Source organism: Drosophila nasuta, chromosome 2L (assembly GCF_023558535.2).
Source record: "Drosophila nasuta strain 15112-1781.00 chromosome 2L, ASM2355853v1, whole genome shotgun sequence".
NCBI lineage: Eukaryota > Metazoa > Arthropoda > Insecta > Diptera > Drosophilidae > Drosophila > Drosophila nasuta.
In genome coordinates this window covers 5440175-5582415 of record NC_083455.1, presented here as the reverse complement: position 1 = coordinate 5582415, position 142241 = coordinate 5440175, and the positions used below count along the sequence as shown (strand labels likewise).

General features: G+C 36.9%; 17 protein-coding genes across 23 annotated transcripts in view; 12 read left to right on the top strand and 5 right to left on the bottom strand.

Annotated features, from left to right (window-relative positions):
* LOC132789559 (coatomer subunit beta) overlaps positions 1-3381 on the top strand; it is a 3525-nt gene extending 144 nt beyond the window's left edge. Inside the window, exons 1-7 of the mRNA XM_060797646.1 lie at positions 1-331; positions 392-1686; positions 1755-2410; positions 2475-2636; positions 2699-2972; positions 3033-3138; positions 3208-3381. The exon at positions 1-331 is cut by the window's left edge and continues 144 nt beyond it. Of these exons, the coding sequence (XP_060653629.1) occupies positions 20-331; positions 392-1686; positions 1755-2410; positions 2475-2636; positions 2699-2972; positions 3033-3138; positions 3208-3273 (2871 nt within the window). The 5' untranslated portion in view covers positions 1-19 and the 3' untranslated portion in view covers positions 3274-3381. The remainder of the gene's footprint in view (positions 332-391; positions 1687-1754; positions 2411-2474; positions 2637-2698; positions 2973-3032; positions 3139-3207) is intronic.
* A 14105-nt stretch (positions 3382-17486) lies between these two features.
* On the bottom strand, positions 17487-18703 carry LOC132784883 (uncharacterized). Its single transcript, XM_060790776.1, has one exon. It carries the CDS (start codon positions 18429-18431, stop codon positions 17487-17489), a length of 945 nt encoding a protein of 314 aa, XP_060646759.1. The 5' UTR covers positions 18432-18703.
* Positions 18704-22053: 3350 nt separating this feature from the next.
* On the bottom strand, positions 22054-52647 carry LOC132799046 (protein WBSCR14 homolog). 4 transcript variants are annotated; one of them, XM_060811178.1, is made up of 12 exons: positions 52417-52647; positions 50533-51236; positions 46761-46867; positions 44212-44285; positions 42332-42448; positions 26250-26379; positions 26099-26185; positions 24499-26031; positions 22971-23577; positions 22785-22908; positions 22593-22722; positions 22054-22525 (listed from the first exon to the last, which is right to left on the bottom strand). In XM_060811178.1, exons 2-12 carry the CDS (start codon positions 51084-51086, stop codon positions 22392-22394), a joined length of 3597 nt encoding a protein of 1198 aa, XP_060667161.1. In that variant the 5' UTR covers positions 51087-51236; positions 52417-52647; the 3' UTR covers positions 22054-22391. The 4 variants fall into 4 exon arrangements, with proteins under 4 accessions (XP_060667161.1, XP_060667162.1, XP_060667160.1 ...); XM_060811179.1 differs by having other exon boundaries at positions 52522-52646; XM_060811177.1 differs by lacking the exon at positions 52417-52647 and having other exon boundaries at positions 50533-51956.
* Positions 40751-42338, top strand: LOC132799048 (gustatory and pheromone receptor 39a). Its single transcript, XM_060811184.1, has 4 exons — positions 40751-41728; positions 41925-41987; positions 42055-42144; positions 42207-42338. The coding sequence occupies exons 1-4, from the start codon at positions 40763-40765 to the stop codon at positions 42312-42314; spliced, it is 1227 nt and encodes a 408-aa protein (XP_060667167.1). The 5' UTR covers positions 40751-40762; the 3' UTR covers positions 42315-42338.
* A 340-nt stretch (positions 52648-52987) lies between the features above and the next one.
* Positions 52988-63353, top strand: LOC132799047 (activating transcription factor of chaperone). 3 transcript variants are annotated; one of them, XM_060811182.1, is made up of 5 exons: positions 52988-53159; positions 54093-54374; positions 54435-54545; positions 61914-62155; positions 62228-63353. In XM_060811182.1, the coding sequence occupies exons 2-5, from the start codon at positions 54230-54232 to the stop codon at positions 62837-62839; spliced, it is 1110 nt and encodes a 369-aa protein (XP_060667165.1). In that variant the 5' UTR covers positions 52988-53159; positions 54093-54229; the 3' UTR covers positions 62840-63353. The 3 variants fall into 3 exon arrangements, with proteins under 3 accessions (XP_060667165.1, XP_060667164.1, XP_060667166.1); XM_060811181.1 differs by having other exon boundaries at positions 52989-53159; positions 62225-63353; XM_060811183.1 differs by lacking the exons at positions 52988-53159; positions 54093-54374; positions 54435-54545 and adding an exon at positions 58297-58526 and having other exon boundaries at positions 62225-63353.
* An 8596-nt stretch (positions 63354-71949) lies between these two features.
* Positions 71950-72826, bottom strand: LOC132796261 (uncharacterized). Its single transcript, XM_060807363.1, has 2 exons — positions 72720-72826; positions 71950-72660 (listed from the first exon to the last, which is right to left on the bottom strand). The coding sequence occupies exon 2, from the start codon at positions 72629-72631 to the stop codon at positions 72218-72220; it is 414 nt and encodes a 137-aa protein (XP_060663346.1). The 5' UTR covers positions 72632-72660; positions 72720-72826; the 3' UTR covers positions 71950-72217.
* A 1370-nt stretch (positions 72827-74196) lies between these two features.
* LOC132798853 (uncharacterized) lies at positions 74197-76513 on the top strand. Its single transcript, XM_060810844.1, has 2 exons — positions 74197-75982; positions 76058-76513. The coding sequence occupies exon 1, from the start codon at positions 74295-74297 to the stop codon at positions 74922-74924; it is 630 nt and encodes a 209-aa protein (XP_060666827.1). The 5' UTR covers positions 74197-74294; the 3' UTR covers positions 74925-75982; positions 76058-76513.
* A 2169-nt stretch (positions 76514-78682) lies between these two features.
* On the top strand, positions 78683-84030 carry LOC132797740 (protein dimmed). The gene is made up of 3 exons (XM_060809497.1): positions 78683-78977; positions 82497-82685; positions 82757-84030. The coding sequence occupies exons 2-3, from the start codon at positions 82512-82514 to the stop codon at positions 83873-83875; spliced, it is 1293 nt and encodes a 430-aa protein (XP_060665480.1). The 5' UTR covers positions 78683-78977; positions 82497-82511; the 3' UTR covers positions 83876-84030.
* A 2593-nt stretch (positions 84031-86623) lies between these two features.
* Positions 86624-91598, top strand: LOC132793651 (CD63 antigen). Its single transcript, XM_060803667.1, has 4 exons — positions 86624-86766; positions 89487-89600; positions 89662-90240; positions 90306-91598. The coding sequence occupies exons 2-4, from the start codon at positions 89538-89540 to the stop codon at positions 90369-90371; spliced, it is 708 nt and encodes a 235-aa protein (XP_060659650.1). The 5' UTR covers positions 86624-86766; positions 89487-89537; the 3' UTR covers positions 90372-91598.
* Positions 91599-91968: 370 nt separating this feature from the next.
* Positions 91969-98156, top strand: LOC132792468 (dynein axonemal assembly factor 1 homolog). The gene is made up of 5 exons (XM_060801869.1): positions 91969-92315; positions 92379-92848; positions 92916-92980; positions 93042-93127; positions 93186-98156. Exons 1-5 carry the CDS (start codon positions 92168-92170, stop codon positions 97868-97870), a joined length of 5454 nt encoding a protein of 1817 aa, XP_060657852.1. The 5' UTR covers positions 91969-92167; the 3' UTR covers positions 97871-98156.
* A 711-nt stretch (positions 98157-98867) lies between these two features.
* On the bottom strand, positions 98868-100852 carry LOC132792476 (putative gustatory receptor 39b). The gene is made up of 4 exons (XM_060801881.1): positions 100064-100852; positions 99343-99998; positions 99049-99225; positions 98868-98988 (listed from the first exon to the last, which is right to left on the bottom strand). Exons 1-4 carry the CDS (start codon positions 100293-100295, stop codon positions 98932-98934), a joined length of 1122 nt encoding a protein of 373 aa, XP_060657864.1. The 5' UTR covers positions 100296-100852; the 3' UTR covers positions 98868-98931.
* A 632-nt stretch (positions 100853-101484) lies between these two features.
* Positions 101485-105915, top strand: LOC132796386 (cytosolic 10-formyltetrahydrofolate dehydrogenase-like). The gene is made up of 4 exons (XM_060807548.1): positions 101485-101629; positions 102465-102848; positions 102908-104629; positions 104694-105915. Exons 1-4 carry the CDS (start codon positions 101624-101626, stop codon positions 105321-105323), a joined length of 2742 nt encoding a protein of 913 aa, XP_060663531.1. The 5' UTR covers positions 101485-101623; the 3' UTR covers positions 105324-105915.
* A 2385-nt stretch (positions 105916-108300) lies between these two features.
* Positions 108301-110223, bottom strand: LOC132784872 (axin-like). Its single transcript, XM_060790766.1, has one exon. It carries the CDS (start codon positions 110221-110223, stop codon positions 108301-108303), a length of 1923 nt encoding a protein of 640 aa, XP_060646749.1.
* Positions 110224-111120: 897 nt separating this feature from the next.
* LOC132798218 (cytosolic 10-formyltetrahydrofolate dehydrogenase-like) lies at positions 111121-114372 on the top strand. Its single transcript, XM_060809997.1, has 4 exons — positions 111121-111283; positions 111349-111732; positions 111788-113509; positions 113567-114372. The coding sequence occupies exons 1-4, from the start codon at positions 111251-111253 to the stop codon at positions 114194-114196; spliced, it is 2769 nt and encodes a 922-aa protein (XP_060665980.1). The 5' UTR covers positions 111121-111250; the 3' UTR covers positions 114197-114372.
* Positions 114373-117213: 2841 nt separating this feature from the next.
* Positions 117214-134121, top strand: LOC132787643 (sodium/potassium-transporting ATPase subunit beta-2). 2 transcript variants are annotated; one of them, XM_060794834.1, is made up of 8 exons: positions 117214-117357; positions 119887-120370; positions 127581-127721; positions 127984-128103; positions 128403-128569; positions 128634-128744; positions 128810-128975; positions 130049-134121. In XM_060794834.1, exons 2-8 carry the CDS (start codon positions 120244-120246, stop codon positions 130150-130152), a joined length of 936 nt encoding a protein of 311 aa, XP_060650817.1. In that variant the 5' UTR covers positions 117214-117357; positions 119887-120243; the 3' UTR covers positions 130153-134121. The 2 variants fall into 2 exon arrangements, with proteins under 2 accessions (XP_060650817.1, XP_060650806.1); XM_060794823.1 differs by having other exon boundaries at positions 117214-117456.
* A 3381-nt stretch (positions 134122-137502) lies between these two features.
* Positions 137503-138868, top strand: LOC132789196 (cyclin-dependent kinases regulatory subunit). The gene is made up of 2 exons (XM_060797047.1): positions 137503-137857; positions 137926-138868. Exons 1-2 carry the CDS (start codon positions 137802-137804, stop codon positions 138095-138097), a joined length of 228 nt encoding a protein of 75 aa, XP_060653030.1. The 5' UTR covers positions 137503-137801; the 3' UTR covers positions 138098-138868.
* A 1573-nt stretch (positions 138869-140441) lies between these two features.
* LOC132789185 (excitatory amino acid transporter 4) overlaps positions 140442-142241 on the top strand; it is an 8019-nt gene continuing 6219 nt past the window's right edge. The window contains exon 1 of the mRNA XM_060797026.1: positions 140442-141397. The gene's annotated coding sequence lies outside the window, so the exon portion shown is untranslated. The remainder of the gene's footprint in view (positions 141398-142241) is intronic.

Sequence of the window (142241 nt, the reverse complement as noted above, 5' to 3'; positions counted from 1 at the left end):
GTTAACACCAATTGTCAAAATGAGCCAAGTGCCGTGTTACACCATCATTAACTCGCCGGATCTCGAGGTGCCGAACGAGATGCAGCTGAAGCAAGACCTCGAAAAAGGCGATACGAATGTAAAAATTGAGACACTCAAAAAGGTGATCAAGCTGCTGCTAAATGGCGAACGGTATCCAGGTCTCATTATGACCATCATACGCTTCGTACTGCCCGTGCAAAATCATACGATCAAGAAGCTACTGCTCATCTTCTGGGAGATTGTACCCAAAACATCTTCCGATGGCAAATTGCTGCAAGAGATGATACTGGTGTGCGACGCCTATCGCAAGGTGAGTTATCGAATCAACAACGCAGATATCGATATCATTACTCATCGACTTATTGTTTAGGATCTACAACATCCCAATGAGTTTCTACGGGGCTCCACACTCCGTTTCCTCTGCAAGCTGAAGGAGCCCGAGCTACTCGAGCCTCTGATGCCGGCCATACGCGCCTGCCTCGATCATCGTCACTCGTATGTACGTCGCAATGCGGTACTTGCGATTTTTACCATCTACAAGAACTTTGATTGGCTGGTCCCCGATGGACCCGAATTGATTGCCACATTCCTGGACACACAGCAGGACATGTCGTGCAAGCGCAATGCATTCCTCATGCTCCTGCATGCCGATCAGGAGCGTGCTCTTAACTATTTGGCGTCGTGTATCGATCAGGTGCAGAGCTTTGGTGACATATTGCAGCTGGTGATCGTGGAGCTCATCTATAAGGTGTGCCATGCAAATCCAGCTGAGCGTTCCCGCTTTATTCGCTGCATCTACAATCTGCTGAACTCCTCATCGAATGCCGTGCGCTACGAAGCCGCCGGCACACTTATCACACTCTCGCTAGCACCCACAGCGATCAAAGCAGCCGCTGGATGTTACATTGAGTTAATTGTGAAGGAGAGCGACAATAATGTGAAACTGATTGTGCTGGATCGTTTGATTGCAATGAAGGAGAACGAGCACATGGAGAAGGTGATGCAGGATCTCGTTATGGATGTGCTACGTGTGCTGGCCGCACCCGACATTGAGGTGCGTCGCAAGACCTTGGCTCTAGCTATGGATTTGGTGTATTCGCGCAACATCAATGAGATGGTGCAGGTCCTCCAGAAGGAGGTGGCCAAGACCCACAATGTGGAGCACGAGGATACGGGCAAATATCGCCAGCTGTTGGTGCGCACCCTGCACACGTGCTCAATCAAGTTCCCCGACGTGGCCGGCAGTGTGATCCCCGTACTGGTTGAGTTCTTGTCGGATACCAATGAATTGGCTGCCGTTGATGTGCTGATCTTTATACGCGAAGCCATCCAGAAATTCCCGGCATTGCGTGCGCTGATCATTAAGCATTTGATTGAGGCCTTCCCACAAATCAAGTCGTCGAAGATACATCGTGCTGCTGTCTGGATATTGGGCGAGTATGTGGAAGGTGCACAGATCTTGGAAGTGATTGCGGCCATACAGCAAACGCTGGGCGATATTCCCATGGTGGATGCGGAGCAGCGTCATTTGGCCGGTGATCAGAGCGAGGAACAACTGCATCAGCAGCAACAGACTGGCGGCGATGCCAACAACACCACAAACAGCAGCAACAAGGTCACATCCGATGGCACTTATGCTACACAGAGCGCCTACAGCTTGGCTCCGTAAGTAACGACAAACCAAGAAAATACTTGCCAGCAATTTACTATCATATCTCCCTTTATTCTTACAGTGTTGCTAAGAAGGAGAAACGTCCGCCATTGCGACAGTATTTAATGGATGGCGACTTCTTCATTGGTGCCGCCCTCTCAGCCACCTTGACCAAGTTGGCGCTACGCTATGCTGAACTGCAACCGGATGCACGCACACAGAATCGTGTCACCACACAGGTGATGCTTATCATGAGCTCCATTTTGCATCTTGGCAAATCTGGTTTCCCCACCAAGCCCATAACATACGATGATTCCGATCGTATCATGATTTGCTTGCGTACTTTGAGCGAGCGCACACCCGAAGCTGTTGCTGTATTTATGCACGATTGTCGTGATGCCCTGGGCAAGATGTTGGACGCACAGCATGAGGAGGATCAGCGCATGCTAAAGGAGAAGCAACGTGCCACAGCCAAGGTACAACCAGATTCGCCAGTCTGTTTTGCTCAGCTCTCGAATGGACGCGACAATCAGCTAGGCGAGAATGTGTTCGAGTCGAGTCTGAATCAGGCTTTAGCTGGCACCAAAAATGCCCAGATCAGTGACGTATCGTCGCCCAATAATAAGCTCAACAAGGTCACACAGCTGACGGGCTTCTCAGATCCTGTCTATGCCGAGGCCTACGTCAATGTAAATCAATATGACATTGTCTTGGATGTGCTAATTGTGAACCAGACAAGTGAGTGACATCAATCAATTAAAATGCCTGTGAATTAATTGATTGTCCATACTTATATTCATAGATGACACACTGCAAAACTGCACACTGGAATTGGCCACATTAGGTGATCTGAAGCTAGTGGAACGTCCGCAACCCGTTGTGTTGGCGCCGCATGATTTCTGCAATATTAAAGCCAATGTGAAGGTCTCATCCACCGAGAACGGCATCATTTTTGGCAACATTGGTAAATTTTGATTACTTCAATATTAACTAATCAGTTATTGTAAAAATTATGTACTTTTACAGTTTATGATACAGCGCTGAATACAAATGTTGTGGTACTCAATACCATACACATTGATATCATGGATTATATTATCCCGGCCAGCTGCACCGACACCGAGTTCCGTCAGATGTGGCAAGACTTTGAGTGGGAGAACAAGGTCACCGTAAACACCACCTTCACAGATCTGCACGAGTATCTCAAGCATCTGCTGAAGAGCACAAACATGAAATGCCTGACGCCCGAGAAAGCTTTATCGGGTCAATGCGGCTTTATGGCCGCCAACATGTACGCCAAGTGAGTACCTAAACTTACTGCTCTAGGATCTTTAATAATAACACATTTCGATCTTAACAGATCCATCTTCGGAGAGAACGCTTTAGCTAATCTCAGCATTGAGAAGCCCGTCGATGATCCAGACTCAAAAGTCACCGGTCACATACGAATTCGTGCCAAGAGTCAGGTTAGTTTGTTTTGTGAATTTCTGTTATTATGTTTACTAATAATAATTTTAATATGACTATTCTTTCAGGGCATGGCCCTTAGCCTGGGCGATAAGATCAGCTCCTCACAAAAGCAATCGGTGCAGGCCGCCTAATATGTAAATCAACTAACGTTTTATTAAATAAAAATCACTTTAAATTATCAATACAAAGCTACTGTAGTTTTTAACACATTTCATACACAAATCAAACTCGAAGAAATGAGACCACCCTTTTTGGATTGAAATTGTTTTTAAACTATCAAATAAGATTTGATTCTTAATTTAGAAAATTGTTAATCGATTTAACAGAATTTAAAGACGATAAAGCCGTCTTGTTCAAAACATGCAAAAGGAAATTTAAAATGAAAGCAAATTTAATATGTTTATTTTCGTATCTATGGTTATTCTGGCATTTGCTTCTATTGACAAATGAATTATGATCAATGCCAAAAAGCAACAAACAAGTATCATATAAAACTAATAAAACTTAACAATGCACGTCTAATGCTCAGGCTCCATCTCATTGATGTTGACAGCTGAGTTGAACTATTGAGGTTATCTTAAGGAAGTCGCAAAGTACGTCATTGTGATAGAGGAGGAGAGAGAGGCAAAACTTATGTGTACATATGTATATGTATATTCTACATTTGTGTTGTGGTAGAACTTAACTTGGAGTCCAAGCTGCGTATGAGTAATATTTTTTTGTGTGATTTATGTGTTTGGCGTAAGATGTGCTGATACTGATATTGAAAGAGGAGAGACCGTCGCCCGGTAGTTCTGTGTAGGTTTTTGAATTTCATATTCCATTTTGAAAAATAGGATTGAAGCAGTTCTTTATCAATGATTTTCCTTGGTCTTTTCTTACTTTTGCAACATTATTTTGTTTGTACCAAAGGCGAAACATATATTCATAAATACATTTTCTGTCAACATACAGCTCTAAAGACAGAATTTGTCCTTTATTTTGATAAAGAGTCGATTTTTGTCATTCAACAATTAAAGAAAAGGTTCATCAGTTATTTTATCATTTTTATGTATTTATATAGTTTCAGAGTTACAAGGTTAAGCTTAATAATTTTAACAGAAATAATTTTAAGTATCGGAAAAAATGCATTATACATATGTACGTAAAACTAAAGGTATGAAGGAATACAATAATTGGTTTGACGTTTTCAATGACATATGTATGATATGTACTTCCTATATTAAAAATGGGTATACAAATATCATAAGTTAAAAATTTGGTTTATTAATTAAAATAGTCTCATCTTGTAATTTTTTTATGTTAATACATTTAGATTTGAAAAAAAAGCTCAAAATTCTAAAAATTTGCAACTCTTTCAATATCTGCAACTAATACGTACATTAAACACTAGATAAAAGTGTCTATTAGCTATTGTATCATTGTGGTTGCTTTCAATAATACTACATAAAAGTGCTTGTCCTGATAATAAACATTTGTTATAATTATTGAACTCTAACTTAACCACTTCGCTTAAGAGCTTTGCATTTTTAAACTGTTTTTTTATCAACCTCATCAATTTTTAACGCAAACATTTTTGATCGAAGACCAAAAAACTCAAGCATTGGCTGTCCGTTAAGTTTATCTTTAAAGCCCTTAATTTCAAATTTCTTAGCAGCTTCATCAGAATAATACGATGCATCAAATTTGACATCAACATCATCTCGAATATCATTATAAAAATCATTTGTTTTTATAGTATATATAATCGAATCATTATCGATGTGATTTAATTTTACATTTTCACCGAATTTAGGTTTCACATAATTATAATGAAAATCGTAAACTTTCCACCTTGATAATTCCATTAGAACAAACCCCAAATATGAAGGTTTATTATACAAAATATTGAATCTCTTCATTTGGATAGCACAAGAATTCTCACTCAATATTTGGCAACTATGAAAATTATTTTTAGCAATTAAATATCTAGCACATATTTTTTCTTGACCACCGCCATCGTCCTTTGAATGAGATTGCCACTCAGAAATCAATTTAACATCAACCCTTTCTTCAACATTTTCAATTGTTTTCTCAAACACGGAATTATTTAACAATCGGAAAAAATCTTTTTCAAAAGTATTTTTTGCACTTGCTCTGTGCGATTTGTTCAGATCTATGTATGTTTTCAGCCATGGCTTCTGAAGGAAGCGAACGCCCCTATGAATTTTCTTTAATTGTAAGCCATAACTCGGACATTGCTGTAAATTTTTATAGTGTAGAATATAATTTTTTTTATCACCCAAGTCGGCAATTAATTGTTTAACTTTTGCCGATTGTGTGGGTAATATGTTGCTCGGGCAAAATGGAAGATCGTTATGACAATCGTGAATATTATATGGATATACCAAGTCCACTTCAAAAATATAGCCATACTCTAAATCAATTGGGATCTTTAAAACATCAACATTTTGAAGTTCACTTTCTAATAACCATTTAAACCCAGCATATGGAAGAGGTTGAGACATTGCCCAATCATTCAAATTATTCGCCTCCAAATACATTAAAAACGAAGATTCTTTAGATGGATCATATGTGGAGATGTACTTATTATTAGCCAGTGAATAACGATGACAGCACTGTACTAAACCATTACGAATACCTGACTGAACAAATGTGTGTAGATCTATATTTGTGAAGGTGTCTAGTTCAATTTTCGTGGTCTTTAACATTGCCTCCCACGATAAACTAGGTATTGTGTAAAAATGAGCTGGATCAAGAGAAAATATTCCTAGACATAGCTTTCGAAAATATTCAAAAACATCTACCAATAAAAACACATTACTTTTCAAATACAACTCTAAATAGTCTTCAAGAGTTGTGCATGAAAAATCATTCCAAATGTTAAGTGCATGAGTATAATTTTCTTCTGAATTTTCTGATAAATCGGTTTCATTTGACAAGCTCTTGAATGCTTCTCTTGGTGGTAAAGAAGTTTCTTCAAGATTAATTAGTGTATTTTGATAAGGCAATGTCACTTTTCTACGCATCAATTTGAATTGAGATTCACATTTGAAATGAGTTTTAACTGTAATCAATTGCCCTTCATCTAGATTACTTGCAAGAGTATTCAAGCTGAATGGCATAAATTGATGAGAGTCTAGAAATCGAATTTCTAGATTTCTTTTATTACAAACTTTGATTATTTTTGAAATTGAAATGTACTCTTCCTTATTGATAGGGAGCAATTTAACTTCACCGGAGGAGGATGCAAGAACTTTAATTAGAAATTTATAATCATATTTAGAGAAATTGTGCAAATATACTGGTATAAAGGGTTCAATTTTATATTTCAATTTGCATTCCTTATGTGCAGCACCTCTGAATTTTCCTGTTATATCACAATGATCCCTAACCCTATCTAAATCCAAAGCTCCTTTACAAATATGGCAAGTAATTGATTGCTGAAACTTCTCCTCTTCTTCTGTACTCATAATTGGGGATTTTTTCTTACTTATATACCTAATATAAATATTTGTTAAATCATCAATCAGACTCCTAAGAAAATGTACACCATGATTTCTCGTTTGTAAAACAAACTTATCCAAACGATTATCATATTCACACTTTATATAGTATGCATATGCTTCTGGTACATTCCTATTACACATTGTGGATTTCGAACTTACTTCTGAATTACTTAGTTCAAGAAAATCTGCATAAGCTACAAACGGCAGAGGTAATGATTTTTGATAATTCTGGAACTTTAACACCGCATTCAGAGGTCTGGGCAATATGCTAACTTTCCTACTGCACATCTTCTTGTGCTTCAAGAAGTCTTGTTGACTCATTTCCGAGTTGAGACATATATTACAATACCACTTCTTTTGCCTTGACGTCCCAGATTGCGATGAGAATAAACTAGAAATATAAAATTCACTTAATATGAAAATAATCCATAGGTAATAAACATTTTCAGAACTTACTCTGACAAATTGTTGATCCACGTGTAATGATATTTGTTTCTCTCCTCAACCAACAACATATTTATGTGATGCTTCTTTATTTCTTTTGTATAAAAATCGAGCCCAAACACGTTTTCATTCTCTGAATCGTACCCGAAAAGCGTAATGGTTCAAATCTAAAAACCTTTCAATATGTCGAGGACTTAATGGAGACGTTAAGCCACTAAAATTTAGTGTTACTTCATCGTTTATTTCGATAAAATCATCAGATAATCGTACATTGTATGAGGATGTTCGAGGCCTTCGCTTCCTTGATAAAGCATCAAAAACCGTCCAACTGAAAGCATCTTTCATCTGTGCATTCACAACTGCATCTTTGTACCTTACTTTATGTGGTAATTCAATTGGCATGTACTTGTTAAAATTCATTTCCAAACGAAGAATCCAATTTATCCGCCATTCACTATCGCTCTCCAGAAAATCATCCATTTTTGAAATTATTGTTTCTGCATGTTCTATAATTGATTGTTGCAAGTCACAGTACATGGTTTCGATTGTCATATTGGATTGAAAAGATTTAATATCCGTATATTCTTCATCGTCCTTTAAAAGTTCGTACTCTACGAACACTTCAAAATTGACTTTGGCCGAACCATAACTATTCAACACATTGGATAAATGAAGGACGTAAGCTTCGAAGGCTTCATTTAAGAACTCCACTGGCATCATTATATTATCATACTGATTTAAATACTTATAATGAAGTAAGCCGCCAGTGAATGCCGCCGAAATCTTGCTTATCCGACTATCAATCGGTTCTATTACTCTCATCTTATGCTGCTCTGAACGCAGATGATGATAGAATTCCACTTCGTTTGAGGACAACACAACATTACATAGGTTGCAATATCTTTGGCTTTGCATGATAATAAATTGTTAATGTTTTTTCTTTTTTTGTTTAACTTTTGAGAGCTTTGAAAACTGAAACGATCTGCACTAAACGGAATTCAAAATCAGACTGATCTCAGAGCCTCAGCTCACTTATTTTTAAGTAATATTATCTTAAAATGATCTAGGTACATGTACCTGCCATGACGCCGTTTTGCCGTTGTGCTATTATACGGTTTAATATCCTTGACAGACGCACGCAATTTTTACATTTTTTAGATAACATCCTTGACACACATCCACAGGTAATTTTTTTACAGTTTTTAGAGTACGATCAGAAGTGTCCCTTTCTGTGCTTAGGTCAGTACTTCTAAGAACTTCTTTTGTGTTCTTAAGGGTGATGGTTGAGAATTTTAAATAGGATTCAGAAACTATCTGATATATAATATAAACCAGCTACCCATAGGGTAGAAGGGTATAATAACTTTGGCCGGCAGAAAATGTATGTAACAGGTAGAAGAAGGCATCTCCGACCGAATAAAGTATATATACTCTTGATCAGCACCAACAGCCGAGACGATCTAGCCATGTCCGTCTGTCCGCCAGACAGCATTTGTTATGTTTGCACGCCGATCAAGTTTGTTTCAAATTTTTGCCACGCCCACTTCCGCCCCCGCAAATCAAAAAATCAAGTAACAAGCGTAATTTTAAAGCTAGAGCTGCGAATTTTGGTGTATAATATATAATAAAACCTATAGTATTTGATTTCTGAAAATTGATTGCGATCAGATAAAAATTTTGAATGGCAAAAACGCCTACTTACTAGGGGTCTGAGTTGCTTTGGCCGACAATCTGGTATATTGTGCCTTCTATGGTATATGTGGTACTATATCAATATAAAACAAGTAAGAAAGCTACAGTCGAGTGTACTCGACTGTGAGATACCCGCTACCCATTTTGAATAAAAGAAATATATTTTGCGGTATTTTTCTCAAAATATACCGAATATACCGCAAAAATACTAAAGATATACCAAATGACATATTTGGTATATCGGTGTAGTACCGCATTCAAAATATACCTTAGATGGCACAATATACCAGATTGTCAGCCAAAGCAACCAAGACCCCTAGTAAGTAGGCGTTTTTGCCCATACAAAAGTATTTCTTTAATAACTTCGACAATTTTTATCTGATCGTAACCAAATTTTCAGGAATCATAACTACTATAGTTGTTATTGTATGTACCAAATTCGTAACTCTAGCTTTAAAATTACGCTTGTTATTCGATTTTTTTTTGATTTGCGGGGGTGGAAGTGGGCGTGGCAAAAGTTTGAAACAAACTTGATCTGCGTGCAAACATAACAAATGCTGTCGAAAAAAAATTATAGCTCTATCTCTTATAGTCTCTGAGATCTAGGTGTTCATACGGACGGACGGACAGACGGACATGGCTAGATCGGTTTATAGGGTCGGAGATGCCTCCTTCTACCTGTTACATACATTTCCTGCCGGCACAAAGTTATAATACCCTTCTACCCTATGGGTAGCGGGTATAAATATAACGTTTGGTATATTTGTAGTATTTTAAGTAGAGGTGGGTACGGGCCGGGCTTTTTTTAGTGGCCCGCGGGCTTACACAGGCCCGGAGCGGGTTCGGGCGGGCCCGGGCCTTATAATTAAGATTCGTACGGGCCTTTTTTCTAAGGCCCGGTCCGTAAAAACCCGAAATAGGCCCGTAAAAGCCCGAAGTAGGCCTGAAAACAATTTTGATTTGATCGAATTAGAACCGCCATTTATCGCATTTTAATTGCTTATCGATGCTACTATCGATTTGATTATACAATATTTTACTTGTTTGCACACCACTAATTAAAAAATTGGCGGCCTATTGTGAAATTACCAAATCTGTGGGCCATGGTTTAAATGAAAAACGCGGGCCGGACCGGGCCTTAGTGAAAAAGTTTTGTGTTCGGCCGGGCCGGGCCTCTCAAAAAAGAGATTGTTTTCGTGCGGGCCCGGGCCTTAAAATACAGGCCCGCGCCCACCTCTAATTTTAAGCATTTTAGGTATATTTTGAAAATAATACCAGAATATTTTACTTTTATTCAAAAAGGGTAACGGGTATCTCACAGTCGAGCACATTCGGCTGTAGCTTTCTTACTTGTTTTGTTAATATTTGTAGATTTAAGTTAAGTTTTTCAAGATTTGTTTCATTTATCCTCAGGATGCTGACAGCACAAAACCACTAATTTGGAAGTATGAACTGCGATCCCAAAAATGGGCATTGCGTTTATCAATTTTAATCAATTTCAGTTTATTATCATGTACACTTTAACATATGAAAGTAATATTCAGTAAATTTTTAGTGCTGGTTGGTTATATTACATACAAATTAAATCCTAAGAGACTTAGGTATGTAATTGACTTATAAACGTTGAAAATCGCTAGCAGAAGTTAGGAATTCATTAAATTAGTATAAAAGGACTCATGTAATGATGAAAGAGTCTTTTAAGATGATTGAGGCTTAAAAATCATATATTAGTAAATCATAAAAAAATAGATTTTTGCAACTTAATTAAAAATAAAATCTTAAAGAACTCACATTTATTAATAAACTTAGGTGATAAGTTGTGTTGTGAAATAAAAGTATACACTTTTTCTCAGTCCTAAAGTTGGAACGGAAAATTTTTGGTCCAATCTGCGTGGACGATGTTTATCGCATCAGATACAACCACGAGCTGTATGAGCTATACGGTGATGTTGACGTGGCCAGTCGAGTGAAATCTCAAAGACTTCGCTGGCTGGGCCACGTTGCCCGTATGGATGAAGATGCTCCGGCTCGTAAGGTGTTTGATGCGATGATTGTTGGGACACGAAGGAGAGGACGACCCCGAACGCGTTGGCAGGACCAGGTGATGGAAACCCTGTCCACACTTGGTGTTACCAACTGGCGAAGGCGCGCTCAGGACAGAGCCGCGTGGAGGCACATCGCGCTTCAGGCTGAGACCCGATAAAAGGGTTGTAATGGCCACATAATAATAAAAAAAGTTGGAACGGAGTATTCAACCACAGCTTTTTCATTTCATGGCATAGACAATACTTTATTCTTGTGTATTGTCAGTGCCAGTTTAAAAGCCTTAGAATGGAAGAAACGCTGCAAATTTACTTGGAATTCCTGTACGGAATGCTGTATACAAGAATTATCTACGATTCAAACCGAAAGTGTTATCGATTTAAACAAAGTATGAAGTTCTACATCAAGTACAGTGTGCTGCAAACTTTGTTATTCTGGTGTGCTTACTACTCGATAAAGGAATGGGAAATTATGTTCGACTTAACTACCTTCATTGTGCTCGATTTCTTCGTACATATGGCCTACGCCAGTGAATCAATATCCTTGATGATTCAACTTCTATGGTCTCATATGCAGCAGCATCATCAACTGAATCTTATGCGACGCCTTCAGAGTTTGTCGAAGGATTGTGATGAACTTAAAGTGCCCCGTTGGATGTTGTGGTGCTGGCTAAGCTTCTGTTTAATGTACCCACTGAACACACTATTTCAATATGGGTCTCTCATTTTTAAGGATCCTTCCTATATCCGACTATTTTCGAGTTCCATATTGCATACCTACTACTGCAACTATTTGATGACGTTCTATGCTGCATTGATCACTGTCATGGCACAGATTTTGCAAAAATATAGGCTAAAGCTTGAATCAGCAATGAAGGAAAAACAACCATTAAAACAATTAAAGAAGATTGTATTGAGTATAATTAAAGTACATGACGAGATTTTATCTCTTGCCGAGCAGCATGTAAACATCATCTATGGACCTCTAATCATATAACACCTGATATTTTCCACACTTGCCCTTCCGTCGAGTTTGTACTACCTATCGCAGCATTTATCTTTAAGACCATTTCCCTGGGTATTAACAAATGGTTTTTATGCGGCCTTACCATTTTCATGTAGTCAACTTGGCGACGAGGTAGGTAATCCTTATATCTTTATTATATTTATGTAAGAGCATTTTGCTTTAAGTTCGCTCAGTTTCATTAAATTGAATTTTATTTATATTTAATAATTTAAGCAGCATTATTATTATGTTTTTGGCCTTACATTACATTTAACTTATTAAAATTTCTATGACCAACTCATTAGCTTAAAGTTATTTATTAAGAGACTATTAGGTCTGGCCCACAGTGGGGATTAATTATAAATTCCTGACTATTTCAATGGCAACAAGTATTTCGATTTCCCACATTGGTAGTTTAGTTAATCCATTCAATATAAAAAATTAAATATTAATGCAATGGAAGTGAAAATTAGTACGAGAAGTGATCGGCTGTGAAATATGCTCTAAGCTGAATTAAAAAAAAAATATAAAAATATTTTGTACTCTACTGTTAAAGAAATTAAAACCTTCTGCTTCCCAATCATTACAACCAAAAAAGTTTATAAAAATTTCAGTACAAATTGTGCCAATTGCAAATGTCCTACCCCACAAAGTTATTCTACTCGTGTTCCCAAAATATAGTATACCATATTGTTATTTATTGTTCTTTCCCTCAGTATGAAGTTCAGTTGTGAGTAAGTGTTTCATCAGCTCACGCGCGTGGCACTCTAGAAAAATGCGACTCTTTAGTTTTGTGCTATATCAACGTTACTTGGGAATTTCAGATTTGGGTTATTCAGATTATAAGGAATGTTACGTACTTAAGGAGTCTTGGTCGTGCTACTTCGTACGTTCTCTACTAATTGGAAGTATTGTTTCCGCTATAATATGCGTACCGAATCTGTGGTTTCATGATCATCAACATGCTACTTCAATAACCGGAAATGCCATGGACTACTTAGAGATCTTAGTAGGCTGCTTTAGCCATTTGATTGCCATCCTATGGCTATATATTTATCAGAACTCCCAAGTTATCCTGCTACGCCAAATATCCAATGCCGCACGAGAAATGCGTATTTACAGCCTGAATACACGGTTTTCGCGTTGTCTTTTTCGACTTTGGGTCATCTTCTCCATTTACAAAATATTTGATACTGCAGCTTTGGCAATTTACGATATTCAGTTCAAATTGAAGTATTCAATTTTGTTATTCAACTATTTAATACGTGAGAATTATGAATTTTATATAATTACCTGCTATAGTGCCTTAGCTTATGCTATAAATCATTTAATGCAAGCACAAACAGCTCGAGTCAAAAACCATCTTCAATGTGGCTCTTTGTCCCTCCATGAGCTGACGAAGAGACTCTACATTAGTGATAAACTACACTCGATTTGCCAGGATGGGATGGTGCAAATTTATGGTATCCCTTTACTGTTTATATATTTCAACTTTATTGTTGATGCTGTGCAAATTGGTTACATGGCTCTACCTAAAGATACATTGTGCTATAAGGACTTGCTGCTTCTTATTAGATGGATGCTGCCGCTCACTATTTATTTGAGCTTGCCTTTGCTAATAAACATGCAGGAAGAGGTGAGTCATATTTTTACTTTACTTCTTACTTACTTTAAATAAAATATCAAATTGTTTGCTTATTAATTGGAAAAACTAAAAAAACTACTTCAAGTTTACAAAATTCTACAAATGATACTTCTGTTATCAAGGCGACTCAGTTCAGTTATGAATCTCGTCAATATCTAAAAATATGAATGACGCTTAAAATAATTCCCAGTTGCCTGTAATCTTAAAGAAATTCATGTGTTTCACTTAAAGAAAACCCACTCCATTCAATAGTTCAAACTATTAGTTAGCGTTGATTAATAAAATAGACAAAGTGTATGAAAAAATTGTAAAATCGCTTGTTTATTTTACACTTAAGTCAAAGATTGTAGGCACTATTTGCTGCATTGCGCTACTTCAACTGCAGCGGGAGCTGCTGAGGGCTCACAGCTTTCAGCTTTTAGAGCGTTTAGCGTTAGACAATAATCAATTGCATTCGTTGCAAAATATATAATAAATTTTAGCCTAAAAGGCGATTCTTTTTACTGCTGAGCTATGGTCAGACAGCAAGGCGAACGGTTTGACATAGACCAAATTGTTGACAAATTGTAGCAATGGTGTTTGAAAATTGTTGAAATAAATTAATTTTGGTTTTGATTTTGGATTTCGTATTGTACCATTTTGAAAAATTGGATTGGTCCAGACCTTTTTTAATGATTTTCCTTTGACTTTTCTTGCATTTGCCAAAACATTATTTTTTTTACAAAAGGCGAAACATATTGTTTGTTATTAGCACCAAAATTGGAGTTAAGTTAACTTCTAGGCAATTCCTCAATTCCGCATTAAAATATATGCGCACATCAATAACTAATGTCTAAGATCCTTGAGCATCCTTGAAAAAAGGGTTTACCAGATATTTTGGCAATTTTATTTATTAATACAGTCTCATGGTTACAGGGTTAACCTTACTAATTCAGACAAAAATCATTAAAAGTAACACAAAAAAATGTACGGATTATATCTTACTTAAATTAACAATTACTTTCAATATATTATAATATTTAGATCACTAATACATATATCTACACATACATTTTATATTTTTTGTTTTCAAATGTTGTTATGTTATTATTTAAATTTAGAATTAAAGCGACTTTTAATGTTGGTATAAAATGGCACTATTGTTCGATGCTAGATGGGTATAAAGGAGTACAATGATTGTTTTGATGTTTTCAATAACGTAATAAGAAATGCTAGTTGCACATACATATGTACTTTCTATATGAGCAATGTCATAAATTAATGTTATCAGTATATATTCTATTTTATTAATTAAAATAGTCTCTTTTCAAAATTTTCTTAAAGTTAATACATTTGTAGTTAAAGATAAAAAGCTTCTAATTGTTCAATTTTTTTTCCTCTCAATATCTGCAACTACTCCCTCATTCCTCTATGGACATTAAGCACTAGATAAATATGTCCATGTGCTATTGTATCAATGTGGTTACTTTCAATGATACGTTTATCGTCATTACTATATAAAGGTGTTTGTTCTGATATTAAACATTTTTTACAATTATCAAAATCTAACTTGTCCACAGCACTTCGTTTAAGAGCTTTCGATTTTTCAATTTTTTTTTTATCATCTCCATCAATTTTATAAGCAAACATTTTTGATCGAAGACCAACAAACTCAAGTATTGGTTTTCCGTTAAGTTTATCTTTAAAGCCTTTAATTTTAAATTTCTCTGCAGCTTCATCAGAATAATCCGGTGTATCAATATCACCACGAATATTATTATAAAAATCATTTGTTTTTATAGTATATATAAAAGAATCGTTATCGATGTAATTTAATTTTACATTTTCACCGAATTTAGGTTTCATATAATTATAGTGAAAATCGTACATTTTCCACTTTGATAATTCCAATAGAACAAACCCTAAATATATTGGCTTATTATACAAAACATTCACTCTTTTCATTTGTATAGCACAAAAATTCTCACTCAATGGTTGACAACTGTGAAAATTACTTTTTGCAATTAAATATCTAGCACATATTCTTTTCCGACCACTGCCATCATCCTTTGAAGCAGATTCCCACTCAGAAATCAATTTAACATCAACCCTTTCATCAACATTTTCTATTGATTTCTCAAACACGGAATTATTTAACAATTGGAAAAATTTTTTTTCAAAAGTATTTTTAGCATTTGCTTTGTGCGATTTGTTCAGATCTATGTATGTTTTCAGCCATGGCTTCTGAAGGAAGCGAACGCCCCTATGAATTTTCTTTAATTGTAAGCCATAACTCAGACATTGCTGTAAATTTTTATAGTGTATAATATAATTTTTTTTATCACACAAATCGGCAATTAATTTTTTAACTTTTGCCGATTGCATTGAAAATCTGTTATTCGGGCAAAATGGAAGATCGTTATGATAATCGTGAATATTATAAGGATATTCCAAGTCCACTTCAAAAATATAGCCATATTCAAAATCAATTGGGATCTTTAAAACATCAACATTTTGAAGTTCACTTTCTAATAACCATTGAAATCCTGCACATGGAAGAGGTTCAGACATTGCCCAATCATTCAAATTATTCGCCTTTAAATACATTAAAAATGAAGATTCTTTGGATGGATCATATGTGGAAATATACTTGTTATTAGCCTGTGAATAGCGATGACAGCACTGTACTAAACTTCCACGAATACCTGATTGAACAAATGTATGCAGATCTATATCTGTGAAGATATCTAATTCTATTTTTGTGATCTTTAACATAGCCTCCCGTGATAAACTAGGTATTGTGTAAAAAATGAGCTGGATCAAGAGAAAATATTCGTAGACAAAGCTTTCGAAAATATTCAAACACATCTACCAATAAGAACACATTACTTTTCAAATACAACTCCAAATAGGCTTCAAGAGTTGTGCATGAAAAATCATTCCAAATGTTAAGTGCATGAGTATAATTTTCCTCTAAATTTTCTGATAAATCGGTTCCATTTGACAAGCTGTTGAATGCTTCTCTTGGTGGTAAAGAAGTTTCTTCAAGTTTAATATGTGTATCTTGATAAGGCAATGTCACTTGTCTACGCATCAATTTAAATTGAGATTCACATTTGAAATGAGTTTTAACAGTAACCAATTGCTCTTCATTTAGATTATTTGAAAGAGTATCCAAGTTGGATGGCATAAATCGATGAGAGTCTAGAAATCGAATTTCCAGATCTCTTTTATAACAAACTTTCATTATTTTTGAAACTGAAATGTACTCTTCCTTATTGGTAGGGAGTAATTTAACTTCACCGGAACAGGATACAAGATCATTAATAAGTAATTTAAAATCATATTTAGAGAAATTATGCAAATATACTGGTATAAAGGGTTCAATTCTATATTTTAATTTACATGCCATATGTGCAGCACCCCCTGTATTTACCTGTCATATTGCAATGATCCCTAATCTTATGTAAATCCAAAGCTCCTTCACAAATATGGCAATTAATTGATTGCTGAAACTTCTCCTCTTCTTCTGAACTCATAATTGGGGATTCTTTCTTACTTATATACTTAATATAAATATTTGTTAAATCATGAATCAGACTCATAAGAAAGTTTATACCATTACTTCTTGTTTGAACAACAAACTTATCCAAACTATTATCATATTCACACTTTATATAGTATGCATATGCTTGTGGTATATTTCCATTGCACATTGGGAATTTCGAATTTATTTCTGAATTTCTTGGTTCAAGAAAATCTGCATAAGCAACAAACGGCACTGGTAATGTTTTTTGAAAATTGTTAAACTTTAACAATGCATTCAGAGGACTGGGCAATGTACAAACTTTTCCATTGCACATCTCCTTGTGCTTCAAGAAGTCCTGTTCACTCATTTTAAAGTTGAGACATATGTCACAATACCATTTCTTCTGCCTAGATCTCCTAGTTTGTGATGCAAATAAACTAGAAATAAAAAATGCACTTAATTTTAAAATCATGCACAGAAAATAAAAATGCACAGAACTTACGCTGACAATTTATGGATCCATGTATAATGATATTTGTTCTCGTCCTCCACCAACAACATATTTATGTGATGATCCTTTATTTCGTTTGTATAAAAAATGGGTCCAAACACGTTTTCATTCTCTGAGTCGTACCCGAAAAGCGTAATGCTTATTATCGGATTCAAATCCAAAAACATTTGAATGTCTCGAGGACTTAATGGAAACGTTAAGCCACTAAAATTTAGTGTTATTTCATCGTTTATTTTGATAAAATCATCAAATATTCGTACATTGTATGATGAACATCTATAAGGCATTGGCTTCCTCGATAAAGCAGCAATAACAGTCCACTTAAAACAGAATACATCTTTGTTCTGCACATTGATAACTGCTTTTTTGTGCCTAAGCTTATATGGTAATTCAATAAATGCTGCACCTCTTATTGGCATGTACTTATTAAAATTCATTTCCAAACGAAGAATCCAATTTAGCCGCCAACCACTATCACTCTCCTGAAACTCATCAATTTTGGAAATTATTGTTTCTGCATGTTCTTTAAATGATTGTTGTAAGTTGCAGCACATGGTTTCAATTGTCATATTTGATTGAAATGATTTAATATCCGTGTATTCCACTTCATCCTTCAAAAGTGTATACTGAGCAAACAATTCAAAATTGACTTTGGCCGACACATAACTATTCAATACATTTGATAAATGAGGAACGTAAGCTTCGCCTGCTTCATTTAAGAACTCTGGTGGCATTTTTACTCCAGTCCACTCATTTAAATACTTATATCGAAGTAAGCGGCCAGTGAATGCTGCCGAAATCTTCTTTAACCGGCTATTAATCGGTTCTATTACTCTCATCTTATGCTGCTCTGAACGCAGATGATGATGGTATCCCATTCCTTTTGAGGACAACACAACATTACAGAGATTGCAATAACTTTGGTTTTGCATGATAATAAATGGTTTATGATTTTTCTTATTTTGTTTAACTTTTAAGGGCTTTGAAAAGACAAACGATCTGCACTAAACGGAATTCAAAATCAGACTGATCCCAGAGCCTCAGCTCATTTATTCAGAAGTGTCCCTTTCTGTGCGTAGGTCAGTACTTCTAAGAACTTCTTTTGTCTTATTAAGGGTGATTGTTGAGAATTTTAAAAAAGATTCATAAACTGCCTGAATCTGATATTTAGACCCGCTACTTTGTGCCGACAGGAAATGTATGTATCAGGTAGAGGGAGGCATCTCCGATCGTATAAAGTATATACTATATATAGTATATTCTTGATCAGCGCCAACAGCCGAGGCGATCTATCCATGTTCCACTAATTTGGAAAAATGAACTGCGTTTCCCAAAAATAGGCATTGCGCATATCAATTTTAATCACTTGCAGTCTCTTATCATGTACACTTTAACAAATTAAAGTAATATTCAGAAAATTTTCAGTGCTGGTTGGTTTAATTGCATACAAATTAATTCCTAAGAGACTTAGATATGTAATTGACTTATAAACGTTGAAAATCGCTAGCAGAAGTTAGGAATTCATTAAATTAGTATAAAAAGATTCATGTAATGATGAATCACCAATACCCTAAAAGAGTCTTTTAAGATGATAAAGGTATAAAAATCGTCTATTATGTTAGCAAATCATAAATAAAATGTATTTTTGTAACTTAATTAAAAATAAAATCTTTAAGAACTTACATTTATTAATAAACTTAGATGTTACGTTGTGTTGTGTAATAAAAGTATACACTTTTTCTGAGCCCACAGTTGGAACGGAGTATTCAACCACATCTTTTTCATTTCATGACATAGACAATACTTTATTATTGTGTATTGTCAGTGCCAGTTTAAAAGCTTTAGAATGGAAGAAACGCTGCAAATTTACTTGGAATTCCTGTACGGAATGCTGTATACAAGAATTATCTACGATTCAAACCGAAAGTGTTATCGATTTAAGCAAAGTATGAAGTTCTACATCAAGTACAGTGTGCTGCAAACTGTGTTATTCTGGTGTGCTTACTACTCGATAAAGGAATGGGAAATTATGTTCGACTTAACTACCTTCATTGTGGTCGATTTCTTCATACATATGGCCTACGCCAGTGAATCAATATCCTTGATGATTCAACTTCTTTGGTCGCTGATGCAGCAGCGTCGTCAACTGAACCTTTTGCGACGCCTTCAGAGATTGTCGAAGGATTGTAATGAACTTAAAGTACCCCATTGGATGTTGTGGTGCTGGCTGAGCTTCTGTTTAATGTACCCTCTGAATACACTATTTCAATATGGATATCTTATTCTTACGGATCCTTCCTATATCCGACTATTTTCGAGTTCCATATTGCATACCTACTACTGTAACTATTTGATGACGTTCTATGCTGCATTGATCACTGTCATGGCACAGATTTTGCAAAAATATAGGCTAAAGCTTGAATCAGCAATGAAGGAAAAACAACCATTAAAACAATTAAAGAAGATTGTATTGAGTACAATTAAAGTACATGACGAGATTTTATCTCTTGCCGAGCAGCATGTAAACATCATTTATGGACCTCTAATCATATTACACCTGATATTTTCAACACTTTCCCTTTCGGCGATTTTTTACTACCTATCGCAACTATTTTCCTTAAGACCATTTCCCTGGCTATTAACAAATGGTTTTTATGCGGCCTTACCATTTTCATGTAGTCAACTTGGCGACGAGGTAGGTAATCCTTATATCTTTATTATATTTATGTAAGAGCATTTTGCTTTAAGTTCGCTCAGTTTCATTAAATTGAATTTTAAAATATTGAATGTAAAACATATTAGATAATTTAAGCAGCATTATTATTATGTTTTTGGCCATTTAACTTACTAAAATTTCTATGACCAACTCATCAGCTTAAAATATTTATTAAGAGACTGTTAGGTCTGGCACACAGTGGGGATTAATTATAAATTCCTGACTATTTCAATGGCAATGAAATGACAAGTATTTCGATTTCCCACATTGGTAGTTTAGTTAATCCATTCAATATGAAAAATTAAATATTAATGCAATGGAAGTGAAAACTAGTACGAGAAGTGATCGGCTGTGAAATATGCACTAACCTTTTCTTAGGGTTAAAGAAAACAATAATTAAGCTACACTGAATGCGTCGTAACATTAATTTTGAATACTACTTTTAAAGAAATTAAAACCTTCTGTTTCCCAATCATTACAAGGTTCTAATTAATCAAAAAGGTTATACAAATTTCAGTACAAACTGTGCCAATTGCAAATGTCCTACCCCACAAAGTTATTCTACTCGTGTTCCCACAATATAGTATACCATATTGTTATTTATTGTTCTTTCCCCCAGTATGAAGTTCAGTTGTGAGTAAGTGTTTCATCAGTTCACGCACGTGCCACTCTAGAAAAATGCGACTCTTTAGTTTTGTGCTATATCAACGTTACTTGGGAATTTCAGATCTGGGTTATTCAGATTATAAGGAATGTTACGTACTTAAGCAGTCTTGGACGTGCTACTTCGTACGTTTTCTACTAATTGGAAGTCTTGTTTCCGGTATAATATGCGTACCGCATCTATGGTATCATGATCATCAACATGCTATTTTAATAACCGTTAATGCCATGAATTACTTAGAGATCTTGGTCAGCTGCTTTAGCCAATTGATTGCTATCCTATGGCTATATATTTATCAAAACTCCCAAGTTATCCTGCTACGCCAAATATCCAATGCCGCACGAGAAATGCGTATTTACAGCCTGAATACACGGTTTTCGCGTTGTCTTTTTCGACTTTGGGTCATCTTCTCCATTTACAAAATATTTGATACTGCAGCTTTGGCAATTTACGATATTCAGTTCAAATTGAAGTATTCAATTTTGTTATTCAACTATTTAATACGTGAGAATTATGAATTTTATATAATTACCTGCTATAGTGCCTTAGCTTATGCTATAAATCATTTAATGCAAGCACAAACAGCTCGAATCAAATACCATCTTCAATGTGGCTCTTTGTCCCTCCATGAGCTGGGGAAGAGACTCTACATTAGTGATAAACTACACTCGATTTGCCAGGATTTGATGGTGCAAATTTATGGTATCCCTTTACTGTTTATATATTTCAACTTAATTGTTGATGCTGTGCAAATTGGTTACATGGCTCTACCTAAAGATACACTATGCTATAAGGACTTGCTGCTTCTTATTAGATGGATGCTTCCGCTCACTATTTATGTGAGCTTGCCTTTGCTAATTAACTTAGAGGAAGAGGTGAGTCACATTTTTACTTTATTTTTATAAATAAAATATCAAATAGTTTGCTTATTAATTGGAAAAACTAAAAATGACTTTAAGTACCTCAAGATTATAATATTCTACGATACTTCTGTTATCAAGGCGACTCAGTTCAGTTATGAATCTCGTCAATATCTAAAAATATGAATGACGCTTAAAATAATTCCCAGTTGCCTGTAATCTTAAAGAAATTCAAGTGTTTCACTTAAAGAAAACCCACTCCATTCAATAGTTCAAACTATTAGTTAGCGTTGATTAATAAAATAGACAAAGTGTATGAAAAAATTGTAAAATCGCTTGTTTATTTTACACTTAAGTCAAAGATTGTAGGCACTATTTGCTGCATTGCGCTACTTCAACTGCAGCGGGAGCTGCTGAGGGCTCACAGCTTTCAGCTTTTAGAGCGTTTAGCGTTAGACAATAATCAATTGCATTCGTTGCAAAATATATAATAAATTTTAGCCTAAAAGGCGATTTGTACAATTCTTTTTACTGCTGAGCTATGGTCAGACAGCAAGGCGAACGGTTTGACATTGACCAAATTGTTAACAAATTGTAGCAATGGTGTTTGAAAATTGTTGAAATAAATTCATATCACGAGCAGCAAGATAGGTTAGGAGCCATGCAGATTAGGATGCTGACCGTTGGTATTCTGTACAGCCTTGTTCACCTCCTCCTGCAATGTGCTCGGTGGCTCCGATACGATATCCGTGTGCATGGATAGGTACTTTAATTTGTTCGTAACAGCTGCAAAATAAACATAAATCAAATTAGTTCTTCTTGAAGAATACAAGATAAGAAATATTTAACTAACCGGGTCGCAAATCAATAAGCGAACAATGCTGATCGACCCATAGGAAAGCGGTGCGACGCAGCTCATCTAAGCTGGCGCTGGACACTGTCGAGGTGTATGAGGCCAGCAAGGGCTCCAAAATTAAACCGAGCTATAAATTGAAAATGAATTAGTGAGCTCATTGAGATGAATTCATTTCACTTGATCACTTACAATCCAAAACTTCCAATCGTTCATCGTATTGTAACGTACGTAGACCTCATACAATTGACGCACGTGCTCTGTTCCCTGGCGTGTCACCGGAGCGCCATTTGCGGGTAGGATCGAATGCAGATGCCTGTGTAGATGTTGTTAAAGTTAAGTGGCATTACAAGTACACAATCATCTGAATATACTTACGTGAGGGAGTTGTTGAGTGCATCTCGCTCCATGCGCAATGCCTCGATCTTGTCCTTGAGCACATTGCGCTCCTGACGCAATTGTTTGATGTGATCGGCACCCTTTTGCAGCATTGCCGCCTTGCTTAGCTTGGCATTTGGATTCTGCTGCAGCTGCGGTATAAGCGAGTGCAGCGTATCGAATCCATTTTTGATATTATATCGTCGCTTCTGTTCCGCATGAATGTGCCCGGCACGCCGTTGAGTGTCCCGTGGCTGATACTTGAGGCTGGTCGTTGGCGACAAAGGTGAATCCTGAGAGTCGTGGAACGGTGAGTCTGGCGACAGACTGAGGCTGCTGCCCATGTTCGCTGTCGTGCCCTGACTAAAGCTAAGCATCTTACTACCGGGCGGACTGTGCAGCGAGGGTGTGGCAATGGTCACGGGCAATGAGGCGGTCTTCTTTGGTGAATGTTGCTGTGCCGGCACCGGCACAGACAGCGGCGATGTGGCAGCATTGCTGACGTAAACCGACTGCGATACATTGCTGCTGCTATGGCTGCTGGCTATGGCATTGGTGGAGGTACTTGGCTGCGTTTTATTTGCCACAGCTGCCTGCAGGCGTGTACCTATAAAGAAAGTACAAATCAATTAGAATACTTTATATGTGTACTTAAATGTTTCTATAATATCATATTGGTGTGAATGTACTCAATTTTATGTGAATTGCTTGCTACAAAATTCAAATCACCAGCGAGACAAAGCAATTAACATTAATGAATAATGATTTGAAACAACTATAAAATGATAAGTTGTGGTCTGACACACTTCCGATGCGTGTAGCCCCAAACTCTTGTCATTGCTAAATTTGCAATCTTTTAAATGCTGTTAAAGTTTCAGAATAATCCGACCACTACTTTAGAAATCAGACTAATTGCTATGACTAATCATTAGCTAAGGTCAATACAATGGAAAACATTAATTTCTAGACTTCGTTATAAAAAAAATATAGCTAGTAATTAAATGATTGAAACAACAACCTTACTGAAATGTATTTGATTTAGTTTTTTTATATAAGTCAAATTCGCTTTTTTTTTGTTATACTTATTGTTTTTTATATTTTTATACTCGCTAGTGGTAGCCCCTGCAAATCGGATAATTTATAATACCAAGCGTAATAAGAGCTACAGTATTTATGATTCCTGAATATTTGGTTAGAATCAAATAAAAGTGTTATAGAAGTTATTTAAGAAATATTTGTTTAGTTGCAAAATACGCCTACTTACTAAGTAATTTAGTTGGCTGACAATCGAGTGTCTATTTGTACTGTATATTTTGAGTTTAGTACAATATCGATATACCAAATATTGCCCTCGGTATATTTTAGTATTTTTGTGGCATATTTGGGTGGAATACGTTTTTATAGAAAATGGGTAGCGTGTATCTCAGAGTCGAGCACTCTCGACAGTAGCTTTCTTACTTATTTACATTGAATTCATGCCCCTCAAAACAATTCACTAAAACACGAATCTTTGGATATTTCTACTCACTCTTAGTCAGCAATTGAGCTAGTGTGCTGTTGAGCATGGGATCGCTAGTAGCCTGATGCATTTGCTGTGCAACCAGCAGGTTGCCGGTGCTGTTGCTGACGCTGCCATGACTATTGTTGATTGGCGAACCGCCGCCAGCTGCAACCACAGTGTGCTGTTGGTGCATCGAGTTGCTGCGCACTCTGGACTTGCCCTTTGCATGGTATTTTGGCACGGCAAACTGTTGCTGCTCGTGATGAATGAGCTTGGGTAGCGACACGTTAAGCGGTAGACTGTTTGATCGATGCATTTCCTTGGGCAATATGGTTGTATTGGGCGTTGCCCATGGAGCAACACTGACAGCTGGTTGCTGTTGTTGCTGCTGCTGTGGTAGCAGTAGACTTGCCACAGTCTGCTGCTGCAGCTGCACATGTTGCTGTTGTTGTTGTTGTTGTTGCTGCTGCTGCTGCTGCTGTTGTTGTTGCTGTGAGTTGGTTGACTGTTGGCGCGTCAGTTGTAAGATTTGCTGTGTGCTCAAGGATATTCCAAGGGGCAGAGATTGCTGCATCTGGAGCTGCTGCTGCTGTTGATCTTGCTGTAGATAACTCTGTTGTTGTTGTTGTTGCGCTTGCTGCTGCTGCTGCTGCGGTGATACGCGTGGCATATTGATAAATGCACCCGTTGATGCAGATTTCTTAAACTGAGGATACGGCTTGTAGCTGATTGAGTTGTAGCTGGTGTCATTTAATAACGATAACATATCTGTATTGTGTGGCTCAACTTTGACATTATGCTGTTGCTGCTGCTGTTGTTGTTGTTGCTGCTGCGTGGACAACTGCTGCTGCTGCTGCTGATAGCTGTCGGCATAGCTGCTGAGAAAACTCTGCGTATTATAAGAACTTTGCTGCTGCTGTGTGGGAAAATGCAGACGTGTTTGCTGCTGCTGTTGTTGTTGTTGTTGTTGTTGATGCTGTTGCTGCTGCTGTTGCAATTGTTGCTGCTGAGCCGGTTGAAATGATTGCAACACCGCACCACCGATCATATGCTGTTGCTGATTCTTTTGCTGATCGGCCAGCATCTGCTGATATATGTTCGTCTGATGCGGCGTCGGTTGAGCCTTATCATAGTTATGAGGTTCACGCCGGAAAGGCCTTTGCGTATTCTTGGCAATGCGCCCATTGATGACGCTCTTAATCGAGAAACTATCGCTGGCACTGCTGTTGATGGCACCAAAGTGCTTCGTCACATGGCCACGCCCTGTGGTACTCTCGCCCAGTAATTGCTGCTGTTGTTGCTGTTGAGCTTCATTGGCCGATTGCTGAACTTGTCGGGCAGCCGCAAACTGCTGCTCGATATCGGTAAAGGGCATGTTACTGATGGGTGTATTGAGCTCCAGCATATTCGTATCCACAGTCATCATACTGTCGTGACTGTACAATGTGTGTGGAGCGCCAACAATTGCTGGCAGGCAATAATCATCGTTCTTAAGCATATCTGCATCGGTGCCCTCCTCGGGCACGGGTGGCAAGCGTGAAGAGTTCGTGGTGAGCAAATCTGTGCAACAGAACCAACATTATATTCAGTTTTCTAATTAAACAGTGGATTATAGTGACTAAAATACCTGAGAACGTAATGTCGATGTCATCTAAATTCGGTTGCAGCGGTCCTAGACTTGGCTGTATAAAATCCGCAATGCCAGCTCCTCGCGCTACACAAATATAGAAAAAAATTGTATTAGTTCTTTACTGATGTAACTGTTTTTTTTTACTTACCAATTTCTCGAGAATCGGGAAAGGGAAAAGGTCCATTTATTGCCGAGAACAGTGTATCTGTTGTCCAGTCGTCTGGCATCAAGTTTCTATCGTTCAGTGGTGACCATTCCAAAAAGTCCAATTCACTTTTCTGCAATTCAAAAATAAAAGTAATTCAATGAATTAAAACTTTCATAATTTACTTTAATTATGTAAACTAACATTTTAAACACTTTTATACGTAATAAGATAGCTAAATGTACCTATTACATTATAGCACACGCCTTTTGTCGGTGATATAGAACTTATTAAGTAATTGCCTTTCAATTGATTACAGCTGATAAGCTATCAGTCAACTGTATAAAGTAGTTAATATTGAATCATTTTAAAGTTCCTCAAGTCGTAATCTTTTACACTCACACAAATAGTTTTACTTTATTCCTAAAATTTAACTAACATACGTTATATTGGACATCAAATTAACTAAATTGACAATCGATTTTACTAGCTGTCACTAATAATTAATTTATTCGCCAAGCTCTTTTCGAATGGTTAGTATATTTAGTTGCTCGGGCTAATTCGATGAAAACACATTAGTGAGCGTTCGGTTCAAAATAATGGCAGGAGAACAAAGAAAACTTTTAAAATTTTTACACTATCAGCGCTATATTGGACTCAACGATATAGACTACTCAAAGATTACGAAAGGATATGTGATCCATCCCAGTTTGTGTTCTTATGGCATTCAGTTCATTATGCAGATCATATTTTTCGGAGCACTTAGATTAGTGTTCTCCGACAGAAGAGTTTCCTATGTTGACATGCTGTCACAATCAGGAAACTTGTTTCATGAATTGGTTGTTCTATCTATGCCGTGCAGCCAGATATTAGTCAATTTTTGGCTTCGCTATCAACAACAAACACAGCAGATTCTTTTGCAAATTTTATCCGATATCGCCAGACGTCTTGAAGTGGATACATTGAAGCTGCCACGCCCACAGAGACTATATCATCTCTGGATGGGAATATGTATATACTACGCCATTACGATTGCAATATTCGCCCAATTCTACTGGAATCCGAAACGAAATGATTTTTTCGTCATTTCATTTCTATGTTTCTTTATCCTTCTGATACGTTCCAATTTCATTGTAACTTGTTACACCAGCTTAGTACACGTGATTATCGTGCTGATGAAAGCACATGCGAAACATTTGAAGGATATAGTAATGGAAAGCAGATCAGAAGAGAAATTGGCTCAGAGTTTGCGGCTCTTCGATGAGCTGTTGTTGGTATGCCAACAGGAGATGGTGGAGGTCTTTGGCACCTCATTTGTATTTCTTATGATTTTTAATATTCCTGATGCTGTTTGTATCCTTTATGTTTCTACTTTGGAAGAGCGCTTCTCAATTTGGGAAGTTATACACGTGTTACTGTGGGCCATACCTTTGTGTTCGTACCTTTCTATGCCAATAATAATCAATAACTTGAGTGAACAGGTAAGTTTCACCGAGGATCTTTCACAATATATTATATTTCAGCATATGTTTACTAGTTTCAATTCACAAATCCGTTATACATTTATAAGATAAACAAGTAATAAAGCTACAGTCGAGAGTGCTCGATTGTGCGATATCCGCTACCCATTTTGAATAACAGCAAATTATTGGGGTATTAATTTTAAATTATTCCAAAATAATATACTGCAAAAATACTAAAGATATTCCAAATGGTATATTTGGTTTATTGATATGGTACCACATTCAAGATTTTCTTTAATAACTTCCACAATTTTTATCTGATCGCAGCCAAAGTTTGAGGAATCACAAAAACTATAGTTCTTACTGTACATACCGAAATTCGTCTCTCGCTTTAAAATTACGCTTGGTTTTCGAGTTTTGTCGAATCTAATAACAAGCGTAATTTTAAAGCTAATGTTGTGAATTTTAATATATATAATAATAACTATAGTAGTTACGAAAATTTGGTTGCGATCAGATAAAAATTGTCGAAGTTATTAAAGAAATACTTTTGTATGGGCAAAAACGCCTACTTACTAGGGGTCTGAGTTGCTTTGGCTGACAATCTGGTATATTGAGCCGTCCATGGTATATTTTGAATGCGGTACTATATCGATATACCACATATACCGTTTGGTATATTTTTAGCATACTTGCAGTATATTTGGTATATTTTGAAAATAATACCGCAAAATATATTGCTTTTAATCAAATTGGGTAACGGGTATCTCACAGTCGAGTACACTCGACTGTAGCCCTCTTACTTGTTGAAAATAATTTTTACTGTGTATTATTTTGCTATATTTTAAGAATAATACCTCACTGTTTTGCTTTTATTCAAAATGGGTGGCGCGTGCTTACAGCACACTCGACTATAGTTTTCTTACTTGTTTTACTTATTTTATACATACATATGTACTTAATTCATACATATTTGCAAGATTTTGTTTAATAAAAATAAGTTAGAAGAGACTACTACCATTTGTCAAGCAAGAATTGCTTTAGTCTATGAAAATAACTATACACAACTCTTATTGATATATCTTTATTGAATTCAGATATTATATATTTATATATTTACAGTGTGTATAACTAGCATGAATGCAATAATAATTAATTGAACACGAACTTGAATTGATAAGTGTAACCTTCAACACAATTTCAATTAGTCTAAAGTGTTTTTGTTGCATTCATTTTATCGGATTCAAGCTCATTATGTGAATTATAGAATTTTTCGACTTTCAGTTAAGAGTCTAAAGTTAAGCAAAACGCAACAATTTGTCGGGACAATATGGTGATGGAACAGAAACATCAAAAATTGTGTTCATTTGTCCATTATCAGCGTTATTTTGGACTGAACGATATCGACTATTCCCGCGACCGTCAAGAATATGTTTTAAACCCAAGTGTGGGAACTTTTTTCATGAAGTTAATAATTCTGTATGTCATGATTCAATCTCTATACTTCATACTAATTGATAAATGCATCTACAATGTGGATATGGAGTCTAAGGAAGGAGAAGCATTCTATTATTTAATTCTCGTAGAAGCTCCAATCACTCAGTTGTTGGTTAACACTTGGTTACTTATTTTCCAAAAATCCCAAAGCAATCTACTCCAAAAACTCTCGCTTCTGGCAATGAACTTTAAATTGGATACTTTAACGCTACCAATTCCGATTCGTCTTTATCGCCTTTGGCTAATATGTTGCATTGTCTATACACTCAACATTGGCATGTCGATTATCCAATTTTGGGGTTACTGTCCACACCTGGAACAGACTGTCTACCTTGTGTGCCTCTTGGTTAATCTTTTGCGCACCAATTTTGTAATCACTTGCTACTCATCCTTGGTGAGCATTGTGTTGAGTCTTTTGCAAAAAACAACAAGATCAACTTCAATTTGCATTATCAACTGCACCCATATCCATGGAGAATTTGGCAAACAATTTACAAATTCATGACAAGCTGTTGTTGCTTTGTGTCGAGGAACTCTTAGATTCCTTTGGCGGTGCGATTCTGGTGATGTTTTTATATCTTGGACAGAATTCCTTATATATCACTTATCTAGCGACCTCAGAAAATCGTTTCTCTTATATAGAAATTTCCAATATAGTCATATGGTTGTCCACGATAGTTGTGTACGTGAAAATGCCATTAATGGGCAACGATTTGAGTACAAAGGTGAGTCTACATCTGAGTATCTTAAATACTTTAAATATCTAGTCTTAATGGTTTTTTACTAAATATAGTCTAAGAGAGTGGTGTATTGTTTTAATATAATAGAGTATTTCCAAGGCAAGAGTCCTTGTTGAATTCCAAGTAGAACAACTTAATTGCTGGAAACCACTTTCGGGCTAAAATGATTGGCTTATCATTATCAGACAAACTCATTTCGTATGCATATTGATAATCGGATATCTGCCAGTATAGCAATACAACAAGGGAGTTCAGTACTCGGGGCAACTTGCGGCATAGCAGACGTAAATAATGCTAACGTTTTTGCAATACCAACGTTATTTGGGTCTGACAGATTTGCAGTACTCAAAAAACTTGCAACGTTATGTGGTGCATAGAACATGGTCGACACTCGCCACACAATTGCTGATTCTATGTTTGATAATCGCCGAACTTTTTCAATTGCTCGTCCAGTTGAGCGTGGATTATTTAGGCGTTGAGTCACCGACGGGTAAATTGTTTTTTCATTTAGTGGACGTGATATCTCCGATAAGTGGATTGCTTTTCAATGTATGGCTTCTGATGACGCAAGAAATCCATCAGCATCTTTTGAACCGCTTAAGTCTATTGTCAGTTCGCCTAAAAGTTGACCAAAAGGCATTGAGTTGGCCACGATGGCTAAATCGGATATGGATTATCATATGCTTAATGTATTTATATCTTGTCGTTAACTATGTGATTGGCACCTGGCATTTGAGTCAGCAAGCAGCACATTTGTTCTCCTACATCGGACTTGTGTTGCAATTTGTCCGCAAAAACTATATTATAACATGCTACACATCATTGGTGCATGTTATGCGCAAATTGCTTGAAGCTCAGGCCAATAGCTTGGAAAAACTGAAAAGTGATGCAGTAATAACTCCCGTCATATTGAATGATTGCCTGAGCATCCATGATGAGCTGATATCGTTGTGCCAGGAAGAAATGGTTCAGGTCTATGGCGCAGCTTTGATATTCCCGTTCCTTTACTATGTGCTGAAGGCAACATGCATTGCCTACTTATCAGCGTTAGAAGACCGTTTCTCATATTCCGAGGTGGCGAGGGTCATCACTTGGATGTTTCCCACCTGCTTCTATATGATACTGCCACTGAATGGTAACGAGGTGACCAAGCAGGTAAGTTAACTATATTAGTCGTATATCCTCCGCTTATTTATTTAATTGCTCAAGTGTGAAACGTTTTTTTAAGGTCCTACTTAATAATAAGTAGTAATGGAACTCGACTAATGTATCTGGGTTCCATAAATACTAATGTCTTCGTTAAAGCAGCTATCAGTATCAATTGGTGATTATCGAAGCTGTACAATGATCAAGTATCAGCAAAGTGAGCTCTATCCATTCTATTGCATCTGCCGTTATCTGGGCATATTCTGCATCCATTACAATCCGAACAGTGATCGGTTTCGGTTGCATCGCAGCCTCATCTGCTATGTGGTGCACTTAGGACTGCAATTGTATCTCATCGGTTGCATGATAATTCTCATTTACTTTTGGACAATGTGCTTCAAGCGAGAAATGACCGCCACTGGAAATCATTTTGAACGCCTCGTCCTCTTCTCTGCCCTCGTTATACAGTTTGTGCAGAATGCCTGGCTCATTTGGCTTCAAGGCTCCAATGTGCGCATCGTTCGCCAACTGGAGTTGTACAGGCGCAAATACTTGACGGGAGTTCGCCTAACGTTGCCCAAATACCTCCTATGGATTCTCATTTTCATGAACACCATGTACATGGTCAACTTTCTAAGGGCCGTCATGCTGCATTGGCTGACAAGGACTACGATGTTATTCAAGTTCAGTACACTCGGCTTTCCTTTGCGCGCCATCATCAGCAGCTTCATACTCGGCACCTATGTGTGCCTCATTCATCTGGTGCGGCATGTGCTTCGCTGGAATCAGGGGCAACTAAAGAATCTCGTTCGACAGTTGCAACTGCCCAAGCGTAGTTGCAGCGATATTCTTCGACTGCGCGCTTGCCTCGATCTTCATGATCGACTGCTGGTTCTGTGCAGCGATCAGATCAGTGTCGTCTATGGCTTTAATATTCACCTGTGCCTGCTTTTCTCCTCGCTTGATGCAACTAGCATCATTAACATGCTAACAGTCAGTAAAACAAAGACCACGCCAATGCAGGATGTATTTTTAACTCTAATATGGCTTTCACCTACGTTATTAACCTCAGCGACAGCTATAGTGAGCAACTCAGTTCGCTTACAGGTATGTTGAAATTATTACATTTACTCACATCTAATAGAGTACAATTTTAAATTGATTGCTGATCGTATGAATAAAACAAATTAAAAAGCTGAAGTCATCTTGACTGTAATATACCCTTTACTGAATTAAACTACTAAGCATAGCCAAACTGTTCATAGTGTGTTTGCTGATGCTGATTCAGAGTATACGTCTTTTATGTGATTCGACAAACTTTAAATTCATTTTTCTTTTACTTTTATTTAAGTAATGAGTCAAATAAGTAAACTAAATTGTATCCTCCATTAACTCAATTCTCTTCACTAACTTTCTAGTTCTAGTTTCTAGCTGTTTATTTCACATATTACACATAGAAGTATTTTGATCCCATAAAATCACGAATTTGCAATTATTATCCCATATATTTTTTCCTAACTGACCAGGCTTCTTATTACTTATTTTCAAGAGTATTTTAACTATTCGTAGCTCTACTTCATATAGGTTTCCTTGAGGTTTGGGAATTTAGGTAGTCGTGTGGCTTTCATTCAAGTGTATTGTCAAAGCCAATTGATTTAATTGCTTTTACGAGTAGTTTCATTCTCCGTCCCATATGTAATTTGTAATTGATTAAAGTAGGCATTACACAAGAATGCATTACTGTTCTGCTAGTCAGTCGGTGCTTCTCAGTCATGTTTTACGGAGCTGAGCTACGAGTTTACCTAATTAGTTTAAAGTGCTTGGGTTTACTGTGTGTTACACTCAAAACTGAGAGCATTCCCATGATATCTATGAGCCAACATAACGAGCTACAGGGACTGATTGCGTTTATTGTGGCTCAAGTTGGATCATGGTTCGCAATCGCATATTTAGTGATGGTGCCTGAGGGATTTATGATACCAGTATACAACCTAGTAGGCAATTCATACATAGTTATCAGTTATTGCTGTGCTTGCCTAGTCATATCCTTAATATATCTTGCATTCTTTCTTAAACGTCGCCGTTTTCTGGCTCTACTTGCTCTGTTAATTCACCACAATCACAAGGATCTGCACAATTGTTATGCCAAGCACTTCTTTCGGCGCTTCTGCATCCAGGCGTGCTTGTCGATGCTCTGCCTTGGATTATACATACAGGCTTATATTCACAATATTGAGCTATTGCCCAGGCTGCTCTTATGCGCCATTTTCACCTATAGCTACGTGCTGATAGGGCTTATCATAGTTCTCTACAGCTGCCTGGCACAGGTCTTGGCTGCCCTTTTGCACCTTTATAATCGCGACTTGCGGGAAGCAGCAGCAGCAACAACAACAACAACAGCAATAGCAAAAACCACAATGACAACAATGTGGCGATTGAATCTGTGGCATCGCAATCAAATGCTCATCGTTTGCCATGAACAACTGAACTCTGCCTTCGGTCTAGTCATGGTTTTAATTACGGCATTTGTCCTATTATCGGCTCCATCGGCTACATTTTTTATGGTTACGATTGTCTTCGAGATGGATAGCAATCGTAAGGATCAATATTTTCTTATTCGCTTGCTATTCGCAAATATGCTTTGGAACCTACCTTGGTTGTTTTCAATGGGCACTATATTTCAAAGGGATATGGTTCGGATCGAGGTGCGTATCTTTTCACAAACAATGCATCATGTAGCATCATTCAGATCTCATGAATTTGCGTGTTTAAATAATAAAAAGGTAGGGGACTATCCATATTCAATAAAAATATCAAAGTACGACGGCGAATATACCGAAAAAATATTATATGTAGTATAGCGGCATACTGATGCATTAAAAATATATTAAAGAAATTAAAGTCTGACAGCTGCAGCCAATTTTTGTTCTACATATACTATTTTGTATATATAATATATATTACATTTTTTAACTGATTGCATTTACATTTTTGGTAGTCTCTAGTCGTAATTTCTTGTCGACACAAAGTAATAATAATTACCCTTCTACCCTATGGATACCGGGTATAACAACAATCCCAAGATGAAACAGTTACTATGATATGTTTTCTGCGCTATTATATTTCACATGACTCTTTCAGAAAAAGTTCCATTTTATATCATACATTTATTTATGGTTTAGTGCACAATACAATAATACTGCAATTTTAATGCCCCGACTGAATTCTGCTTAGTATTATATCAACGTCAACGCAGATATGCAAGTCCTGCGTAATAACCAATTAATTACTTTAATGAATTTATGAAATGTATCTCCGATCAACCACAAATACACTTAGCTGATGGGTTCGTCCGTCTCAGTTGGACAGTCACTGTCAACATGTCACCGTGTCGGGACATGCGTTTGTATCTCCGCTTTCTATATGCGCTGGGAATGATATGTGCTCGCCTCGATGAGGAAAAGTGTCTGCTTGAGATATCAGCAAACAGTGAGACTTATGCGGTGATCTATACGCTCAGCATACTAGCCGGAATACTCGGGTGTTTCTCATATGCATATTTCAATCCGGACGAGTTGTTCATGAATGTTTACACGAAGACTGGCAATTTCTATGAGCGCATGAATCTGTTACGATTTTGTGTGGTGCTTTGTTTGCTTCACATCTGCCTCTATTGGCGACGACGTCGTCACATATTATTGGTGGAAACGCTGCTGAAGCTTAACAGACTCTGCTCAAGTGAACGAACTGATCGATACTTTATGCGTATCTTCATCACGTATAGTGTCCTATTTGTAGTCAGTTTCTTCAACTATGCCAATGGATATGCGCAGACGGGCTTGGAGCAAGTTGCCATATTAGTTTATGTCGCAATCTATACTTATGGATTTCTGTCCATGAGTCTCCTGGTTGTGTTCTTCGTCTGCTTGCAAAGAATCATTGCCGCTGGCCTGGCCTATTACAATCAGAAGCTAGATGCAAATGATTCGAGCACTAATTGTAGGCGTGTTCTGGTTGAGCGACAGCGATTATTAAGTCTTATAACGGGGGAGCTTAACAATTGCAATAATTGCTTTAGTCTATGTGAAAATAACTATACACAACTCTTATTGCTGTATTCTTATAGAATTTAGATAATATATATTTACAGTGTGTATGTTATAACTAGCAAGAATGCAATTATAATTAATTGAACACGAACTTGAATTGATGAGTGTAACCTTCAACACAATTTCAATTAGTCTAAAGTGCTTTTCTTGCATTCATTTGATCGGATTCAAGCTCATTACGTTCATCACAGAATTTTTCGACTTTCAGTTAAGAGTGTAAAGTTTAGCAAAACGCAACAATTTATCGGGACAATATGGTGATGGAACAGGAACATCAGAAATTGTGTTCATTTGTCCATTATCAGCGTTATTTTGGACTGAACGATATCGACTATTCACGCGGTCGTCAAGAATATGTTTTAAACCCAAGTGTGGGAACTTTTGTCATGAAGTTAATAATTCTGTATGTCATGATTCAATCTCTATACTCCACACTAACTGGTAAATGCATCTACAATGTGGATATGGAGTCTAAGGAGGGATATGCATTCTATTATATAATTATCTTAGAAGCCCCAATCACTCAGTTGTTGGTTAATACTTGGTTATGCATTTTCCAAAAATCCCAAAGCAATCTACTCCAAAAACTCTCACTTTTGGCAATGAACCTTAAACTGGATACTTTAACGCTACCACGTCCGATTTGCCTTTATCGCATTTGGTTGATAAGTTGCATTGTCTATACACTCAACGTTGTCATGGGGATTATCCAATATTGGAATTACTGCCCACAGGTTGAACAGTCTATCTATCTTGTGTGCCTCTTGGTTAATCTTTTGCGCACCAATTTTGTAATCACCTGCTACTCGTCCTTGGTGAGCATAGTGTTGAGTCTCATGCAAAAGCAACAGGATGAACTTCAATTCGCACTATCAACTGCATCTATATCCTTGGAGAGCTTGGCAAACAATTTGGAAATTCATGACAAGCTGTTATTGCTTTGTGTCGAGGAACTCTTAGATTCCTTTGGCGGTGCAATGCTGCTGATGTTTTTGTATCTTGGACAAAATTCCGTATATGTCACTTATCTGGCGACCTCAGAAAATCGTTTCACCTATACAGAAGGGTGCAGCCTAGTCACATGGATGTTCATGATCCTTGTGTATGTGACAATGCCATTAATGGACAATGATTTAATCACAAAGGTGAGTCTACATATGTATGTATATTAAATATGTTAATGGTGTTGCTATATATGGTCTAAGTGATTGAGTATTTTCAAGGCGAGAGTCCTTGTTGAGATCCAGCTAGGACAACTTAATTGCTGAAGACCACTTGTGGGTTAAATTGATTGGCATATCATCATCAGACGAACTCATTTCCTATGCATATATGATAGATAATCTGATATCGGGCAGTATAGTCAAACAACAACATGGTATTTCAGTACTCGGGACAACTTGCGACATAGCAGACGTAAATAATGCTAACGTTTTTGCAATACCAACGTTATTTGGGTCTGACAGATTTGCAGTACTCAAAAAACTTGCAACGTTATGTGGTGCATAGAACATGGTCGACACTCGCCACACAATTGCTGATTCTATGTTTGATAATCGCCGAACTTTTTCAATTGCTCGTCCAGTTGAGCGTGGATTATTTAGGCGTTGAGTCACCGACGGGTAAATTGTTTTTTCATTTAGTGGACGTGATATCTCCGATAAGTGGATTGCTTTTCAATGTGTGGCTTCTGATGACGCAAGAAATCCATCAGCATCTTTTGAACCGCTTATGTCTGTTGTCTGTTCGCCTAAAATTTGACCTAAAGGCATTGAGTTGGCCACGATGGCTAAATCGGATATGGATTATCATATGCTTAACGTATTTATATCTTGTCGTTAACTATGTGATTGGCACCTGGCATTTGAGTCAGCAAGCAGCACATATGTTCTCCTACATCGGACTTGTGTTGCAATTTGTACGCAAAAACTATATTATAACATGCTACACATCATTGGTGCATGTTATGCGCAAATTGCTTGAAGCTCAGGCCAATAACTTGGAAAAACTGAAAAGTGATGCAGTAATAACTCCCGGCATATTGAATGATTGCCTCAGAATCCATGATGAGCTGATATCGTTGTGCCAGGAAGAAATGGTTCAAGTCTATGGCGCAGCTTTGATATTCCCGTTTCTTTACTATGTGCTGAAGGCAACATGCATTGCCTACTTATCAGCGTTAGAAGACCGTTTCTCATATTCCGAGGTGGCGAGGGTCATCACTTGGATGTTTCCCACCTGCTTCTATATGATACTGCCACTGAATGGTAACGAGGTGACCAAGCAGGTAAGTTAACTATATTAGTCGTATATCCTCCGCTTATTTATTTAATTGCTCAAGTGTGAAACGTTTTTTTAAGGTCCTACTTAATAATAAGTAGTAATGGAACTCGACTAATGTATCTGGGTTCCATAAATACTAATGTCTTCGTTAAAGCAGCTATCAGTATCCAATTGGTGATTATCGAAGCTGTACAATGATCAAGTATCAGCAAAGTGAGCTCTATCCATTCTATTGCATCTGCCGTTATCTGGGCATATTCTGCATCCATTACAATCCGAACAGTGATCGGTTTCGGTTGCATCGCAGCCTCATCTGCTATGTGGTGCACTTAGGACTGCAATTGTATCTCATCGGTTGCATGATAATTCTCATTTACTTTTGGACAATGTGCTTCAAGCGAGAAATGACCGCCACTGGAAATCATTTTGAACGCCTCGTCCTCTTCTCTGCCCTCGTTATACAGTTTGTGCAGAATGCCTGGCTCATTTGGCTTCAAGGCTCCAATGTGCGCATCGTTCGCCAACTGGAGTTGTACAGGCGCAAATACTTGACGGGAGTTCGCCTAACGTTGCCCAAATACCTCCTATGGATTCTCATTTTCATGAACACCATGTACATGGTCAACTTTCTAAGGGCCGTCATGCTGCATTGGCTGACAAGGACTACGATGTTATTCAAGTTCAGTACACTCGGCTTTCCTTTGCGCGCCATCATCAGCAGCTTCATACTCGGCACCTATGTGTGCCTCATTCATCTGGTGCGGCATGTGCTTCGCTGGAATCAGGGGCAACTAAAGAATCTCGTTCGACAGTTGCAACTGCCCAAGCGTAGTTGCAGCGATATTCTTCGACTGCGCGCTTGCCTCGATCTTCATGATCGACTGCTGGTTCTGTGCAGCGATCAGATCAGTGTCGTCTATGGCTTTAATATTCACCTGTGCCTGCTTTTCTCCTCGCTTGATGCAACTAGCATCATTAACATGCTAACAGTCAGTAAAACAAAGACCACGCCAATGCAGGATGTATTTTTAACTCTAATATGGCTTTCACCTACGTTATTAACCTCAGCGACAGCTATAGTGAGCAACTCAGTTCGCTTACAGGTATGTTGAAATTATTACATTTACTCACATCTAATAGAGTACAATTTTAAATTGATTGCTGATCGTATGAATAAAAACAAATTAAAAAGCTGAAGTCATCTTGACTGTAATATACCCTTTACTGAATTAAACTACTAAGCATAGCCAAACTGTTCATAGTGTGTTTGCTGATGCTGATTCAGAGTATACGTCTTTTATGTGATTTTTCTTTTACTTTTATTTAAGTAATGAGTCAAATAAGTAAACTAACTTGTATCCTCCATTAACTCAATTCTCTTCACTAACTTTCTAGTTCTAGTTTCTAGCTGTTTATTTCACATATTACACATAGAAGTATTTTGATCCCATAAAATCACGAATTTGCAATTATTATCCCATATATTTTTTCCTAACTGACCAGGCTTCTTATTACTTATTTTCAAGAGTATTTTAACTATTCGTAGCTCTACTTCATATAGGTTTCCTTGAGGTTTGGGAATTTAGGTAGTCGTGTGGCTTTCATTCAAGTGTATTGTCAAAGCCAATTGATTTAATTGCTTTTACGAGTAGTTTCACTCTCCGTCCCATATGTAATTTGTAATTGATTAAAGTAGGCATTACACAAGAATGCATTACTGTTCTGCTAGTCAGTCGGTGCTTCTCAGTCATGTTTTACGGAGCTGAGCTACGAGTTTACCTAATTAGTTTAAAGTGCTTGGGTTTACTGTGTGTTACACTCAAAACTGAGAGCATTCCCATGATATCTATGAGCCAACATAACGAGCTACAGGGACTGATTGCGTTTATTGTGGCTCAAGTTGGATCATGGTTCGCAATCGCATATTTAGTGATGGTGCCTGAGGGATTTATGATACCAGTATACAACCTAGTAGGCAATTCATACATAGTTATCAGTTATTGCTGTGCTTGCCTAGTCATATCCTTAATATATCTTGCATTCTTTCTTAAACGTCGCCGTTTTCTGGCTCTACTTGCTCTGTTAATTCACCACAATCACAAGGATCTGCACAATTGTTATGCCAAGCACTTCTTTCGGCGCTTCTGCATCCAGGCGTGCTTGTCGATGCTCTGCCTTGGATTATACATACAGGCTTATATTCACAATATTGAGCTATTGCCCAGGCTGCTCTTATGCGCCATTTTCACCTATAGCTACGTGCTGATAGGGCTTATCATAGTTCTCTACAGCTGCCTGGCACAGGTCTTGGCTGCCCTTTTGCACCTTTATAATCGCGACTTGCGGGAAGCAGCAGCAGCAACAACAACAACAACAGCAATAGCAAAAACCACAATGACAACAATGTGGCGATTGAATCTGTGGCATCGCAATCAAATGCTCATCGTTTGCCATGAACAACTGAACTCTGCCTTCGGTCTAGTCATGGTTTTAATTACGGCATTTGTCCTATTATCGGCTCCATCGGCTACATTTTTTATGGTTACGATTGTCTTCGAGATGGATAGCAATCGTAAGGATCAATATTTTCTTATTCGCTTGCTATTCGCAAATATGCTTTGGAACCTACCTTGGTTGTTTTCAATGGGCACTATATTTCAAAGGGATATGGTTCGGATCGAGGTGCGTATCTTTTCACAAACAATGCATCATGTAGCATCATTCAGATCTCATGAATTTGCGTGTTTAAATAATAAAAGGTGGGGGACTATCCATATTCAATAAAAATATCAAAGTACGACGGCGAATATACCGAAAAAATATTATATGTAGTATAGCGGCATACTGATGCATTAAAAATATATTAAAGAAATTAAAGTCTGACAGCTGCAGCCAATTTTTGTTCTACATATACTATTTTGTATATATAATATATATTACATTTTTTAACTGATTGCATTTACATTTTTGGTAGTCTCTAGTCGTAATTTCTTGTCGACACAAAGTAATAATAATTACCCTTCTACCCTATGGATACCGGGTATAACAACAATCCCAAGATGAAACAGTTACTATGATATGTTTTCTGCGCTATTATATTTCACATGACTCTTTCAGAAAAAGTTCCATTTTATATCATACATTTATTTATGGTTTAGTGCACAATACAATAATACTGCAATTTTAATGCCCCGACTGAATTCTGCTTAGTATTATATCAACGTCAACGCAGATATGCAAGTCCTGCGTAATAACCAATTAATTACTTTAATGAATTTATGAAATGTATCTCCGATCAACCACAAATACACTTAGCTGATGGGTTCGTCCGTCTCAGTTGGACAGTCACTGTCAACATGTCACCGTGTCGGGACATGCGTTTGTATCTCCGCTTTCTATATGCGCTGGGAATGATATGTGCTCGCCTCGATGAGGAAAAGTGTCTGCTTGAGATATCAGCAAACAGTGAGACTTATGCGGTGATCTATACGCTCAGCATACTAGCCGGAATACTCGGGTGTTTCTCATATGCATATTTCAATCCGGACGAGTTGTTCATGAATGTTTACACGAAGACTGGCAATTTCTATGAGCGCATGAATCTGTTACGATTTTGTGTGGTGCTTTGTTTGCTTCACATCTGCCTCTATTGGCGACGACGTCGTCACATATTATTGGTGGAAACGCTGCTGAAGCTTAACAGACTCTGCTCAAGTGAACGAACTGATCGATACTTTATGCGTATCTTCATCACGTATAGTGTCCTATTTGTAGTCAGTTTCTTCAACTATGCCAATGGATATGCGCAGACGGGCTTGGAGCAAGTTGCCATATTAGTTTATGTCGCAATCTATACTTATGGATTTCTGTCCATGAGTCTCCTGGTTGTGTTCTTCGTCTGCTTGCAAAGAATCATTGCCGCTGGCCTGGCCTATTACAATCAGAAGCTAGATGCAAATGATTCGAGCACTAATTGTAGGCGTGTTCTGGTTGAGCGACAGCGATTATTAAGTCTTATAACGGGGGAGCTTAACAATTGCTTTGGACTCCTCATGCTTCCCATTGTGCCACTTATTCTGTTAATGGCCCCAACTGGACCTCTCTATCTGCTAAGCACCGCAATGGAGGGCAAATTTCATAACTTCTTTCAAATTTCCATTGTTAGCATCACGGCCAGCCTGTGGAGTGTGCCTTGGCTGGCAGTGATGACGTTGTTGATGCGCTCGAACTTCATCACAGTCGAGGTGAGCAATCAATGAATTAGTTAGCCAAACAAAAAAGTTTAACATCTTCAAGTAATTAAACACATATTTAGTTTGCGCTTGGATCATTACAAATTATCTAGCTAGTATCATAAAAATGAAATATTTCGAATTTCCCGGTTTTCAATTTAATTCCCCTTCATCAGATACAAACTAAAATTCTTTCAATTTATTGCAGGCCAATAAAACTGCCAAGATTCTTGCAAAAATACCTCGAACTGGTTCGGGCTTAGATAAAATGGTAAGTGGTCGAAGTGACAGTCGCTCGTTGGACTCCCTTAATTTATCATGTGTATTACAAATGATAGGTCGAAAAGTTTCTGCTGAAGAACCTACGTCAGCAACCCATATTGACAGCCTATGGATTTTTTGCTTTGGATAAGAGCACCCTATTCAAGGTATCTAATTGTATGCGGTATCTTGTTCAAATATTTTTCTAGTCTAATCTGCTGTTTGACAGCTCTTTACAGCGATCTTCACTTATATGGTCATATTGGTGCAATTCAAGGAAATGGAAAATTCTACAAAATCGTTGCAGAAAGCACAGCTCAATTTTGCTGACACCTAAAATGTTGATTGACTTACCGAATCATAAGTCAAGCAGCCAGTTGCTTTTGATTTATAATTTTTGCGCCATTTTCTGTATTCCGCTTTGATGACAGCTGCATGACGTTTCCAGTATTTTCCCTCAAGCACAACGGTCTGTGGAAAAATAAAAGGGAAATATAAGTGTGTATCGAAATTAAAAAAGATGTTTAATTATTTAAAAAAAAGAATACCTTGCACATTTTTGATCTGTTTTGTCGAGTCTAAGGTTTAGACTCTAGAGCTGGTTGTGGCCTTTTGTGAACTGATTTAATATCCCAGAACAAAGCAAAGTCAATAACTAAGCATTGCGGTAATCAAAATTTATAGAATTTTAGAACACTGAATAATTATTTTGCACACAGAGCAAATGAAAACAAATTTTACACTCTCTCGATAAGATTAATCTTTCCACCAATTCTTTTTTACTGGGTACATAGTTCTTTTTTCAGACCCAGACCCAGACCTGAAAAGGTAAGATAAGCACCTACTTGAGAACTGCGGAATATGTGTGTCTGACTTTGGGATCTCTCTGACTGACTTGCGGTTGCTAAACAAATAAACTACAATATGGGTGTGGCATAGAAGTTGTGCCTCCTCACAACTCAAGTGCTCGTTGCTCGACAGAGGCTGGGTGTCGATCTATGCAGTAGACCTGGTCGGTTGTTTTGATTAGCCAATTAGCAGATATTGTAAGAGGTGTGGGTGGGTTGTTTGCCAGTTTGCTTAGTGCATATTGTACTCATTGTGAAACGTTTAACAGAGTGCGAAATATGCTAATTAATCAGGAAGCATCAAATCTAATAGAGACGGTTCAGCTATTGACTAACTGTCGGAAAAGGAACTCGTAGTAAACATCAGAATTTCCCAATATAAAAGTCTTTCAGAAACCTTCTTTCACTCATAAATAAGTCACGTGAATATCCCGTCATATATCATGCTTTTTAAATATACGTTAAGTTATCATAAAATGTATATTTAATTCTATTCCAAGGTTCGTCAAATCTGAAGACAAGTACTACACAATGAGAAAGTCAAATTGATTTCGGACATGCGATTAATCTCGTTCTATAAATACATGCATACTATAGATGATCGATAGCCAAATATAAACGCCCGTTCTTATCACGTGCTGCAAGTTGGAGCGGAGCGGAGCAAAGGAGAGCCCTCTATATAGAAATGGGGACTACATCTCCTATCTCTCCATGAGTCGATGGCGCGCGTCGATTGATCACGCGTTCGCTGAATGATTTTGGACGCCAACATTTCGGCTCATAATCGGCAAGTGGATGTTGTTGCTGCACCATGTGGGGTAGTCATTCGATTATTTTACAATAGCACAAATTACCATCGAAAACTTAAGTGCCAATGGTGATTAGCAGCAATAGAATGTGTTTGACTTTCAAACTTCAGAACGGAAATCACAGAGAGTCAAGGACGTATGCTTGATTCGTCTTCCTAGTCTGTGATTAAATGTCATTATTTTAAATAAAAGTTTAGGTTATAGAAATGCGAAATTAAAGGAGAGTCAAGCACCCAAGATTCAATTCTTTTCGAAGGGTTAAGAGGGAATATACGTTAAGCATCCTTGCTAAAGTTATATAAAATGTAAGATAAAGTATTTCATTACTTTATAAGAAACACTAAATTAGGATGACAATTTAATAGTAAGTAACGATCATCTCGAGTTCGTTTAAATTCAATCATTAGTGAATGGAACTTCACAATAAACATTTCTGTTGAGTACTCAAGTAAAAGGACACTCTGTTCAACCACAAAACTGTTTGATATTTTTCCGATCGTTTTTTGCAGATATTATCTATTGTATGTTTTATGTTATCTAACTAGTCGTGAAACAGTTACCTGTTGTTACTACTTACTTGAGGATTACTATGTATGTCAACGTCCAGTGGCGATGCGAATTGACACACCGGCGTTCTGCGCTTTTGTATAACTGCAAAAGGGAGAAAAACATACACACAGGTTAGCCAGATGATACTATGCATAGAGAACGCGCCAAAAACAAAAACAAGACACAAATTAAATACAATACAAAACGGAGATAAGATTTTGCCTGGCGATAGCGCTATTCTATCACCATGATAGATAACTCTGGAGAGGGAGAGATGCCAATGGCTTCCTCCTCTCCCATGGGGTGATGACAATGACAACGACCCACACGTGTTTGAATCGGACTCGTACTTTTTTTTTTTGGTTGAGTGACGTTTCACAAACCATTTCACAATACGTCGGGAAGATATATGAACTATGAGTTAATGATCATATATACTTAAGAGTACGTCTAAACAATAAGATAAAAAATGGTACTGCTATTGAGGCAGGATGATACTGAAATACTCTTCCTAACATATTTGATGTCATATAAAAAGATTCTGACCGAGCATTGTACAAATGTTATTACTATTCATGTTCTATGTTATACTCTAGGCATATTATCTTAAGTTTTTTCTTGAGAATGGGATGCAATATCGTAGCATCTTTTCGGAGGCATTACTCCTCACATTCTGGGGGTTATCTAGTGCGATAAACATTTAGCATATATGCGTACTTAGTTAAGTATTAAGTGCTAAATGTGAGACAAGAAGTTGTAGATTTATAAGTACGATACTTTATAAATAGACCTAAAATTTTCCGTTTGCCTTTGTCGCAGTTGACGATGTCGTCGTCATTTTATAGAGATAATCTAGACTGCGAGTTTGTAACGTCTCTGCAACTATCTCGCTCACACAAATGATGTAACAAGCAGATGGAAAATTTTTCAAAAAAAACAAAACGTGAAACAAAACTGAACTAAAATAGACATAAATGACACATAAACTCAAAAAGTATTCGTTCGGTGATTCGTATGGCTTTTTAATTGATTAAACATTTAATTTTTTCCGGTTCGTTTAATGGTGTTAATCGAGAAATAAACAAACCAAAAAAAAAAGTGTTTAAGAACTTTGCTTTCAGCTACAATTTTGAGATCTTTGGGCTATACACGATCTGTTACTCAGGTTACGTTGAATATATTAATACATAGTACAGATGCGAGTTGTGGTAACAGCAATAATTTAAATCGCATTCGACAAAGTGACAGAAAGCGAACGGCGAGCGATCAAGACGCCAGACCAGACAGGCATCTTTTTTGTTGATAAGACCAGCGACGCTGGCTCGCTGATAAGCAGCAGCAACAGCAGCAGCAGCAGCGTAGGAAAAGTGCGTCGCAAGTGTATGGGAAGTGACCAGACGCATGACAACGACCGACTGCGAATACTAGAGAACTTCTCTGCCCAGCGACTAAGCAAAAGGCCATGGGCAGAGAGGGAAACCACGAACCGAAAACCAGTTGACAAATTACCAACAAATGCGACTCATCTCTCCACCACCAACAAAAACAACAACAAGAGCAACATTTAAGCGATTGTGATCGCGAGATTGTGCTTTGAAAGCTTTCATTTAGCTTTTAGCTTTTTTTCCGTGTTGTTCGTTTTGACAGACGTCGCACCCAATTTGTGTTTGTTATTAAATTTGCACGTGTAGCGCTGAACGCTCAAGGAAACATTCATTAAGCATTTGAAGCATTGATTTTGGTTTTTTAATTTTTTTGGGTGGCATACTTTATCAACGACCCTCGTTGCCCAATTGCCACGTGCGATACGGGGACTAACATATGGAAAATTTTTTGTTTGTAAATCTGTTGGGACATTGATTACAAATTATAACAACAAAATTATGGAATACTACTATTATGTGTGTTACAAAGCGCTTAAATTATTGATATTCGCTGAAATGCTGCAAGCTTCATTTTTAATGTCATAATCAATGTGTCACGGAAACTTCTTCTAACCGGATCTCAGTTTTATTCGATCACGTCAAGTTTCGAAAAGCAAACAAAATTAACATGAACATTTTCTACTTTATAGAACACATTACTCTTCTGCGTAATCGGCACTATTTTTATGATACAGTACAACCTCGAACATGTTTCGGAAATCGTTGATAAATCATTCTGATGTTTTGGCATTTTATATTTTTACATTCTACAAATTTGACCTTTTTAGACTATATTTTTATTTCGTCTATTGCCTCATTGATAAAAAAATTTTAATTACACAACAATAAAAGTATTTTTCACGCTCAATTAAATGCAATTTTTTATTTAGTAATATTTTTGTGCGAATAAAAATATGAAATGTTTAACATTTGTAAATTCTGTGCTTTGCAAAAGTATTTAAAATACATTCAAATCTCTCGTTTTTTAAAAAATCATCTTGCTTTGGCTTAGAGTACCAAAAATCTAGAAAGCTGAAGATAATACAAATATTGTATCTTGATACAATATGCTCTTGTGTTCATTTTGATGACGGAATCTAAATTTGTATTGCATAATTCTGTGGAGCAATCTAGTTTGAGAATTGTTACTCACATTGCATGTGCCAACATCGCCAAATGACATTATTTAGACGTATTTTGTCCTTCCAACGCAATCGCACACCTTTGAAATGGTTCCACTTGGGGGAAGTGAGTTTTTGACTGAAAGGAATGAAAAGTTTCAGAATATGTATATGTTTATTGCATTATTTATAGTATGTTAGGTATGTAAATATACTATACACTATTTAAAATACCGAAAAACGTCGCGCGCTAATAGTTTGTCCAATATTTGTAGTTTACAATAATAGAGAATGCATCTTGTCTTGTTTATAAATAATATAAAGTATACAAATGGACAGATTTTTTGTGCTATATTTAGCTTGCCCCATAACCCGCCTGGGCGACAATCTCAAAATAAAATCTGAATAATTTTTTTTTGCGCGCATTTGTTATGTTTTTGTTTATATTGTTTGAGTTGCGCAGCTGGTAAAACTGCCAACTGTCGATGTGTCGATTGATTAGAGAGAAATGAGAGAGATACTCGTTAATCGGACGTGCTATCAAAACTGATATCCAACAACGATTGACATGGGGTAAATGCAGTTGAGGTTTACGACAAACGTTCTGAGGGGGGCCCAAATCAATTACTCTTAATAACAAAATACACACCTACTCGTTATACGTCGTATCAATATCAATTCGCATACGTTATAAACAATAACTTGACTAATCAATACGTAGGCGATACACGATCTGTTGTTGTTATCGCCACTGGATGGTCGGTGATTCATTAGCAAATTCTCAGCAAATATTTAACACACAGGTGCATTTAGTCGTGTTGTTGCTCCGCTCGTTTTACAGAGTGCACGCCCTCTAAACAGAAATTGCATAACAAAACTACTCGAGAGTCGGCCACACTTTTATACTTGCTAGTAAATGAAACTGTTTGTTTAGACACTTCGATGAACTTCTCTCACCTATCGCATTTTGCGAGAATTCTATTTCTGTTTTTTGCTGATGGGGGAAATACCTTACACCTCTAACGATGCTGCGTCATCATTTGTCTGCATCTCTTTTTGGCCAAACAAGTTTATTTTGACTGGCCAATGACCATGACAACTAAATATTCATATTTAATTGAATGGAAGTCTGCATATTCCAAGTCTATGTCATATTATAGACACATTTCCCTCGCCAGAATGTCCAATCAGCTGTTGGAATTTGAAACAGGTTTACACTCTCGTCATCATCGGCCCTAGCTTTGTTGGCACTAATAACACCACGTTCCACGTTCTGGCTGAGTTAATTACTCCGATTCTGCTAATTACTTTAGCATTCGAATTCAACGAGAGAGGCAAAAAATATTGTATTTCTAAAAATATTTATAAATGCGTTTGAACCCAACTAGAATGTTATTGGTTAAACGTAAACGTTTCGAATTCTATTTTCTATAACTGTACATTCGACCCACGGGGAAGTTTATATTACATTATCTATAGCAGCGACCCCACTGCGAAGTATTTTTCGCGCGAAATGCGCAACACAAAACTGAATGGGAGTCCTGCAAAAGTGAACAAGCTGATAAGACAACAATAACATAAATAAAGCCCTATCTAACTGATAAGGCATACCACTAATATACGAGTATGCTAAACCGCCAAAAACAAACCAAAAAAGAGCTTGACCATAAAAAGAGCGCGCCACATAATGCTAAATATAGATCGATTCGGCAAACCGACAAACAAACAAAACAACAAAATACGCGTAACATACGATCTTCGATGACTAAAAGCCTGAATGAACCCAAAACTCTGAACTCTATCACCATGATAGGGAGCCAAATAAACAAAGTCGTGTACGTGCTCAATGCGAATTAGAGACGCGGCATAAAGTCCAATTTGTACTTACGTATGAATATATTTATAGCAAATACATATCAACATATATGAGTTATAAGAAAAGTCGTATTTAAGCACATGTCCGAAAAGTGTAATGGCCTCCCTCACTGTCATTATAAACCTTTATATATATATACATATATATATATAAACTATGGAAGCGTAAACAAAAAACAAAACAAAAGAAATTACTGTCACTATCTACGTAGTTCATATGTCGGCCATCTTTTATATAGAACTATTTGCACACACACTGAAAATGTATATATTCATACGTTTCGCGCTCAAAAGAAATTAATTGCAAAATAATTTCATCAAGATTTGTGTATTCGCTTTGTGGATTTGTAATAAAGCCGTTAAATGCATTCCAAGAATATTTCTAATGTTACACAAACAGTATTACCAGATTATATGTATATAGCGATTCTCTATTGGGATTGCAATCATTGAATCTATTTCTAGGCTGTATAGAGATTGTTTAAAAAAAAAACTTCATATCCCGTATTTTGGGCGTCTTTCTTATACTAAACTTTAAGAAAACATTGATAGCTTGAATACAAGTGCCTTTTTCTTAAACTCTAAAATCATTTTTCTCAGGTGTTCTAAAATGGGTAAAAGCAATCGTAATATTATATTCGTGATAAAATAAATTTCAAAATAGTTTAATCTTATATAGATGTTATAGAAACGTTTCATATATTTCCCTATAAAAAAGTGAAGTTTAATGAATTGCCAAAAGACAGAATAGAGGCGATAAGTACGACTTCAAGTGTGATATATAATTCAGATTCGAATATTATTTTGAGTAAATGCATTTGCGAACGTCCGCAGAAATGAGACACGGCAAAAATAGAAGAATATGAAGACAGGGGTAATTGGACAGCGAACCGCGCGAATCGTAAGCAGAAGCAAGCGAGCGAGCGCTTAAAACGAAGTTGCCCACAGGTAATCCGAGCAGCGACGTTGGTATCAGCGTCGCTGTTACCGTCGCTGGCTGCGTCGTTAACATGTGCCCCGATTATGCGGACAAGTCTTTTCGGCCAGTCTGCGCTCCCAGAAAAAACGTCTGACAGCCCCAGATTAGTATCACGCGCGGGGCGCGTGCACAAAATTTTGTGGGGTGACAGTGACCGTAACAGTAGTAGTAAGAGCAGCGCTTACAGAAAGAGTAACAGCAGCGCTAACACTAACAATTACAGTATTTGTAACAGTAGCAGAGTTATAAACACTAACATTAATATGAGGCGGATCAGTAACAGAAACCATAGCAATAACAGAAACAGTGGCAGCTGCAGAAAGAGTAGCGCTTTCAGAAAGTGTAATGGTAACAGCAGTAATAGCCAGATTAATAACATAAGCCATAACTGAACGGCAAAAGTAGGAGTAACTGCAATAACATAAAAATTAAACGAAGCAGTAACAATAGCATTAACATTCAGAGTGACAGAAACAGTAAAAGCTGCAGTGAAAAAGATGCAGATCGGATTCTCCAATTACTCTCTGGTTACACTTTGCGAACAGATTCATAAATCAAGCTAATAAATAAATTGTTTTTTCCTTGGTTAACTCTTAACAATCGCTCTGTATCTAGTAAACTAATCAGTTAGAAAAAAGATAAAAAAAAGAAGAGATATCTGTCAGCTGATATCTGATAAAAAAAGAAAACAAAACATTCATTTGTACAGATTGGATGCAATGCTGAGCTTATGTAACATCATTCCAGATAACCAGGAATTTCGCGTTGGCAGAAGAAAATGCAATTTATATTCTATTTTATAGTAAACAATGCAAAAATAGCTGTTGTTGGAAAAGAAAAAACTGCAAACACTAACAGAAACACTAATGCTAACAATAACAGTAAAAGTAACAGAAAATGTAATAGTGAAGTTAAGGCTAACACTTAGAGCAACAGTGACAGAAACTCACCTGTAGGCCAAATTCATGCATTTAAAGAGCTTGGTCAGCGACGTCTCGATCTCCAGATGGGAAGTGATGCCCATGCTGTTCTCATCGCAGTCACGATCCAAGTCCATGCGCGGAAAGTGTACGACAGTCTGAGGCACGTAGAGCTGAACGTCACGACAGGTGTTTGTCTCTTCTCCAGCTTTATCTAGGCTGGGATCCTCGGGATCGAGCATCTTTACCTCGCCATCGTCCTCGAGATCATCTTGGGCTTCCTCAGCCTCAAAGTGCGACACCATGAATTGACCCGAATGGATCGATTCGCGTTCCGCCTTCGATGCCAGCATCTCAGCTGTTGCCAGCTCAGCCGCGCTGTTGCTGCCAGCGCCAATAGCGTCTGTGCTGCCGCCGGCATATTGCAGCTGAGAGAGTGAAAGAGGCAGCGACTGTAACTGCAGTTGATGCTGTGAGAGCGACTGCGAGAGCTGCTGTTGGTGTTGTGGGGGTTGTTGTTGTTGATGGTGATGTGGGAACATGTTGTTTGTGCGTTGGTAGCTTTCGTATTTGTTCAACATCATTTTTTACTGTTATTATTCTTGTTGTTGTTGCTGTTGTCGTTGCTTTGGTTTTGTAGTGTGACCAGGTGCTGTTATTGCTTTTGAGCTTATTGTTTTCTAACCGTTTTCTGTTTCTCTAGTTGGCTTTTCACCATTATTCACAATTCAACTCTGCAAGATGTTAATTAAGTTAACACAAGGATTCCTTTTATTTACACATTTTGCATAAAAGCTCTATGGTTATATCTTATTTTTAAAGATTATCAATCTAATTATTTCACTGTTGAAAACTTCAATTAACACTTCTATTTTTTTGTATTTATAAATTTGATTTCTTTTTCAATTTGCACTTTTATTGATACGCATTTGTGTATGCTAGAAATTTCTACTATTTGTTGATATTTATTAATTATCGGAATTGAAATCGCAGCATATTTGCGAATTGTATTACGTTGAATTTTTCAACTTTTTTTCCGCTTTACTTTTTGCACTTGTTGTTTGCCATTGGTCTTGCTTTTCTGCTGCTTATTCTTCACTTTTTCTAACGGCAAACACGCCCGCTTTTTACGCTAAAGCGCAGTAATCACAATTCACTACACTATACATATACACTCACAATTCATATACACACACATACACTAATATAAAGCGCAACTATTCGGTTTGACAACAAGTTGCGACGTCAGTCAGTGAGAAGTGCTGATAATAAAAAGTCAGAAAGAAGCTTTGTGCGCCTTTTTGAATAGAACGCGACGACACCCGTTGATAGCTTTTCAATTTCACAAACGGTACTGATCGAGCTCGAGCGTTCGTCGTGCGACGTCAACGTCAAGAACAAAGCTGAAAACCTGTGCGATTGCGATTATTATTTCCCAAGCACACAATCAAAACATAAAACAGCTGACGATAGCACACGTCGTCGTGTCGCTCTCTCTTGCTTACGCTCACTCTCGCGATACCAGCAGTTAACGCTCTCTCAGTGACTTCTCGTTCTCTATTCCACTTATACACGGGCGTCTTATCAGCATAGGAATTTTCTGGCGCTAGCGCCGCGTTGATTGGACAACAGTCAATGTGAATGGCAGGGTGTTGAAGAAGAAGCAACAACATTAGGCAGAGACGTCAGCGTTGGCTGCGCCTGCACATAATATTTACATACACATACACACACGTACCCACGATTGAATGTATATGTATATGTACAAGCGTTGAGATATACATACATATATACTCAATGCATAACAAAAACAATTGCCAGTCGTGATTACTTTTACGCGGAATTGAATACAATTAGAAAGACATTGTTTTTGATTTCTTTTTTTCTTATTGTAGAGCCGAGAGCTCAATTTACGTCATATGCTGCATTTGTTGACCATTAGGTTTGGCCTTCTTTGGCCTGCGTGCACTTTTGACCTCTGCTTTTTTAGACACATCGCATACACACACATGCACCCACATAGTCAAATTAAAGGGGCGCGTCTGTTTTCAGCACACGACGACACATACACGATATTATCGCGCAAGCGTACGTTTTGTACGAAGATTAAATGTAGTTTAAGCACTCATATTAATTAATTTGTCTTTGCGACCACAAACACTGAAATGTACTAAAAATGACCCAAGTGCGTGACAGCCAGATGTGGGTACATTTGCCAAACAAAAGCTACTTGTTACGAACTTAACGAAACATACGTAAACACGGATCAGCTGTTTGCAATTCAGCCCTGGGCTTGCATATGACCATTATGTTTTTAATCAAGTTATTGCCAATACATGCAAACTACAATAAACATGTCACGTTTAGAACAAAACATATAAATAATAAATTGCCTTTAAAGCGACAAAAAAAAATCAATCAATTATAGTATTTGTTGGTATATTTTTGGTATTAAATGAAACTTGGCGAGTGGTCACTCTGCTCATACTTCATTATCGTTCCAAATGAAACGCAAAAAGGTCCAATTATTTTTTTCAATAAAGTTTTTTGCATTTATATGGACATAAAAATGGCTCTATAGTTTGCGCGCAAGCAAAACAACAAGCACTTACAGTGCCCCAACACACAAAAGTTATGAAAATGTTTAAAACAAAATTGTAAGTACTATTTAACAATTTCAACGGTTCACCAGTTCGTATATGCGTAAGTGTGTGTATTTCGCAATGGCGCATTCACACACACTGCAAACGCGCGTTGCATATTGGGATTTATTGTTATTGTGTGTGTGAGTGAGACACTCAGTTGGCAATTCATGGTAACGTGGCAGAAAGACAGTGGCAACCATTTGGGGCATGCAACAACCACCAAAACAGTTAACTGGAGAAACCAAATTGGCTGATGCAATCGCCTTGCGAATTGAGTAACCTCTTGTTGGCTTCTGCTTGCCACAGGCTGCAACACGTGCAACGTCAAGTGAATCATTCTTCTCTTTTCTGCTGTCTCTCTCTTAAATCAAGATCGAAATTGACGTAAACTGAGAGCAGAGCAAAAGTCTAGAATTGTTTATTTGAACATCAGTGTTGCTTACTTTAACTTCCAAGAAAACAAGCTAAAAAAATGTCAGCTTTTTTTTATCAATTATCAAAAAATATAAACCTTTTAAGTGAAAAATACTTCTTTTGGCATCTTTAAATGTTTAATTCTATTCTTGAATTGGGAATCTTTAAAAGTTTTTTTAAATTACGTTATAAATACAGAAAAAATAGCTAGATGTGGCGTGAAACAAGCTAATTTTGTCAACACTACTGCGCACATGTCCAAAATATTAATATTATCGCATTGCCTCTTTTTATTCAACATTTTTATGTGGAAAGTGTTTAATAAAATGTTAAGAGGGGAAAGAATCTATTATCAGCAGCCTGCGTCACTCAAAAGTGCAGTTATTTGAATGAATTGTAAAATTATTAATCATTTGCCGCCAGTTACAGGTACAGTGCAGGTCAATCAAATAGTGCCTTGTAATCGTCGCTAATAGAATACATTTATAATGTATACTTATGTATTTTTCTTTTTTTTATTTGTTTATTTAGTGCCACCATGGCGTCCTCACAACAACATACACAGCAAGAACAACCAGCGTTCATCACATATTTCGCACCGGATTCAATATATTGCACATCAAGTTTAGATTCCGATTTTGAACAATACAACAACAAGAACATTGACAATGGAAAGTTTAGATTTACCCAAGGAATTGTATTGGGATCTCAAGCTGGAGCCGGCTTCGCCACCAACAACTGTGGCCAGCGAGCTCTTCTCGCTTGATGAGCCAACAGTCGCCACTTTTCTGTATGACGATAACTTTGCACATGGTAAGTTAATAAAATTATCAATTTATATTTATATACTAAATGAATGTCTATTTATTGCAGGCATTTCTATAATGAGCGATGATGAGGCGGAGAGTTTGCAAGAAGCTGTCTCCATGGAGTTGCTTAGTGGTGAAGACTTGGTTGTGGAGTTTCTTGACCTGAAGGATGAAGGCAAGTTAATGGTGACATAGCACATTAATAGATAAGATTAAATGTATCATAAATGTTGGCATAATTGAAGCGTGTAGGCAAGATAGAAGGGCAAACAAAAGTAGCAAGCAATGAAATATCACATGTAAATTACTAGTACTGAATTGATTCAATGATTATTTATGCGTATATTACAAAATAACTTATTTTATTAAAAGATTTAAAATAGCTTACAACACAACTTTCGGTAGTCACTATAAAAATTCAATTATTAAATTTGAATACATCGATTGATTTGAAAGAAATAACGTATTAAAAGATATAATACCCGCTTAAAGACGAATCTTTGATTATATTGTCTACCAAGTTCAATTTGTAAACACTGAACTTTGAACGTCTGAAAAACGCAGACAAACAACGCGAACTGATGCTTAGCCTGATCTTGTTTATTGATTCACGCTGAAAAACATTTGAATGTTTAAATCTTTATGCATGTACTGTATACTACTTCCAACTTAGCTATAACCTGTTTAGGTCTTGTGCGCGTAACTTTGTAGGAAAAATTTGAATTCTTTAATATCGAATGAAAAAAACTTAAAAGTTATAGAAATTCAATGATATATTTTGAAAAACTGGATTATTATATAATTATCATTTCTCAAGGGGGGTATGAAATTGAATTTAAATTAATTTTGAATTTCACAAAAATGCAAACTTTTTTAGCCAGACTTTTTTTGTTGTTTATCTGCTCTCTTAACTGATTAGTTATCAAAATCATGAACAGTCTGCAGGTTTTTGGTTTTTTTGTTCGACAGCTGAGTGTCAGAGTGCAGTTGACAAACCGGTTTGTTTGTTTTTGTTTTTTTTTATATATATTTATTTTGTTGTGGAATTTGGTGTGCTTGTTTCGCTTGTTGTGTCTGGCATTGTCAAAAGCGTAATTATGGCTTATAAACGTGGTCAGCAGTCACTACACAATGTTCACAATGTTGTAGAGCGGCTCTTAAAAATTATACTCTCTGGTTTTTCTGCTTTTTCACTGTGGAACTGATCACGTATCGATCTGCAGCTCTCCAAGCCGACAAATCTACGATCACTATTAGAGAGTCAAAACTATTGAGCCTCTCTCTAAGAATTCGGAACAAACAAATTAAGTTGAAGGTCGTTGTAAACCAGAAACTATCATTTAACCCGAGGAGAAACCTTTAGAGTTCCGCTTCAGAGAGAAAGACAGAGCAAAGGTTCAAGGATTTATCAGTTGGTCAGATCAATAAACCAGTTGATCTTTGTTTGACGATCACAATCTGATCTGCATATGGAAATTTTATGTGATTTTTGGGCAATAATTAAATAATTTTTGGGCTCGGATTTAAATTGACAGGAAATTGCAATTTGTAATTTCTTTGTTTTAAATTTAACTCTTTCTTTTGGGACGTGCCCCCCATTTTCGCATCAACATCAACAACAAAAAACAGCGCTTGTCTGACTTCTTTTTGGGCTTGGTCTGTTGTCATCATTGCAGGCTCCTCATAACAAGTATATGGGGAGCAGCTGGTGCATACAGCTTTCATCTCTGAAAAGATTGAGAGACCGAAGCTTTATATAGGGCGCTGTCATTGAACTCCGCAGCTTGTCGCTTGTTATGAAGTGCAGCTGATCGTGAGCGAAGGAAAAATCAACTCTACTAATAATGGAATACTACAATACAATATATGCTTGATTTAACCTTTTACTATGGACGACAGGTCAATTGTATATATTTAAATTGCTTGCGAGGTGAGGTGAGGCGAGTTCAATGAACGTCATCGTCGTATCGTTTCATTGGGGTCTCTCCCCGCGGCGATCAACGATGTTTATTTGTTATAAATAATCATTTAAAGGCCTATCAACATTTTGGGAGTGATGGAAAGAATATTCAGAGACCTGTTGGGTTACTTTTCATATGTATTTATTAAAATTATTGATAATGCTCAGTTGCTCAATAGTAGAGATTAAAGCTCATGCTCTCTTGAACAGTGGAACTGCAGTTGACTTAAAACAATTTCTTAAATCTTTCAAGAATCTCTGTACATTTGAATTTAAATGTTCACGTTATGAAGAATACCGTAAAACAAATTGCTTTGTTAATAGTATCACATAACATAATACTTATATTTTATTACGCAAGATTCCAAGTTATCTTCGATGTCATTGGGACAGTATACATTTAACTTTAGCTATATATCTACAGTATATCATTGGAAGATCGCTTTCACTCTTGTTTATTTTTCCAATTGTATCGCACCAATACAATGGCGCCTGTCAAATTGTGAATGGTGTCGACTGTCTGTCATCCACTGTGCCAAGTCCGTTGGCTTTGGAGCTTCGGTGTCGGATTCGGCTCCGGCTTCAGCTTCGGGTTTGGGTTCGGGTTTGCAAGCGATTGCTGCCGCTGATATCGTCACATGCTGTAGAGATTGATCTTATTGCAGGGCTTGTTGTCTCTTCTCCCACACACAAACTCACACAGTCACAATTGCTCTCTCTCCTCACGCGTGCTCTTTTTCACGGTGTTGTTCGTTGACTTGTTCAGAGCAAAAACCGTGCGCGCTCTGTGAACAATGCTCAGTACAAATTGTTACTCTGACGCGTGTGCTCGACTAAAAACTCGGCTTTGGTTTCAGCTTGTCCAACAACAACAACAACTACTATAATAACAGCTAAAACTGGAAGACAAAGAAACTGCCTTCAAGCGAAAAATAAATAACAAATAAAACGAAAAAGACAAAAAGCAAAAAGAAAAAAACCAAAACAACTACAACAAGCAAGACCCACGTCTTTGCGTTTTGAAACGCGCAAAAACGTTAAACGGAAAATAACGCTGAAAAATAATTGAATCGGAATTGATTTGGTGTTTAATACCAGCGAGAAAGAGAAAGAGCGAGCAAGCAAATCAAGGCAAGGTGCAAGCGTGCACTAGTGCTTGCCGAACTGTAACTTGAACAGTGACCGCCAAACTGTACTCGAGCCTGCATTTTGCCATTCGCAATTCGCAACGGCGCCAAACAAAACGAAACGCGTGCGTTTGAGGCGATCATTTCGATCTAACTATATGTAGCTGATCAACGGAACCACATCGTATCTCTCGCTCCCTTTTCTCTCGACTATTTTCTCCCCCGGGCCTCTCGTCCACGTCCTGTTACTAAACTGTATCTAAGCTGGAGCATCGGTTTCAAAATTTCGGCCCGAATTCGATAGTGAGCGCACAGGACTTTGTGAGCATGATACCACACTGTGGATACCGTTACATGTGGAACCGTGAAATTGTGATCAATTCGCAAAAGTTGGTGAAGCGACGTTAAACGGCTTAATCGTCTCATCGCAGCTGCCTCTGCTAACCACGACTCCCAAAGTATTTGCGGCAGCAGTTGACCAGAAACATACCCATATACAAAACTACATCCAATTGCAATTTCAATTCCCCCCCCGCCCACATAAAAAACAGCACCTACATATAATAATAAGCACATTCAATTGAACAACTTTTACTTTGTGTCTTTTTGCGCTTATTATTATTATTGTTGTTATTAACTTGGCAAAAAACGCGTGTTTTGCCACAGACGTTACCAATTTATTTTTTGTTTTTGATACCCGTTCAAAATTCGCTGTGATTTTTAATTTTAACAGGTTATCGCGCCTGTCATAATCTCTCTTTTTCTTTGTATAATTTTTTAAATACATATCTTTAAAGTCGCATCTCGTTAATCTAGCAGTTTTAGATATTTAGACACTTAAAGTTTTAGTTTTAACGTTTTCCACGTTATATGTATAGTTTGCCTTTTACGCTTTCAGCGTTTATTTACACTTAATTTCTAGGGTTAATATTTTCACTCCCCCTTTTTCCGTTATTGCCACTTGTTTTTTACGCATTTTTTCATTGAAATTTAATATCATTTTTCTGAATCTGAGTCGCTGCTGCCGCAACTATGAGCAGTTATAATATATTTATGCAACAAGCCTATGGTTAGTATATTTAAATATGCATTAGTTGGATAACTAGTTTATTGTTTTGTCAATAAGAACCCAAAGCAGGAAAGGGAACTATAAATATGATATATCGATCTTTAAACATCCGTTTCATCTTAACTTGAATAAGAATTCAAAAGATGAATAATATATGTATCAGAAGTAGTTACAAGTCCCTTTCAATTATCAAATATAGACCTGGCACGATATTCTTCATCATATGGATCGGATATATCTTACACACTTGGAGTCTTCAATATTTTCTTGAAGTTTCATCGTAACTGAGCAAAGTCTGGCTGGGTATTAAAGATGACTTTCCGGTCGGGCGGGTTTAGCATGCTGCGTACTTCTCTTTATTTTATTTTGTTGTTTTTGTTTTTTTTATTGATTTCCATTTGCAGCGATTGGCTCGCTTTCTGTTTAGTATTTATAAAATTCATTTGCATTTTATGAGTGACTCTGTCTCTCCGATTGGACGCGCCCTTTCCAAATATTTGCAAATTTCTGCGCACAATACGAAGCCAAATAAATACTATATTTGTCTGCCTACTGATAAGTCTTGGCTATTTCGGATTTATTCGGCGTCTCAATTTTTCCAAGCTGCGATAAGAGTTTACAATCGTTTTTTTTAAATACTTTCTATGACCTTGACCTACTAAAAATATGCAGACAGTTTCAACTGAGAAACGCAGTTTGTTTATTTACTCATAAATTAACGATGTGGTGGAAAACCCCTTCTCTTTTCTTACGTGGGGATTTATGGGAAATTTGTAAATGTAAAAATCACAACAATTTCTTATTTAAGCTACTGTTGTTTTTCTAGGCAAACTGCTGATCTGTTGTGTTGTTAGCAATTTCTAAGCATACTTATTAGAACCACCAAGGTTGTTTTTAATCATGCCCCCATTAAATATTAATATATTACTTTACAAAAAAAAAAAAGTATTCCGAACGATAGTGTCAAATGGCATTGCTTAGCTTCCCTCTCTCAGCAGCCGTTCTATTTGTTATTCACAATGGCAACTTTGTTTGCATTAATCTCTGAATTGTTTGTCTAGCTTTCCGCGCTGCAGCTGACTTTCAACTGCGACTGTAAATTGCGTTGTATGCAGAAAAAAAAATGTAGGACAAACTGCCTAGAGACAGCACGTAACTTAGTATATTAATGATTGCTGCTCGCTTCATCAATATCAAATAACTATCAGAGTACTTTACAAATGTATTTATTGATTCTAAGTAGGAGTTCATAAGAGTTGACTTCACTTAATTGCACTTTGTCCGATTTATGTCAAATCAATGAAAGTTTGTGATCATTGAGTTGAAATGACAATTAGTATAAAATAATTGTAATTGACCAAACTGTTTAAACTTTAACAAATTAACGATTATTTTTTCTGTTGGAAACAATCCCTTAAGCCATCTAAGCAATAGCAATCATATGATAAAAACCTGGAGTGTTCTCTTGAGTTTTGGGAGGCCAAATATTGAGAATACGTTGATTGCGAAACGATATTCGACGAATTTCTGCCAAAATGGACACGACTTTTTTGCAAGAAATGGAACGCTTTCGGTAGCAAACTAGATTTGGCTTTAAGTAGGCTCAAATTGTTTTCACAAATTCTGCCGATATTCAAATCATATCATTAAGGTCTCTTACAGTCTACTGGCGATTTTTTAGCACTAAATCCATCACTTTTTTGATGTGTTAGTCATCTGTTGACGTCGATGGAGCGTTCCAAGTCTTTGTACCACTTCTAAACATTTTTCTGCCATGGTACAAATAGTAAAAGCCTTCCGTAATAACCTAAATTTAATTTCGAAAGCAAAATTTCATGGCACTTCTGTGCTTAATTAAATCAGAAATGTTGAGCCCACAAATTCTAAATTCAACTCCTTACTTTTTGCCCACATTAGTCCTAATGAATATTTTACATGTAAATATAATTATTGTAAAACATTTTTAATGACATGTTATCCAAGTTGCTGAATAGCTATAATAATTTATTTTCATTTGTTTTAAATACTTTGATTACGTCTGTTGTAAAGTAAAACTATTGACGGCATATCTAATCAACACCCTGAACAGGTCGTTAAACCAGAGTGCGCCCTTAGCAACAAATCAATTAATAATCAACTATACATATAATATAACTGTCATTCTTTAGCTATGCTGACAAGACATTTGCCCACATTCAATTGGCAACAAGACCGATCCAAAGTGTGCCCTTAACTGTTCTGCATCTATGTAAATTTATTGACAACAAAGTAAAGTATCTTACAGCTTTCCAAATGTCTCGCGAGAAACACACTTCGACACCCATTTGCATTATACTTGCAATATGTTTATATATTGTGGGCGCGCCCAATTGAAACGCTTGCGAGTGTCTATTGAATTGTATTATAAATTGAAACTAGATTTTTATGTAAATCAATTGAGAGTGTCGTTGCAATTGCTCTGTTTATACACCTAATATATATTGTATATCGGAAGGGAACGTGTTATGTTAATGGAGACCAAAGTGCTTAGGAGAATGCGACCCAGCCCAAGGTGTTTAATGTGCCAACTGTTGAGTCCAGCAGGTGCGCAGACGAAGGTCATCATTGCTCTCTCACTCTGCGGACTGGAACTGGAACTGCACTTGGTAACTGGCTCTGGGGATATTGCTGATAACCTTTGACGACCGTTAGCGTTGTGTGTGCGCTTTTTTTTTTTTGCTTGACGTTGCTGCTGCTGCTATTCAATTGAGAAGAGGCAACCAAATAATCAAATCGGCGACATGGCAGCGACTGATTTCAATATTTGTCGTCTCTCTTAAAATTTAGAATCAATAAATTGAATTGAAGCAAAACAATCACAGCTGAAAATGTGCCACAATCAATATGCAAATGTTTACTATATGCTGCCGCTGTTTTGCTGGTCCAGGCGTCCTTCACTTCAATGGAAATCAGTTTGAATTGATAATATATAGAACAACAACAGTTCTAATCATATGTACGACGTAGTTGTTGTCGTTGTTAGTGCTGTAGCCGTTGCTGTTGCTTTTGCTGGTACAGCCATGCAACAGATGTAGCAGAAGAATTGAAAACAAGTGGAAGTCTCTAGTAAATTAACATCGATATGCCAATCATAGAAACAATAAATCGTTTATGATAACTTTAGCATTGTAACGCATTTACTTACGTAAATGATAAGCTTTTGCAATAGAAATTGTTATTATATAACTTTCAATGTTACCATAAATAGTAGTGAAATCGTTTTAGATAGCTTCAAGTTTGTTATGAATTTACTTATATATGCGATAGATTAGTAATTCAAGTTCACTAAGAGAAATTTCGTTTTACCCATTTATATAATAATTAATTGAAAACCTTTGCCTTTTTCAGAGTGCCTACTAGACCAAAAGGCGCCGCACTACATCGAGTATGAGACAGCAAGCTTCCCACAGCACCTTGATGTGGTGTCGCAGGCTCTACTTCCCATAACCAAAGGACAGGTCGCGGAATTCCAACACTGCGATGCTTCGTTCACTTTGCAGCAGCTGACCCCGCCTCAGTCGCCGCCTCAATTTCATGCGTACCAACAACAACAGCAACAGCAAGAACTCGTCAAAGAGGAGCAGAAGGTGGTAAGTCAACAGTACACATTAATTTGCCAAAAGTTGTCCTCTATATATATTTCTTCTTCTCAACATTAGCAGCCCTATGTCGCAGATGTCGCTGCAGCCCCAACGGCAGCGGTCGCTCCGGCCTATAGTTTCACCAACAACTGGACGCCAGTGAACGACAACGTTCGCGAAGCTCAGCTTGTCGATGACATTGTCAACATGCGGGCCAAGGAGCTGGAGCTGCCCACCAACTGGCAGCTGTACAACGATGACTGCGAATCACAAGCGTCGTCATCGATGGGCAGCAGCAGCAGCAACAGTGACACCAGCGTCACTGGCAGCAGCGTTGCGGATGCGGATGAGGAGTGGCTGCCAGAGATGAGCAGCAACTCGCCGGCGCATACCATCGAGGAGGAGCAATCACCATCTGCATCACCCAGCAGCAGCTCGGGCAGTGCCAAGAAACGCACTCGCACCTACGGACGCGGAGTGGAGGATCGTAAGATTAGAAAAAAGGAGCAGAACAAGAACGCCGCTACACGTTATCGCCAGAAGAAGAAGATCGAAATGGAGCACGTGCTGGGCGAAGAGCAGGAACTGGTGCAGGCCAATGAGGAGTTGCGTCGCACACTCTCCGAGCGTCGCAATGAATCGCGATATTTGCGTCAGTTGATTCGCGAATTCTACGAGGGCCGCAAGAAATAGAAACAAAAAAGAGCTGCTGCCGTCTGCTTTAAACCTTTAAGTTCAAAATTTCACCTTAGTTTAATGCCTTTTGCAAAGTTATCGTTATCGTTATCGTCACGTTGTAAATCCCTTCCACCCTTCCCAACTATACACACTCTTTATTTTTTGCCCAACAATCTGTACAAATGCAAAACCAAACAACATCCAGCCAACAGCAGTCTGTCCTGGCCAGCATTTTGGCACTTATGACAAGTTGCCCCACAAGCAACTTCGACTCCTTTTTTGCCAGTGCTGGCCGAGGACAACCCAACATCATTCCATGCCGCACAGGCCAATGGTCACCCATTGTGGGTACCAGATTTTATCAATAAAAAAATATATACGAAAACCTTTTTAAATCATATCATCAGCATAAAACAAAACCCTGTGCGGTGACTGCTGTTTTAAAGAATTTTTATTAGCATTTGCTGCAGATCTTTTGACAATTGTAAATTAATGAATTTTATATTAACAATAAACGTTATACAGCATACTTATTATCAATGTATCCGTAATAAACTTAAAGGGTTTTCAAAAATGCAATTGCTTTTATTTATTTTTAAAAAGGGGGAACATTATTAACAAAAATAGAGGAATTCTGAATGTTTTGAGTTTTAGTAATTCCAAAAAGCTGAGTTGACTAGTTTTGAATAGAAGCATAATATAAAATGTTTGCCAATAGCAAGATCTGTCGTTTGAATTGGAGTATACTACAATTACCAGATTATAATATGTGTTAAAATATTTTTATACTCGCTACCCATCGGGTAGAAAGGTACTATTATAAATTTGCATCTCCGACCCGTTGTATGGGGAAAAACGCTTACTACAGGTTTAAGTTGCTTTTGACTGACAATCTGGTATATTTTGTACTTTATGGTATATTTTAAATCTAGTTGTATAGTATTTTCGATATACTTTAAAAATAATATTGCACTTTTATTTAGAATGGTTTGCGGGTATCTCGCAGTCCAGCACACTCGACTGTAGCTTTCTTACTTGTTTACTGTATTTTTGTATCTAAACTTTTTAACAATGAAAGTAATAATTACTAATAGAGCAGTTAAGTAGTTGTAAAACAAAGATGCGTTGTTGTCTTCGAGTGTGTCATTATTTAAAATACCCTTCGCAAAATGTCTGTTTGTATCGTTAAAATTATGTTAAAGAAGAGAAAATTACAAATAGTTTTAAAATTTGAATACTCACTGACAATGGGAGTTTTCATTAATAGTTTGATAGTGGAAATTACAATTTGAGTGAGTAAAAGGAAGTTTATCTTTAGAAAGTTAATATTAAAGTATTGTAGAGCATTCATACATTTATTGAGAATATGTTTAAACACTTTCCCATATGAGTGTAAAAAAGTTTGCTTAATCAATTTGCAGTCAACAACGTTTTCAAGCAGCTCACTTCCGCCCAACGACAAGCACACGCGTCGCTGTGACGTTGGGGATTTATAATCGGATTATGATTATGTCTATGAGGAAGTTATTAGCCATGGATGCCTTGTTAGTATACAGAGACACTGAAAACTTGTGTTCATCACTAGAAGTATGTGCGTCACAAGGTGCATCGAGAGAGCGTCAATTAATTGAAAAAATTGAGGGTCGACATCATGCCAAGGGTCGGAGGCGATGGAGATTGATGCAGTCAGTCAGTGCCAAAAGCGAATTCGAATCCGAAACTGAATTACGGTGGCCAAAACAACAGCAAGACAATTTCTCAATGTTGGATTCTGGTATTCTTGGTGTGCCTGACTTTGGGATTTGCGCGCCAAGGCGCATTTGACTGATGAGATGGCGACGTGAGCCACAAGTTGACTTCTTGTTGTTTCCCAGATGCTTTTGGCCTTTGGCAGTGACTGCGGCTGCGACTGCGACATCGACGTCGCTTCGGTCGCCATTTTCACTACTAAACTAAATTTTCCACATCGTTAATTTATATTAATATGATTTCTGTGTCAACGGTCGACGCGCTGCCGCCCATGTCTAGCAGCGTTCGCGTTCTCGTCCTCGTCCTTCCTCTATTCATTCTCTCTCTCGCTTCCTCTCGTTTCACGCTCTCCCGCCGTGTGTGCGTGTGTGTGTGTGTGTGTGTGTCACCGAGGGCTGCTGCAGCTTCAGAAAGAGCTGCACACACCGAGCGACACGACACCCATGGAGGTCGCCGCGTCGCCGTCGCAATGTTTATCTAAATTGTTATTTTTCACACTCACGCAGTTCAATGAATTTGTGAAAATTACGTTTGGGACTTTGTGTTTGCTCATCGACCTCGCCGCGGCTCTTCGCTTGGCGCTTGCTTGGCTTTCTCTCTGGCCGCCCGGAACAGGAGGGCTCTCTAGACTGTGACTGTGTGAATGTGTGTGAGACTGCGACTTTAAGCATGTATTGGCATCAAATTCAATTTGCCTCCATTGTGTTAATCCTGTTATTAGCCCGCCTCGTCGTCAACGCACGCCAATCCTTTTTTCGTCCATTCTTAAACGCCGCATCGATAGACTAGCGAAATTTCATTTCAAGTACTTCAATCGAGCTTAAGCACTCGCAAAGCAAACTGAAAGGCTTTTCGCCTAGGCGCTGAATAAATAAGAATCTATTGAGAGATTGTTACGATATCTGCACCTGAAGCAGCAGCAGATCGTGATTTTTCATTTGAGTAACTGCGGAGTATCCTTGACTTTTCGATACCCTATAGATAATAAAACAAGTAAGAAAGTTACAGTCGAGTGTGCTCGACTGTGAGATACCCGCTACCCATTTTTAATAAAGGCAAAATATTGCGGTATCATTTTCAAAATATACCGAAAATACTAAAAATACTAAAAATATACCAAATGATATATTTGGTATATCGATATAGTACACCATTCAAAATATACCATAAACGGCACAATGTGCCAGATTGTCGGCCAAAGCAACTAAGACCCCTAGTAAGTAGACGTTTTTCCCATACAAAAGTATTTCCTTAATAACTTCGACAATTTTTATCTGATCGAAACCAAATTTTTAGGAATCATAACTATTACAGTAATTATTGTATATACCAAAATTCGTAGCTCTAGCTTTAAAATTACACTTGTTATTCGTTTTTTTTGATTGGCGGGGGCGGAAGTGGGCGTGGCAAAAATTTGAAACAAACTTGATCTGCGTGCAAACATAAGAAATGCTGTCGAAAAAAAATTATAGCTCTATCTCTTATAGTCTCTGAGATCCAGTGTTTCATACGGACGGACGGACGGACATGGCTATATCGTCTCGGCTGTTGACGCTGATCAAGAATATATATACTTTATAGGTAGCGGGTATAATGAATCGGTTTTTATAACGCAAAAGATACTATTTTTTTTATTAGCTTTGTAAATAATAACTGTTGGTCTTTCATTAGAAAATATTAATTAGTGTATTTAATCAAATATTCTAATTAAAAACAACGTTTTTGGCTATCTCTTAAATATGATTATTAATCGCAAAAGGCTTTAATTAGGAAAATTAACACACATCATAATAAGCATCTAATTTCATTAAGTTTACAAATACATTGAAGTAGATAGAAACTCAAATTAATAAATGTCAAAATTTTAAATGTTTCAAGTTTGAAATTTATTACTCATTTAATCATTGTTATTTTTCATACTCATTAAATTTAGGATAGATTAGAAAAGCAAATTAATGAAATTAATCTAAAAATGTTTATTTTAAATAAATACGTTTAAAACTATTATAAAATATGTTTAAAATAAAAAGTAATGTGTTACAATATTATAGGATAGTTTTGAACGGAGTTTTCTTATTATTTTTAAAGAATTTAATACAAAAATAGCTATGGCTAAACTTTTTTAAAAATGTTCCAAGACATTTTTTGATTTTGTCATTTTTAAAAAATATATAATATTGTGTTTCAACAGATATCTTTTGTATACTTGAACACGTTTAATATTAAATTCAACTTCTATTTTTAATTTTTGTTTTTCTGCTGTCTATTGTTGAGATCCCCGCTGTGCTTTGCCAGGAGTATTTGCAATCTCTATAAATAGCAAACGAAAATAATGTCTAATCCCACTTAGATGCCCCGTCTGCATATATTCGCAAATATTATACGTATATATCGATAGTCGAATGTATGTGGCATGTTGTGGAATCAACCCTTAGGTTTAACAGGTCGAGTTTGGGTTTCATTTGCGAGGTGTAAAGTTTTTCAATTGAATTGAAATCGGCCCGCATTGACTCAGGAGGAGGAGAAGGCAAGTGTACCCCGTTTATTCATGTTGTTTACATATTATTTAAGTTTATTTTTATTAGTCGGTCGGTCGAAAGGTGCAAATGGAAATGTATGTGAAAACTGTTTGGCCTGCGGGCCAAGATAAAGAATGGCTCATGACGGCTGTATGTGTGTGTGATAAGATAAGCAAAAAATCAAACAGTTGGCTTTTATTTTTGTCGAGGGAAAAAAGCAGCGAGCATAAAAATCGTGTGTAATGGAAATTTGTTTTGTGCAATTCCATTTTTGGTTAAATGAATTGAATTCGCCAATTTAGCTTTGTGCCCCACTCTATTCTTCTACTCCTCTTTCTTCTTCTCCTCCTTCTCGTTTGGCCGTTTATGGACTCTCTTTGCTTTTGTGGTCTGCGGTAATTAGAAGATCTGACGCTGAAATGTTGCCTCATGTGGTGCTAAACCAATTTGTGTGGTCTGTAATTATATAAGTATGTTTCGCATCTTTGAGATACATGCGTGTATCTATAGTTCTTTTCCGCACTTCCGTCATATTTTGCGGTAATAAAATTTACACTAATGGACGCATAATACATTTAGCTAAGAGATCTCCAGCTATGACTCATACTGAACTCAAGTGTACTTGTTACGACTCTTCATCACTCCACTCCACCCGAGCCATTAACAATTGGAAAAGCCGCAGAGCGACTGTGGCTCATGTGTTTATCTTTGTCGTATCTGGCATCAGAAAATGCAAATCCGATTGTTCCTCATTAACATGCCAAGGGTTAACTTCATGTCGTTCTCATTATGACATTGTTAAATGTTATGAAAAGAGTGTCATGTTTTTTTTCCAACCCCTCCCACAATTCAGCTCATATTTCCCCAACACATTGATGATTCCTTGGATGCATTGCCGCCTCCTTGGCGTCGCTGCTGACTTTGGTGACTTGCAAATTAAGTCCACCGAGGGTTGCCCACTGGCGTCCATTTACAGGCACCGCCAACAGCTTCATCGCTGACTTATAATTGTGTTTTAAAGTGTTCCAAATGCTGCTCGTGCTACTGCCCAAGCATTATCTGGGGAATGGCTTAGTGATGCGGGGTGGGCGGGGGTCATCCTTTGACTACCACGCTTGGTTCACTTACAGGCCATTTGGCATTTGATTTAGCTCGGCCGCTTGGTCATTTGATGCCTAATTAAATTTAACGATGACGTTGATTTCTTCTACGCTTTTAATCTCAACACCCGCTCCACTGTACTATGGACTGAATGCCTTATTTTTTTAGTTATTATTAATTACTATATTTCTTAATGTGGTTTATTTGGTCTGACAACATTTAAATAAATTCTGTATGCTTTATATCAACATTACGTAATATCTTATTAAGACTGTATTGTTTTACATGATTTAAAAAAAAAAACATTAGCACCTTCAGCAAGTATAATATTCAACGTAAGAACTTGGGAATGATCTTTCGATCACATAGAGACTATGTGATGAATATGAATATTAAATTTAAACACAAAAAAAACGTATTTTAAATAGTAATCCAAAATAAGAAAAAAAAACTTGTCCTCACTTAGTCACTTTAAAATGAAGAATTTTCATTCGCCCATATAATGATAGATAAATAACTTCTATGAAAGAATCATTTGTTACTCTACAAATAAATGGAACACGGCTAAATTTCTTGCCTATCTTAAAGACAGACCAGCTAAAAATTGAGAATGTGCCCATGGTGCAAGAGGCTTCATTTTACATGTCGGTATCAGAGCAATCGAATGAACTCCCAGTGGATAGTTGATGAAAATTGTGATCAATTCGAGAACGAATAATATGTGACTGTTCAAATTCGTTTCCTAATATAATATTCAGTTTCTCCAAATCAAATAAAAAGTTTTAGAAACGTAGCGTGATCAGTTAAAGTTTGATGATAAGAATGAGTATATTAAGAGTTTTAAAATAAAATGTAAATGACTATTTAAATGTATTTTATTTGATTATATTATTAAAGTGATGTATTTACAATTAAAAAAAATATTGATCGACTTGTAGTTACAAATTGTTCACAGAAATTAATTAAAATTCAGAGTTTTCGATGAAACTAAAGCTGCTTCAATTGCGAAGCAATGAGATTCTTTAACTGCCTGCAATTTTCACTCGCACGCTCTCAATTTATATTTATATCTATCTCTATTGCTCTTATTTGTAGTGGTAGACTTTATCAGACACAAAATCGAATGCAATTTCACGGCTATTTGAATGGGAGCTTGACAAAAAAAAGTTGCGATTGCGAATAATGCAATAAATGAGCACAATTTTCAATTTGAAAACCAGCTGAGGCACAAAACCGGGAAAGGCATTTCTCATTTTCCCATAGAATTCCAGTTTTCACCAGCGTTGCATGCGCCGCATGAAATGTGCAATGTGCAATGTCCTTTTTAAGCCTTAAGTGCATACACAAAAGTCCTGGGCCGTGCATTCAACGCCGTGAAGTATGCAGCATGCAACATGCGCTAGATGCAACAATTAGCGGTTGTTGCTGTTGCCTCAGCTCGACTAGCATTCTCTTCTCGCTTAGCATGCACATCCCTTTGACATTTACATGTTGTACGTGACATTTGGGCAATTGCCTGTACAATTGTTTTCAAGTGGTTGGCAGTAAAGTGAGAGAGAGAGAGAGAGAGATAGAGAGGGAAAGGACGCTGACAAGTTAGGAGCTGCCGTAGGCGAAGCTTGACAAATGTGCATTTAATTAGCAAGTGCGTGGATTCATTTTTCATTTCGCTGATTTGTTGATTTGTTGTCGCTTGACATTCAAAGGCTTCAACACACACACACACACCCCATCATCGTCGTCATCCGGCTCATCATCTATAACATCCTCTTCATCCAGATCATGTATCATCAAGCGAACGAGCGTCACTTGAATCCTTAGAAAAATCAAAAACAATTAAAGTTTGTTCAAGAAAAACAAAACTCATTCAGCGCACACTCTCTCTCACACACACACACACAAACTCACTGAATCAGACATTCCAACATGTGTGTAAACATGTCCCTTGTCCCCTTTCTTCTCTTCATACGCGATAGAACCGCAGGGAAAGATAACGTTGCCTACTTTTGTGCGCTCGCCAACGCAAACAACTTTTTGCGTGACGTCTGACGTTCCTCCCCTAACCCCTCTTTCCTCACCCAGCTCATCATCCGCTCTCTATCTCTGCTTCCCCCTTGAACACGCCCTACTTTCCACTCACCTTCTCCTGTCATCGAGCAACCTAACGATAACTAAATTTGTACATTTGGTGCAAATGTAAATAGATTGTTGCTGGATTTGTCTATACACGCGTGTGTGTGTGTGTGTATGCCTTTGTATGAGTGTGTGCATAAGTGTGCCGGGTGATTAACGGGTGGCTTGGCCGGGGCTGTAAGTCTGCGTCTTCTTCTGTATTCCAGCAGCGGCGTCGCTCGTTTGGGGCGTCGGTTTTTGCGGGCTGGTCGAAGCGGCGCCAGTCAGCCGCCAAGCAACCCAATGCTCAAGCCTCAGCTGCCTGTGTGTCTCATCCCAAAAAGCACAAATTAAAATATGCATTGGTGTTTGCTATACCCAGCAATAAGAATGCGCATTGGGTAATCGCAGCGTGCATCAGAAAGCGTAGAAAGAAGAAAAATAAAATATTGTTTGTCGTGAATTAAAAATCCTATTTTTCATAAGTAACGTTCATCTTTTATTTTAAGTTCTTGTAAAGTCCCAACAATGGATATCTTTTATATCTATCATCTAATGTTCCTTTTACTAGCTCTTCTTCTGAAGGGCGTGATTACGATGAGGAATGGCCTTGAAGCTTCAATGAAAGTAACATTGTACATATATCAGAGCAAAGTTAGTTAAAATGTAAAGTTCCCTATTGATTCCGTTCCATAAAAAGAAAAAGAACTATTGAAAGATAAATGTACTATTTAATCTTAAAAGTAGTAAGCAATCTGGCGGAATATTTTATCAATTATATAATTTAATCATAAATGTCAATATGCAGGCGCCACTAATTCTTCTTTTAAAGCAGATTATTTGCACATTTCGAAAACTGTTTACTACTTATGACCCTCTGCAAGTTGTTTAAAGATTAGAACAAGCCGTAATCTATGCCATCGTCAGACCTCCTACGGGAATAGGTTTCAGAAACAGGCCTAAGTATTGTCAGCACGAAGAACTGCGACTCATTTACATAACAGCAACAATCAGGTGCAGGCCAGGTGGCAACTGGATAATGCGCCATCAATAACAATTATAGGCGAGCCATCAAAGGCAGCCTTTTCGACGTCAGAGTGTCCAAGCCAGGATACTCCAATTAATGCTGCTTCATTGAACGCAGTAGCAAAACTAAATCCGCGAGTGGGAGACGAAGAGAGCCACGAGTCGGGCGGCGTAATTTAAATGCTAATTTCTGAAGACCTTTTCAAGGTGCGAGTTGCAATGAATTTTTCTACTAACATTTTCATAATCACAAATCAAGCGGAAGGTGTCAAATAAAAACTTTGATTACATTTACATTGTAAAGCAGTCGAGTCGCGAGACATGTTCATTTGCAAGGGGTATAACATGGCGTATGCGTATTATTTGCTCGTGGCATACATACGAGTATATGTATAACATATTTTTAAAGAACTCGCAACAACTTTTTAATGACACCAATTAGCAGCTCTTGCCATATACATCGAGCTCGAATTGCTGTCCATAAGCTGCTCGTTCTCTTTGCCTTGGTTGCCTTTTTGGCTTCGCTCGTTAAGTCAAATGTGGGCTATAAATTCGCCCGTTGCCACTGTGTAAATAATAATTATTTCTGTAAGCTTTTCAGTCGCAACGATATGCTTGAAGGGGTTTGAGTAAATATCAAGACTTTATATTTATATCTACGCAAACGCAATGACATTAAAGTGAATATGATTTAGTTACGAGAAAATTAATTTCTTTGTAATGAACTGTGATAAATATCTGACAATTTTGTATACAAGTCAAGCTTATATCTGCCGGTCATATAACGCCCAAATTTCGTATGCACAATATTGCGACCTTATATAAACGTCAAATAAAGCCGCCCTCGCTCTTGTGTCAAGGTATTGTCTCGAGTGTATATTAATTATTAACGTTTGTATCGTATGCAACTCTGTTTTCCATAACGACCCCTGATCATAGTGTTTATGTCAACACCCAAATTCATGTGCGTCTTATAGTTAACAGGCTCTGTTAATGGTTTCTTCCTTTGGACCCAACTTATCGGCTGTCGTAGCTCCTCCACACTTTGGTCCATTTTAATCCCGCATTTTCCCATGTGTTTGGTAAACATTAGTGGCTTGTGAACTCTATCGTATGGATCGCGATAGTAATCACGAAAGTTCTGACATTCCAGATAAAATGCATCAATCCTATCTACTTCTGCATAGTCCACAATCGGCAGTCCAATGCGTGGAACAAATCCCAATACTCCACGCCGCTCGACATTGGATCTCTGGGCTACGGTGACCATATCAACTTCGGGTATTTTATCTAACAACATCTTGATGCCTAATAGAACGTTACTTTCAACTACAAAATGGTGCAAAATATGTAAATCTAATTTTATAATATAAGAAAATTATACTCACAAATATGTGATTCGATTTTGACAACAATTGTTGATTGTAAATAGTCGAGAAGAAAATATTTGTGCCAGGAGTACCAATGCAATAAAATATTATTTTACTTTAAGCTATTATATACACAGCTAGTGAAAATTATTTACACAAGGTGAATTTTAGTGCGAGTGGGGAGAAATGACTGAAATCTTTTAATGTTGCAAAGTCAAACCTATGCAAGGCCAGATTAAAGAAAAATTTTAAAAATAACTGTTCGAGCTAATAAGCAGATGCTTATTAGTTTTCAAAAGTATTTACACGCGTTTTATTTCCAACAGAAGTATTTACACAACATTTTCCCCCACCCACTTATGTCACTTTCCCGTAAATCGATAAAAATTGAATAAGATTATGATTCCTGAAAATTGGGTTGCGATCAGATAAAAATTGTTAGTTATTTATGAAATACTTTTGTACTACAACGATTACTTACTTAACGTGAAAAAAAGAATTAGGGCTTCATTTTAATATTTAAATGTAAAAAATTTTAAAACATCAAAAATCTAGGCGTAATAAGTTAAAGTAATAACAAATTAATGAAATAATAAGAAATATGTATATAAATCGGATTTTTAAAAAATACAAATACATACATACATATGTACATTTCTCGATCGGGAAACTAACTCTGTACGTTGCAAATTTCACATGCATACACATATTAATAGAGGCAAGCATCTAGAGATACATACAAATGAAAGCATAGTGCCACAAAGTACACTCATTCTCATCGTTCCAAATGCGATCTGCGACCAGTGTTGCCAGTTTAGCTTATTATAAGCTAGTTCTCGCATATTTGAAAATGGAAAAGCTTGTAAAATTTGCATCTAGCTTATAGCTTGAAATATAGCTTATTTACCACCCACAAGGTTTCATGTTTTCTCTCATTTGGGTGTAGCTTATTTTTCTGCATTATTTTTTTAAAATTTAGCTAATTCTAGTTTATTTTTTTTCAAATATCTAGCTTATACGGGTGTTCAACACTGTCTGCGACTGAAGTGGGAAGTTCCCACTGGGAACGTAACGTACGCTGCGAAGCGCGTTTGAACTTCGAATTTCGAAATGAGCCGAAAGGCTCTAGTCGCAGCTCTTGTGGGGCCATAGTAATGCTGTTGCAAATGATGCGTTTTTGCCTTAAGACAATGGAATACTTGTATATTTTATGATTAGTGATAGTAATATAAATTATTACACAATATGTAATAAAAAACTAAATTCAAATTAGAAACAGTGAATACGTCTGAATTCTTCAATTTGCCAATAATTAAAAAAAAAAAAAACTAAGTCGCACGCACGTTAAATATAATATAATTATAAAATGTAAGCGTTACGCTTAAGTTAAAGTCCATGTAAACACTTTTAGTGATATGCAAATTTGTAATCATATGCAACTCTGTAATCGAGTACAACTCTGTAATTAAAATTATCGACGCCAGTAGCGAACGAGTCTGTTTAAAAAACAGTTAATATTGAACATAATTCAGTACGTGTGATATTTAGTCCCGTTTTGCAACCAAAAAGGAAAGAAATTAAATACAACACAATATGTCGGACACGAATGATAATGCCTGCGGCTCTGTTCTGAAAATCGAAGCAGCTGGTTATATTGATCTGAGCGAGGAAATAAAAAATCTGATGAAACAATTTGGCGAGCAAACATTAAAAATGGTGGAAACGCAAAATCGTCGCATAAGCAGCGAAGTGGCTGAAGACAAAAAAGAATTCAAGAAGATGCTTGAGGAGAAGATGCGTCTGTTGTGCGGCTTAAATAAACCGCATTTTGACCCAAAAATGACTACACTACAGCAAATTGAGAAGGTCCATGGCGATATTCAGCAGCAATTTAAAAAATTGTTTGACTCGGTGGACAATTCTGTGCGTGGTTATGACCAACACTGCGCCGAGGCTTTGAAAAACAAGATCACTGAGTCGAAAGCTAAATTTGATGAATTCACCATGATGCCTCACGCAGTTTTGGAAGATCACATTGCTCAACTACAGCGCAAACATCTTGAACTAAAAAAAAATACCGAAGCGTTGCGGCAAAAACGCATCGCAAAGCAAAAGGAATACGTGGCAAAGTATAAAGCGACTATCAAGGAAATTGAAATTCTCGAAAAATATAATTTGGAGGCCCAAGAGACACTCGAGCTGTTGAAATACAAACCGAAGTAGAGTTAAGTGTGTTGCCTTGGACACGATCTGCTTTTTATATGTTTCGATGATATATTAACATTTAAATTAGTTTTAAGCATATAACAATCACTTGGCCTACTTGAATTTGGCTTACATACTTGAAGAAAACTCCTTGGATTCATTTAACGACTGTTTTAAATTTGAAAAAATTAAAAGCGTTCAAAGAGCGCGCTTACTGTATTTTTAGTTCATAATTGTGGCTTAACTCATTTTGCTAAAACTACTTTACAAACTTAATACACATCCACTACTTCAACTACTGTAATTTGGCCTAAAGCTGTTAACTAAAGATAATCAAAAAATGAATTAATTTGTTATCGATAAGCGATATTTTGAACTAAAGAAATGTATAACACATTGAATTTATTTGTTCACATATTGTTAAGTTTTTCTTCTTGTTAGAAAAGTCAGAATCCTGGTTAATATTGAATATTTCGCCAAAAGAGGAAGTAAAACTTAACTTTTGAAAACCTTTATAAACAAATAAAAATATTCTAACCAAGTTAATCTAAATACTGAATTGATCAAACTCCTTAAGTTTACTTTGATTGTTATCGAAATATGCTGTTTTTTGGCGATTGATTCGTCATAAAAGAAAACAATCAAAACAGTTTAAAGTATGTAATCTCCAAATCAAATGTAAATCCTAAAAATGCAAAATCCATTTGACCTCAATATTCAAGTATTCAGATAGAGACACAGACACTTCGGGGACAACCCTCAGTGTAAAGTCAATATTACAACGACCGATTATGTGTGGGATAAAATCGGAATCAGTTCGTGGGTCGAAGTGTAAGTAATAAATGTAAATATGCCGATTGCCTGACCCCAAATGGGCCAAGGGAGCGTGAAGTAAATGTGGGCGTGTCAACTGGCTTGTTGCGGTGATCAGCAGCAGCATACGAAATGTAGTAGAAGGAGCACAACAAAAAATCATCGCTTGCGTTTGCTATTGACATTTGACAGGGACGCGTGGGTTACATGCCTCGAGGCAATGGTTGGATGAGTTGGAACATAGCATGCGGAGAGGTCTAGCCGTAAGTCTTCTTATTGTGCTGCCTGCTTGCCTTTTTTTCTATTATTGCTTCATAATATTTTCTCTTGTTTTTTAGCATTTTAAATAACCGCGGGTGTGATTTTTACCAGAGCTAAGCGACGGAAATCCCGCCGGGCTGCAGTAGGTGGAGAAGGATGGAGGATTCAGGGGAAGTCTGCGAAGTCCTGTCATGATTAAATTTGTGTGTTAAGCGTTTTTAAGCTGTCTGCTGGATAATGATGATGTTTGATGCCTGCTTAAATATGCTGCTCGGGTAGAGAGCGTTCTGCTTTTTGATTGCATTAAAGGCAGCTACTGACTGACGACTTGGCACTGCCCCGAGATGATTGACTGGCGGTCGTTGCGGTTACTAGGATGTTGGGTCAAAAGAGCGGAGAATCTGTGCCTGATTCTGACTCGAAACTCAATATTTAATATCCTTATATAACCCACAAAACTGGCAAACACTGTCTAGCCTCGCAACAACTCGTATGCATCCAAAAAGGGGGTCGAAAAATATAGTTGTTAGTTAATATTATTGTATTTGTTTGTTTGTTTGGCTTTTGTTTGAGAGCGGCGACGGACGTCAAGTACAATGATCGGTTTAATATGTTAAGGACTAGACCAGTTGATGACGACCAACAAAGCAGCGAGACAGCAACTGCATTCAACCTCAACAACAAACTGCTGGGGCATAATCAAACGGCTACCCGGATGGGAAAGCAACGCCCACGCTGTTCCAAGTCCCGAGTCTCGACTCTCTCAAAGCTCATAGCTTGGCCTTCGTTTGCTCAGCATCTTTTTCCTGTTTATTATTTCCACATCGCAGAGGCTGCTCAGATAACGATAGAGAGGGAGACGGTGGGGATGGTAGACGCCAACGCATTGCCGCTGTGTGTGATTTACATAATGTCCTTGTCGACAGCAACATCACCCCTCGACTGCCATCCTCTACCCCTCTCTTCGCTAGTTTAAAAATATTAACTGTCAATTTGTATTTGGCAACACTTGGCTGAAGAGGCATTTGCGAGCAGACCAAACTACCAAGTAGAAGTCGAACCAGGGAGCAAGGGCGCAAAAAGGGCCTGAGAGAACACTTCATATTAAAGCTGGGTCTCAATACCCTGTAACCAAAGAGTGCTTAATGAATTGTGCTAAAGTAAATCTTAAAACAGACAATATAATGGAGTGTAATGTAAATGCTAGTAGATAGATAGTTTGTTCATTAACATCCACAATTAGACATCATTTGGAAGCCTATCTTATAAAGAGTATTAATAATCTATTGTAAAACGAAATTTTTTACTTTAGCTTTCTTTCAATCAAAAACAAGTAAGAAAGCGACAGTCGAGAGTGCTCGACTGTGAGATACCCGCTACCCATTGAGAATAAAAGCTTACGGACAAGGTGTTTATACGAACAAACGGACAGACAGACAGGCGGACATGGTTATATCGTCTCGACTTTTGACGCTGTTCATGAATATATATACTTTACGTGGTCAGAGATGTCTCTTCTGCCTATTGCATACATGATGATTGTAGAATGATTGTAGCATTTCAAACAAGAATTGCATATTATCAAATTAAATGATTAGTTAGAACTTCTTGCATTTCTTCAAATTTAGTATCAGTAATTATGAAAAATAATTTGATGAAAAGACAAGCTCTCAATTTTCAAAAACTCTAGCACCATTTTCTTATTATCTTCACAATAGTTTATCAGGGCAGGCGCAACGATAAAACCCCTGCGATAAGGAGTTAAGCACAGTGATAAGCGCCGGCAAAACTCGTAGCAACAGGCAATAACAACAGCAACAATAACAGACAACAAAAAGACAGCAGAGACAAACAAACGATAATAATACATAATAACAGTGTAGTAGTAAAAGCGAGTCACTCACTCGCTCAGTCAGTCAGCCAGTTTGGGGCACAAAGGCAAAGAGTTGACTAAAAGGAGGAAGTCAGTCGAATGCAGGCCGAACAACTCATGAGCAAACTCGTACGTCAATGATGCTAATCAGAGCGTCAATGCCCCACTTTCTACTTTCCGCGTTCCACAGTTAAACCCAAAATGAAACCCCAGAAACAGACCCCTAATTCAAACCAAAATGGAGTTGGGGCAGCACGTGGTGTGCACGGCAACAACTCCAAAACATAAGCCACCCCGTTGGGTGTGCTCAACTACTCCGTAACTGTGGGTTCCCTTAATAAACATCTGTGTGTGTGTGGGTGAGTAACGTGATAAGGGCAACGCTTCCACACATGCAGAGGGGGGTGCAGCAGCACCCACAACCCACAGCAACAGGGGGTGCACTGCATGCCAGCGCTTTGAGTTTACCCTCAGCTTACCATCGACCATCACTCAATTGCACAGACCAAAAGAGACTCAAAGTGCGAAATTTGCGCTCAAAACTTGAGCGTATTTGTAAGCTCTCGATTCGCCAGCCATCGGCAATCGTGTGTGGGAGTCTCCCTTACCCACGCTCACGAGTTCGCAGCGCACACGACTGCATGAAGTTCGCTCGGCTTTCGCCGCTCGGGTCCGGCAGGCTCGTGATTCGCCTTTTGGCCTGTCAATCGCTGCTCGGCTTGTGCGATGTCGTCGTTGTTGCGGCCATTCCACAAGTGGCAGTCGCAGTCGCAGTCACCGCGTTTCCGGTGCTCAGTTTGGTTACTTGGTCCAACGCAAATTGGTCGTCGTCGTTCGTTGTTTTTGATCTGAAAACGTTATCTGAAATATCGGTTTGGTGGTATTACAAAATAAATACATATATAGTACATATATTACGGCAACAATTTGTTGGCCAACAAAAATTCTAAAAAAAATGCCTGCGTGCCAAGTGAAACAAGTTCGTGAATATGCCAAAAATGCTAATGCAAATTTTTGATAAAAAATATATCTTATAATTAATAAAAAAGTGAATGCTCCACAAATATCTGTGCTGCGATAAATTATAACCATATACCAACAGCAATATTGAAATTCTATCGAATGTAAGTTTACACAATATAACATTGATTCAAAATTTGCAGAGCCAGTCTTAAAAATTCGAAAATAATTTAAAATTGATCAAACTTTTGTTTTGAATATAACGAAGGTGATATAAAATTTTTTGGATACATACCATAATTAAAATATTCTAAATATTTTTCCCATTTGGTTAATCTACAACATTGTTTTTCATATGTATCAAAACAGAGCTTTAGTTCTACTAAAAACTTTGAAATTCAGAAATGGCGATTGCGTTTTTCAAAAGATTTCTATTAAATACATTTCGTCATTTTAAGAATTTGTTTAAAATTCAATTTTTAAATGGCGAATGATATATGATTATTTAGTGCTTCAAAAGTGGTTTCTTTGCAAAAAATTAAAGTTTTGAAGGACACAAAACATGTTGAATTTTTGATTTAAGTGATCACGGAAACCGAATTTAGACTATTTATATAAAAAAAGGAAATGCCTTTTTTTTCGAAGCCGAAGCGAGAATTCCAGCAAAAAAAGTAACAAAAAATTGACTTATGCATAGGAAAGACATGTATTCAAAAGAGAGAGATATCTTATTATTATCATTAGCTTTATTCTTCAGCTGAGTTAAAGTTGATGTCAACAAAACGCACAAAAGTATGCAGTAGTTATTTAATAGAGAGCGCAATAAATATTGCACAAGCGCAGGTGGCTGGCTGGCTGGATGGTTCTTAAAGGCGTTTGTCAGACAAAGCCACAGAAATTGAACAGGATTTTCAGTGTCAACAGCAGTGGCAGGCAGCAGCAGCAGAAGCAGAAGCAACTGGTAGATGCAACATGTTGCTACATTCAAAGAGTCGCCGACAAATCTGCCACTCATTGTCGGATAATGGAACAAAGTACATACAAGTTGCGTTAAACTGAGCTCGACTTGCACTCGTAACGGATCTTGAGGCGTTGAATGGCATTTGAGTTTGAGTTAGGTTGTTTCTCTTTTTTTCATATTCTTAAATAAATAAAGCGGAAATCCATTATATAACATCATCGCTATCGCCATCAGTGTAACCGTATAACCTTATTCCCATTACGGGCGCCGCTGTGTTATGTTTTGTGCTATGCGTTGTAATTCCTCGTAGCATTCCTTTTAAAGAGCCTGAGTCCAAGGAGCTTTGCCGCAACATGCAGTTAAATAATAGCGACACTTTGGTTTCGCTCAGCGGCAAGCAGGCGCTGCCACAAAAGAAACGCGCCGCAAAGTGCGCGTTTTGTATTACTTACAACAAGTCCGTGTCCCTGTCCGTATCCGTCTCTGTGTCCGTCTTCGTATCCATGTCCATGTCCACAAGTCAACGCTTTAAATGCTCCACGCTGTTCCGGTCAAATGTTCCACTGCCGTGGGGCATAACCATAACAACGCCATCATGACTCAACGCTGTTCAAAAGGTCAAATTGTATGCTCTCAACGCACACACATTTAGAAATCAAGAACAATGCAATCTAGAATCGAATGCAAAACTATTGCAAAAGAAAAGATATTTCTGAAATACAGAGTGATTAAATATTTAGTATCAATTAAATAAATATTCCTTTTCAATTAAATATGAATGAAGCATCTCCGATCCTATTAGGTATATATATTACCGATCAGGGTCAACAGACGAGACGATATGGCCATGTCCGTCTGCCAATCTGAAAATTTGTAAAATTAATTTAAGAAATATTTTAATATGACAAAAAACAGTTGATTCAGTTGGATCTTAATTGCTTTATCAGTCAGAAACATATAATTTCTTCTGATTTTGGTGGTATATAAATATATCATTAAAGCATTCGCTATATTTTTGTATTTTCTGATGTAAGAATATTTTAAGAAATATCCGCGCTGTCTTGAGAGTTCCTTAAATGCTGAAGATTTATATAATATGCATAATGCACTATTCGATATTCCATTGACAATTGATGGATTTCATATCACAGCTTGTAAAATATGCGAATTATCTTAAATTTTTGTTAGCGTAATGACAATGAAAAACTTTTGAATTAATTTTTTACTCGAATATATTGGATAAATTATAACTTAACATAACTACTTTAAAAGACACAAAAGTTTTCTGAAAAATATGTATTTAGTTGTTAATTTTTAGTTTGCCTTATGAAATTTTTAGTATTATTTCATAATATTCAGTTCTGTTCTAGATATGAAAACAAAAAAAAAATATTCCGCAGAACTTGATATGAATTAGAGAGACTGAAATAATTTGACTAATCCGTTGATGGAGTTATTAACCATATATAGTCACGTGTAATACAGTTAATATTGATTGGAGATAACGAAATGCCAATATGACGCAAGATTATCTACAAAAGAAAAAAACCAATACCAATATAAAAGTCACAGATAAAACACCGGAAACGGACTGTCTGCCACAAGTATTATTGTTGCCGTTGTGTTTATTAAGCAATTACTGACAGACAATCAATTTAAAAATAGAATCCAAAAATTTTAAAATTATGATGATGCTGCTAATTTTATATTATTTTACAAAATATGAATTTTTGTGGATTATTTTGATCGCAATTAAAATCCATATCAGAATTATTCGTTTTCAAAATCGTTTAGAATCAGATAGTCTCAATGTCTGATAAGGAATACCATTGTGAATGAGAATTGTACACGATTAATTAAGGGGAGCAATTATAAAGTGAGATTGTAATATAAACATATCATGTGGAGTACAAAATCAGAAAGTATTTGAGTTGAACCATTTGATTTATGACATGTGATATAATAGTTTGAGATTCGTAATTGCTAAACTCGCAGCATTCTCAACGAAATACTTATTTGTTGATTGCGTTCCCAGATATCTTATCATCCAACTGATAAAAATATACAGTATATTCATATATACGCTATTACTGATTGTTGTTATATATATTATAAATGTATTGTCAACAACTAAGTTCTTCTCATCACTCATTTAGATATTGATTGTGTGGGTCTTTATTGGCAAAAGGATATACATAATATCTTTTTAAAAATAGCATTCTGAATCATTCGAAATGCTTTTTAAGAGATTGACTGAATATTTATTTCGAATTTGTGAATATTGAAATTTATAAATCGAAAAGGAGAGTTCTAGGACCACCAATGAAAACTTGCTGAACTCGTTCAATTCTTTCAGTATTATTTGTGAATAATGAATTTTATATATTAAAAACTGAGTTCTCGTGTTGAACATTTGCTTGCGAAATCTTTAGTTAAATTCTTAAGAGTTATTTTCTGTCACAGACTTAAATATATTTAATATACTTTCAGTTGGCAGTTTATTCAAAAGGAGAATTCTAATACCACCAATGAAAACTTACTGAACTCGATCAATTCTTTCAGTATTATTTGTGAATACTGAAATTTATAAATTGAAAATTGAGTTCTCGGGTTGAACATTTGTTTGCGAAATATTTTTAATATACTTTCAACAATTTTTGCATTTCACACTTTCGTTGCTTAGCACCAATAAAAACTTGATGAACTCGTTCAATTCTTTCAGTACTCCTTTGGCAATATGGATGCAACGCAACTCACAGAGCTCATGGGGAGTCATGATTTCATGCAGCTACAGCAACAGCTCCAGCACAACAACAACAACTACAACACGGATGGTCACAATGGACTATCACCGGAATCGGCTGAAAGAAGCTCTCGGCCAGTGCGACGTGCCACACGCCGCACCTCACAGGTGAGTGGGCATCTATCCAGCACTCACCATACGATATCTATTCCTTTCGATTCGATTCCCTTTGTTTACAGCTAAGCAATAACACCTACGACCTGGAAATGACGGATTCTAGTTCGCAGAGTGATGACACAAGCGGCGGCGGAGGCAGCAGCAACGGCGGCGGCAGCAGCACAAACAACAATAGCAACCAACAGGGCAACGTCCACGGCAGTCAGCGACCGTCGAGTCGTGGTCGTCAGCAGAATGGCGGTGGTGTTGGCGGTGGCGGTGGCGGTGGGTCGAGTTTAACGCCCAACAGCGCCAACAACTCCAATGCGAATCGACGACGCAAGGGAGCTCTGAATGCGAAGGAGCGTAACTTGCGGCGGTTGGAGTCGAATGAGCGGGAACGCATGCGGATGCACAGTCTGAATGATGCGTTTCAATCGCTGCGTGAGGTCATTCCGCACGTGGAGATGGAGCGACGTCTGTCGAAGATTGAGACATTGACGCTGGCCAAGAATTACATCATCAATCTGACGCACATCATACTCTCGAAGCGCAACGAGGAGGCAGCCGCCATGGAGCTCAATGGTGGCGCCGTCGGTGGCGTTTTACTCTCCGGCCTGACCAGCGACAGCAATGGTGGCACAACCAACGGTGGCGCCACCACCACTGGCCTCTGCTTCGAGGATGCTCTGGCCAGTGGTGGTGCCTACGACTGTGCTTTGTTGGCTGCCACCGATGGCAGCCTGTTGAGTGCGGCAACCGTGTCGGCAACACAGCCTTCAATGCAGAATTTGCAAGCGCCAGCAATGCACATGTTGCCCCAGTCTCAGGTGGAGCAGCAACCACAGTCGCAGCAGCAACATCTCACACATCATCATCACCAGCAGCAACAGCAGCAGCAGCAAACGCAGTCTCAATCGCAGGCGCAACCGCTTTCACAGCAGCAACTTTTGCATTCACACGGACACCTTGGTGCCACAATGTTGCTGCCCCAACAACAACAACAACAGCAGCAGCAGCAGCAATCGCAACAGCAACCAACGCTGATACTCAATGGCGGTTCCACAGTCACAGTGGGCGGAGTGTCTGTAGGAGTGGGCGTGGGCGTAGGTGTTGGCGTGGGCGTGGGCGTAGGTGTGGGGGGCGGTGTCTTTCCAGATGTCAATGATAATTTCGATGAACCCTTTCGAGAGTTCCTCTAAGCGTTGGGCAACCCTGATGGTCTGTGGTAAATCGATATGTAGAATTTATAGCATTTGTCGTGCGATCTATACTTCAAATTGGGAATATACATAATATTAATTACTTTTATTGAAATACTTGTCGAAAGCAAAACTAATCCATTATCATGCATACAACTTCCATACGAAATCGAAAGATTGAATTATTATATTAACGTGTAATACGTAAAATCTAAGCGAATTTCCAAAATATGTATATATCACACTCATTACAAAAAAAAAAAAAAAACAGCTTAGCTTCCAAATACCAAATTAATTTAATGAATTACTTGTAAATTAAATGAAAAAAAAAACAAAAGCCGACCATTGTGGTGCAAATTTAAAGTATGCAATTAACCAAAAGTTGTTAATATACATCAATATTTATACGTAATTTTAAGAAAATCTTAGAAATGTTCTCAAGCTAACGAATTAAGATATACCAAAGTTGAAAGCAGTAGATTGTCATTTGGGGAGATTACCACATCTATTTTGTATTGTATTATTTTCAACTGCTTACTTTTGATAATTTTTGATATTTTTTTTATTTATTCATTTAAGGTAAACCATATGTGTATAGTCACTACATCACATTAACTACAAAGTTGTAGATGAAATTATTTATTTTATAATTTCTATACTTACTTCCTTATACTTGTTTCCTTATTTTAATTTTAGAATGGATTTGAATTCGTTTTTCTTTTTTTAATTTCAAAAAAGAAGAGATTTGTATCCTATCAGAAACTTTTGTTTTCTACTGTAATCAGAAAGTGGCAACAAGTGGTTAATGAAATGAAGTCAGGAAAAGGAAGCTAATAATCAGGAAATTCAAATCTTGGTGTAAACGAATAATATAGAACGAGAACGAGTACGATTAAGTATATGAGAATTTGTTTAGACCTATGAACGTAGTTTGTACACAATTGTCAGCAATAGCAAGCAACAAAGACGCAGCATCAATTAACGTAAAATAATAGTACAGGACTTAAGTATAGATGCTGATGGCTAAAATGGCGACCCAACGCGTCACCAGGAACAACAGAAAGTGACGCGTCGCTAAGTTAATTTACCACCCATGATCTTTTTAATGCACTTGAAATTTACTCTCGTTGTAATGGCTAGCACTTGGTCAGGGGTTTTGGGGTCCAAGAGGCGAAAGGGGGCAGGGTGGTCAGGGGAGAGGGCAACAAAACAATTAACACACAAAACCGTTGAAAGGCACATTGAAACTGGCACACTTCCGTTATGTATGTATATCGACCTTTGTCACTCTCCTTCTCTTGAGCAAAAAGAGACAGCAGCAGAAGCTGAACGTGTGGAATGTGGAATGTGTGCTGTATGTTTGTGTGTGTGTGTGTGTGTGTGTATGGTAAATACTAATAAAATAACGATGCTCAGTGGGTGGTTGGTATGAGAAAGAGTGTGCGTGTATGTGTGCATTTGGGTGGCGTCGTCGCTTGATAGTGTGAGTATGTGTGTGTGTGTGGATTGGTCTTAGCAATAATTAAGTGAAAAATAGTAGTTAGGGTGACGGTTTTGTCCAGCAGTGGGTGTCAACTTAAGCTTGTTGATTATGTTTGATTAGTCAAGATTTAGCAACTTAAGGCGGGGTTAACAATTCTAGAGCTTCTAGCCATTGCTAAGCAAGAGTCGTACTTTAAATGAGAATGCAATGAAATCACATCCAATAAATTTCTCAATGATCGGAACGGATAAGTTCTCAAAACGAGTTATTCTAGTCAATATATTCAGTTATGCGACATACTTCAAAACTCTTAAAATTGCAATATAGGCGTGTAATTTAGTTGTATAGTTAATTCTTATTCTTGTATGTATCCATACAATCCATGTCTATTAAAATATATTATTATATATTGTATAATACAAACTGCTAGTCTCATTGTACATAAAGTTAGGTCTGGTCTAAACATAATGAGCATTTGGTGTGTACAAGCAAAGAAAGTACTCTTTTGTATATATAAGAAAATATATACATTTGTAGTATTCCATACATTGGAACATTTATGTAACGAAAAGTGTATAGAGCATTAATGATATCTACTAATAGAAAAACAAAGTTGATTGAATAAAGCAAATAAAAAAAAAATACAAAAAAATGGAATTTTATTAATAAATTGATTAATATTCATATTATATTATTAGTTTAATTTATATTTCCTATATATTTTAAAAGTTGTATTTTGGTTGTATTTCGATACCTATTTCAAACCTCGCGCTAAAGACTATTCGATTATTGCACATATGCCGATATATCGATGCAAATTAAGCTAAATTGTAATAATCATTGAAATTCTTTTTATATTTTATTATTTTTATTTATTTTTGCACAAATTCAATCATGAATAAAATTATATGTTTAGCATAATTATTACAATTTCACAATGCTACAATCGAAAAAGATGTAGAGTTGCCACGTAGTTAGAAAAGAGTGAACCATCTCATTAGCTCGTAAGATTGTAAACATATTTTCAATTTGCCCTAAGATTTTATTTTAGATAGTCTTGAAAATTAAATCTTGAATATAAGTAATATTTAACAATAATTGTTGTACATGTATTAGTGACAATATTATACATTTAATTTCATTTTGTACTGCAAATTTGTGACGTCACAGTATTAAAGTCGTGCTCTCTTACTTCTCACACGAATGCCGACTAACGGACCTGCGCAATGTTTTCTCTCAACAACAAGAACCAAAACAAGATTTTGTCTTTGCATTGTGTTTTTGCGCCTTGCGACATAAACATCACAAGGTAATCCAACGGATAGGGTAGAATCCAGAGAAGGCGGCAGAAAAGTGTTTGAAAAGTGTAAATCGCCGCAGTATTGTTATTAATTATTTGCAAGTCAAAGTGAGTATTAGAAAAAAATAAGATACAGATGGAATACAAATTATTTAATGATTTGTAGTGATACAAAACAAAAAAATAAGTGAATCGGCTGAGATTATCTTTATGTTTGTGAGTGTGTGTGTGTGCATTTATGAGTGTATATGTGTGTCTGTGAGCATCTCTTTTCAGGTTCACTGCCTGCTTCCGTTCTACTTAGCTGGTCTTTTGTTTGATGTTCTTTTTCTTCTTCTCAAGAATGCTGTGTGAACTTCATTTGGGGCTAAACTAACACACATACACACGAACACTTAACTGCATTCATGTGGAAAACCAGTTATAGGTATAGAAACATTAGAACTGTTCGAATTAAACAAAAACATTGCGTCCAATCGCTGCACTTTGCTGCACTTTTTGTCTATGAAAATTCCGCTAGTCTCGCAAATACATACAAACACACATGCATATGCATATAGTATGTACATATGGCTGTGTGATTATATGTTTGTATGGGTTACGTGCACTTGCTGCTTGAGTTCGTTACAGTTTGTTAACCTCTAAGTAGACGCTGTCGCTGCATTTTGGCTGCTCCAATTCTCTTCATTTTTTGTTGGCATGTTAACACTTTCCTCTATTGCGATTCAATTTTAAATCTCACTAAAACCCTCTCTAAAGAAACTCCAACAGGCGCATTGTATAAATGTGTATGTACGCACACATACAAACAGAGCACATCGGTCAATCGTGCTCCTCCTTGTTAATGCCCGTTAGCCATGCTTATAGGTAAATTTCTGGAATTAGTTGTTGTCACGCAAAGTTTCTGTTGTTGCTGCACATGTACATATGTATATACACACACACATGTATGCATTAATGGAAATACAAACCTACTGCATACATTTCCATGAGAGTCCCACTGACCCCCATCATCATGTCCAATTCGATTCAAACCCGCTACAAACAGAAGCCCAGGCGCAACAAGAATGCCACCAAATACGATACTTTGGACAGTGTGTCAATATGATGTAACATTTTTATTGTCCTACTTAATAATAGTACGTCGTACTCTCACTCAAATGTCAAAGTTTCTTTAGTAATTATTTTAATTATCCGCTTTACTTAAAGGCTTATTAATAAACACATGTTAATAATTGCACCTATTACGCAAATTCTTTTGTTCTTGACTTATCTAGACCACTGTGCCACCATACCCAATGGGTAAAGGCAGTCTCTCTTTCTCTCTCTCCCTCTCTTTCTCTGAATGTATTGTCCTGTTTACCTGCGTCAGGTTCGACAGGTGAACAGCTGAACCTTTTCACGTCAATACATTCTTTTTTTATAGAACTAATTTAATCAAGCTATTTGGAGAGCTTTATTAACCAGTTTGCCACCGCTGACACGCATTCGGGGTACGATCGATTTTATGGGCGGGTTGCTACATACGTAAATTGCGAGTTCCATGGAGTACTTTAGATATTTGGTGCTCTTGTTGTTTGTTCATGTTTCACAGTGGGAAATTATGCCTATTGCGCTGCTCACCTAATTGGTACAGTGACCTTTGTCAATTGAAGAGTTTAAGTGATCAGGTTTCTCTTTCATAATTTGTTAGCTATAAAATAAGCCCAGCAAGTAAAGCTATCGAAGGTAGCTAAGAATAAAGTTAAAAAATTAATTTCCTAATAATTTGATTTACATAAATAGATCTAACAAGACTAAAAGATATTCAAACATTTTTATGTATAGTTAATATAAAAACATTTGGTTTATATTACTTCAAGAACACTTTTCATATAAATATATATTGTTATTTCGTCTTAAAACAATATCAATAAACAAAATTAATCAATATAAAGATCATCAAGAAATATAGTTCATGAGAATGTTCTTTAGTTTTGAGTATCGCATTTAACAACCACATTATAAAATTAACCACACTAAAAAACTTTAACTTAAATAGTTGTTTCAATTGTTGGTCACGACAAACCAATCACATAAGTATCATTGACACCAAAATTGCATTTATTCTTTTGGAAATTCAATTTAGCATCTGTACGAATAAAGAGTTTAAGAATAGGGAAATTAGACCCGAACAGATTTAGGGTAAACAATCAAATGTGTTTACTTTTTCGATCGTTTCCTTTATTTTTACTGTAACTGTAACGTTTTCCATTATGTACTATCAACGACCCACAAATGTCTGCATTTCCATCAAGTTGTATTGATTTTTATGGCAGTTGCACTCGTCGCCCGCTTGCAATAAAATCGGGAACAGACCTCACGTCCTTGTCACCAAAACTATGCACTTACCACTTTCCATTTAGTCAAACCGGAGGCCCACCATTCAATATAATAACAAATAATAATGCCCCAGAACTAGGCCATCGACAATGGAACGAACTCAAGTGAAAATGGTCAAATGCAGACGTCTCATTTCTATATGGACTTGACTACATTCAACGCAGACGAGAAGTGGTATGGGGTTCGTTGTGGGGTTAATCCGCAGGCAGACAGTGCTAGACAGGTGTGGCATGGTTTGTACGGTGGCAAAATAGACACCGTCCGGACATCGTTGGGTCGCAGTGGTTGCGTGTCTGTCAGTGATTTGGGGGTTGGCACCTTAACTTTCCCTCCGCTCATCCGTTTTTTGCGTTTGACCGTTTATTGATTATTGTATGACTGGTTACTGCCATGTTCTGTCCTCGTATGTCCTGTTCATTTCATTAATATTTCTCATATCCTTGCAGTAACGAAACGGAATTCAGTGCTTAACATTCTAACCAATTTGTTGGCGCAAAATGGCATCCGGAGGCTTGACATGTGTCAAATACATAACATTTTTCTGCAATCTTCTATTTGCGGTAAGTAAATAACTAATAAACACATTGGGAAATATTAATGTCTATTTAACTCCCAAAACAGCTGAGTGGTTTACTCATCTTGATGGTGGGCGCCATGGTGCAACTGAACTATGCGCATTATTCAAACTTTGTCAGTGATCACATTTGGACTGCGCCGATTATCTTGATGATTGTGGGCGCAGCCGTGGCGTTCATCTGTTTCCTGGGCTGCTGTGGTGCACTGAAGGAGAATAGCTGCATGATTCTCAGTTTTGCTATATTGGCTGTAGTTATATTTGCTTTGGAGATCGGACTGGGAATTGCTGGTTATGTGAAGCATTCGGGATTGCAGCAGTTAATGGAAACACAGTTTAATACCACTATGAAACATTACAAAGAACGAGATGACTATCGTGATGCCTGGAATCTGTTGCAAACTGAGCTGGACTGCTGTGGCACTTATGGTCCCAACGATTGGGATGGCATCTTCCCCAACAAGACACTCTCGCCGGCATGCTGCAAGCTGATCAATTTAAGCGAGGCTAAGGAATGCACAACATTGCATGCCATCGATCAGGGTTGTTTAAATAAGCTGTTGGGCATTCTGGATTCAAAGACTTTGGTGTTGGCTGGTGTCGTTCTTGCTGTGGCGGGTATACAGGTGACTATTATTTGAGAATTGTATAAAATTGTACAGATTTAACTGATCAAAATTTGGTATTTCAGCTGCTCACTATCCTATTTGCCTGCTGCTTGTATCGTTCGTTTCGCCGGAGCTACGATCACGTTTAGGATGCGTAGTGAGGATCCCACATACCGATTTTAAAGGGAGCCTTTTTTGTAGTTTTTAGTTTGGTTTAACTCGTTGCCGTCTCTACGAAGCTCGTTAATAAGTAAGAAGGAATACTCAAAACAAGAAGAAAACAAACTTGAAACAATCATCACAAAAACAAACATTAAGTTACATTTTGTCAATCCTAACTGTTGTCCAAACATTCCCACTTTTAATTTGTTATTACTATTGATATTTTAAAACTTGTTAATGTTATTTCGAGCTTAGATGTGCTGAGCAGTATTCACCCTAAGCTAATACTACATACCTACATACTTAAATACTCAAACATTTCTCTTGAACATTTGGTCAAATGTACTTTCATTAAAAGTGAATTGCATATTGTTAATTGAATTTTGATTTGTCTATCCCATTTGCCAACGCATTCGCCCTTTTCGCCACACCACACATTCCCATATGCATATTAAATATAATTATTATAATAATAATAATGTACACATATGTTAATATTATGCCACACTTTACATCGCTTTAAAAAGTGGCCTTGCAAAGAAATGTATGTGGTACTAAAAATGCATTTAGAATGTTTACAGTCGATATAACTGATTCAGTGTGTGTGTGCGTGTATGCGGTTTAGCCCCTCAAAAGAAACCCACCATATCCCATCTACAAATACTTGTTTTAGATATCCCTTTATGGATTAGAAGCATTCGATTGGTAATATGTTATATATCAGAAAACTGCATTTTACACAAATACTCGTACATAATTTAGTAACACACATACAAATATTATATATATATAAGCATATTTATACAATGAAAATTTATGTGACTGTAGAATTTATTGTGTAAATCAATTTGGATGAATTTTACATTACTTGGCAACTCGAATTTACAGTTTTCTAACAAAACAAAATACTACAATTAAATTAACTTCAAATTGAAAATTGGAAATTAATTTAGGAACATGCATATTGCATATTTCGGCTCTAATAAATGCGACCACAGATCAACATTTAATTATTCGATGTTAGATTTAATAATTGCAACACGCAAATACGTAATAAGTAAGCACTTAAATGTCTAAAATGCAAGACTCAGCACGATTAATTGTATCATATACGAATAAATCGTATATTTTAATTAGATTGTACTTTTTTAAGATCTGAGTTGAAGCGATTGTGCAGCACTGAAAAAACTTAAATAAATAAACTATTGAAAACATAGATACAAATTTGTTTATATTAATCTCTTGTTAAATTTGTGAAGCTTTCACTTATTATAACAGTGCATTTTAGTTTGGCAATGGAATCCAATTATTTTTTGTAAGTTTTGGAGTTTATTTGTAATCTGGTTACTTAAGATAAACTTAGATAAAGTTGAACGAATTTGACTGCCTCAGTTGTGGAATTAACCACACGAATCAAATATAACTAATTAAAATGTAAGTAGTATATTCGTTTCTTTAGAAATGATAAAGGGGGGATTTTAATATAAGAGTTCGAATCAGTTGGCAGGTGTTGTTAGGTTGTCCCTAACAATATCTGGTTTGTTTGTTCGATAATAATAATAATAAACAAACGTAACAAGCGCCGACAACTATGGCAGCCAATTCGATAGACTTAGTGTAGTAATAATTTGAAATCGAGTAACTTAGAGTACAGCGTAAAATCTTCTAAAAAATAATTATAAGAAACGTGAATATTTCCATCAACAGCAATAATTATATTTCAATATCAAGAAGAATATATATTTGCATATAAATATTTTATATCAAATATAAATTGAAGAAAATGGCGCAAACTGTTGGAGCAACTGAACCACGCAAGGAAGTGACTGGACTGCATCGCATGACTCAGAAAGGATTGCGAGATCTGTGCAAGAAGGACAAGCTATATCAGACACCTCGTCTCAATGATGTGCTTTACTTGCATTATCAAGGTAACTAATAAATTTGAAAACTGCTTAGATATTTTAAACGATATGTGCTGTTCAATTTGCTAGGCTATCAATATATTGAGTGCTTGGAGGAGTATACGGAACTCAAGTGCCTATGGCTTGAATGTAATGCTATATCTGAGATTGAAGGCCTCGAAAACCAGTCGAAGCTTAAATGCCTATTTCTGCAGAATAATCTCGTTAAACGCATTGATAATTTACGCTCATGTCCGGAGCTGGATACTCTCAATCTTAGCTCCAACCATATTCGTAAGATTGAGAATATTGGTTCGGATATCTTGCCGGTGTTGAATACTCTTAATATATCATCAAACTATTTGAAGGATAGCGATAGTCTAGCTCACTTGGTGCAATGCAAGACTCTGGCTGTATTGGATCTGTCTAACAATCGCATAGAAGATATTCTGGTGGTCAAGATATTCGAGCAGATGCCTTGCCTTAAAGTCTTGGTATTGCAAGGGAATCCGGTAGTTTCGCGCTTACCGCAGTATCGTAAAACCTTGATTTTGGCTTGCGTGAGTGATATTTTTAAAGCAATAACTCTACATACTAGTGTTTGTATTACATTTTAATTCCCCACAGAAATTGCTAACCTATTTGGATAGTCGACCCGTTTTTCCACGAGATCGAGCTTGTGCTGAGGCTTGGTAAGGCTTTAAAGATATGCAACACGTAAACTGTATGATTATAGTTAATATTTTGTTATAGGAAAAAAGATGGTTACGAAGGCGAGCGTCGGGAGCAAACTCGATGGATTCGCGCAGAGCGTAAAAAAATGCGAGACAGCGTTAACTGTAAGTCGATTTGAACTTTTGCCATCAACATTTTGTCTACGTTGAATTCTCTATTTAGACACAATTGCGTTACGTAATCGTCATCGCCCACCAGACCAGCAGGATGCTCTGATTACCTCAACAGATTCAGAATCGGAGCAGGAAGCAGACAAACGAGCTGAGATTTCGCGAATTAAAGCAGATGTAGAGAATGGATCCGTCGATGATGTTTGGCGCGAAGTGGAGGGTAATGAGAGCTCCGGTAACTCCAGTCTTGAAGACGACCCACAGTCTGAAGCTATAGATAAACCAAAGAGCAAACGTAGACCCTTGGAGGGGCGTCCCAAAATTCTTGACGAATCACAACTGCCAGAAAATCAAGAGAAAGATGAAAAGGAGTTGGATCAACAGAGAGGCAGGCGGGTTCTCATAGAGGAAATGAAGCTAGAAAGTCTGAATATTGAAGCAAAGAGTGTTGAAATGGAAATTAATGCAGACGATAAAGATGAAAAGACTCTTAATGATAAAGTAGACGAGTATAAGGTTAAAGACGATGTTCTTCAAGAGTTACCAGAACTTATTTCTGAGAAAGTTATCCAGAAGGAAGAGTCTTTACAACCCGGCAATGTGGTGCTTTCCAATGATATGGAGGTTTCTTTCAAGAAATTAATTCAAGATCATGAAATACAGCAGGTAAATGACTGTCCGCAGAAGGCTATACATGAAAATGTTGTAATTTCTGGCGTTGTGGATGATCAGTCGAAGGTCGAAGATGACAAAAATATGATTGTAATTCAGAAAATACCAGAATTAATTCAAGTGAAAGAAATTAATGAGGACATTCAGAGTAAAGATGATGATAGTAAGGACTCTGTTCAAGAAGTTATACAAACCAATGATTTGATATCGACTGAGGAGAAGCTTAAGGAGGTCGAGGATGACAAGAATATCGCTACAATTAAGGAATTACCAGAATTAATTCAAGAACAAGACATTGGACAGGACATACAATTTAACAACGACGATGCTATAAAAGAATCTCCTCATGAAATGTTGCCGGAGTTTATTCCTGAAAATGATAGTGGGCAGATTGTGTTAGAGACAGATAATAAGATTCCAGATGAGGAAGAGAGGGTTACAGTTAAGGGAGAGGAAACTGCAAATGAAAGTTTGCAACTTAAACAATTACCAGAACAAGATACTGACTCTGAATTGGGATACGCTACAGATATGGAACAATCGACCCAAGCCCTAGCCGATGTAGTCAATAATAGAGGCTCTCCAACACCTATGGAAATCAAACAAAAATGTGTTGATCAAATGTATGAACACTATGGCTCTGAGATATTTGTAAATCAACCTGAATCTATTGACGAAATGTTGGAAGGGGAAACATTTGACTATGAAATGGATCTAAAAGTTTGCTGCGTGGAACCACGAAAGGTCAAAGACACCGAAGAGGAAGAGGATGAGGATATTATCATTCCTAAAACACAACAACAATTAGATTATGAGGAAGAGTGTGCAGAGGCGAATGAAAAGGTTGAACACGATATGCAAGAGCTAAGTGATAATCTAGATGAAGACTTGAATGAAATAATACAGTCCATGAAACAATTGCATGCGGAACATGAAGACCTGAGATCGGAGTTCATTTATGATGAAGATGGTGAAGAAGCAGAGGAGGAGACGAAGATGGATCCAAACAAATGTGTAGAGCTGACAACTGTGGTTCGCTCGTTACGTATTATCGAAGAGTTCTCAGTACGTCGAGAGCGCATTTCTGAAGATCAGAAAAAGCATCAAACCACCACGGAGCTAAAATACGCCATGGAAGAGGCAAGGTCTGAAGAGCTGGAACAAGTTGCAGAATCGAATGAACAAGTTAGTAATGAGATAGATGAGCTAGACTATGCTTTCGCCAAGGCTCTGGATGATGCTTCAGATGATGTGCCCAAACGTGTCTTTGGTGCTGGCTGTGATGCGCCAAGTTATAAATGGCAACGTGAGGAATGCATGCGTCAATTGAAAATTAGAGAAGTGCACACGGAATTAATTGACGAAGATGTCTATCAGGTGAAACCTCTAACCAATCGCACAAGTGCTGAAGAGGCTGAGAGAATTTGTGAAGAGATGAATAAGAAACTGGCTGCTGATGAAGAATCACTTCGAGAGCTACTGGAACAGTTGGAGGATGAGATTGATGTTTGTCATGATATTGATGACACTCTAGGAAATGACATTAATTTTGCCAAACTGCCAGAACCTGAAATCTCTGTAGTTTGCCGAGCGCTGCTGGATGAATTAATTGATGAACTGCAGTATCGTGAAATAATCAATGGGCAAAATATCAAATGCATTGATTTTGGACTTATTGAATCGGATGAGGAGTACAGCTATTCTGCGGATCCCAAAGTGGAGCCGATAGTACCGATTGATTTGCAAGATCCGGCCTCTGGCAAATCTTTAAGAGAATGCGTAGACGCATTTGGAGACTTTCTCAGCTCAGTGAAAGAGCGCAAGCATATCAAAGCAACTCAAAGCTCTGAAAAAGTCCAAGCTGCAAAGAAGCTTTTAAAGTCGAGGATGTTACCTGATGTGCCCCCTGAAGAATTGGACGCTGTTCTCGCGAAACAGGAGGAGAAAACAAAGCGTCGCGTTTCGGAAATGGCATCGCGTTGCTACGCCAAACGTGACAGCTATGAGGATACTCTCGAGGTTATCGACAATCGCCTAATGATTGTGAAGAAGGATACGGGAGAAATGCAAGAGCTGCCGCCACCTCCGGCTCTAATCAGCGACAGTGAATCCGAGAGTGATGCATCCGACGATGAGGACGTCTATGATACTGCTGACGATGAGCCCCTTCAAATTGGTCAGAATGAGGATGCCAATTCTCGAAGAAATTGGGCAAAGCCGTGCCTGTTTGAGCCAAGGGAACAACAAGAAGAGAATAGTGAATTTTCAGTAGAAGATGCAAAAGATGATGAGCCAGAGCAATCTTTGGATCAATTTTACTCCCTCGAAGCTAGGTCTGCATTTAACTCATTGGACTCCGAGTTTTTGGAAAAACTTGATTTAAATAAAGTGATTGGAAGCGATGGAGAAATAACTGTGGAAGGAATGAATGATTACATGAACATGCAGAAATTGTCAGATCCTCCGCTAAGGGAAACCCCATTGACTTTAGAAAAAGAGGATGAAATGTTGCGAAATTTGATCGATCGCAAAAAGGCGCAGGAGGAACGGGAGCGTAAATTACAAGAGTTGGAGAATGCATCGGATTTGAATACGCGGCTAAGATTCAAGATAGGTGAAGACAATAATTTGTCTGATCTAAATGAACCCAACAAATTGGAACATCAGTTGCTGACCAAGTTTGAGACATTGATGGGACAACACACACAGGAACCCCAGATGAAAGGTGCATCCAATGTTGAATTGAGTGGTGAAGTCGATAAGAACCCGATAGACTCTAGGGAACTTAAATGGGAGCAGGAGAAACGACAATATCAGTTGCGAGAGCTTTCGAATCCAGATGATATGGGTCCAATCAAGTTAACACTGGGATCGTGCACCTTATACGAACGAAAAAGTCAAATAAAAGATCCGCCGGTCGAGGATAACGAGGGTGAAGCTCTAGAGCAAACCATTCTCAAGAATGATTCAGAAACTGAAGTTAAGGACGAAGTCAAAATAAATAAAGAAAATTATACTGCGGATATAAATGGAGGTAAACCTGACGAGAAAGCCCAGGGTAATTCAGAAGAAATCACGACTCACTTTCTCAGCGCCAGCATTGATGATGATATTCTTTCGGATACTTCAACTGACTATGAATCTGGAGAAGAAATACCTGTCGTGGAGCCCCCCAAGTTACCGAAGGGTGCTCTCAATGAGTTAATTACCACACAATTTGAAGACGGCTTGAAGCGAGAGCGTGAGTCCGAGGAGGCTTTGCGTAAGGAGCTCTTTAGTCTGCCCCTCAGGGCTTGGGCTTCTCGAGAAAAAGATCTCAATGTGAGCAAGACTACAGAAGAGCCTGATACTGGGAAACAGAATACAAATGAAGTGACCATTATGCCGGATAAACAGTGCGCAGAGACTAAAGATGATCAAAGCGTATCGGATTCAGATACTGAGACAGAAGGCGCTTTCGGAGAGCTCGCACACAATGCCAAGGTACAGTGGGCTAAGATATCGAAGAGATTGAGTAGTTTTATCGATTCTGATGATATGAAATTGCTGAATGATAAAGAGTTTGATGATGATAGTAATGACGACGATGAGGATGAACTGATGGAGGACTTGGCCACTCTACACGAATATGACGAAGATATTTTTGAAGAATGTGTATCTCAATTAGATAATTCCCAATCTGAAACAGAATGTAAAACCATGGACATTATGCAAAATTCCATCATTAATAATTCTACTGAGGATGATCAATTGGGGACCAAAGACGAAGGTGAACCGCAATTACCAACAGAATTAAAGCCCAAAGTAAGCACCGAGACTGCTGATGAAAACAACGCCAAGGAAACAAATAATTCACAATCGGAGCAACCTTCCAATGCGAAACCCACTATAAGACTGGAATATTTTGAGGCCGTCGAGCCAGATAAGCAATCGGCCGAGTTTGATGACACTGGTGAACTAAAGACAGAGGAGATAGAATGTAATCTGGAGATCCTCAACGATGATGGAAACGCTGTCGTAAAGGAGATAAATGTTAACGCACAAGTTACCTACGAATTTCAATAGTATATGTATATTTAGTATTTCGAATTTAGTCAATTATTTCAAAACAGTTTGAGTGATTAATTTATTTGTATATGCAAAGTTAATTGCTGAACATTTTCAAAATCCATAATACATCGCACCTTGCCACGTGTAGAGCCATCGTCGGTTGGCCCCTCGTTGATAACAAAGTTCAGAAACGAAACTGGTTCGAACTCGATTCGAATGTGTTTCGAGTTAGAAAGCAAAGCAATTAATAAAAAAGGCAACGATGAAAACACTTGAGTAAAGCCATATATATTATTTATAAATAAATTATGTCTGAAAGATTAGTAGGACTTGATGTGCTTGCTGATTGTTACTACGGCTATACTTCGAGACCTTATCAAAATTGGCACATCCTGGGTTGCTTGAAACCGGTTTGCCACATTTATGGTGCATCACCGAAACCGGTTTCATTTATTTGTTTTGTTGACATAGATGGGGGCACTCGAGCAGGTTATCGCTTATCAGCCAAATGGTTCAGAATTGCCGGCTTTATTAATAAGTGAACTCAAATATCACCAGCGAGCAGCGTGCTCAGATCATTGCAACTTTAGATGACATTGCATAATCCCTCTGTGGTCCAAACGTATGCGTATTTGCGCTTTTATTCGCAGTCCAAAATAATTCCCAGCTGACAACAGTAATCTAGGGGCTCTTGCATAATTATCAGCTGAAAACAATTTCGTGTTTATGCCAATTTTGTTATTTGTGTGTTGATCTTACCAAGTTTTGTGCAGTTCAAGATAATCGAATCTATAATTATAATTGTAGAGCTTGTGCACACGTGCTTATCAAATTTTCATAATTGAAACTGGTTTTAACCAGTTTAAAAAAAATATTTTGATGGATGTTATAAATATTTTGCGGCAATATTTTGATTGTTTTTTTTTTTTACGACAATCTTATCTAAATAACGATTTCCGTTGGTCAAACTTTGTTCCGACAATAAAGGGTGTGAGGTCTTATGTAGGTCATTAATAAAAACAACTATCGATGTAATAGCTTATCGGTCAATTAGCGTCTTAGGCTCGTCAGACATTCTACAACGAGCCGAATTGCATAAGAACAATCAAATAGGTGACCATTGCTGTAAAGATCTGAACAAACATTTATGGCATAAATTGCGGTGAGTTTAGTTGTGTTACAGTTCTACTTACCGACATCAATAGACTGTAGTCAATATCCATAAAGCCTTCGGCGCTGATGATTAATGCATCCTGTTCCACCTGCATTGCGAACTCGGCCAAGACTGCAGTATAAGCCTGTGAAGATGGCTCCAGTTGACGCTGAGAGATGCAAGCCAAGCCACGCACATGACTGCCAATGAGCATGTGCTGTTAAATACAGTATAATAAATATTAAACAAAAACTGCCATATTAATAAAAATGAATATAACTTTCAGATAAAGCTAAGTAAGTTATCATGAAACTTCTCTAGTCAATTGACTTACCTGTCGCTTGCAGTACTCGCCACAACGACAGAATGTGAAGAGTAGAATCAGCAGTGGCACAAATGTTGAAAAGGTCATGTAGATGAATACAAAATTGTAGATCTTGGCCAGAACTAACAGGGCCCAATAAATATTGATCATGCTATCCAAAAACATGACCACAAATATGCACACAATCGACCAACCATATAGACCATTATACTGCCCAAATAGACGATACAGCTCCATATAGGCTCGCTTAAGACTGAGTAAGTAATCCAGAGAGCACATCTGTTCGCACTTTACATCCAGCACTGAATGCACTCCTAGTTGACGACAATTGTGAACGTCTTTTAGACGCAATCCTAATAGCTCCACATGGAAACCCAAAAGCTCGGCGTAGAGCAGTAGCAGCAGGCATTGAAAGCGATTGATTATGACTGCGGATAGTGAATACCAAAAGTAGCCAATATAATCGTAATGTAGAATCACATAAACGCCAGGTACAACGCTCGCAATGTTAAGAGCTCCCAATAGAAAGTACTTAATATACCGAGTCCACGGTAATCTTTGGACTTGCTGAAGCAGCTCGCATTGAAATTGTCGCCTTAAGCACTTTAACTGAAGACAAAATTCGTAGTATCTATCATATTGGCACATCACTTGCAGTTCAATTACTATTGCGGAAAGAGCGAATTAAATTCAGCATAATAATATCTATGCAAATGAAACAGTAACTTACCGGTCATGGTGACGATTTGGGATATAAAGACGATGCAGCTGACCAGCAACGATACCAACAGATCTCCCTCTGGGGGAGAATAAACCACAATGTAAAAGGCCACTCCAATATTAAATAAAATTATGGCAGTGGTGTAAATCTTTTGTAGCATTTGCTGAAATCTCCTCTCGGTCCAAGGCACTATACCCAGCACAGCAAAATATTTAAGGTAAGGCTGCAACGCGTAAAGCATGTCGAAATCCGGCGAATTACAACTGGAGACTAGTGAATCGACTTCAGTTTAAAGATTACTTAACTCGATTGTGTGCATACAAATTGAATGCAATAATTAGCCTAATGAGTAGCGAGGTCAAAAGAAAATGTTCTGAATTCAAATCAATTGGCTAGAATCTGATAGTAAATAGAAAAGTATTAACTGTAAAAATTTCTAAGTTCATTTTCCATAGAGAATGTAACGTATAGTATTCAGACAATTACAAATAGTATTGTGAATATACCAGTAAAAGAACAATGTAATTTATATTGGCCAAAGAGTTAAGCCGTTAAATATTTAAACAGAAATTGGTGATAATATTTTCCTATTTAGCACTTCATTTTACCTTCCGTTTTAATTCAAGAACGGATATTTAATACGATACAAATCTAAGTGTAGCGAAGATAACGAAAAAAAAGTGTAGCCCTAGACTTAGTTTAAAAAGCCAACGGAAGCACTAAAAGTACTATGTAGTAGCTTAACAGTTTGACGTATGTCTAGACTGGCCCCCAAACAATAATAAAAAATTACTGAATAAAAATGTTAAATTTACAAGTGTTCTTATCGTTCAATTGCCCTTGATTGACACTTTGTTGTAATCAGACTACTACGTCCATAACTAGTTTAAACCTGACATAGTTTATAGACATTGTTTATAAACAATCTATTAGTGGGTCAGTTTCTACAGCTCACCATATGTTCCGAACTTCTACGAAATGAAAGAAACCTAATCCGAATACAACATATTTAATAACTTTAATGAATCGCAAATATATAGTTCATTTCGGCGTATAGTATTTATTCCAAATTTTCCATTTCGAATTTGCCCCCTGTATGTTTTAACAAAATAACAGGCCCACAATTCTATGATCATGCTAAATCATCATGCTTATCAAAATTTTTGTTTGGCTTTGCCCCACGCTCAAGCTTTCTGTGCTGATAACATGCTTGGCTTTTTATTTTTATTTTACCTAATGATTGGAAAAGTAAAAGTATATGTATGAATGTTTTGAAATAGCAACACTGCCGGCTGATGCCTTCTTGCTTCTAGTTTTTTCGTTTGTTTTTATTTATTTTTTTTTTATTCGAGCTGAGCGTCAGCTGATAATAGTGAAACCGATAGGTATAAATACGTCTGCGGCACGTTCATTAAGACTCAGTTAATAAAAGTAGTTCAGCTGCTTCAGTGCCTTGCTTGAACTCATCAAAGAAGTAACATAGGGATAAGTGATCCCTTAGAAATATTATTTACATAAAATTGTGAAATTAGTCTTGACAGTGAACAAAAGTGATCAAACTAAATAATTATGTCTGTTAGTATTCAAACAATTTTATTTTACTTTTTTACTAAGCTTTAATAATATTTCATAATTTAAGTGAGTGAAAAATTAAAATGATTGTGAAATGAAATGTTTTCGAATTTTTGAAAAATAATAATTAAAAAGTGAAACTTTTGCTAGCGATGCGAGGAAATCAAATGAGACTCTTATTTTGATTAATTTTCATGATTTTATGATTGTATAATCAAAATATCAAATTTCAATTGAATCAATGCATGTATGTCAGCAGTGCAAGGAAATTCAAATAGATAATTTAATGCGTGCGACTGCTTGATTTGCACTGCTTATATACGTCACAGGGTGTTCCCGGCACGCCCTGAACTGCTTTCTCAAAGCCATACAGTAACAATATTTGAAACATGCAGACCCACACTTTTATTATCAATGTTTCAAAAACATAACACGAATTCACTTGCTTAAATACAATATACCTTGCGTGCAAGCTCAAATGATTAAAATGAAATTCAATTATCGTTAATTACGTGCTTCAAATCTGCACAATCGCTTAGCAAATAAAAAAATATATTTATGCATACAAGTTTTATTTTTATTATCACTCAATTATCACATTTGGTTCCAGCGTCAATTTACCAATGAAATGTTTACCAATTGCTTGGAATGGAAAAAGTTGTTGTTTATTTGATTTATAAATTTTGAAATGTTTTCTTTCAAGTGTTAAAAATAAAACCATGAACGCAAATATATGTATATATAGGTCTATTCATTAGTATATTTTTGCTTTAATGAAGTAACTAGTTATGATTTCAAATAGTACGACTACTAATTATTATAAATTGAACTCTTATAGATTGATCTGAAAATTGCGATTATTGGCCAGAGCAATTTTGCGGCTGATGTGCTGGAACTTTTATTGGAGCGCTCCAACATTAAGGTAGTTGGTGTCTTTACCATTCCCGATAAGGGCAGCCGCGAGGATGTTTTGGCCACTACTGCTGCCAATCACAAAATACCCGTCTTTAAATTCCCCGGATGGCGTCGCAAGGGTGTGGCCATTCCCGAGGTGATCGAGCAGTACAAATCGGTTGGAGCTACTCTCAATGTACTGCCCTACTGTTCCCAGTTTATACCCATGGAAGTAATCGACGGTGCTCCCTTGGGCAGCATTTGCTATCATCCATCTATTTTGCCCAGACATCGCGGTGCCAGCGCCATTTCTTGGACTCTCATCGAGGTATACCACAAGGAAGAATCTTAATATTAGACTCTTGATTTATATTATATTTCATTCAGGGTGACGAGATCGCTGGATTCAGTATATTCTGGGCTGACGATGGACTGGACACGGGCCCACTTCTTCTTACTCGCCAGGCCAACCTGGAACCTACCGATACCTTGGACACCATTTATAAGAGATTCCTGTATCCCGAGGGAGTCAAAGCGATGGGAGTTGCCGTCGACTTGGTAGCTAATGGCACAGCTCCTAAAATCACCCAAACTACTGTTGGTGCCACATATGATGCAGCAATGTTCAAGGCGGAAAATCAATTGCTGAATCTTCAGCAGTCGGCTGAGAGAATTTGGAACTTTGTCAGAGGTCTCGACTCAGTGCCCGGAGCCATTGCTACAGTCCTTCTTCCAGATGGAAGCGAGGAACAGATTCGTTTCTTCGGTGCTCATTTGTATTCTGCTGGACCTGTGAAGGATGGACAGCCACTTAAACTAAAGGGCCTCGCAAAGCCTGCCTGGGTGCATGAGGGAGGACTGCTGATTGAGGGTACAGATGGAGCATTTGTGAACATTAAGCGCATTAAACGGGGCTCCAAAATGATCAATGCCTCCGATTGGTTTAAGCAGGCAGAGCAAAAACTCATCACGGACTTTACAGAAGATGAACTTGCCAAGAAGGCACAGCTTGCTTCCATTTGGCAGGCCATACTCAAGGAGTCGATAGAAGATTCCACAGACTTCTTTGCAGCTGGTGCTGGATCAATGGACGTTGTCCGATTGGTCGAAGAAGTGAAGGATGCCTTTGATGTGCCCTTTGAGAATGAGCATGTCTTTATGGCCCCTGTTTTCGAAGAGTTCTTTGGCCTTCTGGTCAAGGCGCTGCGTCAAGGTAGCGGCGATTCTGGAGCTCAGAAGTTGGATTACGATGGATTCGTTTTACAGGCCAATAAGCGAAAGATTAACGTACCGACACAGCTCTTCATCAATGGAGCCTTCGTGGACGCAGAGCAGAAGCGCACTCTCGATATTGTGAATCCCACGGATGAGGAGATTCTCTGCCAGGTGGCTTGTGCCAGTGCTGCAGATGTGGACAAGGCAGTTCAGGCGGCACACAAGGCTTTCTACGGGTCGTGGAAACAAGTTTCTGCCAGACAGCGTGGTCAGCTGATGTTGAAGCTTGCCGATCTCATGGAGCAGCACAAGGAGGATTTGGCCACCATAGAGTCTGTGGACTCAGGAGCTGTCTACACATTGGCATTGAAAACACACATTGGCATGTCCATCGATGCTTGGCGCTACTTTGCCGGCTGGTGTGATAAGATCCAAGGAAATACCATTCCGGTGAATCCAGCTAGACCAAACAATGTACTCACTTTCACACGGAAAGAGCCTATTGGAGTCTGTGGACTGGTGACACCTTGGAACTACCCCTTGATGATGCTCTCCTGGAAGATGGCAGCTTGCATCGCTGCTGGCAACACTTGCCTGATCAAGCCAGCTCAAACTTGCCCGTTAACCGCATTGAAGTTTGCAGAGCTCACTGTTCAGGCTGGCTTCCCTCCTGGTGTTATAAATGTACTGCCCGGAAAGGGTTCAGATGCCGGCCAGGCAGTGGCTGATCATAAATTGGTGCGCAAGCTGGGATTCACTGGCTCCACACCCATCGGCAAACACATCATGAAATCCTGTGCTGAAGCAAATATTAAGAAAGTCTCCTTGGAGTTAGGAGGCAAGAGTCCATTGATAATCTTTGCCGATTGTGATCTTGACAAGGCTGTGAAGCATGTGAGTATTTTTAATCGAAAATGTAAATATAATCATTTTGACATCATATTTATTTTCCTATTAGGGCATGTCTTCGGTCTTTTTCAACAAGGGAGAAAACTGCATAGCCGCGGGTCGACTCTTCGTGGAAGATCGCATTCACGATGAGTTCGTTCGTCGAGTTCTAAAGGATCTCCGCACAATGACCATTGGCGATCCACTGAACAGGTCCACGGCGCATGGACCCCAAAATCACAAGGCACACTTTGATAAGCTATTAGAGTTCTGCCAACGGGGTGTGAAAGATGGCGCAACTCTTGTCTATGGTGGTTGTCGAGTACCTAACATGAAGGGGTACTTCTTCACTCCCACAGTCTTCACAAATGTCGAGGATGATATGTACATTGCACAGGAAGAATCCTTTGGACCTATTATGATTATATCCAAATTCAATGGAAGCGACGTGGACTCGGTAATGGAGCGAGCCAATCGCACAGAATATGGATTAGCTAGCGGTGTCTTCACTAAGGATATTAGCAAGGCCTTGAGCTTCGCTGATCGCATTGAAGCTGGCACAGTCTTTGTGAATGTGTATAACAAAACAGATGTCGCCGCTCCATTTGGAGGATTCAAGCAGAGTGGATATGGCAAGGATTTGGGTCAGGAGGCGCTTAATGAGTATCTCAAGACAAAATGTGTTACCATTGAATATTAAGTAGATTAGATGCGTCTTCATAGCCATAGAAAACAAAAGACTTAGTGCGTATTCAATTTGCATTGTTAATTAAACTTAAGTAATTCTCATTTAGTGTAGAAATGTTTCTGTATACTATATATGCAGATTATTAAAATAATTCTCTAAAAAAACTACTGACACTGTAATAAAATATTGGTATACTAAAAATCGTAAAAACAAATATATAAACAAAAATTACAATTTTAAATCAATTTTAAAAATGTTTTTATTAAACAAACCCAAACAAAATACAACTAAAAAAGACGTACAAATCGTTTTGTTGGATGTTAATACATTTTGCGATTATAGATGTACATACATATGTTACGTGTTCAGTGAGAACATAATTAAAACGTGATGTGGACTGTAAGAAACTTGCTACCAAATTTTTAAAAAAGACAAAATATATACGTAATCATAAGAGGAACTGTGTCTGGACCGCTAAGATATACCTGAAATATGTTAAATTAATTAATTAAATTTAATACGATAGAGCATTATATAACCGGAAATTATCGTCTTGTCGAAAAAACAACTCAATTGGTGCAGAGAAATATATTTTAATAATGAAGTATATAGTATATATTTAATCATTCTGCAATTTCAGTATCTAGTTCCCAAATCAATCAATATTGCTTAATTTGATTTGTGCTGAGTAACAGTGTCAGGCTGACACTCACAAGAGGTAAGAAAAAAAGAGACTCACAAAAGAGACACACAAGAGGTGAGAAGAAAGGAGACTCATTTTATTGCATTGATAAGGATAATATAAGATTAAATATTCTTGTGCTTATTTTAAATTATCAGACTACATACTTTGGCTTGACAACAATTTGGGAAAATGTAATCTCTTATATTTAATCTAGTATATAGGTAAGTGTCTATGGTCTGTTTAGGCTACAGAAATTTAATATAATTAGGTGTATTTTATATATTTGAATAATTTAAAATATCAACCAATAGGCAAAGCAAACTGTATTAGATTATATTGTGCATTTCATATATATAATTTTATTCATTGAATTTTAATTGAATTGTGTAAATTGCACATATTCATAATTTCAATTTTTTTCATTGAAGTTTAAGTTTATAGAGGACTCCACTTCAAACCTAATACGGGTCGCACAATCAAGCTCTAACTTTTATGTTGTTTAAGAAGTTGACAGATGATCATTAAGAAAGCTGGATTGGTTCCAACTTTTAATTGGATGTGAAAAAGTCTTCAAGTTGCTTAAAATTTCAAGTGCTAATAAAGATCAGTCACAAAAGAATTTCCAAAAGAACATTAGACAATTTAAAATACTCTAAAATGCATTTCTATAATTTCAGGTATTTCTTTTTAAACTTTTTTTTAGCTACCCAAGCCCAAGTTGAAAACGAGAAAATGCCTTAGGTATTAGCGTCGAATTAAAATATTCTTTAAGGGATGAAAGTCCATCATCCATCAATGGAAATCAGAAAATCAAAATCAACGCCACCATTACTAATGATGGATAGATTTTAAGATTATGAGACACGATGAAAAGAAGCACAAAAAGGAGAAAAATTCCAATGATGTCCCACCAGCATTAAATGTGACACCCTAATTAAAATGCGAAAGCAAGAGAATGACATGCAAGCAATGTGCTTTCATAACTGCCAATGTTGACCAATCAGTATCGAATAAAGGTTATCAACGTTTTTTTTTTTTGATATGGGTAATTCTTCAAAAAACTGCAACCGCCGCCAAAAAAATTCAAAGTCTATAAAAATATGCTTTCTTCACATTTGTTTATAGGGAAAATGTTAAATTTAACTAATATAAGCCGGTTTTACATTTTATAACACATTTTAAAATATTTTAATGCAAAGTCGAAGATGAGCAAAGGTTATGTTTTGAACTGCAAGTTTTGTTTTAAGTGATTTTCTTAAAGAGAGTCAGTGAGCATTGTTACTCGCTGTTTTAAATCTCGTTTTATATCCAAAGAATATAAAAAATATATAAAAGAAAGTATGCAATATCAAATAACGGTAAATTTCTTAACAGTCCATCAGTTTCTACTTCTGTCGCGTGCGACATTGAAAAAGAGCATTTGTTATGGTACATCTAAAGTTGTTATCCAATGATCATGCAAAATTGTGCCCAAGCATGCATTTTACTATCAAATTCAGTAAAATAAAATTTGGTTGAATATAAGCACAATATAAGCGTGCGACATGGTAGGAAAAATGTTTTTTGTTTGATTTTCGTTAAATAGTTTTTATTTAATGTAGATCATGCATTCTCGTTTTATATGCAGAAAACAAGATAAAGTGCATGTCATCTGCACTAATTGAGAGTTCGACATTATATTATATTATAAGTTCGATGACACATGATAGGATGTGCACAGCATACCTTGTATAAGCCGGATGCATTGGTTTGGCTGCTAGAACAGCATTTTCATTACAAAAATTATTTTTGACATTATTGATGTAATTAATTAATTGCATTAAAGTCTTTCATAACGATTCGCTGAAATCAGTGCTTGAACTGGTTTTTGAAAAGCGAATTCTTTCTGTGAAGCGTGGGAATGCGCAACATTTTTGTAATTTTCTTGAAAACAAACAATTGGCCAAAATCAATCTTATCACCAAATTTTACAAAAATAAAATAATGTCTTGACACACGTTTTTTTTCCGTTTGAATGCGTATAAATGTCGCATTCGACATCAGAGAATTGCCCATATTACAATATTTTTAAAATAACGTTGTGTACAAATTTCAGCCTCATAACATAGCTCTTATCGCTTGGGCTGTTCCTTGATAGTTCAGATAGTAAAATTACTGAAATAGTCAATCAGTTAGTAAGGAAAAACAGCCTTAGATAGGTAGATTATACATAGTGAGTTTATTATTTATTATTATTTATTCTTCTGAAATTGCATTTCTAATTCATAATATAGCTTACTACATAATATCCACAATACTTAATAATTATTCAAATGGTTTTACGAGACCCATTACTTTATCTCCAAACAAAGGAAGACTGTGAAAGTCATCAACAATCTCTTCTTGAATCACTGGACTGTCTGGATCATCACAATGCGTCTTGAAAAAGTATCTAAAATGTCCCCTTCTGGGTAGGTACTCCTTAAATTGGCGCAACGTCGGCTGAGCGCATGGTATTTTTATTCTGTAAGGAACTGGCTCCTCGCAAAATTGGAATACAACAACGGTTCCCGATGGTTTTATTGGCAGTGAAGGTGGATTGACAACGGCCGGCTGATGCAGAGTGGGTTGTTGTTGAACAGAACGACGAGCAGTGCGCGTCTCATCTTCTAGTTTCCGTTTTGCGTCTTCCAATTTTAAGCTTGTGCTTGCAGCAGAGCGAGTGCTCTCGGTGCATTTTAGAGCCGCATCAGCTGAGAGCATGCTGATGCCGCTATCTGTGTTCATTGAAGGCCATTTGTTCATTAGCTTCCTAGAACAGGAATTGGAATCGGGCAAGGACTTTGTTGAGTGACCACTCAGACTTATGGCACAATCACTGACCACACTCGAATCATGGGTGACCGTGCGTCTTCTCGAAGGTATAGGCGGGCAGGGTGACATTGTGCCAGGTGAGCGACGGGGTGTCTGGTCATTCCACACTCGCGACACATGCTGGTCCAGTATGTCTTGGTCGTTGTCTTCATCGGCTGCAAGCTTCTCCCGCAACGCCTCCGCAAATGTATTATCAGTATCTTTTGTAGCTGCGGGCATTCGATCCAAGCGCGCACGTTCCTCAAAATCGCGTTTGCGTTTCACCTCCTCCAGTTTGGGAATCAACAAGGCTACAAGCTCTGTCTCCTTCAGTGGTCTGTGCTCGTTTGAATGTAATCGTTGCGTGCGCGGTATAACCTGAAGCGAGTTGGTTTCCTTATTCGCTATGACGCTCTGACGTATGGCCTTACTAGCATGCAATTTATTTCTGCGTTCACTGTAAGGTCGGCCATCCATTGAACAACTGGACAACGACATGGTGTCAGAGTCAGTGTAACCGCCAGAGCTAACACTTGCCCTTTCCGAATCGATGCGGGAATTGGGCACAAAGGATGTGTTCGTGGTCGCAGTATACACATAACCATGTGCTCCAGGTGGTCTAATTTCCAGTCTTCTTTTCTGAGTGGCCATCAGAAGATCGCGCGTGAGGCGCATAGGGACATCGTTTTGGGCACGTTCATTTTCTGCTTTTACATTGTCTAAATTATCGCAAAGCGAAAGTGTCGAGTCCTCATGCAGCGTGGGCAACGTTGAGCTACGTGGCAGTGTGTTGGCAGCACTTGCTGAATTACCTGAACTGGCAGACGTGGCGGGGCCACCATCAGTGTTGTCCAAAGTGGTGACGCTGCTGCTGAGGTGCTCCTTCATCGCTGACATTTTCTGAATGTACTGTATGTACATCTCGGAGCAGAGAAAGCTGGGATAAATATTGTCGCGTATGGTGGACTTTACATTCTGTTGCATGGCATCGTAGATGTGGGAATTTAGCGGAATCTCATTGGACTTGATGGCCTTGATTTGAGTACGCAAATCATCGGGCACGGGCAGCTGGCTTTTGCGCAAGAATCGATATATGGCTCCGATGATTTGCTTCACCTTTTCCCCATCGGTTTGCTGCTTCAGACCCTCGCATGCAAAGTAGAAATTGAGATGATCATTGTAGGCTGGCGCGTCCTCTTCGACATACTTCTTGAACAACTCCATGCCATCGCGATCCTCGAGCAGATGGTTAAGTGTCCGGGCCCAATTTAGATAAGATGGAGGTGAGTTCTTCAATGTGTTTATAACTTCTTCGGTCATTTTTTTAGCTCGGCTCTCTTCACCCAATACAGGTGGTCGTGGTCCACTACAACTGTTATTATCGTAACTATTCATTTTCTGTTATTTGGTTTCCTAACACACCAAGGTGCCACGACTTTACACGTTGCTGTGTTGTCGAGTCTATGTTTCCACTTTCACTATATTTCTTTATTTAACACTTTCAATGCAAGACTTCATTACTTAAGAAATTTTGCTATCCGACACACGTCATATGCCCATGAAGGTTTTTCGTTGACTCTTTTGCGACAATGTTTTGCAAGGCTATTTAAAGCAAAATCTTTATCTAAGGATACTTCTACAATACTTCAATTATACGAGCATATGTTATGTTTATTATTTTATGACTGTGCATATGGCATCGGCTTTAAATCATGCGCATATAGTGCGAAAATTGTTACAGGTCACAACCCATAATTAGCTACCTACTCAAGTCGGTCTGCCCTTAAGCTGAGTTTAGGTAGATTTACGGGAAAAGTGCCAAAGATTAAACATTTTGATCCAGTTGATAATTTGACCTTGAAAATGAAAATTCAGAGCGAAGCAATGTCGGATTTGTAACCTATACTTTGTAAAGCAAATTTACCAAGTGTGATCTGTTACTCGAGTTTTGATGTTCAATGTTAAGTTACTGCATTCATTCTTAAAGTTTATTAAGAATTTTCAAATTACAGCATTAGTTGTTCTAGTTAAAGGTTAACTCATATAAAATATTTGTAAATATGTTAGCTATAGAGACGAAATTCACTTAAGTCCGTTGACTTTACTTAAGCATATGGTTTTTAAAATTTGTACACAGTATTGATAACGATATGGCCCAACATTAATCATATCCACCACGTTTCTTTATTGTACTCCTATATATTGTATATAGGATTTGTATATATGGGATTGAATAGAGTTCTTAAAACTTAGATTTTTTTTAAACACATTTTTAGTTTATTAATTTAAGAATGCGGCGTTTTTAAAGTCCTCGCATGTACATTTTTAGATTGTGAAAAATGGGCCTAGAATTTCTTTTTCCGTTTTTGTTTTTGTTTACGAACGCTGGTTCGTACCCTAAATTAAAGAAAAGTGCGGCACAATGAATAAATGTCGTTTTTTAAGCACCGCTCAAGTAACAATGCATGAAACAATATTAAGTAAAATGTAATTTTAAATTCATCCAATTTTATGTTACAGAACACACTGCGAGTTGCGATCATTGGTCAAAGCATCTTTGCTGCCGATGTCATGGAACTGCTTATGGAACGATCGAATGTCAAAATCGTTGGTGTTTTCACCATTCCCGACAAGGGAAGTCGCGAAGATGCTTTGGCCACAGCCGCGGCTAGATACAACATTCCCCTCTTCAAGTTTCCCACATGGCGTTGCCGCAAAATATCCATTCCAGAGGTGATCGAACAATACGAGTCAGTCGGAGCTACTCTCAATGTCATGCCCTATTGTTCGCAGCTTATACCCCAGGAAGTGCTTTGTGCTCCCGCCCTGGGCAGCATTTGTTACCATCCGTCAATTCTACCAAAACATCGGGGTATAAGTGCTATTTCATGGACACTCATCGAGGTTTGAATATTACAATGAGCTTTTCTATTGAAATAAATTTTTGCGTCTCTTTTAGGGCGATGAGATTGCCGCATTTAGCATTTTTTGGCCAGATGACGGTATTGACACTGGTCCATTACTGCTTACTAGGCAGACCAATCTAGAACCAACCGACACTTTGGACACCATTTATAAGAGATTCCTGTATCCCGAGGGAGTCAAAGCGATGGGAGTTGCCGTCGACATGATCACTAAAGGCACAGCTCTGAAGATCCCCCAACCGGTTGAAGGTGCTACTTATGAGGCAGATTTAAATAATGAAGAGAATCAATTCTTAAACCTTCAGCAGTCAGCGGAGCGAATCTGGAACTTTATCAGAGGCCTCGATTCAGTTCCCGGAGCTCTCGTCACTGTCGTTCATTCAGAAGAATGTGAGGAACAGGTTCGTTTCTTCGGTGCTCATTTGTATTCTGCTGGACCTGTGAAGGATGGACAGCCACTTAAACTAAAGGGCCTTGCCAGAACCGCCTGGGTGCATGAGGGAGGATTGCTGATTGAGGGTACAGATGGAGCATTTGTGAACATTAAGCGCATTAAACGGGGCTCCAAGATGATCAATGCCTCCGATTGGTTTAAGCAGGCAGAGCAAAAACCCATCACGGACTTTACCGAAGATGAACTTGCCAAGAAGGCACAGCTTGCTTCCATTTGGCAGTCCATACTCAAGGAGTCGGTAGAAGATTTCACAGACTTCTTTGCAGCTGGTGCTGGATCAATGGACGTTGTCCGATTGGTCGAGGAAGTGAAGGATGCCTTTGATGTGCCCTTTGAGAATGAGCACGTCTTCAAGGCACCCGTTTTCGAGGAGTTTTTTGACCTTCTTGTAAGGACACTGCGTCAAGGCAGCGGCGATTCTGGAGCTCAGAAGTTGGATTACGATGGATTCGTTTTGCAGGCTAATAAGCGAAAGATTAACGTACCGACACAGCTCTTTATCAATGGAGCCTTCGTGGACGCAGAGCAGAAGCGCACTCTCGATATTGTGAATCCCACGGATGAGGAGATCCTCTGCCAGGTGGCTTGTGCCAGTGCTGCAGATGTGGACAAGGCAGTTCAGGCGGCACACAAGGCTTTCTACGGGTCGTGGAAACAGGTTTCTGCCAGACAGCGTGGTCAGCTGATGTTGAAGCTTGCCGATCTCATGGAGCAGCACAAGGAGGACTTGGCCACCATAGAGTCTGTGGACTCAGGAGCTGTCTACACATTGGCATTGAAAACACACATTGGCATGTCCATTGATGCTTGGCGCTACTTTGCCGGCTGGTGTGATAAGATCCAAGGAAATACCATTCCGGTGAATCCTGCTAGACCAAACAATGTACTCACTTTCACACGGAAAGAGCCTATTGGAGTCTGTGGACTGGTGACACCTTGGAACTACCCCTTGATGATGCTCTCCTGGAAGATGGCAGCTTGCATCGCTGCTGGCAACACTTGTTTGATCAAGCCAGCTCAAACTTGCCCCTTGACCGCATTGAAGTTTGCAGAGCTCACGGTTCAGGCTGGCTTCCCTCCAGGTGTTATAAATGTGCTGCCTGGAAATGGTCCGGAGGCTGGTCAAGCTGTGGTCGATCATCCAATGGTAAGAAAATTAGGATTTACTGGATCGACTGCTGTTGGCAAACAAGTGATGAAATCTTGCGCAGTGTCAAATCTGAAAAAATGCTCATTAGAATTGGGAGGCAAGAGTCCCTTGATAATATTTGCTGATTGTGATCTTGACAAGGCTGTGAAGCAAGTGAGTATCTTCCGGAAAAGTTAATCCTCCTACTACTGAAGTGTCTTTCTTTTGTAGGGCGTCTCCTCAGTGTTTTTTAACAAGGGGGAAAACTGCATAGCCGCAGGTCGGCTCTTCGTGGAAGATCGTATTCATGATGAGTTCGTCCGTCGAGTTCTCAAGGATCTTCGCACAATGACCATTGGAGATCCTCTCAACAGATCTACGGCGCATGGACCACAGAATCACAAGGCGCATCTTGATAAGCTGATAAGCTTCTGCAAACGTGGCGTTGAGGAAGGAGCCACTTTGCTTTATGGAGGATGTCGCATTTCTGATATGAAGGGCTTTTTCTTTGCGCCAACTGTGTTTACTGATGTCCAGGATGATATGTATATTGCACAGGAAGAATCATTTGGACCTATTATGATTATATCTAAATTTAATGGAAGCGACGTGGACTCGGTAATGGAGCGTGCCAATCGTACAGAATATGGATTAGCTAGCGGTGTCTTCACTAAGGATATTAGCAAGGCCTTGAGCTTCGCTGATCGCATTGAAGCTGGCACAGTCTTTGTGAATGTGTATAACAAAACAGATGTCGCCGCTCCATTTGGAGGATTCAAGCAGAGTGGCTTTGGCAAAGATTTGGGTCAGGAGGCGCTCAATGAGTACCTTAAGACTAAGTGTGTCACTGTTGAGTATTAAGTTCGAAATTTGTTGCGGCCATTAGGTAGGCTTACATTTTATTTGGCAAATTACTAGTTTAACAAATTGTATATGGAAAAGATGTTTTGCAGAGAGACTGAGATGATTACAAAATTAATTAGAAGATTCATTGAACATTTTCTGTATGTAATAAAATATTCATAATGATTAATTTTACTCAATTTTCACTATGCTGCACATTTAGGTTTTAAACTTGAATATTTTAGATTAATTTTCAAATATAATTGTGTCATACGAATAGGAATTCCCTTTTGTCCTATAAATCCATGATTGAAATTTGCATGATGAATGCAGTGCAATTTTCGATGTTTTGGCTTAAAGCGTAACAGTTCTTTTCCACGATTCTGTCTAGCAATTGCACGCTAGCGTCAAAAGGAAATATGCATGCAGATACGCAATCCCCGCAAGCTATACAGACACCTCTTGTTTTTTTATTCGCCGAACTTTGAAAGCAAAACAGCCAATGTGGGTCAACATTCTGGAAGCTCCAAGCTCGACGAATTGCAAGTTAAATGCCTGTGAATGATTTAACCATTGTGTTTAAAGATTTATTGAAATTTCTCTAGCGTATGTATGATAAAGTGTTGCAAGACTTTTGCATTAACTCTGAAATTCGAGGCCAAGGCGTCAACATGTCGTCTACGCAATATATTTGCGACTTAAAAACATTCTGCGAAACTGTGTTTAACTTACAAATTTGCCAGCCACATTTACATCGCCTTCGCCCTTTAGCTCGAAGCGTCTGTTTCTCTCATATTGTTTCACCATTTGCCATCTCTCCTTTACTAACACGATGTAATTGTATTTGCTATGGGGACATGTGTCGCTGCTGTTCTATTCTTGTACATGTTTCCTTCATGTTGTAAGTTGCTGGAATTTATGCAACATTCATTTTGAAGAGTTTGTTCTCTGTGTTTGCAGTATGTAATAGTTAAGTGTAAAATATATAGATTGGGTTGATCTTTTAATCTGATTTCTGGTGTGCTCTTAGTTAAGTTAATTACTTTTCAGCATCAACTATCAATAATCGAAAAAGAGCAAAACTTGAAAATAAATCAAATGAAAAAAATAGAAATAGAACCTATTTTTACTTTAATCTATATATTTTTAAAAATAAATTAAATTATAATTACTACATACATATAAAAAAATAACTAAATCTGTGTAAATTACAGGCAAACATCTAAAATAATACAATAAAATATAAATATTAGTATATATATTAGTATTTCATAGTATTTAAAGAGTTCAAAAGAATAACAAACAGAACATATTACATAAAGAATTATTTCCGATTTTATAATTTCAATGTTAAAAGTAGATTCTTTGAATCAATTTTTAATACAAAACAGCTAATAGTTTCATTTAACAAGTAACTACCAACGACTTGTCAGGAGGTAATTGTAAATATAGTTTCAACGTGGTCATGATACCTATAAACGAAGTCATTTATTCTTTTCTACGCTTCCTAAATTTAGTGGGATGCAATGGAATGCCACAAGAATTAAGCGCACACAAAAATGGCAGTTAGCAAAAGCTAAAATAAGAAGGCAATAAGCCGCAATACACACAAGGCAAGCAGTTGCCAAGAGCTTAAATAAATGTCAGCCCTATAAACAGGTATCCTCGTATATTAATAACCCCACAAACAACTAGAGCACTAGTAGGGCTTGGCCAACGGGATTGTGTGAGATTTGAGAGGACATCGCAGAGAGATGTGCGGCTTTTACAGTCAGTTGTATAATGCACGCTACGCATTCAAAACAGCTGAGATATGACGTAATTGAATGTTGGCCAAACAATAAACGAATAATGACTAGCAGTCATCTCCTCTCTCTTTCCTCAAATCCCAATCGAGATTGGGCAGAGCATTGTCGATGACGTCGGAATGGGGTAATTTTTTTGCTTTATGTAATTTGCCAATATAGCGGGGCTTCTATTTTAGCAACTCGGAGTTTAACTCTTCGGTGGAAAACTTTTCGCAGCAAGTAATCAATAAATATTATATTACTAAACTCTGCAGGAATCTTTCATTTTACTCTCACTCTCTTTCTCCCTGTCTCTTTCTTTCTTTCTCTTTCCCTCTCTCTCTCTCTCTCTCTCTATTAACCCCACTTCACTCTCATACTCGCATTCGCCATAGTCTATTGCGCAAGCTTGCGGCAAATTGCCTGGAAGTTATTGGTGTATTCGCCTTGGAAGGCTCGCTCGAATTTTACAGTGGAACTATTAAAATGTTAGTTATTTGAATTTGAATAAATAAATAAAATTAAAAAAATTAACCTTGGTAAGAAAGTTTCGTATAAAATAATTCGATTAGTTCATTGTGCGTGCCTCAAGAATACAGTTTAGAAGTCACAATACAGTTTTAACATCTGAAACCACTTGATATGCAGCGCACGCACACAGTTTGACAATAACTGTACAAATCGCAGCGGCAGCAGCAGCATCATCATCAGCTCAGCCGCAGCAGCGGCATCGGCATCGACAGCGTTAGTCGCACAAGAAGCAATCGCAGCAGTAGGAACGCCTGAAACCTTGAAAGCTTGCAGCCCAACTGTTTGATGCTCTTCAGCCACCCGAGCGACCGGCTCAAATCTCGTCCATTGACGCCACCCACAAGCCACAAAGTCCAGCAAGCTAAGCGACTAAACGACTTCGTTTGAGGTTCCAGTCACGGCGACAACGACAACGGCCGTGTCGGCACCCAGCTGAGAAAAAGCTACGAGGCGGCAAAAAAGCTTTGCCTCTGTCTTCCCATGCGCAATTGTCTGCCCATCCCTGCCTAACCCCGCTCTTCTATACCTCTTCCACTGAGTCTCAACTGAATGCGAATCGACGACGGCGACAAGAAGACGAACAGAAAGCCGAAGTGAAGCCGAGCAATTCGCTCACAGCTGCAGCTTTGGCGCTAGCGAAGTTTACGCTGAACGCTGGCACTATCATTGGCGTTTTAACTGTGAACGGTTGCTACTCGCACTCGCTGGCGGATTAACGGCACATAGAAATAAACAGATATATATATCTATATATATATCTCAAATATATATATATTTATATATACATATATAGAGAGTTATTATGTATATGTCTGCGTAGAAAAGAGGAGGCTGAAAAGCAGCGTTCAAGAAAATCTATCTGTATGTGTGTTGTTGTTGGTGCGCCGCTGCGAAAAATACAACAAATTTTCATGTATTTGCACAAAACGTTGGTTACATAAAAAAAGAAAAATTCTCGAGGTGATGATGCAAAAGTGTCAAAAGAAAAAAATCTATCTACCCAAAAAAAATAAAATAATAATGTTAACATAAAAACACAACGAATGAAGGAAAACAAAAAAACCGATTATGCAAAGTTTTCGTTTGGTTTCCACATAATCGTCGATATGCAAATCAAAAACAAATAAAATAAAAGACTGTCTTAATTTGTGATTATATGAACAGCGTTGGCAACGGCGACGCCAATGGCGACGCGTCGAGGACACTGTGACAGCACCAGCAGCAAAAATATATCCTTGTAAAACTTATATACATACCGAATTTCGATTTTTTCTTGCTGCTGTCTATTAAAAAACAAGGGAAACCCAAATAACTTGAAATTAAATTGAACAATACATAAAACAATCATGAAAAACAATATTCTATAATAATGTATTAACAATATAAAATGTTTATAATATTACATAAATGATATCGCTAAAAGTAACAAGGACTTATCTAATGATACAATAAGCCATTTTGTAGAGCGGACAACGCCTTAATACTGACGTTACATATTAGAATATCGAATAAATGTGAATTCTATTCAATCAGCTAACTCTAGTGCCATCCACTTGTGTAATCAATATGCTTATATAAACCAAGTAATAGCGTTGCAAGTTCGAGCTTTGACCCACCCTCTTTACTAACACAATGCCAACATTTCAGTTTTAGCATAAAAATTCCAAAATTGCATTAAACTCTCTTTCGCACACATACACGCACTCAAGCACATGACTGCTGGGCTAAATTGTATTGCCTACTTTTGAGCGCCAGCCTTCTGCTAGATATTTGCCCAGCCTTTTTTTTTTGCCCGCCATCTTCATACGGCCAGCAGTCTTATAGCCAAATAGCCACAGGCACAGAGCTAGATTCAGTTGAAAATTTAGCTATAGCTATAGCTATAATAGCCGTTGTTGCTGAAGCCGCAAACGTAGCCGAGGCCATGCCTTCTTTGCGCTTTCTCGGACGCGTTGCGCAATGTTCGCTGCCAAATGGCAGCGACGTCGCCGGCGGCAGCATTAAAAGTAAGTCAAGCAATGCGAGTGCGTGAGAGCGTCGCTATGTCTGTGTCTGTCTGCGTAACTGTGTTAGCACAAAGAAAAGAAAATGAAACGAGACTAGGAAAATTCGGAAATGGGAAAAGAAAGGAAACATTAAAGAAATCTGAGTGAACATATTCAACGATAAGCGTAAATTATACTTTACATTTGCATATTCCACAGTGCCTTGACCAGTCATCATCGTTTATAAAAACCGTTGCACTTCAATGCCTGCTGCGAGGATTGGTATTTGAGCAGCTGAGCTAGCATATCATAGCATAGTTAATCCAGATCTGCAACTGACACAAGCATCAGTGCTTCGGAGGAGGGCTCCCAAGGGCTGTTCTGGTTGTCATTAGGACTGGCGCCCAGCTGTCAACTTTTATGCCATAGCCCATCTCAAAATGTTATTCTGTACAATTCCAAAGCTGCACCAAAAAACCTTCCAACGTCTTTCCAGGCGCTCGCAGCTCTCACCTTCTCTTTCCCTCTATTTCTCGCTCTCGCATTTATATTTGCCCTTTCGCAGCATTCTTGCGCTTGGTCTCCTTCTCTCTCTCTCTCTCGCTTTCTCCGTCTCTCTGTCTCTCTGGGGAGTCTCATTGCGCAAACTCACTTTGGCTTTGGTAACTTTGGATGCTTTTCCACGCTCCTCGTTCGAGATTACATAACAGTTGGCAGAGTGTGTGGCTATATTCGGTAGGCGACTGCAATTTGTTTTCACGCAAATGGCAAAAGAGTTGACCAAATTAGCACAATTAATTAAGAAAAATTCATAAAATATTCACTAGAATTACCAGCAAGTGTGTTAAACTGTTTTCCAATTGTTAGACTCGACTCTAAAGCGAGCTTATTCGCATTTTTTCCAGTGTGTCCTTGTGGAAAAAGAAAAGAAAACGCAACAGCAATAACACTTACACACACAGCAGGCATATAAGGACACATAACAATTTTTTCCATTAGCGCAAAGCCCAAATGTATTTGTAATGTTTATATAAGCACCAAACAAAATAGTTCAATTACGACAATATTAAGCTTTATGCAGTTGCAAATAAAGGCTTACACAAATAAACAGATGGAAATATTGATGAGGAGGATGAAATCAACTTATAATACAAATAAATCAAAAGAAAATTAATCAAATATAGAGTGTGAAACAGGATTTATGGATACTTAAGAAGATTTATCAAAAATGATTGTTATGTTATGTCAATAAATGCAATTGAATGTGTGCACCTCATTAATCTAGAAACAAAGAAAAGTGCCTAACCTATACATTTTCGCTTACCTTAACACCTCCCAACAGGTGGTAAGGCATGCAAAATCTGAAATCATTTACTCATAACCTTTAACCTTATTTCTATTTCAGTAACCAAATAAATTTAGCGCAAATCTTAACACAATACTGCTACGAACATTCAAAAAACCCATAAAAAAATGTTGTACCAACGCAGTTGATTAAGACAAACACACAAAAAATAAAAAAATAAAACCAAGAAACCAAAAATATAATAAATATACATAACCAAAAACCAACACCAAATAAAATAAATTAAAATAAAACAAAAGTATTTATAACGATAAGCGATTAAAGCCTAAGCATTAATAGTTTAAAACTAGTCTAACTGACAGACAGAGACACCCTTCTTTGACCTGGTGCAACTGAAACCGAACAGTTCTTAAACCAAAAACTAAAAACCAAAAGAAAAAAACAACAAGCTCTAAAATGGCCGACAAGAAGATTGGTGAATACTATTCCCCACCGCCAAAGATGGGCAAATGGGAGGGTTTCAAAAAATTCCTATGGAACAGTGAAACTAGCCAATGCCTCGGACGTACCGGATCCAGTTGGGGTGAGTACACATCAAAAATCTATATCTATACTAGAGTATTACTAACAGTAAGTAAATAAGCTACAGCACTACTTTTATATCTTCTAAACAAGTGCGTTTGCTGTCACCTGTCATCGAATCAATCAAATGACGTATACGCCCGGGTGTACATAGTAGTTGATATACATATATTTGGGGGACATCCAAGGGCACGTCTAGCATGTTGCTGACTGACTTAGACTAGACTAAAGGCAACTAGTAATTTGATACCCATATTTCATTTGTATTTGTTAAATGATTTGTTTCGAACGCTTTCGATAACAATTAAGTATTTTAAAATCTGTGTGTAAATTCAGATACTAGAGATAATGCAAAGGCAAAAGAGAGCTCTGTTGTTACTACAATTGTCAGCTCATGCAACCATATACATACATACATACGTACACATATATTTAATTTCAACCTTCGTGTTTACCCTCTTAATGCGTATCGATCCAGTGGGCTCATTTCGTATGCCATGCACAATAAAAAGTCACGTACTTTGGGCCAGCAAATTGGCTGCCAGCACTAAATATAGAAGCTAATATTCTAGAGGAAATATTTAAAGCACATGCGCTCAGTCAGTAATTCATCAGTTACTCATTCGGTCAGTTAGTCAGTCAATCAAACAAGTCAGTCAATCAATTCAGAAATAGTCAAATTTTCAGACGTAAAAGTTACTTCTAACAATTACATAACAATTTCAGTAGTCGAGTGGAGTGAAAGGGGCTGGGACAGAGAGTGTATTGAGAGTTGAGACGATATTCTAAGTGGCCACTGACTGAATTGGCAGCAAGGCAAACATGACTAATCATTTGATGTCGTGTGTAAACGCCATGACCACAAAATGTCGAAAAAGTCGTAAATTGTCAATGACAAAAGACAATAGGGAAATAGACACAAGGAAACCCAAATATGTGAAGTCTTTAAATTTGGGAGTTCTCTTCTCAATACTAGATATTTTTATAGTACTGCTGTAATACGTCAGACAATTTGCTATTGTAGAGAGTAAACTAGTATAAACGAAGAGAAGTAGAGAAGACAAATCAATGTAATCTTAAACCTCTCTTCGAATCTGGAAAACGAACACGTTCAAACCATATAACTGTGATTTTGCGATCAAACTAAGCGGTTTTCATCAATTTCTATCATACGTGTTATTTGACTTTTTATTGATGCGAGTATATACACACAACATAGTAGATAGCATGACCATCCCTATTCCATCTGTCAATTTGAGCTGTCTCAGCTTTACCTCACATCAGTTTAGCTCAACTCAACTCAACTCAGCTCGATTCAGGCACGTGCTGGTTGTTTGTTGGTCGGTTATTTTTAGCACTTTCCTGCGAGGAGGGAGGTTAGTAATTTTTAATGGAATTCAATTTGTGATGCTGTCGCATCGCTTGACAATATTGAAATATTGATGCCATGGATTCTGCTGTGTGTCAATCGATGTCCGAGATAGATTGCAAAGGTCAGTTGCTAAACGTTGGTTCGCTTGACGCAACCGCCTCGCCCGAAGTAATTACGAAATCATATTGCAAAAGGTGCTTTGATAAGCTAAAAATAAAATACAAGGTAAGCTTCTATATGGGCTTCAGTAACTAGTTAAAAAACATAACAAGTTAAACTATCTCGTCTCTCTTTTAATAGTTAAGCCGCTTGTGTCAATAAACCTTTGACTATTAGTCTAGCTGTAGCATAGAGTTCTTTGTGAATTGTCTATAACCCAGTTTTGAGTCAAGAGTGGGAACTGAAACCTGCACTATCATCATTCGCTGCAAGGAAAAGCAACTCGACAAAAAATCAATTCTAACCTCGTTCCAAAGCATGTTGTACACACTGGCAACTGGCAACTGGCAGCTGGCAGCGCAATCAGCTTAGCGCCAAAATGTGGGCGTGGACTAAAAACAATTTTGCCTGCTGGCTGAGGCACGAAACACTGTGTCTCGTATTTAGCTGCTGTGCAGTTGCATTTACAGTGGCTGTTGCATGATTGCTTTGTCTCTAACCTACTTAGTTGCAACTTGCGTGTTGCTTCTTAAGTTCAACACTTAGCACCCCATCAACAGCGAACTTTTTCTCTCTCACTCTCTCTCGCTTTCGTATTTGCCTCAGACAAGTGTTGGTAAATACGTTTATATAATAGGAGCTAGTTTTGTGGCTCTCTTCATGCTTTCTATATTTTCAAGTTTTAATCATTATTTTAGTAGTTAAAAATATGAAATATCTAAGAAGTTGATAATAATAAATAAGAAATAACGTTTTTTTTTAAATACACTCAATACTTTTAATGATTAATGAATACAACTTAGATTAATGAAGGAACTAAAGGATAATACAGAAGAACTAAAACAATACATTTGTATCGTTATAAAAAGAATATCTAAATTCCAATTTCTATGTGTAAATTTAAAGTTTAATTTGGAAGATTATTGCACGATCTCAAGAAAGAGAGTTGGCATCTGTCTTATGTTATCCATTTAATACAATGCTTTGATTATGCTAACAAACGCTGACTTTAAATGCAAAAACAAAAAAACAAAATCAGAAAACATCTCAATAAAACTGTTTCAATTGTCTGACAGCAGACCAATTGAAAAGCAATCATTTCAAGAGACAATTTGTCATGACATCAATGAGCTCAATTCGAGACGTTAGAAAACGCACGAGACATCTTTTTTTTTTCTTTTCTTTTGTATCGAGGTCTTGCAATTTGCACTAACCCATCAAATTGAGCCGAGTGCTAAATAATGTGCCAAAATCCAAGTCATACGAATTGTACAGATGCGACTACAAACCATTTCGTTGAAGTGGTTGACCTCCACAAACTGTCAGTCTGTTAAATAGTTTGCACTGGATAACCTATTATTCAATCGACACTCCAATTAGCATGAGGTTCGCAAGTCGATTGCGTAAGTGCATTATAATGAGCTAAAGATTTTCTTTGTCCAATCGCAGACATCTTTTGCATCGACCAGAAGATACAAAAGAATTTGCAACAATCAAAGTTGCATGAAATTGAAAAACTTTCAATGCTCTTAATTGAAAAGCAATAAAGAACAACTTTTGTGGGCTACCGGCTAGAAAATACTCTATTACAAAAAAAGTTTCTTATTTACAGAGAAAATAACATAAAACGAGCCTAAATTAATCCATTCTCAGTCGTTGTATTTTCACAAATGTTGATCTACGCTTTTAGGGTGCTATAAATAAATTATTCAATGCCTTACGAAGGCGCAACATGTAAATACCTTGGGAAAACTTATTAGCTATTCATAATTGAAACTCTTTTCCCAAATTATGCATATTAATATTAGTAATTAATTTTAATTATTAATAATCTATGTAATCGAACAAATAATTGAAATATTTTCCATTGAGTGAGTAAATTAATTTCAGTATAAACTACATTTCAAAAGTGTAAAGTAAATCTAAATATAAATGAAAATGATGAAAACTACCATGTTGAATACTTTAAATTGAAAACTGAACCAAAAGTCTGAAAGTCTTGTTTGCATTTAAAGTTTTTTCGAAAATTAGAAACAGAAATTATTAAAATTGAACATTTTTGAAATATAAATCACTTTTATATTCATTCTTATCTAGCACATAAAAAAGAAGAAAGAATTTGACAATATATCATTCCGTTATTTATTTGTTGGGTTTTATATTATTGCGCAAGTTGAGAGCAAAGTATATATGTATATTATACATATATAGAGTCTATAGTCTATGTTTATACGATGTGGAAGCTTGTGTAAGTGCTTTTGTGCAACATAACCCGGGGTGCTGTGAATCCTGATGTTGACAGTTGTATTTTCTGCTTCATTTTACTGGTCATTTTTCCCTTCTTTTTATGTGACAGCTGCTGTTTTCTACCATTATTTGTGTGGGTGTAAGTGTATGTGTGGGTGTGGGTGTGAGTATGAACGTGGGTGTGTAAATGTGCATGTAATTTTTGTATTTTTCTGCAACTGTCAAAATTTGCAGAGAACCCGAGGAGAGCACTCACTGGCCGAGCTCCCAATTTCACACTCGTTGCAGCCACAGAAAGGTAAAATTGAAACTGAAATTAAAAAAGGGAAGAGGAAGAAATGGCCGCAATTCATTTGTATGCCTATGCGTGTGTATGTAAATGGTGTGTGCAGCAAGCAATGCATTCACATGCACACACCCACACACAGAAACAGTCTCTCACAATCAGATACTCACCAATACCAGTCCAGCTCGTTACAATTTTGCGGCAGCTGTGCAAATGCCAAAGTTCAGGCGAGAGACCTGCAAAGCCAAAAGGAACGAGAAAAAGAGATATAACAAGATAGATAGAGGACGACAGAGAGGCAAAGAGGCAGAGAGGCAAAATGAGCGAGAGAAATGTTGTCGCTGTCAGAGAGTCCGCGCACAATGCTGCGTATACTTAATGTTCCACTGAGACCTGCCAGGTGCTCACTGGCACAATAGCACACATACATATACACACACACACATACACACACACACAGTCATATGCATAGAGTGGAAAAGAGAAGGAGAAACTCGCGTAAATCAATCGGATTTTAACACAGACCCTGCATAACTAAACCGAAACTGGAGAAGGCAGCGCCAATCCGTCGCCTGGCAACCGAAATAAATCAAACAAAATAGCACCATTTTTTAAGCATGCCGCTCTGATTATAATTATCATGGATAATTTTCATAAATCGTATTTCATTTTAAATATTAATTAAACAGGAATATTTAAGCAGGGGGATAAAGCTGCAAAGTTGCTTTATTTGTATTTGTGGAATCAATCATAATAATGTTAACATTGTTTTTCTTAATTGTTTTTAATAATTGAGCACAGAATATAATACATTTTTGATATCATATAAAAATATTTTGTAATTTATGATGAGATAGACTTACACACACATATTGTCAGAGATAGTATGTGTACTCCGCTATTTAAACTAAACAGCTGTTTTGTGTACCAAGACGAACAACAAATTTGAGCAACTTAACAACTGTGCACATTCTCTAATTCCCTCTTTGTATTATTGCCTTTCCAATCTCCCGAGAAACCTCAAACCGAGCATCATAGAACCAAAAGCCACTGCGACCGCTGAAACCAGAGAAACCAGAGCAACCAGCTCGTTAAGTACAGAAATACACTTAAGCATACACACACACACATATACATAGAGAAGTGTAAGCACACGCTGACATACATACACATATACGAGTACATATTATATACCACTTGGAACAACAATAAGAAAATGTAGAATAAAAAGCACAACCAACTGCAAAAAGGAACTCCTTGTTCCTCCTTCTCTCCTTGTGTACGCCTCATCACTCTTTCTCTTTCTCTCTCTCTCTCTCTCGCTCTCTGTATGAAGCACAGAAGTGCTCGAAGTTAGCTTCAGTGTTGCCATGCAAACCTGATTTTTATTTAACTGCCTACATATAACGTTAGTAAATTACGTAAGGCTATGCAAGCATTTTCCCTGTCTCGCTCTGTTTTCCGCTTCGCTTTCAATTTAAACGCCTCAATTGACATGGGAACTGAACATCTTTAATTAAGTTGCCAATTATGAGGAACATTAACTGCAAACTTGCGTATGCTTTTTATTTTCTTAAACGATTTTAAGATTTTGGATAGGCGATAAAACAAATAGAGAAAATTGTCGCTCTTGGAATACTGTCACTGAGAAATGTATGCGCATACTACATATATAGAGTATAGAAAATCGAAGTGTAACCCTGTTTTTGACAATAACTGTGCTAACTGTCTTGCCATGCCATAAAGTAACGCAAGTTATGGGCTCTTTCTATCCATGTTTGTAAGTATCATACGAGCGTACTTATGTCCATGCAAGTGTGTTGGTATTAGTGCGAGTATATGTGTGAGTATGTTTGTGTATGGCCATGAGAAAGCTTTGCCAGCGAAAGAGAGAGAAAGAGAGAAAGGAAGCGTGCATCTCAAATAGCTTGTTGGGTCGAATTAACAATGCGCATGCGTCTTTTTGTATTGCCAATACTTTGCAACTTGCCAACTAATTGACCATGAGAAGAATTAATGTTGCCAGTGTTTTCAAGATGACTTGAAAATTAACGAGTTGCATTCGCTTAAATATGTTTATCATGATGATTGATTGATGACCGAACACGGAATGTCTCGTAGGCAGTTATTTAATATGTAGTAGATTATAAATTCAAATTTTCGAAAATTCTTTACACATTTTTCTTAAAGCTTTTCCTCTTGTAATATTGTGTTTCCTAAGTTCCCACGACTTGCCCATATCTTGGATAACAACTGATGATTAATGGGTTTACAAATTACGACAACGCCAATGTCAATTCCAACGCAATCGTACATTTATCTTTATGAATTGTCGAGTCTTTAGCATTGCATGGCGTATACATAATTTACTTAAGCTATCTGGAGGCATCTTTGTAAACCTATAATGCTTTAGAATTAACTATTTAGTACTGAAATACATTCCAATTAAATATAATGGAAATGAAATCTTGAAACTAAGAAAGAAAAGTCACTTTCATTTACATAGAACTTAGCGACCTTTTAATCACTCTTAATTATAAAACACAAATGCCAGAATGACAAGCCAGTCAACTCTACGGACAAGGGTTTACTTTGCACATTCCACCACCCACTCCCTTAAAAGAAAAACGATGAAAAAAGTTAGTTCCTTGCCCTTGCAATCCCCCAGCCCAACTTGCAGCCAGAGCCAAGAAAATGTCAAAAGTCGTGCATTGTGTAACGAGCTTGGAGTGGAGTGAGGAAATATAGGAGAAGTGTGACAAGCTGAAAGCTGGTGCCAGAAATAGCGCAACTGCCAATTAGCCAAGGGCACAATGTACATATAGAGTCTGATACTTCGTATTTGAAATTTGACATTTAAGACTCAATAATCAAAAGCATCATGCATTTAAAATAATGCACTTTAAAAGTACATATAATGCAGTAAAGTAAATCAAAAAGAAGCATACGCTAAAACCGATGAGGTGTCATATGTGGGGTTGCCTTAAAGCCACAACGTTTAATTATGTGGAACCTCGAAGTATTTATGCCACATTGTGGTAAACATTAAAATGACTTAATTGCCGTCAACCTTATTAAATGCTTTGACCTGATTGGTTATGTGCAAGCAAAACGTAATATTGATTTCCACTTCTTCTTCCCTTTCAGCAAAAATTCTACTTTTCTATATTATATTCTACGCGGCGTTAACCGGATTCTTTGCTGCCATATTCGCGGTGTTTTATCAGACATTGGAGGCTGATAAACCTAAATGGATGCTTGACAATGGATTGATTGGATCGAATCCAGGTAATTAGAACGAATATTAAGTATGATTATGGCATTATCATTCAGTTTACTAATAATTTGCATATTTCGAGAATTAATGAGTATATATAAGAGCAGGCGTAACTCATAAATGCGTCACGCATATAAACACGCATGCCGAAAACCAATCGAAAATATATGCAAAAAACCATAACAATTTAATTAACTAATTGGATATGAAAGAATTGTATAGTTCTTTGTGACTTTTGTTTGACAAAACTTGTCTGGTTGATTGCCTTTGCAGGACTTGGCTTCCGACCAATGCCCCCAGAGGCGAATGTTGAGAGCACTCTTGTCTGGTACGAATCATCGAAGCAGGACAACTATAAGTATTGGGTTGATGAAACTTCATCATTTCTGAAAGGTAAGTACAGCAAAGAGTTTTGACTGATTTTGCAATGAGATGCAGTGTGCATATTTTTGAATTGTTTTTTGGTTTTAATTTTTGTGAATTTTTTACATACTCACATTTGTTTTTTGTCAATAAACAATAAACACAGCTCACAGTAAGTGAAACAATTATTTTTGTAAAACACAAACACCTGAGTACTTATTGCTATAACTGATTGCTAGATTTAATTTTGGAGTCCAAGTGAAGCCATTGAAAGATGGAAATTTTCAACAATACTAAATAATAATATTCATACAATATAACATTCATAGCTTACGATGATTTGCCCAAGAAGAATCAAGTGAACTGCTCATTCGAGAATCCCCCCATTGATGGCAAAGTGTGCGGTATTGATATTCAAAGCTTTTCGCCCTGCACTGCTGATAATAACTTTGGTTATCATGTGGCCCGACCCTGCATATTCCTTAAGTTGAACAAGGTAAGTTCGTAGAAAACTTGTGCATTATTCACAAGCATTTATAAATAATTGTGTAATTATATAGATTTACAATTGGGTGCCAGCAATTTACAACGATTCAAAAGCTTTGCCCAATGACATGCCCGAGGAGTTGAAACAGCACATCAAGGAAAAGCAGAGCCTTCGACCAAATGAGGTAAACTCGACTCATTCAATCGATCATTATTATAGTGTAATAATAATTATTATCTTTTAACTTAGACTGGCGTTGTTTGGGTATCGTGTGAGGGTGAAAATCCTGCTGATGTTGAGAACATTAAGGCCCGCGATTATTATCCTCGCATGGGTTTCCCCCATTACTACTTCCCATTCAAAAATATTGAAGGCTACATTCCGCCAATTGTTGCTGTTCAATTCACCGTCGAAAGTAAGTAGTCAAAATTATTAAAATTATTCATTTTTACAATGCTTTATGTTAAATACTTTGTAAATGCCAGCTAGAAGATACTGTTAATATCAAGATTTCACAAGAAAGAATATGCCTGCTACCCATTTTTGAATAAGAGCAAAAGAGTGCTGTATTATTCTTAAAATATACCGTGTTAATATACAGCAAATATATTAAAATACACCAAAGACTATATTTGGTATATTAATATAGTACTACTTTCAAATAATACTATATACCAGATATATGTATGTGTGTGCTAGATTATTAAACATAGTATTCGATTTGCGGGGGTGGAAGTGGGCGTGTCACAAATTTGAAACAAACTTGATCTAAGACATCTGACAAATGCTGTCGAAACAAATTTATATCCCTTACAGTCTTACAGTCTTTGAGATATAGCTTCATGTGGACGGACGGACAGACGGACATTTCTAGTCGTCTCGGTTATTGACGGTTATTGACCCTTCTACCAAAGTAGCCTGTATATTAATGATAGATTACTATCATAATGTGAAGAAAAACGTAAAGCATGATAAATGAAATAAGAGTGTCCAGAATTTCAATCAAACTCTTACCAAATGCCAAATGATAACTCTACCTCAAATATGTTAGCTTTCTTTAGCCATACAAAAGAAATGCAAACAAAGAGAAATGTGAAAAGACAAAGGAAAATATCAACAGACCCAATTTTACGCCACAATAAACATTAATAGAGAGCTCCAGGGCATTGAGTGCGTCAAGGAGGATGAAGTTAAAGGAGAAGGACCATTATAATAGGGACGCAATAAAGCTTTCAAAACGGATGAATTTCATTCACTGAGCTATGCACGTTTTCTAAGTAATTATTTCGCATTTTCAAGCGTTTAGAATGGCTAAAATGGGTTAACTCACAACATAAATTATCGTGTTCCATTTACAAATGAATTCATAACTGGATTACTGACAGAGACTGAAAAAGTTTTAATAGTCACAACATTAATATAAGTTCCTTGATTACTTGTCTTAAATTACAAATGTTAAAACGATTATTTTTTTCTCAACTTTCTCAGCTGGCGTATTGATCAACATTGAGTGCAAAGCCTGGGCTCATAACATCCATCACGATCGCTCGGATAGGAGAGGATCCGTCCACTTTGAGTTAATGGTCGATTAAGCAAATCGAAATGGGATAGTATCATAAAAAGGCTACAAGCTTGAAGAACAGCAGCAGGAGGAACTGGAAGGTTACGGATGGAAGAGTGGTGGGCGTGACAGAAGTGAGAAGGATCCGCTAACGGACAGGAGTGACGTGACATCAAATAGGCCTACAAAACAAGCAGATAAAAATGAAAATAAAGCAGAGTCACGTTAAACAAAAATATAAAAAATAAAAAAAAGACAGTGACAAACACACACAAAAAGTAGCAGCAAGCAAAAACAAAATTGAATAAAAAAGCTAAAGTAATAATAATGAGAAATAAATACAGCAACAACCAAAGAAAAATCTAAAACAGAGCTACAAGAATAAAAGAAAAGCAAAAGCAAAAGGAAAGCAAAACAAAAAAACGAATAAATTAAAATAATATTATTAACTCTAGCGCTAAAAAGCTAAAACTACCCAACGCTATCAATACGCTCCATACACATGCATACACACATCTACACAGACACACGCACACCTACAGACAAAACCATATAACTTAATTTGTTAGGAGAATTTTATTTAGTTAACAATTTAGGCAAAAATAGCAAATGGTTAAAATTGGCAAAACACATAATTTAGCGCAAATATGATATTAATAAAAGAAAAGAAATGAATTAATAAAAACCAATTGTTGTTAACAAATTCTACTTTGTTTTTGGTGTAATTTAATAAAGATATAAACGACTAACAGCGCAGCGAAACAAATTATAAACAAATGAATGCAGCAACTGTTCTTAATTCAATGAGAAACGTGTTAAATAAAAAATAAAAACAAAAAACAATTATTTATATTTATAATATTTAAATAAATACTTATATATGAAGAAACAAAGTAAAAAATAAATGGAAAATTGGAACGCATATATAAACACAACATATGTATACATACATAATTGCATACATTAGAAACATGATCCAACCAACCCAAAAAAACAAAACCAAAAAAAAAACAAAAAAAATCAAGTATATAATTTGTTTAAATTTGTGAAAAATTTAAACTGTCGGCATTACTCCCATGAACAGCAAGAGCAAATCATAAAGAAATGTATAACAGCAAATTTCTAAAGCAAACAATATAACTGTAGATTTAAAAAATACAAAACAAAACCGAAACCGAAACAAATGAATATGAAATTAACTGCAAAGCATAGTAAAGAAAAGTAAAGAAAACTAAGACGCAGAATATTTGATAAACACAAAATAAACAAACGCATATAAATGCAAAAAGAAAACCCACAACAACACATTTAAAATTAATACTCTTCACTTATTATGAAAAACCAAAAAACAAAATAAAAATAAATAAAAGTAAAAGTAAAATAAACAAGATCATTAATGTGAAAATTGCATGAAAATAAAAAGAAATATACAGAAAAAAGCAAAAAAAAAACTATAAAACATAATAATAATTGAGGCAAAACCGATAAATATAGCTGAAAGTAAAGTACAGAGTAACTGGTTACAATAAAACAAAAAGAGTATATAAAATTAAAATATATTATGTATACAAGGAATCCCAAAGAAAGATTAATAATAATAAAACGAACTTAATTTAACTAAACAACAAAAAAAACCCTACCGTTTCGATATAACATTTTTAACAGCCATCTCTTAGCAGACGTAGAACCAGAAACCAGGGGCGATCCAAATAACCGACCTTCCAGCGAAAGAATGTGAGGGCAGCACCACAACAGATACAGATACACCTTCCCATCCATCCACTGCTTAGGCAACTTTTTGAAATGTGTGTTGAAAAATTATTTTCTATTATATATTTTGAATATTCGTTTCGAAAACAGATTTCTTTAAGTTACAATTTACTTTGATTCTTAGTAAAGCAAAATTCATATTTACGCCTCAACTAACTTAATAACTTTCTCGCTCTATTGAGACACCCCACCCCATAAAAAGGAAATAAAATAAAAAAAAAAAATTAAAAATAATAAAAAAAAAAAGAAATAAAAAGCTACATCTCTTAACTGGCATACTAAGCTTTATAACTACCCCCTTTTACCATCCAATTAACTAGTGCTAGTCTAAAGTATAAGAAACAAATGAAAACCCAAACCAAAATGATTATAAAATTAAACATAAAATGTTATAAAGTTTTGCTACAGATGAAGCAAAGTCTCTAAATAATAGTTTAAAGGAAAATGTTATACTTAAATATATATATTATAAAATTATAATTAAAAAAAATACTTTTATTAAATAATTTAAAAGTATCAAGTCATAGGCAAAATCTGGTTGAATTTTCCCCATAAAAACGGGATAACTCTTTTGCGAGGAACTTGGACTTTTGGATGGCAAAAGGCAACGTTGTTTATAAACCCTTTCCTTTAACAATTCAAATAATTTAAAGAAGATAAACTGTTTTATTTCTCAATATTCGTTGAAGTCAATAATAATAGTACGTTGTTAGTCCAAAAGTATCAAATAGTTTCCCGAAAATTTAGCATTTTAAAGACTTTCAAAATGTGTAATAATAAATTCGACATGCAACCAAAATCTTGTATGCAAAATAGTTTTCGAACAAATAAATTTCTAGTGCATGTTTTCCTATAAATTAAAAGAAATTACAAAAAGCAAAACTAAGCAAATAGTTAAGTAGTGAAAATAAAATGCTGCAGTTTGCAATAAGCAAATTATGTAAACACGAGTTGTGAGAACACTCAATTTTTTTCAAGCAGTCGCGGGCAGCCGTAAAACTATTAAAATGCAAATATTTAAAATAAATCCCATAGATATTTGTTGATTATTTTCAATTAAATTGATTTTGTTATTTCCAACCCGAAACCGAATTACTACGCACAAAATTTCACCTAAATAATCTTTATTTTTCAACCGGGCAAAGTGTGTTCCCAAAACCGCCGATAAATATTAGTAGTTTATATAGGGTAACAAAAGCTATAAAAAAATATAACAATTAAAAAGTAAATAACGTATAATTATATAAAAATAAAAACTGCCAAGTAAATGTTTGACCCTCTAGCGCGTGTATTAAAATTTCCACAAATTTATGTAGAAAAATTGGCTTTTGAATTTTTCAATTTCAATATGATTCATTAGGTATCGGCAAATGAGACAAAAATGTATTTGCACCAAATGCTTGCGGATCCAAAATGTTGCATACTTTGTAGCACAATTACTAGCATGCGGCAACTACTAGAACACACTTAAAAACATATTTAACAAGAATATATATGTATAAACTGCCATTTTTTACACCAAGTGTATGGAAACAAAAAAAAAAAAAAAAAAAATACAAAACAAAACAACAACAACAAAAAAATGAAACACGATTCACGTGACTCTTTTGTGTGTAAACAGACAACTTACGTAATGAGCACAAGGCAACTACAATAAATGTTCAACCATTCTCAAAACGCAACTTTTCCTTTATTTAACAATTTCACCAACAACAAAACAAACAATTACTTATCATATGTTTGCAGCTTTGGAGACACTCTGGACGGTGATGCTGCTGCTATTTCTATGTCCGGCTTTATAAAGCTGGCCAAATCAAATTCGTATCAAAATTGTGGCAGATGTTAATTTCAAGTTATTTGACGAATTTAATTACCTATTTCAAAGCTTCGAAATGGAAAGTGAATTATGAAATGTTAATGGAATAAGAAAATGTATTTGGTTAATTCAGTTTGTATCAATTAATACCGAGCAAAATCTACTCAAGCGTGGCAAACGCACGACTGAGTATTCACAATACACAGAAAGACACTGCCACGCTAAAAAATTTGGCAAGTATTCGAAAGATTTCCAATGCGTGAAGAGCGTGAAGTATGCAATTTTTGGATCTTTATTTGCCCGAGACTTCTCTCACAACACGTGCACATTGCAGCGACTAATAGAAAAATAAAACAATGTTTTAGAAAAACTAAAAAAAAAAAATAAAAAAAAAACAAAAATATATAAAAAAAATAAATGAGTAAAAAAGAAAATAGCTTGCAAAATTTGTTGGCCTAATTTGCAATCCCATTTGGTTGAAACAACTAAATTACAATGAATAAAATAATATTATTTATATAATGGTAAATGTATAGAAATAAGACAGGTAACATTATGGTATACAAACATGTATACATAAATATGTTATATAAATGGTAAAAAAAAAAATAAATACAAATATAAAAATAAAGATTTAAAACAAATGCAGCATGTAATTTATATCTAAGTACGATTACTGCAACATTTTTATTTACAATAATAAACCAAAAATGTTGAACAAACATAAATTATGTATTACTAATTTTGTTCACAAAATACCATTAAGCTGCAGTTGCTTTTCAAAATGATAATATGCTGGTGCGAATTGTAATTGTAGTTCAAGATACAATTTTCATTGCATGCGTACTGCAGCAAGGTAGTTGCATTAAGTAAAAAAACGAATCAATAAAGACACATTTCATTTGCTCTAGTTTTGACATTTATTTCAAGTGAAAATAAAATGAAGTGAAACCAAACAGAATTGCTTTAATTTAGATTTAAAAAAGGAAAAACAAAAATAAAAGAAAATAATTTATAGATAAAAAATCTTCATAAAAGCATGGTAAAATAAAATATATATATATATATAAAAATATATATATTTATGTGTAACAAAATGAAGAAAAACAAATACTGCTTTTGTATTGTTTAAGTTTAACTATAAATCAATGACAAAGATTAAATATAAATTAAAAAAGAAAATAAGCATACGATGAACTTACAAAAGAAAGCAACTGAACATCAACAAGAACAACAACAAAAAACAACAACAACAGAATGCTTCATAAACACAGATAATGTCATGTATGAGTAACAAAAACGAGAAACTGTTTGAAAAATTTTACTGAATTCAATAAAAATATTATGTTGATATGGAATTAAGTAATTCCAAATAAACAAAAAATTGCGTTATGATGAAGAGTTACAATTGTAGCTTGAGCTTCATTTTATTTATTAAGGTTCAACCTTAAATCATTCAAAATTCTAAAGTTTTAAAATATATATTTTTGGGGAAAATAATTTTTATTTCATTATTTAAATGTTACTGAAGCCCTTTATAACTGAGGCATAAACATCTTGGGTGTTTATACCCGCTACCCATAGGGTAGAAGGGTATTATAACTTTGTGCCGACAGGAAATGTATGTAACAGGTAGAAGGAGGCATCTCCGACCCTATAAAGTATATATATTCTTGATCAGCGTCAACAGCCGAGACGATCTAGCCATGTCCGTCTGTTCGTCTGTGTGTCTGTCCGTCTGTCCGTATGAACACCTAGATCTCAGAGACTATAAGAGATAGAGCTATAATTTTTTTTTTCGACAGCATTTGTTATGTTTGCACGCATATCAAGTTTGTTTCAAATTTTTGCCACGCCCACTTCCGCCCCCGCAAATCAAAAAAATCGAATAACAAGCGTAATTTTAAAGCTAGAGTTACGAATTTTGGTACATACAATAACAACTGTACTAGTTATGATTCCTGAATTTGGTTGCGATCAGATAAAAATTGTGGAAGTTATTAAAGAAATACTTTTGTATGGGCAAAAACGCCTACTTACTAGGGGTCTGAGTTGCTTTGGCCGACAATCTAGCACATTGTGCCGTCTATGGTATATTTTGAATGGTGTACTATATCGATATACCAAACATACAATTTGGTATATTCTTAGTATTTTTTTAGTATATTTGCAATATATTCGGTATATTTTGAGAATAATACCGCAAAATATATTGCTTTTAGTTAAATTGGGGTAGCGGGTATCTCACAGTCGAGTACACTCGACTGTAGCTTTCTTACTTGTTTTGCAATTATCGGGTGGTGAATACTGTAACAGTTGAATAATAATAGCGGAGTAGCAGCTGAGAAAACTTACTTCAGACGATACATTTTTTCAATTTGTGTTATTTACACTGTATCAAAGGGAAGGCTTAAGAATAATATTAATATTTCAATCAATTAAAAAAAAATACTTTTATGCTTTACAATTAATATATTAAAAAATAAAAATTAACACCACAAAAATGGCTTAACATATACTCTATGGTATAAAAACTGCGATTAGCGATTCTAGGTACTATTTGAGCTTCATGTTATAAAATTATTACCAGTCCTTAAAAAAAAAACGACTAAAGAATTAAGGAAACGATATGCCTCTTTTTTGCTCTGACGGAACAGTTTTTTTTTAATAATTTCAATACCAACTATGTAGATGACATATATTTTTCGATCAACTAAAAAATAGCCGACCTCAAAATTTTATGCTCTAACAATTCGCGGCAATTTAGACATGTGTAGCTATCAATTCAAACATACCACGTGTTCCGCCCAGCAAGACGGAACTGTGTATTTTTAATACGAAAACACTATTTACCCTTTGTAGTATTTGAGTATTTTCTCAACATCGTTTCGCTATTGCAATGCTATAATACCATCATTACATTCAACTGAACTGATTTTTGGTACGTTTGTTTGTACGATGCTTGGTTGGAAGATTCCCAATTTAAGCACTGTATTAAAAAAGATTTAACCAACTTACATCGCGCTGAAAAAATGCTGCTTTGAGTATAACTTCCCAAAAAAGTGTCTTACCGAGATTGGCACAATTCGAAAGTACTTAAGTTCCGACGAGGTTGGTAAAATGTTAAGCAATTTGCTTAATGAAGAAATACTGTGCAATGGATTTACAAAAATATAATAATTTGTTATTAAAAACTAACGGCTATTTTAAATTAATATTTTTATAGAAATCTAGCTATTTTTGGCCTTCTTTTGGCCTTCTCTGCTTTAAATGTCTACCAAGAGTTGGCAACACTGGTGACGTACGCTGTGCGTTGCGTTCGTACTTCGAATTTCAAAAATAGTCGAAGAGACTCTGGGTTTCTAATCGCAGCGTTCGGCTCTTCTGGGGTCGTAATAATGCTGTTGCGTATGATACGTTTCAGCTTGAAGAAGTGTTATGGTTAGTTATATGGTTAGTGATATTACCATAAAATATTTGAAATTGTACGTTTTTAAGTGTAACCAGGTATTATTGTCGGGAATATGTTGGTATATTTTCTCTGCGCTAAAATTTTTTTTTGATAAATGACCCCTGGTCACACCACGAGACATATGTTAAAGAATACAGCTTACTATTTATTTGAACAAGTATGAATTTTTAAATAAATTGATTTGCATATAATTCAATTTATTATAAAGAAATTAATTTATTGTAAGTAAACTATTTACTTATCTTCAAAGTGCATGAATGCTTCCGATTAATAAAACATATCGATATTTAAGATTTTTAAAACGATATCGATTCATCGATATTTTCATCTCTAGTAGAACAAGCTCATTAGCCGCGTCACTTTTTGTGTATTTTAAAATAACTTAAATTTCGAAGTATAAATAGTTGCGTGAAATCAAATAATAGTGAAAATCGCAGTGACTAAAGAAGGAAACACCGAATTCTTTTGATCGTGTGCGCAACTCTCTTTGAAAATCGTAAAAAGCGGATCGCAAAATAAACGTGCAAAAAAAGGACGCCGACGCCAAACATATAAATTAGCGAAGCATTCTATCGCATCCTTGGATTTATATCACCGCATATAGTGAATTTGATATTACAAAATGAGTAAAGACATTTATTACTCCGATAAATACTATGATGAGAAATTCGAGTATAGGTAAGTAATGCGAATTTTAACCCAAATTGCAATAATTGAGATCATTTTATATGCTCTCTCTGTTGTAGACATGTGGTCTTACCTAAAGAGCTGGTCAAGCTGGTGCCAAAGACACATCTGATGACGGAAAATGAGTGGAGATCAATTGGTGTACAGCAATCGCGTGGATGGATACACTATATGATTCACAAGCCGGAGCCCCACATTTTGCTATTTCGACGTCCGAAAACGGAGGAGTAGGAGATCGAACAACTGTTAACTCTCAAATACTTTCACATATTCACACTTGCACACTTATACATACACATAATTCAACATGCACACTCACACATAGAAGCGATCAGAGACAGCTGACTTGCGGGGCAGCTGCTGCTGCTGCTGCTACTACGCACTAGTGGTGGTAGCTGCACAACTGTTGCGGCGGCGTTGAAGCGAAATTTCAAACACACACCACACATTACACTCACACACACATATTCAAGTACACCTTTCTCATACAATTGCTTCCATTCAAATATTATTTTTTCAAAACATTTGGTTTTTGTATAAAACAACCAGCAACAGCAACTATTGCTTCTATGGATTAATGAAGCTGATTTATATATTAATAAATATTAATAATTGAAATATAAGCTTGTTAAAGGAAGAATATGAAAAAAGAGTTGCCATAGTCTTAAATGAATCAACTAACTAGTGGCCATTTGGATTTTAGAAATCTTTTTAAATTACATTCGTTTTGCATACCATTTAGTACATATGATATATTCAATATTGAAATGCCGCCATAGTTTAAGTTCAAATATTGTTTTAGTATGTTAACTACAAACTCACATCGCGATATGAAAATTGCCAGCACATTTTCAATTAATGTTATAGAAAATATGATTTGTGATCTTGAAAATTTATTATCAATACATAATGCATGTTTTTAAACATAATATAAAGTTAAAATACTAATAATACATGTGGAAAATTTCAGCATAGATTGCTTGAAGTTTTTCAATATTCAAACTCAACTAGTTTTATTGTCATGGTGTTTTTCAATAACAATTCTCTACTTCCAGATCGGTTTCTACCAATAAACAAAAATTTCTGTAAAGATTGAACGAAAATACTGGAAAGAAACAATATGAAAATATTAAATTAATCGGTTATGCTTATTTTATAATGCCTAATATGAAGCGTATATTCTGCTGATATTTATAGTTATTATAATGGTAATCAAATACATTGTTTAGGTGAAGCAAAAGTAAATTCAAATTCTTTGTTTTGTATTAAATCTTATCAAAAATTTGCTTAAGTAACATATCTATTTTCCGTAGTTCATACATTTATTAATTGATACGACTCAAGTCAGAACATAACCATACTATTTCTTATGTATATTTATTTGATGAAGGGTATAAAAGCAAGCGCTTCAGCTATGCATTTGTTTTGTGTGATAGATGGAATGTGTGTCTATATAGTTATATTTTCCAATTTCAAAAATGAAGATCGACAGTTCCGGTAGAAATGCTTTATTTATATTCGTACATACTCGCACTTGTATTCACAGTCATATCCATAAGTATTGCATCAGCTTTGAAAACATGCCAGCTAATAATAATACAGTAATAGTTTTTTTTTTAATTTCTTTGCTGTCATTTACTTGATTTACTTATCCTAAAATAATTTGGTGATTACCATATGATCAATCCCTTTGTATGAATATTTTAAATGGCTTAATGTTATTAGTCATGAAATTTAGAATAAAAACTATTATTTTCATGTATATCAGTTGCACTTAAATTAATAGAGCAGTCTAAAACATTTTTACAAACTTCAAAACTCAAACCGGAAACTATTTTAATTCAAAATTTGTCAAACAACTTTTGCATGCCACTGTTTATGGACGAAGAAAAGAGATGGCAATGTTATTGCTTGATGCAAGGGTAACTGCTAGTTATGAATTCACCACCCAAGGGAAGAGACTATGACAAAACGCTGTCAACAACGCGTATTTACTTGCAGTTAGGCCCTGCCACTTATCCATAGTTATAAAATAGCGACAAAACCCTGATACGATTTTGTTTTTGTTTTCCCACCAGCGTGCGTTGATGCCGTTGTTGGTGTCGCCAACCAAACGGTCAGCTGAACACCAGAATGCCAGAACTGGCCCCCAAGGCAAATCGAATAGAAACAGATCAAAGGCAGCTGTGACACTAGAGCAGCTGTGATGCGCAGAGCTGCGCTGATTTATTTTACTATACATATATTGTCCAATAGTATGAGGAAAGCCGGAAATGACTAATTACATGTTTCGTTGGGTCTTCGGATGTGACTCTTAAGAGAGCAAAATTAAGTTTAAGTTGAGGCAATGTCTTGCGGAACTTTCAAATTTATTGTATGAATTATTACTGTATTATTTAACTATCCATATGATAATATGCGAATACTTCTTTAGAGTCATTATCTCAATATAAAGTCATTACTATAAAGTATAATCCAAATATGTAAGCATATGTTCTGCCAGCAGAAATTTAAATTTGTAATGCATTTAAGGATGAAATAACAACTGCTAACCACGTTTTTTATAGGATTACCCAAATACAAAGGCTCAAGTTGCATTCAGATTCTTAAACCTCTATTAATTGCAACATGTTGTCCATTCGAACTTACAACAAACAATATCTGGCTGATCAGAGCAACTTTTACAATGACGAACCTAATGAGAAGAAGGCGCAAGGAAGTGGGCGAAAACGACGACACTGAACTACTTTTGAGAAAGGTGTTCGGAAATGTGTGAAAAGCGAAAGAGCTTAATAACGAATTCTCTTCAATTTGCCCTGGCGATAGAAAGCGAAACTAAGCAAACGCTGCCTGAGCAGAGAACAAGGCTGCTAATTATTTGACTGTGTTGATGGCAGAGCGTCAACTTAGCTGTCGACGTTGACGTTGACGTCGGCGCTGTCAACGCGTCGTATGCTTAACGTGCGACAGCGCTGAATGCAATTGATAAGTATCGTGAAAAGCAGCGACTGCGACGGTGTCGGCGACTGAGAAACAACAATAACAACAGCAGCAGCTACAAATCAAGCAAACACATTTGATGAATGAAAATAATCCAACACTTGCCCATACACACGCACACATAAACACCGATGGCGTTGTGCGGTCGACGTCGGCTTCGCAGTCGCGAACATTTTGCGCGTTCGTTGGCTACGTTTCAAATTTGATTTTAATGTAGTTTTTAGTACTATTTGATAATCAGGCAAGCAAAGTTGAGCCGTCTGTTCTCACAGCACTCTTTCTCTCTTTCGTGTCATTTGCCAGTGGAAACAGTGGAAACTGTGGGCCTGCCATCGGTGATCTGTGCACGAGCCCGATCAGTTGTGCCATCGTCGCGTGCTCGACAACACACCACACACCATACGACACAATAAAACGCGTCATATATCGTGCATCATAAAAAAGAAAGAGTCGATGTCAAAATAAATGAACCAAAGGGTTTAAATTTATGCAAATTTAACTGAGGCTGCCGTTCGTTACATGCACTAATTTGTAAGTGTAATAAAATGGGACTTGAATGCTATAAAAATGTTTAGCAGAGACAATCAATTACTAGTATCATGAAAATGTCTTTATGAATAATAATGAATAACAATTCATTGACAATAAAAAGTACTCTCAAGTAGTCGTGAAATGAGTGAATAACCAATATTGAACATCAAATTTGTCATCTAAACAAATAATTATTAAAACATTTCTAGAATTATTTTGTTGCCATTAATATTTATGATATAGTTTATAATCAATCTGGGTAAGTTTCCTTTTAACTCTATAATATCTTTCGAGATATGTACTTCAGTGGAGAAGATAGTCTAATATAAAAAAAACAATCATTTGAGCATATCCTTTCCTTTGCACGAGGTATTCCATAGTTAATTACATCCTGTGAATGTGCTCTAATTGGTTAATGCATCGATTTTCGCTTACTGCATTAAGAGAGAGCGCGCAGCAAATTTTGATAGCTGCTGCTGATAAGCAATTTGCCTGCATATCGTAGGGCCAAGGCTCTTTACTCTTCTTAAGGGTTGGCAGCATCGCATATTGCAAGCATCTCACAGTTTGTTTTGTTTATTTTCTTATTTACATGCAGTTTTATTTATAGTAGGGTTTACTATTTTTGTTGCCATGCTCTGCAAAAATAGACTAGAACAAGTTCGTCTGCATCACAAATATTATTTAATACTGCATTGTGGAATGGTGGAACACAACAATGCAATATTGTAGACAATACCCCTACTCTTTTATATAGTCAATATACGATTTCTTCTCATTGGTATTCTAGTATCTACTATATCCACAAAAATGCATTATTTTGTACATTTACAATTCACTGCTT

Coding starts and splice junctions, on each gene's coding strand:
- LOC132784883 (XM_060790776.1), bottom strand. CDS start 18,431: ATGCAAAACCAAAGTTATTGCAATCTCTGTAATGTTGTGTTGTCCTCA.
- LOC132799048 (XM_060811184.1), top strand. CDS start 40,763: ATGAAATGTATCTCCGATCAACCACAAATACACTTAGCTGATGGGTTC. Junction 41,729..41,924: donor CGAACTTCATCACAGTCGAG/GTGAGCAATCAA, acceptor AATTTATTGCAG/GCCAATAAAACTGCCAAGAT. Junction 42,145..42,206: donor ATAAGAGCACCCTATTCAAG/GTATCTAATTGT, acceptor GCTGTTTGACAG/CTCTTTACAGCGATCTTCAC.
- LOC132799046 (XM_060811178.1), bottom strand. CDS start 51,086: ATGATGTTGAACAAATACGAAAGCTACCAACGCACAAACAACATGTTC. Junction 46,868..50,532: donor TGCATGAATTTGGCCTACAG/GTGAGTTTCTGT, acceptor CATTCCTTTCAG/TCAAAAACTCACTTCCCCCA. Junction 22,909..22,970: donor GCACTCAACAACTCCCTCAC/GTAAGTATATTC, acceptor ACATCTACACAG/GCATCTGCATTCGATCCTAC.
- LOC132799047 (XM_060811181.1), top strand. CDS start 54,230: ATGGAAAGTTTAGATTTACCCAAGGAATTGTATTGGGATCTCAAGCTG. Junction 54,375..54,434: donor TGACGATAACTTTGCACATG/GTAAGTTAATAA, acceptor TATTTATTGCAG/GCATTTCTATAATGAGCGAT. Junction 54,546..61,913: donor TCTTGACCTGAAGGATGAAG/GCAAGTTAATGG, acceptor TGCCTTTTTCAG/AGTGCCTACTAGACCAAAAG.
- LOC132796261 (XM_060807363.1), bottom strand. CDS start 72,631: ATGTTGTTAGATAAAATACCCGAAGTTGATATGGTCACCGTAGCCCAG.
- LOC132798853 (XM_060810844.1), top strand. CDS start 74,295: ATGTCGGACACGAATGATAATGCCTGCGGCTCTGTTCTGAAAATCGAA.
- LOC132797740 (XM_060809497.1), top strand. CDS start 82,512: ATGGATGCAACGCAACTCACAGAGCTCATGGGGAGTCATGATTTCATG. Junction 82,686..82,756: donor CCACACGCCGCACCTCACAG/GTGAGTGGGCAT, acceptor CTTTGTTTACAG/CTAAGCAATAACACCTACGA.
- LOC132793651 (XM_060803667.1), top strand. CDS start 89,538: ATGGCATCCGGAGGCTTGACATGTGTCAAATACATAACATTTTTCTGC. Junction 89,601..89,661: donor TCTGCAATCTTCTATTTGCG/GTAAGTAAATAA, acceptor CTCCCAAAACAG/CTGAGTGGTTTACTCATCTT. Junction 90,241..90,305: donor TTGCTGTGGCGGGTATACAG/GTGACTATTATT, acceptor TTGGTATTTCAG/CTGCTCACTATCCTATTTGC.
- LOC132792468 (XM_060801869.1), top strand. CDS start 92,168: ATGGCGCAAACTGTTGGAGCAACTGAACCACGCAAGGAAGTGACTGGA. Junction 92,316..92,378: donor GCTTTACTTGCATTATCAAG/GTAACTAATAAA, acceptor TCAATTTGCTAG/GCTATCAATATATTGAGTGC. Junction 93,128..93,185: donor AATGCGAGACAGCGTTAACT/GTAAGTCGATTT, acceptor TTCTCTATTTAG/ACACAATTGCGTTACGTAAT.
- LOC132792476 (XM_060801881.1), bottom strand. CDS start 100,295: ATGCTTTACGCGTTGCAGCCTTACCTTAAATATTTTGCTGTGCTGGGT. Junction 99,999..100,063: donor CCAAATCGTCACCATGACCG/GTAAGTTACTGT, acceptor TTTCCGCAATAG/TAATTGAACTGCAAGTGATG. Junction 98,989..99,048: donor ACTACAGTCTATTGATGTCG/GTAAGTAGAACT, acceptor ATGTTTGTTCAG/ATCTTTACAGCAATGGTCAC.
- LOC132796386 (XM_060807548.1), top strand. Junction 102,849..102,907: donor TTTCTTGGACTCTCATCGAG/GTATACCACAAG, acceptor TATTTCATTCAG/GGTGACGAGATCGCTGGATT. Junction 104,630..104,693: donor TTGACAAGGCTGTGAAGCAT/GTGAGTATTTTT, acceptor TTTTCCTATTAG/GGCATGTCTTCGGTCTTTTT.
- LOC132784872 (XM_060790766.1), bottom strand. CDS start 110,223: ATGAATAGTTACGATAATAACAGTTGTAGTGGACCACGACCACCTGTA.
- LOC132798218 (XM_060809997.1), top strand. CDS start 111,251: ATGAATAAATGTCGTTTTTTAAGCACCGCTCAA. Junction 111,733..111,787: donor TTTCATGGACACTCATCGAG/GTTTGAATATTA, acceptor CGTCTCTTTTAG/GGCGATGAGATTGCCGCATT. Junction 113,510..113,566: donor TTGACAAGGCTGTGAAGCAA/GTGAGTATCTTC, acceptor TTTCTTTTGTAG/GGCGTCTCCTCAGTGTTTTT.
- LOC132787643 (XM_060794834.1), top strand. CDS start 120,244: ATGGCCGACAAGAAGATTGGTGAATACTATTCCCCACCGCCAAAGATG. Junction 128,570..128,633: donor TATTCCTTAAGTTGAACAAG/GTAAGTTCGTAG, acceptor GTAATTATATAG/ATTTACAATTGGGTGCCAGC. Junction 128,745..128,809: donor AGAGCCTTCGACCAAATGAG/GTAAACTCGACT, acceptor CTTTTAACTTAG/ACTGGCGTTGTTTGGGTATC.
- LOC132789196 (XM_060797047.1), top strand. CDS start 137,802: ATGAGTAAAGACATTTATTACTCCGATAAATACTATGATGAGAAATTC. Junction 137,858..137,925: donor GATGAGAAATTCGAGTATAG/GTAAGTAATGCG, acceptor TCTCTGTTGTAG/ACATGTGGTCTTACCTAAAG.